Source organism: Rhinoraja longicauda, chromosome 28, assembly GCF_053455715.1.
Source record: "Rhinoraja longicauda isolate Sanriku21f chromosome 28, sRhiLon1.1, whole genome shotgun sequence".
NCBI classification, from domain to species: domain Eukaryota; kingdom Metazoa; phylum Chordata; class Chondrichthyes; order Rajiformes; family Arhynchobatidae; genus Rhinoraja; species Rhinoraja longicauda.
The window spans coordinates 24205660-24349838 of NC_135980.1; the positions used below are offsets into that span (position 1 = coordinate 24205660).

Consider the following 144179-nt stretch of genomic DNA (forward strand, 5'->3'; position numbering starts at 1 on the left):
TGAGGGTAACTTTTTCACCCAGAGGGGGGTTGGTATTTGGAACGAGCTGCCAGAGTTACTATAACAACATTAAGAGTCATAGAGTCAGACAACGCGGAAACAGGCCCCTTCGGCCCAACTTGCCCACGCTGACCAACATAGAAACATAGAAAATGGGTGCAGGAGGAGGCCATTCAGCCCTTCGAGCCAGCACCGCCATTCATTGTGATCATGGCTGATCATCCACAATCAGTAACCTGTGCCCAACTTCTCCCCATATCCCTTGATTCCGCTAGCCCCCCAGAGTGCTATCTAACATGTCCCATCTACACCTGTTCCACCTTTCTGTGGTTGGCCCATAACCCTCTAAACCTATTCTATCCATGTACCTGTCCAAGTGTCTCTTAAATGATAGGATAGTACCTGCACGTTATGATAGTACCACCTTTAAAAGACACTTTGACAGGTACATGAATAGAGGTTTGGAGGGAAATGGGCCAAACATGGACAAATGGAACTAGCTTAGATGAGGCATTTTGGATGGCATGGACCTGTTTCGGAGCCGTGTGACTTTATGACCCGATGACTCTATTAGGATTGTTCAAGGATTCGTTAGCAAAAGGGATAGTCAGAAGATAGAGAGGAGAGTGTTTATAGTCTGGATCTCACCACCATTAAGGGTGCTGGAGGCAATCAGTACTCTATTAAGGGAATTAGATGGATATAAGAAAAAATAATTTCCAGGGTTGCAGGGAAAGAGCTGGGAAAATTACACTGGATGGCTTACTATTCAAAGAGCCAGCATGTACAATGGCGGAAGGGCCTCCTTAGTATTGTAATGATTCTTCCATACGGGGGGAAATTGAGTAATAGGCGCCTATGAACTTTAGAGTTCAGAGGGATGAATGGCAATCTTCTGAAACAGATAAAGTTATCAGAGGGCCAGACAAAGCTGTTTCCTCAGGCTAAACATTTGAGAATTAATGGCAGCATGGTGGTACAGCAGTAGATTCGCTGCCTTACAGTGCCAGAGACACGGGCTCCATTCTGACTGCTGGTGCTGTCTGTACACAGTTTTCACCTTCTCCCCGTGACCTGCCTGGGGTTTTTTTCCGGGATCTCCGGTTTTCTCCCACACTCCAAAGATGCGCAGGTTAGTAGGTTAATTGGCTTGGTAAAATTGCAGATTATTCCTAATGAGTCGGTTAGTTGGCCTGGTCAAATTGTAAACTGTCCCTAATGTGTCGGATAGTGTTGGTGTATGGGTGATCGATGGTAGGTGAGGACTCGATGGGCCGAAGGGCCAGTTTCCGTGCTGTGTCTCCAAACTAAACTAAACTAATGAACATAATCTCAAGGTTTGGCATTGGCCGTTGGGTACGGTCATGAGGAGAGATGCTTTCACCCAGAGGGACTTCAACCTTCAGAACCAGCCACCAGAGGGTTGCAGATGCTTAATTACTCCAAAGACGTACAGGTATGTAGGTTAATTGGCTGGGTAAATGTAAAAATTGTCCCTAGTGGGTGTAGGATAGTGTTAATGTACGGGGATCGCTGGGCGGCGCGGACTTGGTGGGCCGAAAAGGCCTGTTTCCGCGCTGTATATATATGATATGATGAATGATATGATACACAGTACATTCAAGATTGAGATTGCTAGATTTTTGGATGGGGAATGAAAAACATAAAAAGCTGCTGGAAATCTGAAACCAGAGATTCCAAGAAATACTCAGCAGTCATACACTGTAAACACTAGCACTATATCAACATGTTTCAAATATATCATCCTATAACACTCAGCACTATATCGATACACTGTAAATGGCTCAATTGCAATCATGTATTAGAAACAAAGAAAATGGGCGCAGGAGTAGGCCATTTGACCCTTCGAGCCAGCTCCACCATGCAATATTCAACAAAGGTCTTGACCCGAAATGTCACCCATTCCTTCTCTCCAGAGATGCTGCCTGTCCCGCTGAGTTACTCCAGCATTTTGTGTCTACCCACCATTCAATATGATCATGGCTGATCATCCAAAATCAGTACCTTGTTCCTGCTTTCTCTCCATATCCCTTGATTCCGTTAGCCCTGAAGGGCTATATCGAGCTCGAAGGTATCACAAAATGCTGGAGTAACTCAGCAGGTCAGGCAGCATCTAGGAGAGAGGGAATGGGTGACGTTTCGGGTCAAGACCCTTCAGTCTGAAGAAGGGTCTCGACCCGAAACGTCACCCATTCCCTCTCTCCTAGATGCTGCCTGACCTGCTGAGTTACTCCAGCATTTTGTGATACCTTCGATTTGTACCAGCATCTGCAGTTGTTTTCCTACGCTTTATCTAGCTCTCTCTTGAAACCATGCATTGTATTGTATTGAATACATGTATGTATTATACACATAATATATTGTCTGTCCATTCACTGACTGGTTAGCACGCAACAAAAGCTTTTCACTGTACCTCAGTACACATGGTAATAAACTAACCTGAACTGAACTCAGGACGATTGCAGGTACTATTGCAGGTACTATTGCAGGTACTATTGCAGGTACTATTGCATGTACTATTGCAACATTGCAGATACTATTGCAACATTTAAGAACCATTTAGATAGGTACATGGATAGGATAGGTTTAGAGAGATATGGGCCAAATGCAGGCAGGTGGGACTAATGTAGCCGGGGCTTGTTGGTCAGCGTGGGCAAGTAGGGCCGAAGGGCCTGTTTCCACACTGCATGACTCTGTGACTCCATGACTCGCAGCTGTGGAGAGAGAAACCAACAATTGGAAAGCAAGCAGGAAAGCAGATCGAGGATAGGGATGAGCCATGATATCTAATGCTGGAGCAGGTTTAAGGAGCACTAAGGCCAACTCTGTGTTTTTATCTGCTATCTACATTGTCTTTCGCAACCTCTAGATGCCACAAATTACTTCACTCACAAATATTTACTTTCTTCCAAATGTAACCATACTTCATAAAGGGGGTGAAGTTCATCTTTGGGCTCCAGGGATTTCAGTGCGTTGAGCTCCAGTTGTACTCACTTCCATTCCATTGACTTTGGTGGACCTGATGTGAGGAAGCAAGTCCAATTTCACAGACAATATTTAACGTTGCATCAATGTTTGGCATAGACGTTGTGTTCCAGAGCAGTACTGTTCAATGCGAGCACGCGTTTAGTGCTGACAATCAAAGATGCCTATTCCACCTTTCATGTTTTATTGATAAATATTACCAACTAGCACAGTTAATGTCACATTAGAGGCACAAGAAACTGCAGATGCTGGAATCTTGAGCAAAAATCAAAGTGCTCGAGGAACTCAGCGGATCAGGCAGATTCTTGATTGGTACGGGTGTCAGAGGTTATGGGGAGAAGGCAGGAGAATGAGGTTAGGAGGGAGAGATAGATCAGCCATGATTGAATGGCAGAGTAGACTTGATGGGCCGAATGGCCTAATTCTACTCCTATCACTTATGATTTTATAATCTGTGGAGAACATGGACAGAGGATGTCCTTTCTTCAGATTGAGAAATGTGCATTATTGAATCCATAGATGATGCCTGATCTACTAAATGTTTCTAGCAGTTTCTATTTTAACTTGATTCTAGATATTATATGCTCAAGTCTTTGGAGACTGAGTTAAAATGTCATGACCTTCCAATTCAAAGAAAAGTTACAGCCGATTCTGAGACAGATTGTGATCTTGACACCTGCTATCAGTGAAACATCAGCACACCCACGGATTATTTGTTTATCTATGTTATATCTCCATTGGTATCGATGTCTGGTTGCCATGCAGCATTCTACCAAATACCCAGCTTCCTCAGTTAAGACAAGCCAGTCCTTAGTGAATAATGCACCCAGTCCGATTGGCAATGCGAGATTGGGGGAAAAGGCAATCCCAAAGATGACAGTGATATTGAACATTCAGATTTTCTTTCACAATGGACTTAATACTATGTGTAGGAAGGGACTGTGGATGCTGGTTTACACCAACGATAGACACAAAATGCTGGAGTAACTCAGCCCGTGAGCCAGCAACTCTGGAGAAAAAGAATAGGTGACGTTTCGGGTTGAGACCCTTCCTCAAAATCTTCCTTGGTCTGAGGAAGGGTCTCGACCCGAAAGGTCACCTATTCCTTTTCTCCAGAGATGCTGCCTGACCCGCTGAGCTACTCCAGCATTTTGTATCTATCTTCAGACTTAATATTATATTGGATTCCTGTTCCAGAAAACCCTACAGCAATGAAAGACTCAGATATTGGATTTTGCCCGGGGAAGTGGACTGTTTGTTCAAAGTGTTAGCTGGATTATTTGCTCCACGCATAGATGTAGCTACTAAAAGTAAGAGGAAATTTTGAATTAAATATTAATTTAAACATATCTTTCTGTCCCTCTCTAAAGGCTTTAGACTTTTAGACTTTAGAGATACGCCGCTGAAACAGGCCCTTCGGCCCACCAAGATCAGTCCGACCAGCAATCACCCTGTGCGCTAGCAGCATCCTATATACGAGGGACATTTTACGATTATACGGAAGCTAATTAACCTACAAACCTGCATGTCTTTGGAGTGAGGGAGGAAACCGGAGCACCCGGAGAAAACCCACGCGGTCCCAAGCAGAACATACAAACTCCACCCAGCAGCACACACAGTCAGGATTGAACCCTGGTCTCTGGCACTGTAAGGCAGCAACTCTACCATTGCATAATTTGTGCCGCCCATTAAATCTTTTGCAGGACAAGGTGTCCAGAGTAGGAAACAAATTCCAGTTGTGGGCACGCATATGTTTATTAAAGATCCATTATGCCTTTTTTACCTCTTTTGCTGCATGTCTCTATTTATTAAGTCCCAAATCCTCTATGCTTTCATAATCACTGTCTCAACTGCCCTGCTACTTTTAGTCAGACACACACACGCACGCATCCTAAGATCTCTGTGGATCGGTGAAGCTGTGGCTCAGAGCCAGAACCTGGCTGTGGTGTCTGACTTGTGGCTGCAAAACGAAACACCTCACAATAGAAACGTTAAAACATTTAAAAGGTAACAGACTGCAGTAGTGCCCAGTTAATCAGGGCAGTCTGTTGGATTTAAAATCACATTTCCTACTCTGTCTGCCTTTCCTTTGCTAAACACAAAGTGCTGGAGGATGTCAGGAGTCATGGGGAGAAGGCAGGAGAATTCTACTTCCACCTTGATAGGTGATCCAATTAATCCACCTGGTAATCCAATTAATCCTCTAAATAGATTGAAGTCTTTGCAATGATTACCAGTGATGATAGTTTAGAGACATAGCCTGGAAACAGGCCTTTCGGCCCACTGTATCTACCCTGACTATTGATCACCTGTTCACACTAGTTCTATGTTATCCTACTCCAGTTTGTATCGTTTCTTTATCAATCTGAAACATTTACTCTGTTCCTTTCTCTGTAGATACTGCTTGACCTGCTGAACATTTGTGTCATTCGCTTTATCTATTTATTCACAGACACAGAGAACAAAATAAGGTCTTGCTTCCTGGCCGGTCCAAATGCTTTCCATCCGCTGGGTGATTTTGCCATGCGGTTACGACTTTAATGTAGGAAGTGACGCTGCCAGTATTCAGCGGGCAGGTCTTCAAGCCATCAATGTGATAATGAGCAGGTAATCTGTTTCTAATTATATCAGACGCAGGATTAAATTTGAACACAAAGCCAGGGATAATTGCCTACTCAGCTTCAATGTAGTGCATATGTAGTGCAATGGGGTCTTTACCTCCACAACCTGCTTTGATTAGGGGGCATTAGCTACAAGAAGAGGTCAGACAGATGTGGATTGTTTTCACTGGAGTGCCAGAGGTTGAAACTGGCACTCAACCAAAGATGTTGAATGACGGTGCTGGCTCGAAGGGCCGAATGGCCTCCTCCTGCACCTATTGTCTATTGCCTATTGGCATCTTGTGGGTGACGGATCAACAAAAGCAAGTAAGACTCTGGTGGAGGTTTAGGTTTATTTTTGTCACGTGTTGTACAGTGTTGTATAGTTTGTTTTGCATACTATCCAAACCGATCAGATGATACTCTCCATAAATACAACCAAGTTAAACTCAAGTACAAGCGACAGACCTGAGGGGAAGGTGCAGACTGCAGCACATAGGACATCTGTTCCATTGGTGCAGTCCAACGTCCGCAATGGGGTAGTAGAGGATCTTATAGAAACATATAAAATTCTTAAAGGATTGGACAGGAAAAATGTTCCTGATGTTGAGGGAGTCCAGAACCAGGGGGTATGGGGAGAAGGCAGGAACGGGGTACTGATTGAGAATGATCAGCCATGATCACATTGAATGGCGGTGCTGGCTCGACGGGCCGAATGGCCTCCTCCTGCACCTATTGTCTATTGTCTATTGTCTATAAATAAGGGGTAGGCCATTTAGGACTGAAATGAAGAAAAACATTTTTCACCCAGAGAATTGTGAATCTGGAATTCTCTGCCACAGAAGGCAGTGGGGGCCAATTCACTGGATGTTTTCAAGAGAGAGTTAGATTTAGCTCTTAGGGTTAAAAGGAATCGAGGGATATGTGGAAAAAAAGCAGGAACAGGGTACAGATTTTGGATGATCAGCCATGATCATTTTGAATGGCGGTGCTGGCTCGAAGGGGCCTAATGGCCTACTCCTGCACCTATTTTCTATGCTTCTATGAATAGGGCAGTATCCTTGGACCATTGAGAAGCATGATAACAGTGGGGAGGAAGCTGTTCCTGAACCTGGTGGTGCATGCTTTGAAGGTTCTGTCCCTTCTGCCGGCTGGAAGCAGGGAGGAGAAGGAATGACTGGGTTGGGACACGTCTTTGATTGTGTTGGCTGCTTTTCCGAGGCAGCTTGAAGTGCGGCAGGTGATGTCTGAAAATAAAGCAGCCAAGACAAGAATCCTCTGTTTGTAAACCCGGGCTCCTGATTTCAAAACAGGCTCTGATTGTCATTATGTGCCATACTTTATTTATAGACTTTAAAAAGACAGTTCAAAGCTCGTTTCCATCTGTGTTGTACCTGCTGTGCAGACCTGGTAATTGATCCAATACACACTTTAGTCTCGGTACGATTTCACTCTCACTATTTCCTCTGGTTTCCAAAAAGCTTCCTCTCTCCCTCCGAGGCTGTGACTCAGACACAGTTGTGTGCTCCTGGCCACCCTCCCATCGCCGGGCAGCCCAGACAGTGAGTGTCGGAAGGCTGTTTGTGGGAGAGCTTCTCAGACATGCCTGCTCCTGCCTCTCCCCACCAAGGCAGACGGACACACACAGACAGACACAGACACTCGCTTCCTGCAGCATAATGACTAACATGAGGCTCACGAGGACACACACTGCTGAAGTTGGGGCACCTCTAATTTAAGTGAGCTGTAAAGGTTAACGCGCAGGGAATGCCCTCTGCTCATTGTACAAAGGACGGGCCCACTAGAAGCATTTTGATCACCCACATTTGCATGTGCCTGATGCAATATACAATTCAATGAAGTATTTCCCAGTCAGGTCTGCTTGTTATGGACACCAAATGCCTGTATGTTTCCACTGCAACTGTATTGTTGCCCAGGCATGCAGCTGGGTTACATTAATCCCATGTCATAAAGCCACATGTTGGAGAGGCAGTCTGGAGAAGGGCCTCGACCTGTAACATCACTTTTAGTTTAGTTCAGTTTGGAGTCACAGCGCGGAAACAGGCCCTTCGGCCCACTAAGTCCGCACCGACCAGCGATCTCCGCACACTAACGCTATCATATACACACTAGGGACAATTTACATTTATACCAAGCCAATTAGCCTACAAACCTGTACGTCTTTGGAATGTGGGAGGAAACCGGAGATCCCGGAGAAAATCCACGCAGGTCACGGGGAGAACGTACAAACTCCGTACAGACGGCACCCGTAGTCAGGATCGAACTCGGGTCTCTGGCGCTGTAAGGCAGCAACTCTACCGCTGCGTCACCATCATCTATTCCTTTTCTCCAGAAATGCTGCCTGACCTGTTGAATTACTTCAGCATTTTGCGTCTATCTTTAGTGTCAACCAGCATCTGGAATTCCTTTCTACACATTCAGCTCACTGGGCCTGCACCTACCATCAAGTGCCTGTAATACAGAAACACCCAATATGGTTACTCCAGCACTTTGTGTCTTTTTTTGGTAAACCAGCTTCTGCAGTTCCTTATTTCAACATCCAATAAATATTCACTGCATTGACTCAAAAATAATTTTAAAAACTATAATTTTCAATTAAAACTCGAAATAAATGATTAGCTCAAACCATCTTTTTTTAGGAGTAGACATAAGGAACTGCAGATGCTAATTTACAAGAATAAAAGACTCAAAGTGCTGGAACAACTCAGCGGGTCAGGCAGCATCTCCGGAGAATATGGACTAACGACGTTTCGAAAAGTCATTGTGATGTTACAAAGCTCAAAATATTTTGAGTTCATTCTCTTTCTGTCTGGATTGTGCAGTTACTTTCACGGCACTGTAGATGCAAAACGAAGGCATAGCCGATAGTGTGGGACATGGGGGAGATGATATTCCCATGCACTGGGTCGGTGTGGACAGTGTTACATTGGTTCAGCGGTGGAGGCCATTGCATGTTTAGACAAGTGGCTGAGGTGTTAATCAAATCAATTGCTTAGTCAAAGAAGGTCGCAAACTCCTGGAGTGTTGTTGCAGCTGCACCATTTCACCAAGCGAGAGGTGTTCTTTCACACTCCTGACGTGTGTATTTCCCCAATGATGATGATGTTATTTTGTGCACCCCTGGTCCATGACACCTGTTCAGGAAACTGGGAGGTTAGACTTTTTCAAGAGAGTCAAAGAGGGTTTAATTGTCATAGGTACTGACAACAGTACAATGAAATCCTTACTTGCAGTCAGCACAATACACATCGATCAACTATAATACACAACGAATCAATGTATTAATTACCACCATACTAGTGCAAGAGAAAACAAAGTCCTGAGTGCAACCAAAGACAGTTGATAGAAGTTCATAGTATGGAACGAGCTGCCAGAGGAGGTAGTTGAGGCTGGGACCATCCCAACGTTTAAGAAACAGTTAGACAGGTATATGGATAGGACAGGTTTGGAGAGAAATGGGCCAAAGCTAGGCAAGTGGGCTAGTGCAGCTGGGACATGTTGGCCGGTGTGGGCGAGTTGGGTCGAAGGGCCTGTTTCCACGCTGTATGACTGTGACTATGACTCTAAGTTTATAGAACTTAGTCTGGTGAAGGGTCTCGATCCAAAAGATCACCTATTCCTTTTCTCCAGACCCTGACCCGTTGAGTTACTCCAGCACTTTGTGTCCATCTTTACAGAAGTTCATCGTTGAGGTTAGAGTTGTGTCGTGTCCAGGAGCCTGAGATGGGCCGAAGGGCCTGTTTGCACGTTGCCAGCAACATTCAAGAGAGAAAAACAAAACCTCGGCAGAACCCAGGCGTGTAACCCGATGAATGATGCAACGGTTATGAAATTACATTTCACGTGACCCTTTTGGGAAAGTTGCGTGGAAGAATGTCAGTTAAAAAAAAAAACTCCTAGAGGCTACTGTGAACATTCATGGTAAGCAGTGAAGGCACTTCAACTCAGAAAGAAAGATTTGTATATGCATGACATCTTACACAATCTCAGGATTGTATGGTCAATTAAGTGTAATCTGTTGTGATGAAGCAGAGAATCGGTATGCATGCTCCCTCCCGCAAGCGATCTGTTGTGGAGATGATTTTTGAGAAATGTGGTAATTATTGATGTGGACACCAGAGAGAACTCCCCTGTTCATCGGGGTTGTGTATTGGGACCTCTCACGCCCATTTCAGGGGACAGAGATGGCTTAGGTTCAAAGTCTCATCCAAAAGACAGCATCTCCAGTTCTCCTGCTCCCCTGCACTGGAGCATCAGATTGCATTATGAGTTTAGGGCGGCACAGTGGCGCAGCGGCAGAGTTTCTGCCTTACAGCGCCAGAAACCCCGGTTCGATCTTGACTACAGAGTTTGTACGTTCTCCCAGTGACCGCACGGTTCTTTCTCCAGGTTCTCCGGGTTCCTCCCACACTCCAAAGATGAACAGGTTGGCTTTGGGAATATTTAAAATTGTCCCCGGTGTGTGGGATAGTGCCAGTGGGCAGGGCGTTGGCTGGTTGGTGTGGACTCGGTGGGACAAAGGGCCTGGAAGTCTAAAAGTTTAAAGGTCTCGGGAGAGGAACTTAAACGAATCAACTCAACCATGTCCAGCTCAGAGTTGAAAGTGCTGTCTACTGAGCCATGGCTGACAAACATTACATTGGATTTAATGGCAATCTGAGATAGTGCAAGAAAGACTAAGAGTGGTGCCAGTAATTATAGGTTATAGACTAGAGTTAATTATCTTCTGCGTTTCTGCAATGAATCTATAATTCTAGGAATTATTTTCCCTTGCAAATAGAACAGCAATACATAAACAGTTTTTAAAAGAACAAAAGTTTCGGGAGTGAATACAGAGAACATTTTCATTTCTGCAGAGATACAATACTAGAAACCATCAAAAATATTATGTAAGGAATTCAGGTATAACTTCTGGTAAGAACGTGGCGCTCATAATTAATTCACTGTCACAGGGAGTGGTTTGAGATGAATAGCAAGGTATATTTAAAAGCAAAACACAGTGTTTCTTCTGTCTGAAGACACCAAAGTCCTGACCCGAAAGGACTCCTGTCCATTCCCACTACAGATGCTGCCTTGACCCACTGAGTTCCTCCAGCACTTTGTGTTTTGCTCAAGGTTCCAACATCTGCAGTTTCTTGTGTCTCTATATTTAAAGGCAGGCTGGATAGGCTTCTGAGGGAAAAGGAAAGCGGTTTCTACTGATACTGAGAAGGGGAAAAAGTGGAAGGAGGCGGAAAATTCAAGCCAGAGTGTACCTTGGATACAAGGAAAGAACTTGTTTGACTGACTGAATTGTTTCTCTATTGTTCCTTCAAATTAATTCTCAGAAAGGGCATTGATTGTCAGAGAATGTAAAGCATTCTTGGAATGTGACCGGTTCTGTAGCTTCGCCTGGTCTCGGATAATAATCTACTCAATATTCTGCAATGTTGGCCATGCAAGGCAGTGGCTGCCTTAACAGTTTCTTTCCATTCTCAATGGCCAGTTGACAATGTGATCTTACAGCTCTCCTTGCCAACCAACAAGCAGTAGAAAAAAAACAATGTGCCGGAGTAACTCACCGGGTCAGGCAGTATCTCTGGTGGTCATGGGTGGACGCCATTTTGGTTTTGCGACCATTCTTCAGACTGATTGAAGTAGGGGGGGGGGGGGGGTAGAAATCTGGAAGAGAGGTGGGGGTGGCAAGTTAGGCAAGGGATAGGTGGACAAAGGTGGGGGGGGGGGTCAATTGGCAGATAAGAGGACAAAGAACAGAGATGAGAAGCAGGACTAAAGGCCATGAGATAAGGATATGAATTGTGAGGCCAGAGGAATGGATGTAGGTGGATGGGGGTTGAGGGGAAGGCATTCGGGGGGGGGGGGGTGTCTACTGTATATCACAAGTTACAACACGATATACAGTAGACAATTAAAAATAAAACATTATAATTTAAACATGTGAAGAATAAAATAAAATACCAGAGCATCCATGAATGGAATGGACAAACGGTGTTTTGGGTCAAGACCTTTCATCGGATGCCTGGGATGGTTAGTTTGTTGCAAGAGGAGAGATTAAACAGATTGGACTTGTACCTCCCTGGAAGAATGAGACAAGATCTCATTGATATTTGACAAAAGTCTTGACAGGTTTGTCAGGACAAAGGTGAAGTTGATATGGACGGTGAGAATCATGGATCGTATCTCCATGGAAAGGTCAGGCATTCAGGACTGACGCAAAAAAGAAACTGTCTTCATCTAGAGGGAAGTGAATCTTTGGAATTCACAAGAGGGTTGTGGCGCATCTTCTGCCTCACAACACCAGGGAGCCAGGCTCGATCCAACGCCAGAGAGCCAGGCTCGATCCAACGCCAATGACAGGCTCGATCCAACGCCAGAGAGCCAGGCTCGATCCAACGCCAGAGAGCCAGGCTCGATCCAACGCCAATGACAGGCTCGATCCAACGCCAGAGAGCCAGGCTCGATCCAACACCAGGGAGCCAGGCTCGATCCAACGCCAATGACAGGCTCGATCCAATGCCAGAGAGCCAGGCTCGATCCAACGCCAGGGAGCCAGGCTCGATCCAACGCCAGAGAGCCAGGCTCGATCCAACGCCAGGGAGCCAGGCTCGATCCAACGCCAGGGAGCCAGGCTCGATCCAACGCCAGGGAGCCAGGCTCGATCCAACGCCAATGACAGGCTCGATCCAACGCCAGAGAGCCAGGCTCGATCCAACGCCAGAGAGCCAGGCTCGATCCAACGCCAATGACAGGCTCGATCCAACGCCAGGGAGCCAGGCTCGATCCAACGCCAGGTAGCCAGGCTCGATCCAACGCCAGGGAGCCAGGCTCGATCCAACGCCAATGACAGGCTCGATCCTGACCTCGGGTGTTGTTGATGTGGAGATTGTACGTTCTCTCCTGGGACCGACCGCGTGAGTTTCCTTCGGGTGCACCCGGTTTCCATCCACATCCCAAAGACGTCTCCGTTTGTAGGTTAATTGGCTTCTGTAAAATTGCCCCCATGTACAGGGAATAGACAATAGACAATAGGTGCAGGAGTAGGCCATTCAGCCCTTCGAGCCAGCACCGCCATTCAATGCGATCATGGCTGATCACTCTCAATCAGTATCCCGTTCCTGCCTTCTCCCCATACCCCCTCACTCCGCTATCCTTAAGAGCTCTATCCAGCTCTCTCTTGAAAGCATCCAACGAACTGGCCTCCACTGCCTTCTGAGGCAGAGAATTCCACACCTTCACCACTCTCTGACTGAAAAAGTTCTTCCTCATCTCCGTTCTAAATGGCCTACCCCTTATTCTTAAACTGTGGCCCCTTGTTCTGGACTCCCCCAACATTGGGAACATGTTTCCTGCCTCTAATGTGTCCAATCCACCTAATTATCTTATATGTTTCAATAAGATCCCCCCTCATCCTTCTAAATTCCAGTGTATACAAGCCCAATCGCTCCAGCCTTTCAACATACGACAGTCCCGCCATTCCGGGAATTAACCTAGTGAACCTACGCTGCACGCCCTCCATAGCAAGAATATCCTTCCTCAAATTTGGAGACCAAAACTGCACACAGTACTCCAGGTGCGGTCTCACCAGGGCCCGGTACAACTGTAGAAGGACCTCTTTGCTCCTATACTCAACTCCTCTTGTTACGAAGGCCAACATTCCATTGGCTTTCTTCACTGCCTGCTGTACCTGCATGCTTCCTTTCATTGAGTGATGCACTAGGACACCCAGATCTCGTTGAACTCCCCCTCCTCCTAACTTGACACCATTCAGATAATAATCTGCCTTTCTATTCTTACTTCCAAAGTGAATAACCTCACACTTATCTACATTAAACTGCATCTGCCATGTATCCGCCCACTCACACAACCTGTCCAAGTCACCCTGCAGCCTTATTGCATCTTCCTCACAATTCACACTACCCCCCAGCTTAGTATCATCTGCAAATTTGCTAATGGTACTTTTAATCCCTTCGTCTAAGTCATTAATGTATATCGTAAATAGCTGGGGTCCCAGCACCGAACCTTGCGGTACCCCACTGGTCACTGCCTGCCATTCCGAAAGGGACCCATTTATCCCCACTCTTTGCTTTCTGTCTGTCAACCAATTTTCTATCCATGTCAGTACCCTACCCCCAATACCATGTGCCCTAATTTTGCCCACTAATCTCCTGTGTGGGACCTTGTCGAAGGCTTTCTGAACGTCGAGGTACACCACATCCACTGACTCTCCCCTGTCAATTTTCCTAGTTACATCCTCAAAAAATTCCAGTAGATTTGTCAAGCATGATTTCCCCTTCGTAAATCCATGCTATCCAAATGCTCAGCAATTTCGTCTTTTATAATTGACTCCAGCATCTTCCCCACCACTGATGTCAGACTAACTGGTCTGTAGTTACCTGTTTTCTCTCTCCCTCCTTTCTTAAAAAGTGGGATAACATTTGCTATCCTCCAATCCACAGGAACTGATCCTGAATCTATAGAACATTGAAAAATGATCTCCAATGCTTCCACTATTTCTAGAGCCACCTCCTTAAGTACCCTGGGATGCAGACCATCAGGCCCTGGGGATTTATCAGCCTTCAGTCCCATCAGTCTACCCAAAACCATTTCCTGCCTAATGTGGATTTCCTTCAGTTCCTCCATCACCCTAGGTTCTCCGGTAAGTAAAGCGGGATAACGGAACTAGTGTGGACAGGTGATCAATGGTTGGCGTGAACTCGCCAAAGGGCTTGTTTCCATGCTATTCCTGTAAGCTAAACTAAACTAAAATTAAACTCGGAGTGCCATTAAATCCAATGTCTGTACATGTTCGTTAGACACGGTTCAGTGGAGAGCACACTCCACTCTGAACTAGAGGTGGTCGAGGTGCTGAGTTTAGAGCTTGATAGGTTTGTAGATGTTATCAAATGTTACAGGGTTGGTGCATGAAAGTGGTGCTAAGGTTAAATGATCAGCCATGATCATATTGAATGGTGGAGCAGCACAAAGAGCTTCTGTTTCGTATGCTCACAATGTGCAAGCTGCTTCTTTTCCCTTAACTTTGTTTCTCCCATGCTGCTCATAGATGCCAAGCTTTGACTGTACAGTAATGATTCTTGCTTTGTGCTGCATTAGCTCAGTGTTGGTTTCCGGGCAGTGCATAGCTTTCAGCATGACCCTTTGCAGTAAAGATGCTGTTTCCCACAGTAAAATGTTCATTGGCAAGGTTCAGGTTTAAGATGTCTGATGGGAATATCGACTCATTCCGTCACTGCCATGAGGTTTTCTGTTTATCCCTCGTCTGCAAGAACATTAACTGCACAAAGCCTGCGCAGTGCACGGGACTGCCAAACAGCAACAAACAAATGACATTAGATAGACGCAAATAGGTGGAGTAACTCAGTGGGACAGGCAGCATCTCTGGAGAGAAGGAATGGGTGATGTTTTGGGTCGAGACCCTTCAGACCCAAAACGTCACCCATTCCTTCTCTCCAGAGATGCTGCCTGTCTCACTGAGTTACTCCAGCTTTTTGTGTCTACCTTCGGTTTAAACCAGCATCTGCCATCCCTTCCTAAACGAGCGACATTGTCAGCATCTGAGGTGATACTTATTAGTAATTCTGCCTTCAAGCTAGAAGGCTGCTGCTTCAGTTTCCCACGTTTGGCATGTGTGGACAAAATGTAGGTGAGTGGGGCTCCTGTGCTGTGGTGGAGAGAGGCACAGTGACAAGGCTGGAAGAGCAGCTGCCTCACAGCCCCAGAGACCCGGGTTCGATCCTCACCTCGGGAACTGTCTGTGTGGAGTATGCACGTTCTCCCTGTGCACCGGTTTCCTCCCACATCCCAAAGACAAGAGTCAAGAGTGTTTTATTGTCGTATGTCCCAGATAGAACAATGAAATCCTTACTTGCAGCAGCACAACAGAATATGTAAACATAGCGCACTGTAAACGATATAATAAACGAGAGAGAGAAAAATAAAGTTCAGTGTGTGGGTTTGTCGGTTAATTGGCCACTATACTGTGTGTAAGGAGTGGGTACAAAAGTGGGATAACGTAGAACTGGCGTGAACGTGAGATCGATGGTCGGCGTGGGGCGAAGGGCCTGTTGTACTTCCAAACTAAAAGATTACGAGACCAGCATGGTCTTTTTCAAACAGTGACCATTGCTCATACTTTGAACAATAACAGTGGCCATTGCTCATACTTTGAACAATACTTTGAACAATATCCTCCTTCGAGGAGGATATCTGGTAATTATCAATTTGCTGCCTCTTGGAGCTTAGGTTAGTTTTATGTAGATACAGTACAAGGGACTGCAGGTGGGTGTTGGTTTACAAGAATAAGACACAAAAGCCTGGAGTAACTCAGCGGGTCAGGCAGGATCTTTGGAGAATGTGGATAAGCGATGTTTCAGACAACATGAAGTCTGAAGAAACATCACCTGCCCATGTTCTCCGGAGATGCTGCCTGACCCGCTGAGTTACTCCAGTCCTTTGTGTCTTGTTTAGTTTAGTTTAGTTCAGTTTGATATAGTTTAGTGATAAAGCCATTGAAACGGGCCCTTCAGCCCATCAAGTCCACCCCGACCGTTGATCACCTGTTCACACTAATTCTATGTTATCCCACTTTCTCATCCATTCCCTACACATTAAGGGGAATTTACAGAGGCCAACGGTAGAGTTGTTGCCTTACAGCGCCAGAGACCTGGGTTCGATCCTGACTACAGGTGCTGTCAGGACGGAGTTTGTATTTTCTCCCTGTGGGTTTCCACACTCAAAAGACGTACCGTTTGTAGGTTAATTGGCTTGGTACAAATGTAAATTGTCCGCAGTGTGTGTAGGACAGTGATAATGTGCGGGGATCGCTGGTCAGTGCAGACTCGATGGGCCGAAGGGCCTGTTTCCACGCTGCATCTCTAAACTAAACTAAACCAAACCGGACACCCGGAGGAGACCCACGAGGTCACAGAGAGAACGTGCAAACCCCACAGAGACAACATTCAGGGTCAGGATCGAACCGGGCTCTCTGGAGCTGTGGGGCAGGGGCTCCACCAAGTCGTGCTTGTTGTTTTAGTTATAGTTCAGTTTAGAGATACAGCGCTGAAACAGGTCCTTCGGCCCACCGAGTCCGCACCGACCAGCGATCCCCGCACATTAACACCACCCTACACACACGAGGGACAATTCACACCCAGGTTACTTCCACATTTGCTGCATCACCCTAGTGACTGTTTTGGCTGCAGTCTCGAGCACTGCGGAAATCCAAGCGAAATATTATCCAAATTTCATCACAACAGATGCTTTCTTCCTACTGTAAACTGGGAAATGACAAAAGGCTTACTGCAACACATGATGCAAGCTTACTGCCACAGGATATTACGTCAGCACGAGTGAAGCAGACATCTTGTGCGTCTCCGAGAGGGGCCACTGATTTTTACGCTGCGCCCAATCTGCAGGGAATACCTCTGGGGTTTTCCTCATGTGCGTGAACGAGGTTTCTGCATCTGGCGAAGACCCATTTCCTTCCCCTCCCTCCCAAGGGAGGAGATGTCACTGGCAGAGGCTGAGAGCCCCACGGAGGCTCTGTGTGCAGCAGGACATGTATCTTCATCCCCCCTCCTCCCTTTCGCCACGCCTCCACGGATCCCAGGAGGGGAGGAAAAAAACAGAGCTGTAAAATTTGCTCATGGTGGGAAAAGCCTTCATTTTCACACAGTCCCTCGGCTTGCTCTGCAGGGTTTAAGTCCTCTTATTTATTCTGGCCGTGCAACAAACCAATTCAGAAGCAGTAGGAGTGCAACTGAGATCCTCCCACCGCAAAGCCGAAGACGTATTGCAGCCACATTGAACCCACTAATCAATGGTTCACCAGGCTGTAATACTGCAGTGCATGTGATAATGTTTCCAGGAAGTTTAAACTGTTTTTTTTAATACTTTTCTTGGCATTGCATTACCATGAATTAACTTTCAGGAATAATCATGAATCATGAATTAACTTTCAGGAATAATCACGAGAGGATCCAATGAAAGCACTGTTTTTGAGGAGAGCACAATGTTTTACACAAAATGCCGGAGAAACTCAGCGGGTCAGGCAGCATCTCAGGAGAGAAGAAATGGGAGTGAATCAGGCAGCATCTCAGGAGAGAAGGAATGGGAGGAATCCCTCCTGAGATGCTGCCTAATCCGCTGAGTTACTCCAGCATTTTGTGTAAGAAAATAACTGCTGATGCTGGTACAAATCGAAGGTATTTATTCACAAAATGCTGGAGTAACTCAGCAGGTCAGGCAGCATCTCAGGAGAGAAGGAATGGGTGACGTTTCGGGTCGAGACCCTTCTTCAGACTGATTTTGTGTGATATCTTGTGTGAACAGCATTTTGTGTGATACCTTCGATTTGTACCAGCATCTGCAGTTATTTTCCTACACAATGTTTTACACAATATTTTGAAAGGAAAATGAACGAGTCGAGATTGCCAGGATTGTTTTTGTTGCCACGTGTCCTGAAACGGAACAATCAAACTCTTACTTGCAGCAGGACAACAGATATAAGAAGTGTAGGAAGGAACATGCTGATTGAAGCTGGGTTATGCCGAAGGAAGACACAAAAAGCTGGAGTAACTCAGCAGCTGGTCAGGCAGCTTCTCTCTGGGGAAAAGGAAAAGGTGGCGTTTCGGGTCGAGAGACCCAGGGTCTCGAACAGATGTAGGAAGCCCCTTCCCCCCAGCTGCAACATTGCAGGTCACTCCATCCAAATGTTTTCAATGCCACCCCCTGCTGATTATCCCAGGTTAGGTGACAAACAGCAATGATATCGTGAATTCCCGTGTGATCCTCGACAATTAGGGATTAATAACCCGGGCCTCCCAAGTGGTTGCTGGTGAGCTGCACGTGGAGCTGGCTTCACAGTGACGGGATAACACAGCAGGCACTTCATACCTCATTGTGTCACACTCACTTCTGTCCTATGGTTGTGGGCTCAAATTCTGCTCAGGAGATTCCAGCTCAAAAATCTAAGCTGAAACCTCAGTGTAGTTTGGTGGGTGGAAAGACTTAATAGGAACCCGAGGGGTAACTTTTTTTACACAAAGGGCGGTGGGTGTACGGAACGAGCTGCCGGAGGAGGTAGTTAAGGCTGGGACTATTTCAACCTTTAAGAAACATTCAGACAGGTACATGGATGGGATAGGTTTAGAGGGAATGTGTAGAAAGGAACTGCAGATGCTGGTATGTTCCGAAGATAGATGCAAAGTGCTGGGGTAAAAGGATGGGTGATGAAAGTCTGAAGAAGGGTCCCGACACGAAACGTCGCCCATCCTTTTTCTCCAGAGATGCTGCCTGACCCGCTGGGTTACTCCAGCACTTTGTATCCATTTTAGGTGTAGAGGGGTGTAGGCCAAACGCAGGCAGGTGGGGCTAGTGTGGTTGGGACATGTTGGTCGGTGTGGGCAAGTTGGGCCACGCTCTGTGACTCTATGACGGATTGAAGGATCTGCTGCACCCCTTGGAGAAGGTATCTCTGGATGAAGCTATTCCCTTTATCCTGTATCTGCGCACTGTGGACAGCTTGAATGTAATCATGTATAGTCTTTCCTCTGACTGGATAGCACGCATCAAAAAAAGCTTTTCATTATTCATGTGACATGACAATAATAATAAGCTAAACTAAACTAAACTTTCAAATCAGACATTAAACTGAGCCCTCTCGATGTGTTCGAAGATTCCAGGCCACAATTCTGAAAAACAGCAAGCAGTTCTCCCTGTTCTCCCTGATTAGTCTAACTTGTCATCATGTTCAGTGTGGACATTGTGGGCCGAAGGGCCTGTTCCTAGAACATTGACACGGTTCAATGTTTTATGTTCTCCTGTCCAATATTTATCACTTGGTCAAAATTGGTTAAAAAAATTATGCGTCTTTTATCGTTTTGCTTCCTTTGAAATCTGCTCTGAACAAGTTGGCTGATTTGCTTCTTATATTGCATAAGCCAACATTTCTTTGGGATGATCTAAAGCTTAAAAGTTATAAAAACTACTTTATTCTGTAAAAACGTCCAGTTAACTATCCAGTGTGAAGAAGGATCCTGACCCAAATCAGGATCCATTCCCTCCCAGATGTCGCCAGCACTTTGTGTCTTTATCCGATTAATCCCTGTAGCCCTATATTTTCATTCCCTTTTCAGGATTTATCTGTTTCCTCTTTTGCGTGCTGTATTGTATGAAGTGCCAAATGCTTTTCAAAGTTGACCAAGGGGTTAATGATTCTCTTTGCATCGTATCGCGCTCCCAATGGTGTGGTGGCTTTTGTGAACAATTTCAGATCCTGCCTTGTATTCACGAGCTCGGCCCTGTGAAAGGGCAGTGGAAGTGACAGTGAACGTGAGAACAATCATACACTTCCTCCGCGGAGAGAGGCAGAATGCTGGGAACAGAGGGAGTTTCCTCCACTCTGGCACCCTGAAGTTGCAGTAAGACCTGTCCTTTGTCAGTCTGTGAGAATTTCAGACATATCAGCTTTTCAATTGTATACAAATTTATCCTTTGTCCTTGGGAATGAATTGCTTTTTTTTTCAGAACAGTTGGTAATTATGTTTATTATAAATTACTGGGTGCCTCTGCAAATAGTCTCCTATTTAACAAAGAGCCTCACCTCTCACATGTTTTTTTTGTTAAAATGATAGATTGCCAAACAATTACTTCAGACCAACAGCAAAGTTCTCATTCTTGTTTTCAAATCCCTCCATGGTCTCACCCACTCCCTGCCTTTGTAATTCCTTCACATGTTTTCATAAGTTCACGTTCGTAAGTTATAGGAGCAGAATTGGGCCATTCTCATTGGGACTATCTTTGATCGGACTTTGCTGCCTTTACCTTGCACTGAACGGTATTCCCTCATCGTGTATCTATACACTGCAAATGGCTCGACTGTGATCATGTCTTGTCTTTCCGTTGACTAGTTAGCACGCAACACAAGCTTTTAACTGTACCTCCGTGGACGTGACAATAAACTAAACTGAAACTGAACCATTCGGCCATTAAGTTTACTCTGCAAATCAATCATGGCTGATCTATCTTTCCCCCTCAACCCCATTCTTCTCCCTTCTCCCCATAACCCCTGACACCCCTTAGTAATAATTCTTTCTGGGGAATTATGTACTCCCTTCCACCCAAATCTAAGCTCGCAGTCTGATTCTTCATAACATTGCCTATTTCCAACTAAACCTTCACTGGCTCCTTTGAGCACTAAGATTCCCATTCTTAATGAAGTCTGAAGTCTGAAGCCTGCTGCCCATGTCTCTCTTATGGTATTTCTTAAAACTCACCTCTTGGACGACTTGCACTAATATATTTTCCTGGACCGAGTATCATACCTTGGTTGATCGCAGCCCAGCATCATTTTACTGTATTATAGGTGACCCAATGTAAGAGGTTGTTGTTGTGGATTTACCTCCAGTTGTTGGAACTCAAGAGCGTCAAAAGCATTTAATTGTCAAATGTACAGTGGAACAAGGAAATTGTCTGCAAATGCAATGCACACAGATAATTTTTTTAAATAATAAATTAATAACTGTAGTACCAGTGCGACAAAGAAAAATAAAATCCAAAGTGCAACCAAAAACACAGTTGATAAACATTCATAGTTGAGGTTCGTGTTGTGTAGTGTCCAAGAGCCTGATTGATGGTTGCTGTGAAGTCTTTAGTCGTAGCAAGACTTCCTTTATTTTGGACTCACAAGGACAAGGAACTGCAGATGCTGGATTCTTGAGCAAAACACAAAGTAATGGAAGAACTCACAGGATCAGGCAGCATCTGCGGTGGGAATGCACGGGAGACGTTTCGGGTCGGGATCCTTCTTCAGTCTGAAGAAGTGTCCCAACCCGAAAAGTCGCCTGTCCATTTCCTCCACAGATGCTGCCTGACCCGCTGAGTTCTTTCAGCACTTTGTGATTTCTTGAATTCTGCACTCAAGTATGGAGTATGTCTCGTTTAACCTTGCAATCCAGCAGAGCCTTCACTGCACGAGAGTTGATTCGCTTTCAATGATATCGCAGCTACTGCTAATCTTCGAAAGCAATTGTTTTTATTGCTGATGTTGGAAAATACCAGCTGAAACTTATCCTTGAAATTATCTTTCTCAGCACACTGCTGGAAAGGTTAATGATTAGCTGACTGCAAGCTTTGTTACTTAATGATCACTTGCAAGTGGGGCAATGCTGACACTCACGTGATGCCTGGGGAACTCTAGTCACGTGGGAGCTCAGCCTAACCTGAATTGAAACAACATGGGCAAAGCTGAGAGGGAATCTTGTGACATTTTAAACTGGCCTCTGCCGCAAAATAGATGGGACTAGAAGTGGAGCAATTGATGTGTCGGACGGAACTGCAGATACTGGTTTAAACCGAAGATACACACAAAAAGCTGGAGTAACACAACGGGTCAGACAGCATCTCTGGAGAAGATTAGTTTAGTTTAGTTTATAGTCATGTGTACTGAGGTACAGTAATAAACCTTTGTTGCGTGCTAACCAGTCAGCGGAAAGACAATACATGATTACAATCGAGCCGTTCACAATGTACAGATACATGATAAAGGAAATAACGTGAATAACGTTTAGTGCAAAATAAAGCCAATAAAGTCCAATTAAAGATAGTCTGGGGGGTCTCCAATGAGGTAGATAGTAGTTTAGGACTGCTCACTAGTTGTGGTGGGATGGTTCAGTTGCCCGATAACAGCTGGGAAGAAACGATCCCTGAATTTGGAAGTGTGTGTTTTCACACTTCTATACCTTTGGCTTGATGGGAGAGGGGAGGAGTAGGTAAGGTGCAACTCATCCTTAATTATGCTGCTGGCCTCATTATGCGAGGCAGCGTAATGTATAAATGGAGTCAATGGAAGGGAGGTTGATTGGTGTGATGGTCTGGGCTGCGTCCACAATTCTCTGCAACTTCCTGCGGTCTTAGATGGAGCTGTTCCCAAAGCAAGCTGTGATGCATCCCGATAAAATGCTTATAACGACGCATCGAGGTTGGTGAGAGTTGTTGGGGAGTCATGGTCTGAAGAATGGCCTCGGCCTAAAAAATCACAGATTTATTTTCTCCTGTGGAGCCTTTGATCACTCCCCGACATCAGTCTGCACATTTTAATCATGAATTAGGAGGACTTCCACTACTGGCTGAGTCATTGGATGAACTGTCTCTATCCTTTTAGCAATGACACCATCAATACAGTTAAATGGCTCAGGAGAGAGGAGTTTGATCGAACACTGAGTCAGAAAACATGATATCAGGTTAAGTGACCAAATGCAAGGTTAAGGATATGGGTTTTAAGGACCTGTCCAGGACTTCAGTGAGATGATAAAACATCTGGTATATTGGTTCTTTAAACGGGATATCCTTACAATGGAAGCAATGCAGAGAAGCATGCCAGAATGACTCCAGGTATGAAGGACTTTAGACTTTAGAGATACAGCATGCAAACAGGCCCTTCGGCCCACCGAGTCCGCGTCAACCAGCGATCACCCCGTAGAGTTGCTGCTTTACAGCGAATGCAGCGCCGGAGACTCAGGTTCGATCCTGACTACGGGTGCTGCACTGTAAGGAGTTTGTACGTTCTCCCCGTGACCTGCGTGGGTTTTCTCCGAGATCTTCGGTTTCCTCCCACACTCCAAAGACGTAGGTTAATTGGCTGGGTAAATGTAAAAATTGTCCCTAGTGGGTGTAGGATAGTGTTAATGTGCGGGGATCACTGGGCGGCACGGACTTGGAGGGCCGAAAAGGCCTGTTTCCGGCTGTATATATATGATGATGATGATGATGATACACTAGCACTATCCTACACACTAGGAACAATTTACACTTTACAGATGCCAATTGACTTACAAACGTCTTTGGAGTGTGGGAGGAAATCGAAGCACCCACACTGTTGCAGGGAGAACGTACAAACTCCATACAGACGGCACCCGTAGTCAGGATCGAACCCGGGTCTCTGGCGCTCTGAGGCAGCAACTCTGCTGCTGCGCCACTGTGCTGCCCGTATGAGTGGAATTGTCTTATGAGGAGAGATTAAGCAGAATGAGCTTCTACCCTCCAGAGTTTAGAAGACTAAGAGTCGATGTCAAGCATACAACAGTTTGATGGAGGCTGTGGGGTGGATGCTGAAACACAAAGTGCTGGAGGAACTCAGTGGGCCAGGCACCATTTGTGGAGGGAATGCACAGACAACATTTCAGGCTGGGACCCTTCTTCACGCTGATCCCTTGAGTTACTCCAGCACTTTATGTCTTTTTTAGGGGAACTCCATCCTTGTTCCATTTGGGGGGTGGGGGGAGAGGGGGTGGGGGGAGAGGGGGAGGGGGAGAGGGGGAGGGGGAGGGGGAGGGGGAGGGGGGGAAGCAAGAGCAGAACTGCAGGACACAGAGAAGACACAGGTGAGGGATCCATCGAAATCACCAGTGGGGAAACCGCATTTACTAAAGAAAGAGGACATCTTGGGATGGCGTTGAGTGGAAAGTTTTGTCCTGGGATCACATGCGGCAGAAATTGAGAGTAAGGGATGGCATCCTTGTAAAAGGCAGGTGGGAGGAGGTGTAATCGAGGTTACTGCGGGACTCAGTGGGTTTGTAGTAGACAATAGGTGCAGGAGTAGGCCATTCAGCCCTTCGAGCCAGCACCGCCATTCACCGTGATCATGGCTGATCATCCACCATCAGTACCCCATTCCTGCCTTCTCCCCATATCCCTTGACTCCGCTATCATTAAGAGCTCTATCTAACTTTCTCATGAAAGCATCCAGGCAATTGGCCTCCACTGCCTTCTGAGGCAGAGAGTTCCACAGCTTCACAACTCTCTGAGTGAAAAAGTTTTTCCTCATCTCTGTTCTAAATGGCCTACCCCTTAGTCTTAAACTGTGGCTCCTGGTTCGGGACTCCCCCAACATCGGGAACATGTTTCCAGCCTCTAGCGTGTCCAATCCTTTAATAATCTTATATGTTTCAATAAGATCCCCTCTCATCCTTCTAAATTCCAGAGTAGTAGATAGTTTAGTTTGACTGAATGGTCTGTCAGTGTAAAAGGTGAGAGTTGTTTTTTACGAATCGGGCAGAACTTGATCCTAGTTGATAGACTTAAAGTCCAAAAGGATGGCTCTGGTCTGTAACACTTTTATTCCATTATTGTGCGTGAGAATCTGAGCATTCCTATTTTCCTTGTCATCTCCTTGAGAGTATCTTGCCAGAGAAGGGATTGCTTTATTCACATTACAAGAATTCCCTATCTTCCCTGTACCTGGCGATGAGCCTAACCACTATGTTGATTAAAGTCAGGACAACCTGTTACCAAACTCTGACATGACCCAGTATTCCTGGAAGAGATCCCCACACTTTGCAATATCTGAATAATCTTCAGCTTCAGTTTTGCTGACTTTTTAAAGTAAAATATAAACCACAGAGGAATCTTTTTTCTCCTCCCTTACGCATAAAATATCTCAAGCACATGAACATTGGATTGCCATTAATGTCAAGTGCCACCAAGGTTACACACCGTCTTAGATTGGGTGTCTGCCACTGTACTTAATCAATATCCTGGATCTTTGCCACTGCCCAGTCATCAGATGGACTGCAGCACTTCAAGAAGAAAATCCTCGACCACTTTCACTGGTTCAATGGTCCAATGGTACTTTATTGTCACGTGTACCTAATTACAGTGAAATTCCTTTTTTTTTGCATACAGTTCAGTAAAAACCTTACTCTACATAGGCACAATCAACTAGAGAGCAGTCCTGAGCTCCCATCTATCTCATTGGAGATCCTTGGAACTTCTTTGATCGGACTTTACTGGGCTTCATCTTGCACTAACAGCACGGTGGCGCAGCAGTAGAGTTGCTGCCTCACAGCGCCAGAGTCCCGGGTTCCATCCTGACTACGGGTGCTGTCTGTACTGAGTTTGTACGTTCTCCCCGTGACATGTGTGGGTTTTCTCCGAGATCTTCGGTTTCCTCCCACACTCCAAAGACGTGCAGGTTTGTAGGTTATTTGGCTTGGTATAAATGTAAAATTGTCCCAAGTCCGCACCGACCAGCGATCCCCGCACATTAACACAATCCCACTACTAGGGACAATTTACACATACACCAAACCAATGAACCTACATACCTGTACGTCTTTGGAGTGTGGGAGGTAACCGAAGATATCGGAGGAAATCCACGCGGCCATGGGGGGAACGTACAAACTCCATACAGACAGCACCCGTAGTCGGGATTGAACCTGGGTCGCTGGTGCTGCAAGTGTTGTAAGGCAGCTACTCTACCGCTGCGCCACCGTGCCGCCCCAATTTGTTGTTCTTCCAAATTGCATAAGGCTCACTCTGCCAATGGAGTCCAGTTTGCATATGGCCTCACTCATGGTGAATGCAACTTCAAGATTTTTAAAGTACTTATATTGGTTCATTTTTGCCATTAAAAAGTAAACACTCCATCAATATGATATGATATGCAAACTGAAAGTCCCAGGTTTGGTTCCGGGTGTTGTGTTGAACTGGCTAATCTTAGCTATTGCAACAACATCCAAAATCCTGACATGTGATAGGGTGGTGCTAAACACCCCAGTGAGGCCCCAATGTAAGAGAAGAGGTCAGTCCAACAGGCCATCACACTGTGAAAACATGTCCATTAACCACAAGGAGGAAGGGATCAAGTCTGTCTCCTGGCTTGTCTGTAAAGTGCAGGCTAAGTTCACTGGCAATTCTCAGAAGCATCTTTGTTTCCACCTCTCTGGACCAGATGCTAATGGACAAGTTTATTCTAGCTGTCAAGAGGGATATTGATCTCCAGAACGTGTTTCACGTTCAATGAAGTGAAGTTTCCATCTCTCCCTGCCCTAAGGCCGGACCTAAGGTTGTCCACAGAGTACACTCTTGGGTGTGAGGTTTTTTGAGGGATTCACTCATGTCCCAACAATGAAACTGAGTGGGATCCAAGTTGGTGTTTGTGGACTGTAATGAATGATATTGAGCACTTGGTAGGTAGCAGTACTTTGGTCTTAAGTTGCATAAAGGAATTTTCTCAGACAGAATGTGTAGGAAGGAACTGCAGATGCTGGTTTAAACCGAAGATAGACACAAAATGCTGGAGTAACTCAGCGGGACAGGCAGCATATCTGGAGAGAAGGAATGGGTGAAGGGTCTCGATCCGAAACGTCACCCATTCCTTCTCTCCAGAGATGCTGCCTGTCCCACTGAGTTTCTCCAGCATTTTGTGTCTATCTCCTCAGATAGAACTTGCGTTTTGTGTCTACCTGTTGAGTTACTCCACCATTTTGTGTTTCCGCACACAACCTCTTTTCACGCCAACAATATATCCACCTATTCTTTTCCTACTCCCATGTTTATGTATCCTCCCCTCCAAGTTAATGACCACAAACACTGTCCAGGGTGGCACCTACAATTTTCTTGCTACCTTCTGTGTAATGAAGTTTCCGTTATAGGATTTATCAATGATCATCTTATACTTTTGACCCCTCATTTTGACCTCCCACCACACAATAACATCCTCTCTGTGAGTAATGTTCGCAAAGATCTCAATGCTCCCTGATGGTTCTAATCCCAACAGCCTGAGACTGATAGTGAAAATGATCAACACACAGAGTCTCTGTGTCCTCGCCCCAACTCGCACCGTCTGTGTACTCTGGGCACGTGCAAGCTTTTAAAATGCTGGGGGTTTCTGGCAGCAGCTTCCGTACAAGTGTTGCAAGCAATTGACTAAGGTTCACAGGGGGAGAGAGATAGGGTGTTCTACAAAGTTCGCTGGTCCAGTCCAGTGTGTGCTGAACCTTTTACCTGCGGTGGGGGAACAGGCGATCGCTATGGGTCACTGATCATGAGGAATGACGTGACTGGGCCATTTCAATTACCGTCAGTGTCACTGCACTCACAGCTAACCAGTGTCCTGGCTTGGAGCCAATAGTTGGAGTCCCTCTAGGAACATTGATAACAGCCAGATGCTGCTGCACTCAGCCTGTTGTCTACACGGAGGTTCCCCTTGACCCTGTGAGAAAACTGCCATAAGGGGAAAGAAATAAAAACAATAACACAACAAAACAGCTTGATCTGGAGATTGTTGCATAGACCACTACGTACATTCAGAACTGAGCATTTTAATTAAAAAGATCAATTAAAAAAACGTACAACCTTTGAGATAGTTGTGCTTTATTTGTGACCCCTTCAATTTCCCTCAATGACCACCTGCCACCATTGCTATAAATGAATGGGATTTCAGGTGTTTGCGTGTCAGTCAAAATGCCCATATTTACTCAAGGAAAAAGGTTTTTGTGCGGGTTCAAAGACAGAGCTTTTTCACTGGGTAAATAAGGGCATTTTGACTGACAAAAAAAACACGTGAAATCCCATTAAGTGTTGTTGTCGGTTAGTTTCACTTTGAACATCTCTCTTTGAAGGACACAAAGTGCGCGAGTAACTCAGCGGGTCAGGCACAATCTCTGGAGAAGACAAATAGACGACGTTTCAGGTCAGTTTGAGGAAGAATCTAGACCTGAAATGTCACCTATCCATGATGCGGCCTGGCCCACTGAGTTACGCCAGCACTCTGTGATCTCTTGTGTGTAAACCAGCATCTGCAGTTAGTTCCTTGATTCTACTATTTCCTCTGAAGGTTGCTCCAATGAGAGGCTCTTGAGGTGACCACGACAAATATATTTGGTGGGGAGCTGAATAAACAAAAATGGAAAAACGGACAGATATATTGATGGTGTAAATTGAAGACGGGCAAAAATCGCTTGCGTGGGATATTAATACTAACAATACCCTGAGATACAAGGAACTGCAGATGCTGGATTCTTGTGTAGAACACAAAGTGCTGGAGTAACTCAGCAGGTCTGGACGACAAGGATAGGTGACATTTCAGGTCTGAACACCTCTTCAGTCTGAAGAAGTGTGCCTCTGAGTTAGTGGTGGCGTAGGAGTAGAATTGCTGCCTTACAGCGCATGCAGCTCAGGAGACCCGGGTTCGATCCCGACTATGGGTGCCGTCTGTACGGAGTTTGTACGTTCTCCCCGTGATCGCGTGGGTTTTCTCCGAAATCTTCGGTTTCCTCCCACACTCATAAGACATACAAGTATGTAGGTTAATTGGCTTGGTGTATGTGTAAATTGTCCCGAGTGTGTGTACGATAGTGTTAATGTGCGGGGGTCGCTGGTCGGTGCGGACTCGGTGGGCCGAGGGGCCTGTTTCCACGCTGTATCTCTAAACTAAACTAAACAAGAATCTGTTGGTTCTGAATAACTTGTTCCCATAGTTATATACATTAATGTTTGTCAGAAAATTCAGTTGAAGAATGGGTGTGTGTGATGGGGCGAGAGGGGTGTGTGGTGCACTGTTACTGGTGAAGGATGGTGCAGGACATTAGGCAGTACAGAACAACTTGACTGCTAGAATTGGTCTCACAAATGAAAGTGAATGTCGGTCAGATCCCATCATCAATTATAGTGGAACCCAGTGCCAGCATAAAAGCCACAGGCCAGTCCTGGTTAACTTACAATTTGTCACACAGTAAGATGCAATGTATTTCAGAGGCTTAGTTCCAGGTCAGTGCTAATCTATGAAAGACTCCCTGTACATTAAATATGTCAATTGCCCAGCACATGGTGGCCAAATAGATCTTAAGAGATATTTAATAACTTGGCTTGGATGGAGGCATAAAGAACGCTGTGGAGCTCTGGCAGCATTGCCGACTGCCATTGTGCCAGGTCCTCTGTAAACTTCATGCAAGGACCTTTTAAACAAGGGGACTGCAGCCAAGGCTGGATGTTTGATGTTTGATGTTTGATATTTGTTAAACAAAATCCCGCAGCATTGTGAAACCATTAATCTGCCAATGGCCAAATGCACTATGTCCGTTGCCCTGTGTTAGAGTCACAATTTTGCACGATGTTAGAGTCATAATTTTGAAAAGGAACCACAAGGGCACACAGAGCTAAACTCTTTCCCCCACTTGGCTAAAGATGAGTCAAGTCGAGTTTGTTGTTGTGTGCGCGAGAATGGCGAGGTGCTTGTGCATGTGGTAACATGGCGTGGAAATCTTGCTTGCAACAGCATTCGCATGCATCCAGACTGACACAACACACAAATTATAAATGATACAGAACAGAGAAATGAAAGACAGTACAAAAACACAATTATAAAGCAATTATATACAGGGGCGGCGCAGTGGTGCAGCGGTAGAGTTGCTGCCTTATAGCGCCAGAGACCCAACTAAGGGGTGGTGTCTGTACGGAGTTTGTACATTCTCCACATTACCTGCGTGGGTTTTCTCCGAGTTCTTCGGCTTCCTCCCACACTCCAAAGACGTAAAGGTTAATTGGCTTGGTATAATTGTAAATTGTCCCTAGTGTGTACAATAGTGTTAGTGTACGGGGATCGCTGGTCGGTGCGGACTCGGTGGACCAAAGGGTCTGTTTCCGCACTGTATCTCTATACTAAACTAAACAAGTCCATGGCAGTGCTGAAGTAGGATCAGGGTTGTGCAGGTCAGTTCAAGAATGTGATGGTTGTGGAAAGGCAAGTTAACTACTTTGTCATCCAAATTCTTAATGTAGGCAACAAACAACAGAGGGCCCAGCATCAACCCCTGTGGCACTTCATTGGTCAAGGGCCTCCAGACGGAAGAAGAACCCTCCACAACCACCCTTCCTCCAAGCCACCATTGAATCTAATTGTGTAGGAAGGAACTGCAGATGCTGGTTTACACTGAAGATAGACACAAAATGCTGGAGTAACTCAACTGGTCAGGCAGCAACTCTGGAGAAAAGGAATACCTGATTCTCAGTCTGATGAAGGGCTTCAACCTGAAACGTCACCTATTCCATGAATCCAAATAGTTAGCTCACCTTGGATTCCATGCACTCTCACCTTCCAGACCAGCCTACATGCGGGACTTTGCCAAAAGCCCCAGCTAAAGTTCAAATAGATCATGTCCTCTGCCCTGCCATCACCAATCTTCTTGATGACCTCTTCAAAACTCAAGTTTGTGAGACATAATGTCCCATGCACAAAACCATGCTGACTATCCGTAATCAGTCCATGCCTATTCTAATGCTAGTAGATCCTGTCCCGCCTCCAATAACTTTCCCATCACTGACATCGGGGTCAGCAGCCTCTTGTTTCTTGGCTGGTCTTTGCCGCTCTTTTTCAGGAGCCGCAAGGACAAGCCAAGAGCATTAGACACCGTCCAGCCTTCTGGAACTTCTTACCTGTGGCTGACGATGATGCAAATATCCCTGCAAATGTCTTCACTATTTCCCCTCTAGCTTCCCATAAGGTCCAAGGGTGGACTTGGTCAGGCCCTGTGGATTTATCCACCTAAAAGTACTTTAAAATCGGCAATCCCTCTTCTTTGTAATTTGTATCTAATATAAGGCATCACAACTCCCGATTCCTCAACTCCATAGCTTTCACGATCTTCTCCTCAGTAAAAACGGATGAGAAGTATTCATAGAATCTCTCCCCCATCTCTTGTGCTTCTCCACAAATACAGCCATGCTGATCTTTAAGGGAATTATATCCCTATCCTCACCACCCTTAACATAGCTATAGAATCTCTTAGAATTTTCCTTTACTTTTCCTGTCAGCTCCATTTCATGTTCTTGTTTTGCTCTCCTGACCACCATCTTAAAAGTGTACTCCTACATTCTTCCTTAAAGTCACGAATAGTAGGACAGATTTGAGCTGAATCATCGATCTTGGTCCCCCCCCATTCTTGGTCAAGCCAACGTGAGCTAGAACCCCAAGGAATGTAACAAAGGTAGGAAGTGACAGAGACACGACCTGAATTTGTCTTGCAGTTCAGGACAACACAAAGTGCTGTCCAATAAATAAAGTATTTTAAAGTCCAGTCACGCAAGGAATTCTTGTAATACAAGGAACCACAGGAAATAAAAACCACAGGATGCTGGAGAAATTCGGCCAGTCAGGCAGTATTCTGCCGAGCATCTTCAGTGTTTTTTTGTTTTGTTTTCACATTTCCAGCGTCAGCGTTTTTTTTGGTTGCTTTTCCAAGAATTTGCAGGAATTAATTTGCCGAAAGCAAAAAACCTGCCTAAACAGCAGTCAGTCAAAGGATAAACAGTTAAAAAAAAAAATTGATGTTGAAGGAAATGAAAATATTTCCCTCGATACCACACACCTTTGGATAGCACCATTGATCTTTTATATCTACCTGAGAGAGCAGGTGACTGAACTGAAACTTGGCACTTCTCACAGTTCAGCGCCTCTCCAGAATTGCCACAGAAGGCGATACGGTGGCGCTGCGGTAGAGTTGCTGCCTGAGACCACCAGCGACTAGGGTTCGATCCTGCCTACGGGTGCTGTCTATACAGAGTTTGTACACTCTCCCCGTGACCGCGAGGGTTTTCTCTGGGAACTCCGGCTTCCTCCCACACTCCAATGACGTACAGTTTTGCAGGCTAATTGGCTTGGTATAATTGTAAATTGGCCCTAGTGTGTTTAGGATAGTGTTAGTGTGTGGGGACCGCTGGTTGGCATGGACTCGGTGGGCCGAAGGGCCTGTTTCCGCGCTGTATCTCTAAACTAAACCGCACGAGAATGCCAGCAAAGAATTTTATTCTGAACTCTCTGGTACTTTATGATACTTCTGACTCAACAACGAGAGTGTTGCCCACAAGTTAAGACAGGTAATTGTGGAAAAATTGGAACGTGTCCAAAGCAGACGGAGATGCCAGTACCGCACTGCAAAACCTCAGCATGCCTCGTGTACACAGTACTCTACACTCACGGCGGAGGGCTTGAATACTGAACAGTTATCCCACTTCAATGCCTAGGAGGGTCCCGAGCATTGGAGAAGACAGTCAGAGAGTCACACAGCATGGAAACACACAGCCACACTCGACGAGCTGTGAATATTGGCCACGAGCAGTTTGAGATTTTCATATGGAGACAGCTTAATAAAAAGCATTAATTGCCGATATGCTTCAACAGTTTATTTACTGTCATTTCCACAGAGATACAGTGAAATGCATGTTCCGTATGCTAGCCATCATATCATACCGTACATTAGTACAATAGATCATCTTCTGTAAGTTATGTAAAAACTTATGGAGTCAGGTTAGGACAAACTCTCAGGAACCCGCAGGTACCACATGGCTTGGCAATAAGGTAATTAAAAGAAAAGGTTAAGAGACACAAGAGACTGCAGATGCTGGAATCTGGAGCAAAGAAACAAACTGCTGGAGGAACTCCATTCTAGCTTTCTCTCCCTCTACTCAATCAATCTGAAGAAGGGTCCCGAACTGAAACATTACCATGCATGTTCTCCATAGATGCTGCCTGACCCGCTGATTTATGCCAGCACTTTGTCTTTTTTTAACTTCACCTTTGATTCTTTCTCTTGTGCAACACTCTCCAGGGCCCTGCCACCTACTGTGAATGTCCGGCCCTGGTGTTTGAAACATCTCCCACTCATTTGATTAAACTCCATCTGCCGTTCCTCGGCCCAGTGGCCATTTGCTCAAGACCCTTTGTAATCAAAGATAATCTTCTTCACTGTTCATTGTACCACCATTTTTGTGTCATCCACAAACCTACTAACGACACTATCTACATTCACATCCGAATTGTCAATGTAAATAATGAACAACATATCTTGTCAGAGTCTTGCTGAAGTCCATGGAGACAACTTCTACCATTCTGTCCTCATCAACCTTCTTCATCATCTCTGGATCATGTCATATTGCTGTTTGTAGGAGCTCACTATAAAGAAATTGGTTGGGGTCTTTTCATAAGATCATGTGATAGGAGCAGAATTAGGCCATTCGGGCCATCAAGTCTACTCCGCCATTCAATCATGGCTTGTCTATCTCTCCCTCCTAACCCCATTCTCCTGCCTTCTCCCCATAACCTCTGACACCCGTGCTAATTAAGAATCTATCTCCGCCTTAAATATATCCACTGACTTGGCCTCCACAACCTTCTGTGGCAAAGAATTCCACAGATTCTTCACCCTCTGTCTAAAGAAATTCCTCCTCATCTCCTTCCTAAAAGAACGTCCTTTAATTCTGAGGCTATGACCTCTGGTCCTAGACTCTCCCACTAGTGGAATCATCCTCTCCACATCTACTCTATCCAAGCCATTTTCTACATCACGTTGATAAAACCTTAATGGTTGTAAAGCACTTGATGATATCCGGGGGTTGTGAAAGATGCTATGTAAATACAAGGCTTCACAAGCATCCGGGATCACAAGTATACAATAAGGTCAACGAACATGGAATTTGACCTCTGTGATGCAGCAACTGGGAATAGAGGGAGAACTGGAGGAGAGAGGGACAGGGGTGCAAGTTGTAGGGTAAACAGAATTTCATTGTCAGTATCCCTGAGCTACAGGGTGTTCAGGATGATTAATTGTTCTGTTGAAGATGTGTTGGAGGAAGTTGAGGTTGGCAAACCTTCTGAGTATTAATCTTGTGCAATGAAAAGTTAACTGCTGCAACTTGGCAGCTCTGCGCAGTCAGTTTTTGCTTGGCTTGTAGTAGTGGTAGATTGTCCTGTATGTTTTGTGTTTGAGCAGAGCTGAGTGTTCTCTGATTCAGTGAGCACCATTTGAGGTCCGATGTCAAATAAAGCAGTTGTCAAGCCCCTTCCTCTGCCTCCCACCCCGAGTTCCCTGCTAAACACAAAGTACAGTCGGTTCCAGAATCTTTTGTTCCATTGCGGTTAAACAGTCTGCACTTTTCTCAGCAATAAATCCTCATTCTGCATCACACTCTGTGCTTTGTTATTGACACCCTCTTCAATCACTCAGGCAGCCTGTCAATCCTTATCGTCAGTATCTCCTAACTCCAATGCCCTCAAATTGTAGCTCGACTGATCCAAGTCTCCAACTTTGCCCCTTGCAGTACTCTCTCCCCTCCAGCTTTCACATTGACTGCTTGGCTGGGGCGTAATCACACTGCTTCTCAATTACTGTGTGAGCCAAAAGGGTACAAAGTGCTAGAGTAACTCAGCAGGTCAGGCAGCATCCGTGGAGAACACGGATAGGTGACGTTTCAGGTCGAGCCATTCTTTTCCAAAGGTCTGAAGAAGGGTCTTGACCCAAAACGTCACCTACCCAAGTCCTCCAGCGATGCTGCCTGACCAGCTACTTAGACACAAAAAGCTGGAGTAACTTAGCGGAACAGACAGAATCTCGGGAAAAAAAGGAATAGGTGACGTTTCAGGTCGAGAAGCTTCTTCAGACAAGAAATGTCTTCTTCAGGGTCTCGACTTGAAACGTCACCTATTCCTTTTCTCCAGAGATGCTGTCTGACCCATTGAGTTGCTCAAGCTTTTTGTGTCTATCTTTGGTTTAAACCAGCATCTGCAGTTCCTTCCTACACATTACTCCAGCACTTTATGTTCTTTGACGTATGTGTATTAACCAGCATCTACAGTTCTTTGTTTCTACACTGCTATCCAATTCCAAACCTACCAGCTGAGTTGTCCTGAGCAAGTGTTGGCACATATGTCCTTGTTAGGATGCACTGGAATGAAGCAGGAGTACTACGAGATCATCACCTCATCCGCAGTCCCAATTGCAACCTGTTGACGATCTATCATCCCTGAGATCTGATAATGTATTATGTTCTGAAGAATGAAATTGCTCAGAATAGAAAGGTATTATTTGCGATGAGTCAGAATTACATTATGAGTATTTATATTCATCAATGACACCAAGAATTTAGCATCCACGTTGTTGCTACAGCCAAGATAGTTCACCAATGCCTCTACTTCCGCAGAAGACAAAGGAAATTCAGCACGTCTCCAATGACTCTTACCAATTTCTAGAGATGCACAATAGAAAGCATCATATCGGGATGCATCACAGGTTGGTATGGCAATTGCTCTGCCGAAACCACAAGAAATGAGAGAGAGGTGTGGGCACACGTCAGTCCATCACGCAAATCAGCTTCCTCCCCCAACGTTGACTCCATTTGCACTTCAAGCTGCCCCGGGAAAGCTGCCAACATAATAACGGGCCACCCACATTCTGGTCATTCTCTCTCCTCTCCTCTCCCATCAGTCAGAAGATACATGAACTTGAAAACACATACACCACCTTCAAGAACATCATCTTCCCCACCGTTTAGTTTTGCTTAGAGATACAGCGCGGAAACAGGCCCTTCAGCCCACCGGGTCCGCGCCCCGATCCCCACACATTAACACCATCCTACACCCACTAGGGACAATTTTTACATTTACCAAGGCAGTTAATCTACAAACCTGTACGTCTGTGGAGTCTGGGAGGAAACCGAAGGTCTCGGAGAAAACCCACACAGGTCACAGGGAGAACGTACAAACTCCCTACAGACAACACCCGTAGTCGGGATCGAACCCGGGTCTCTGGCGCTGCATTCGCTGTAAGGCGGCAACTCTACCGCTGCGCCACCGTGACCGCTTTAGACCCTTGAACAGATATCTCATACGCTAAGAATGTACAGTAGACACGATCTCTCAATCTACCTCAATGTGGCCCATGCACTTTTTTTAATTTGCACTTTCTCTGTAGCTGTATCACTATTCTGCACTTTTGTTCCTTTCTCTTTTGCACTATCTGTGGTACTCATGCATGGTGCGGTTTGCCTGGATAGTATACTTAACAATCTTTTTCACTGCAACTTGGTACACCTGAGAATAATAATAAACCAGATCAAATGAGAACCTATCCTGTTCTGATTCGTTAAGTTTATTTTAAGTCAGCCTTGGCTGAATTTTCTAGCCATATTAAATAAATTGTTCTTTCAACTGGGAGAGTAGTGTAGAAAGAGCCAAGTGTCACCTTTTCTCTGCACTGTAGTCATTGTATTAATTCTTTACAAATAGGAACAACTGTACTTTGGTCCTGTTCCAAACTGTGTTATACCACAAATAATAACTCAGAGTGACCTAATAATTATGTTCCAGTATTTCTCTCCAGAAGTCACTGCACCTTTTCTAGAGGTCCAATCCTACAACGCCTAGACCCTCTAAACCTGTCCTATCAATTTTCCTGTCTAATTGCTTCTTAAACGGTGCGATAGTCCCTGCCTCAACTACCTTCTCCGCTAGCTCTTTCCATACACCCACCACTCTTTGTGTGAAAAAGTTACCCTTCAGATTCCAATAAAATCTTTCCCCCTTCACTATAAACCTATGCCCTCTGGTTCTCGATTCCCCTACTCTGGGCAAGAGACTCTGTGCATTTACCTGACCTATTCCTCTCTTTTCTTTTGTGTAAACCAGTATCTGCTTTTCCTTTGTCTACATTGTGGGCCTGTTCCTATGCTGTACCGTTCTATGTTCTGTGTTCTATTCTACATTATGAGGTGCACCATTGATCCTCATCAGACATCTTGAAATGCCCATTTTTCAGGAGGACATTGGACCTGGATTGGGAACTTGGTTGTCTTTACCCCTACTCCTGGAGTCCTCTTCCCCCCACAACCTTAATCCCAGGCATCATCAGCTGTTCATTGTAGACTCAGGATTTTATGGCCTGATTTGACTACTAACTGAACCATTGAGGGAGCAGAAGCATATTGTTTTATAGCTAATGTTCTGTGCATATAGATGCACCTCCATTGCACACATTAGCAGCATATTTCCTTGGTATATTACTAGCATAAGTGACTCATGCCCTCAGCTCTGCTAAATATCACCTTCTGCAAAAATGCTTAGAATTCCTGTGGTTTTTGAGTCATAGAGTGATACAGTGTGGAAACAGGCCCTTCGGCCCAACTTACCCACACCGGCCAACAATGTCCCAGCTACACTAGTCCCACTTGCCTGCGCTTGGTCCACAACCCTCCAAACCTGTCCTATCCATGTACCTGTCTTACTGTTTCTTAAATGACGGGGTAGTCCCTGCCTCAACTACCTCCTCTGGCAGCTTGTTCCATGCACCCACCACCCTTTGTGTGAAAACGTTACCCCTCGGATTCCTATCAAAACATTTCCACTTCACCTTGAACCTATGTCCTCTGGTCCTCGACTCCCCTACTCTGGGCAAGAGACTATTAATCTGTGATGATTCATCCATGAGCCTATTAATTTCATTTAACTAACTATTGTATTCTAAATGTAGTATATTAGCTCTTTCATTTGCTTCTAGGTTATGTTTCCCCAGTCTCCCTGCAGTAAGGTGACTAGCCTCGGCCTGTGGTATCACCATTCACATTGACCTGCTGCTGCCCACTTTACCACCATTTACTTCCAGTTGTCTCAGATGCCTGGTCTGACCTCTGTTTGCAGTTGCAGCCACATTTGTTGCTCGGGAGTCATGAGTGGACCCGCAGAACTCCCGACTGAGTATAGACACAAAATGCTGGAGTAACTCAGCGAGTTTGTCAGACCAATCCCATGGTATACTCCAATACACTTGTCCTTATTCACTGCAGGAGGAAAGGTGTGTGATCTTCTCTTGATCACTTCCTTTGCCTCACCGTTGACTGACACAGAAAATCTTCGTTAATTTTTCCGTTTGTTTTAGTTTAGAGATCCGCGCGGTTACAGGCCCTTCGGCCCATCGGGTCCGCGCCGGCCAGCGATCCCCGCATATTAACACTATCCTACACACACTAAGGACTTTTGTTTTGTTACATTTAACAAGCCAATTTACCTACATACCTGTACGTCTTTGGAGCGTGGGAGGAAACCGAAGATCTCGGAGCAAACCCACGCAGGTCACGGGGAGAGCGTAAAATCTCCGTACAAGCAGCACCCGTAGTCGGGATCGAACCCGGGTGTCCGGTGCTGCAAGCGCTGTAAGGCAGCAGCTCTGCCTTACAGCAGTGCCGCCCTCTCATATATTCCTCAGATGTTTTATTTCTAAGTTGGGGGTGTAATGTTATTTCCCCCACCCCCAATCCAGATATGGAGATGGCTGAGAAACATTAATGTCAATCATCGTAGAATAAGCAGCAGTCAAACAATATTTTAAAAGTTACAAGGTATAACTTCTACTGTTACATTGCGTGCCTTTTCAATTATTTGCCTTGATGGCTGATATTGTGCAAACAAAGCAGGCAGCTTGTACTCGTTTAGATGGGGCATGTTAGTCGACGTGGGCAAGTTGGGCCGAAGGGCCTGTTTCAACGCTGTGTGACTCTATGACCCTAATTGTACAGGCAGTTCACATTTATAACATTCATTTCGTCCCAACACACCCATGCCTGATGCCAATGCTAAGCCAGTGACCCAGGAAATGGCCAGGGTCCAATTATACTATAATCGTCCTGCCACTCAGCCATCCAGTTGCTTCAATAACTCTCAGTGAGGCAGGAGCTCTGACAGGTGGGCCTACAAAAGCCAGGAGATCCTAACTGACCATGGCACAGTGGGGAACCATCATTGAGCAGAGGATCAGAAAGTGGTCGGCACAAGAATCAGCTAACCACTCCAGCAATCCAGCCATGTTCTAGCTGGAAACTGACGCAAGTCCCAACATTGATATCAGTAACTTGTAGTTGCCAGTTCAGATAATCCAGCCCTGTGTGTAGGAAGGAACTGCAGATGCTGGTTTACATCGAAGTTAGACACAAAAACCTGGACTAACAGGGCAGCACGGTGGTGCAGCAGTATAGCCACTGCCTTACTGTGCTAAAGACCGGGGTTCAATCCTGACTACCGATGCTTGTACGGAGTTTGTATGTTCTCCCCTTGACCTGCATGGATCTTCAGTTTTCTCCCAAACGTACAGGCGTGTAGTTTAATTGGCATGGGAAATAAAAAATGAAAAATCGTCCCTAGTGTATGTCGGGTAGTTTTAATGTGCGGGGATCGATGGTCATTGCAGAAGGGCCTGTTTCTAAGCTGTATCTCTAAACTAAAATTAAACTAAGCTAAACTCAGCGAGACAGGCAGCATCTCTGGAGAAAAGGAATAGGTGATGTTTTGGGTCGAGACCCTTCTTCGGACCGAGAATCAGGGGAGAGGGAACCGGGAGATATGGAAAGGTACATAAAACAAAGAACAACTGAACCATGACCAAAATTTCCAACAACTTACAAGGAAATTTATATGGGCTAATCTTACTCAAGGAGTGGAGTTTTACATATTACTCCAGCATTTTGCATTTACATATATTCAGTTGTATTGATTCTTGGTCAGCCCCCCTCCCCCCACCTTCAATTTTATGTGTCAAAATATAGAAAGTGCATGATATAGGTTCACCAGAATGTCACAGGACTTCAAGCGTAACATTATGAGGTAATTCCACTCGAACGTGGAACTTTCTCTTGAGACTAGAAGTTTATGGGTGATCTAATTGGGAATTTAACATGATTAAGGCTTTTGACCGGGTGGATAAATAGAAACTATTTTCGCTGGTGCAGAAGTCCAAAACAAAAGGACGTAATCTTAAAATTATAGTTATGCCATTTGGAAGGGAAGTCAATCAGGCAACACTTTTTTTTTCGGCAGAAAGAGTGGTGGAAATTTGAAACCTGTTCCCTGCAAAGCAGAAGGATGCCAAGTGAGTCGGTTATTCAAGAAACAGAGGCAGATGAATGGAATAATAATCAATCTATGAGAAGTGACACAGCCTGCCTTGCAATATTTGTTCAGTTTCTATAAACCTCCCTCCTTAATAAAACTGCCACAGAGCCAAGGAACATTTTAAAACATAAGATAATACAGAGCTTTATTGTCAGAGCTTTATTGTCATTCGATACCGAGATACCAATTGAAATTACATTTCCAGCAGTCACAGAACACACAAAAAAAACAAAAACAAAAAGAACACAAGACACACGACCCCAACACAAACATCCATCACAGTGACTCCAAACACCCCCTCACTGTGATGGAAGGCGACAAAACTTCCTCTCTCTTCCCCCCTGCCCACGGACAGACAGCTCGACCCCTACCGAGGCGACCGACCCGCACAGCCCCCGCAAGGGGATGGAAGTCTGTCACGTGTGGCGGCGTGGACACCGAGCCGCACCGAGCGCTGAAACGTCCGTGGCCGTACCGGGCGATTGAAGGCCCCACGGCCGAGCCGCACCGGCGATGTTAAGTCCCGCGGCCGAGCCGCGCCGGCGATGTTAAGTCCCGCGGCCGGGATAAAGTAGCATGTCTAAAAATGAGCAACACCTACCCAAGTTACTCCTTGTCTTGTTTAGTTTAGAGATACAGCGCGGAAACAGGCCGTTCTGCCCACTGAGTCCGCACCGACCAGCGATCCCCGCAAACATTAACGCTAGCCTACACACACTGGGGACAATTTACATTTCTACCAATTAACTTACAAACCAGTACGCCTTTGGAGTGTGGGAGGAAACCAAAGACCTTGGAGAAAACCCATGAGGTCACGGGGAGAACGTACAGACTCCGTATAGACAGCACCCGTAGTCGGAATCAAACCTAGGTGTCTGACGCTGTAAGGCAGCAACTCTACCGCTGTGCCACCGTGACGCTCAATGTTCTATGTACAGCCTTTGGCTCCTATGGCCCTCACTCACAAGGCCACTCTTTGCACATGAGACCTCGCAGTGCCTTTAAGAGGTTTATTCAGTAACACAGGTAATGGTTTCAAGTGGACTGTGTCCTAACCCCATGTCATCATACTTTCTAACTGAATAAAGAGTAAATATCCTAGCCAGTGTTCTCCTCTCTTGCCTGGTAGGCAGAATCTAATTGTAATACCATGACCGAGTGGAAATAGGGAGCCTCTGATAACTACTTTTCTGTAGGCACATGTGGCACCACAGAGTCATAGGATGGTACAGAATAGTGGAGAGTTTTAGGTATGAATTTCAGAACTCGAGGTTTTGGTGGTTAAAGTCATAGACGCCAACACTGTGGTGAAGAAAATCATGGATTATGCAAAGGCCTTGGAGTAGAATGCAAGTAGATTGTAGTTCTTCAGGAGACTATCAGATGAAAGAACTAGGACTGCACAGTGGTGCAGGTTCTATCCTGACCACGGGTGCTGTCTATACGGAGTTTGTACGTTCTCCCTGAGGCCGCGTGGATTTTCTCCGGGTGCTCCGGTTTCCACCCACATCTTAAAGGCATGCAAGTTTGTAGGTTAACTGGCTTCTGTAAATTGCTCTGAGTGTGTAGGATGGAATACCATAGAACCAGTGTACGGGCAATCGAAGGTCGGCAATCGACTGGTGGGCCGAAGGGTTCGTTTACACGCATTATCTCTAGAACCTAAAAAATATATAATGTCTGTGCTAAATGAGCAAGTGTATTTAACTTTCCTCACCTCGTCCTCAGGCGATCTCTTGGGATCAATGATGTCCTGATTTCACTCCAATTCTGAGGCGACCAATAAGGCCAACATGAAAACCAAGTTCTCTTCTGCAGAAAGGGCCGGAGGTGGCTGTTGTGGGCAGGTGATTAGCTTGAGAGGTATTGTACTACCAAGCCATGGGGCAGAACTATAGCTTTGAAACAGAAGCTCATTTTAAAGTAATACCAGCCTTCAAACTAGCACTAATATGCTTTGTCATCAGGGGGCCCAGCATAAGAAATAATCATTCATAGAGTATCTATGATCAGGCCTTTAAGTAGTTGAGAGATAGCTTTGAAATGATGAAAGATCATCTTCATCAATACATGTGAGCAGGTTAGTCAACGTAGAGGTCATAGAACAAGGGGATTTGAGTACAAACCTGACAAGCCTGAAGCAAAACAGAGATTAAAAATCTTTTTCCCACAATGTAATAGATATGTGAACTAAGCCCCTAGCATGATTTGTTAATGGTGGCTCAGTTAACTCATTTTTTCCCACTCATTTATTAATCAGATTTTCCTATAGTCTCAATGATTGTGGGCACTGTGTTTTATGTCATTCAGGGGGTATTGTCCTTCCCCCCAACCCCAATCCGCTTATCTTGAGGGTATTAACTACAAGGAGAGGTTATACAAACTTAAGACAAGAAGATCTGACAAGATGATCTGAGAAGATAAACACAAAAAGCTGGATTAACTCAGCTGGTCAGACAACATCTCTGGAGAAAAGGAAAAGATGATGTTCTAGGTCGAGACCCTTCTTCAGACTGAGAGTCAGGAGAATTGTTTTCTCTGGAAAGTCGGAGGTTGAGGGGGGGACCTGAATCAAGAGTGTTTAATTTTCAAAAGTATCGACAATGGAACAATGAAATAGTAGTATATGAAATTAGGAGAGGCATAGAAAAGGTAGGCAATGAGAACTTTTTCCCCAGGGTGGAAATGTCAAAGACTGAGGGCATAACTTAAAGGTGAGAGGGGCAAAGTTTAAAGGAAGTGTGTGGAGCAAGTTTTTTTCAAGATGGTGAGCACTGAAAAGTACTGCCGGGTTTGGTGGTGGAAGCAGATACAGTAGTGGCATTTAAGAGGCTTTTGGATCAGCACATGGGTGTGTGGGAATAGAGGGATATGGATCATGTGCAATGAGATCAGTGTATCTTTGCATCATGTTCGGCACAGACGTTCTGGGCCGAAGGTCCTGTTCCTGAAGAAGGATCTCGACCCATTCCTTCTTTCCAGATATGTTGCCTGTCCCGCTGAGTTACTCCAGCATTTTGTGTCTATGTCCTGTTCCTGTTCTATGTCTTTGCTTCATGTTCGACACAGACGTGCTGGGCCGAAGGTCCTGTTCCTATGCTGTGCTGTTCTATGTTCTACATTCTATGTTCTATCTCCGATCAGTCACACTAAGCCTCACACCCCATCACATCAATCCAACAACTTTGATTCTAGAGTGGATAAGAAGTTTTAAACTATTTTGTGGCTCTCTTCCAACTCCAAAGCTCTTTGACTTGTTCTGCTGTAATTTGTAAAGGAGACCAATTCGGACGATAAAGGATGTCAAATAACTAGTCAAACTGTTTAGTGCACAACAAACAGAGCCTGATATATGTCAAGAGAAGTCACACACCCCAGTTACTGTCCCAGCTGGGATCTATAGGTACAGCAGAGATATTGAACCTACTGTAGATAGACAAGGCTGGAAACACCAACAGATCAGACTGCATCCGATGGAACAAAAACATTTAGCGTTTCAAATCCATGATTCCCTGTCAGAACTGAAGCGATTCCTGTGGAAACAAGGAATTGCAGATGCTGGTTTATGAAAAAGGACACAAAGTGGTGGAGTAACTCAGCGGGGGTCTCGACCCAAAACATCACCTCTTCCTTTTTTCCAGACCTAGCTTTTTGTATCTATCTTCGGTGTAAACCAGCATCTGCAGTTCCTTCCTACACATCTCTGGCGAACATGGATAAGTGACGTTTTGGGTCAGGACCCTTCTTTTGACTGATTGAGGAGAGGTGGGGGAATGAAAGCTAAACGAGAGGGGCAGGACAAAGCGTGGCAGGTAATAGGTTGACACAGGTGAAGGGGGGGGGGTTAATAGGGGTGTAATGAAACATTAACTGTCTCTTTCCACAGATGCTGCATGACCTGCTGAGAATTTCCAACATTTTCTGGTTTTATTTCAGATTTCCAGCATTTATAGCTCTTTACTTTTGAAACTGTCATCTCTAAATATGTTTCTTTCATTAATTCACTATCTAGAGCAGATTTATTTATTTTGAATTGGACCAGTGCCTGATTTCAGGGAATAAAAATAACTGCTGCTGAGTATTTCCAGCATTTACAGTTCTTATTTCAGATTTCCAGTAATTCTGGTAATTTGCTTTTGTGTTATCCCCATCAACCTGAAACACTTTTCAGAACCTCCACTGGTGCCGAGTATTTTCAGCATAATATATCTTCATCGTATCCAGTACCTGCATTTTTTTTTTGCCTTGCGGTTAATTGATTCCAGCAGCGGGGTAACGGGAAAGAAGTGCGATGAACTGGGCGACATTTCAAAATGCTAATGCAGACAAAAATGAACTTCCTTCCATGCAGACTTACACCCTGCAATATACCACGATTCTATGAAATCCTCAGTTACTGTCCATCCTGCATGTTGCATCCAGCTGTAACCGGACATAAACACTGTGTAATTTAAAACATATGCAAAATTTGCAAAGCGGATTCCCACTACTTCCCTAAACTGCTTTCAAGCTTGCCAACTTCTCATTTACTGTGTAACTTTCTCCACGTAGGAAGGATGTGAGTGGACTGCATGAACACAATACAACACTATATTCGTTATGTGAATTCATCTCATGCAGTTTAATTGCTCCCTAGGAACTTTCTTCTTTAGAATAAACACATTGCTTCAAAGCTTGAAAGCTCAAAGTAAATCCATATTTAAACTTTACCAGAGCTGTTTGGTACTAAAGATTGAATTTTTCATGTTTAAACAATTAACATAAACAGATAAACAACCCCAAAGGCTTACTCACATTTTTTGTATCTTTTTAGCCATTACAACTCTGTGGCCTGACAATAAACATCAGTGAGGCCGATTTTACATTACTCATTTTGCTTTAAAAATATTCAACATAATTTTCGAAATGCATATAAAATTTATCGATTCCATCTATCTGTGGGTGCACATGTATAGAGTCACACAGCGTAGAAACAGGCCCTTCGGCTCAACTTCCACACGCAAACCAACATGTACCATCTACTCTAGTCCCAACTGCCTGCGTTTGGCCCATATTCCTCCAAACCCATCCGATCCATGTCCCTGTCTACATATTTCTTAAACATTGCGATAATACCTGCCTGAACTACCTCCTCCAGCAGCTCATTCCATGCACCCATCACCCTTTGTGTGAAAATGTTATCCCTCAGGTTCCTATTAAATATTTCCCCTCTCACCTTAAACCTAAATCCTCTGGTTAATCCTCTGGTTCTCGATAGGTGATGTTTCAGATTGGGACCTCTTCTTCAGACTGAAGAAGTATCCCGATCCAAAATGTCGCCTGTACATGATTTCCAGAGATGTTGCCCAACCCGGTGAATTACTCCATCATTTTGTGTTCTAGGATAATATTCTAATTGTGCGATACATGTTATGACTGGGGCAATTAATGAGGAGGAAAGGTGACCATAACTATAGAGATATATATAGGTATGGAAGAAAGAAACTTTAAATTCAAATTATCAAATGCCAGCAATGGGATTGGTTTTGGCAATCTAAGCTTCTTCTTTCATGTCCATCATCTACGTTTCAAATGTTGACATCGCTGTCATCGTCCGTCCTGAAAAGGACCCAAGCTTCTGGCGACAATCAGTGGGAGCCATCTCTTGTTACAATAGATGATGGTGGTAGCAGAATTAGCTCAGGACACTTCCAGTTTCCAGCCCCGCGACGTGGACGCTTCTGCTATGGGGCCGGCAATCTAATAACAATCTAATAACAAGTAGCTTAAAATCACAAGTAAATGAAAATTAAGCTGAGCTCTGATTCTTTATGCACGCATCTGTGAAACCTGGTTCACATTCTGTTCCAGCGATGTTTTCTGAGAATAAGTTTCATCTCTGAAAAACCTGAATCTATAAGAAGAAATAAAAAGTTACTTTCGACCCAGCTGGTTTCAGGCTCGTTATACCAATATCTTTCACACTCAGAGCTGCACTGTATTACCTCGGGATTTAATAAGTGTTTGCATATTCAGTGCTGAATGTAAAGTATAACCAGAGGGTTTTTTTTAAATGGAGGTGTTGTGGAGGGGATTTTGTGTCAATATGTTTTATTTCTCCCCATCTTCTGAGATGTACAACCCCAACAAAGTCCCCAATTTAGAATCATAGGGTCATAGAGTTGTACAGCAAGGAAACAGGCTCTTCGACCCAACTTGTCCACGCTGATCAACATATCCCAACTACACTAGTCCCCTCTGCCCGCGTTTGGCTAATATCCCTCTGAACCTTCCCTATTCATGTACCTGTCCAAAAGTCTTTTAAAGTTGTTATAGTACCTGCCTTCTCCGTGGATTGTCACCTTGACGTGGTGGAGAAGCGTGTATGGTCCTGAGATCCTGAGAGCGATGCCGTCTGGAGCTATGCTCCCGGTACGGTCACCCATGGCGGTAAGGTCAAGGGGGAGGTCCCTGACAAAAAGCAATTACTCAACGGTGGAACAGGCGGAGGATGACGGCTGACTTTAGTGGAGCATCACAACGGCTGGGAAGGCGGAGGAAGGCTGCAGTGGGCAGGTGCTATAGACGGGAAGGTAGACGCTCCAGCCCCCACGAGTCTCGGGCAGATGAGGTTCGTCAGCCTGGGAAGGCAGTCCATCTAGGAGAGGGAAAACTCTGATCTAAAACCTCCATTGCCTTGTGGCCATATCCAGTCATGGAAAAGCCTCCAGGAGTAAACCTCAAGAAAAATCTGGAGTCGGAGTCCCTAAGGCAGTTCGTCGTTCTCTACAGCCTCGTTGTGGCAGCTCCTGCAATGGCGCTGGTGCCAAACTGTAATGGCTCTGCTGTTTCTTTGGATCGATCAGCGACGTGGAGAGGGGGGACGTGCTGCATGGCCAACAGCCTGTCCTTCATATGACATTGCCCAGGCTTGCACCCGACCACACATTGACGCTGCTCTGGCCGAGTTTGGAGCAAGCAGCCAACAACCAGGATGCATCACCCATGGTCAGCCATGACCGAGGGGGGGCCTTACTTAGTACCTGCCTCAATGACCTCCTCTGGCAGCTCATTCCATAACCCACCACCCTCTGTGTGAACCCCATATATCCAACACCCTCAGTGTGAGGGTGGTGGCTATATGTAATTCTTAATCTGCTTTGAGCTTCTTTATCTCAAAGGACTGATATGAGGGGCTCTACAACTGGGGGTGCAAATATATTGGGGTGAAAATAAAAGAAACAGACAGAGATCCCACACAATCTCGATATGGAAAACATTCCACTAAGGATCATCAGGGAAAGACGGAGTCTGGCTTAACAATGATGCTGAAGTCAGACACAGAATAACTCAGCAGGTCAGGCAGCATCTCTGGCGGAAAGGAATAGGTGACGTTTTGGATCGTGATCCTTCTTCAGACTGAGAGATGCTGTTGCAGTTAAATAGTCCGAAGCATTCACCATCAAGAGACATACTTGATGAAAGTTGCTGAAACGACCAAGATGGTCAATATCCACAGGAAGGGAACGGAAGCTGGCAATAAAGGAAAAATGAAATCTGCACACTGTTCTATTTGACATTCACAGTGAAACAGTGATCTAATCTGCAAAATAATGGTGCAAATAACTGATGATCCAGAGTAAAGATGCTTTGTTATTGGGGATACATTGCGCTCCACTTCTGCTTCATGCTTTATATTTAAATCTAATAAATGCAACAGGAGGGGCTGCTAGTTATTGCAGAGTACTTTAGATTCTACAACCAGATACTAATTGTTCAGCACCAGAGTGCTAAGTTGTATCAATGGCTGTTTTCAACAAACATGCTGTGTAAAAGGTCAGGCACAGTCAGCTTGCATTACTGTAAACACTTTCTGTTGGATTATTGAAACGCCTACGTATCTGAGCTGGTCTCCTGAATTATGACTCATTCGAATCTCCCTTCACAATTTCATTTGTGTGTGGAGATAAATGGTTGTTTTTTACTACTAGTAGAAATAACCCAGAGGATGTGTGATGTCTCATGTGGGAATTGTTTTCGTTCAGTGTTGAAACTTTCTCTAAGATGTTTGCCTCTCCTCCTTTGAAGTCATGACACACGATGGGAAATGGACAGATTCATAAGCATTTGCCAGCTTGTCCAGTCCTTACTCAGCTTAACGTCTAGCCATGTGAGAGCCTACATTGTAAGATTTACTGGCCATTTGAAGAGCATGGTCAGAAAAAAAGTCCATGGCATTATTATCAAGATTTGGCGAGTTGTCCGAAGTATCTTAGATCATTATTTATCTTTCAGCCAGTATCTGGAAACTTATTATCTAAAAGCTCTAGGTTCAAGAAACAAGGTGCAGGAATAACTCAGCGGGTCAGGCAGCATCCCTGGAGAACATGGATAGGTGAAAGGAGGGTTAGTCTGAAGAAGGGTCCTGATCCGAAACATTACCTATTCATTTTCTCCAGAGATGCTGCCTGACCCGCTGAGTTACTCCAGCATTTTGTGTCTATCTGTGGATAGGTGACATTTCGGCTCAGGACCCTTCCTCTTTCACCTCCTTTCACGTCACCATGTCCATGCTCTTCCCGGGATGCTGCGTGACCCGCTGAGTTACTCCAGCACATTGTGACTTGTTTTGTAAACCAGCACCTGCAGCTCCTTGTTTCTACATTCCAGGTTCAAGTCCCACTCCAGACCTGGGAGCAAAAGTCGAGACTGCCATTGATTGCTGTGCTGAGTTACCCAGTCAGAGATGGCCTCTTTTATGGATTCAATTAAGCCCCTATTCCCTTCTCCTGGATACAAAGAGCAGTGTATCAAAGATGAATAGGACAGTTCTCCTCAGAGACCTATTCAAAACTTCTCCATTTGTGACTTTTCAAACAGATTATCTGATCATTATCATATTGTTGCTTGTAGACCTTACTGTGTGCAATGTTTCTGCTGCACTTCCTACCTTTCACAGCAACTAAACTTCAAGAAACTATTTAATTGTCCGTAAAATACTTTGAGTTGCTCTGAAAGGCCATTCATTGGTGGCAGAGAAATGCATGTCTTGTAAATTTGGGTGGCGCGGTGGCGCAGCGGTAGAGTTGCTGCCTTACTGTTCCAAAGACCCGGGTTCGATCCTGACCACGAGTGTTGTGTGTACAGAGTTTGTAAGTTCTCCTTGTGACCGTGTGGATTTTCTCTGGGTGCTTCGGTTTCCTCCCACATTCCAAAGACACACAGGTTTGTAGTTTAATTGACTCTTGTAAGTTGTCGTTGGTGTGCAGGATAGAAGTAGTGTACGGGTGATCACGAGTCAGCGTGGACTCAGTGAGTTGAAGGGCCTGTTTCCATACTGTACCTTTGAAAAGAATTGTTTTGCACTACACCTCAAGAATGCAGAGCCTCAACCATGGGCTTGCTAAATGAAGGTGGTAACCTCTGGTCTATGTTAGCACCAACCTACAATACAGCCATCACCAGGGCTTGAGTTTTCATCTTGTTAACTGTCATCACAGAAGGAGAACATTCAATCAATTGTACCTGTGCTGAGACTTGTTCTTTTGTTGAATTAAATAATCTTAAATCCAATTGCATTTTCTTTGTCTTCCAATGTGTCATTTCCCTCTAATTTGGGGAAAAAAGATCCTTTACACAATAACCCCAGATGAAAAATATAGATTTCTTTGTGCTTACATTTTGTGCGTAATCTCAGACACCCTGATCATGTCCCCTCATCTACTTTTTTTTCGACCTGCAAAGTGCATGTGAGATAACTTATCAGTCGAGGTGGGCCTTTTAAGTGCACATGTTCTCCTGGCTAGACAGCAGTAGTTAGTGAATAATGAGGTAATAAACTGACCTCATCAGACAAGCATCCAACAAGGTGTAATCCCATCATTCCACCCCCCCTCCCGATGAGCTGTCTCTCAGTACCAGACACTTTGATCAAGTGTTAGGTAAAAAAGATTAAAAAAATTATGACTATAATCTACCTCCACAGGAAGCAGAGTCCTGGTCAATCTCAGAATATCAATGGGCCAAGCACTTCAGTGAGATAAACATCCTGCTTTGGCTGCAACATTTAAGATCTGGTTTCCCTTTTGAGTCAGATTCTGTAAATGGAGGATCATTGAATAGCTCTAGGAATTTAAATTGTGAAATTGTTTCTCTCGATTAGCAGTCTCGCAACAAAATTTGTGAAAAAGCACAAAGTGCTGGAGTAATTCAACAGGTCAGGCAGCATCTGTGGAGGGTCTGAGGAAGGGTCCTGACTTGAAACATCGCCTATCCATGTTCTCCAGATGCTGCCAGACTTGCTGAGATACTCCAGCACTTCCTGCCCTTTTTAAAAAATAAACAAGCATCTGCAGTTCCTTGTCTACATTTGTGGAGGGAATGGATAGGCGACGTTTAAGGTCGCCAATGAATCTGGAGCTTTTTGATGCATAAGGCTCAGTTCCTCACTCTGTCCAGGATTAGATAAACACATTTTTAAAACTGGCATGTTAAGAAAAATTGTCATGGTGCTGGATTCAAGTTACACTCAAGATACTTGATCACAAAATCTGGCTTGACATTGCAGTGAATACTGAGATTGTGCTGCACTGGCTGAGATGTAATTTTTCAGCCAAGGCATTAAACTCGGCCTAGTGCACTTCTGCACATAAATGCACCATTTCTGTATCCTGGCCACTTGTTATCCCTCAGCCAATAGATCATCTGTTCCGTATCTCATTGCGCTTGTAGAAGTTCAGTGTGAAACTGACTGCTGTATTTTCTAGATTACAAGTGACTACTGTTCTTGCATTGTGTTGCCAAAGGCGCTATGCAAATGCAGGTCATCAATTCAATTTAATTTTCAATTAAAAAAACTATATTGGCATGATATCTCTTTGTTGAAATCAGGTTATCTCTGAGAGGAAGGAAGAAAAACATACTACTAACAGCTGGTGTTTGGATTGCGACCTGCAATTGCAACCTTGGCTGTATGTGCACAATAGGAATGTCCCACCTAGACGAACAAGGGCAGCTGTCCCATCATCACCTCCAACACTCTTTAAGCCACACATCATTCTCACTTGGAGATATGTTACTAAATCTTTTATTGCAGGATCTAAATGCTGGGACTCCCTGCACAGCAGCACTGTGGCCATAACCTCACTACATTGACTGCATAGTTCAAGAAAATTCACCACCATCTCCGAAAGATTAATTGGGAGATGGAGAGTGATTCCTTGCCAGTGATGTCCATGTCTGATAAATGATTTTTTTTTAAAGTCTGCACCCTGAAAATCAATTATTGTTTGGAGCTTTTTGGTGGTATCATTAACACTCTTGCCCTCAAAGGGCTAATGATCTTGTCAGTGTGTGAGTGTTTAAGTAGAATTTGTTAGCTTGAGATTTTGGGATTTTAGGATTTGGAAATATATCTCACCAACTCAACATGCAAATACAATAGATTATAGATTTAAAGTGAGCTTCCTCAAGTAGTTTGTAGAGTCCATCTGAAAAAAAACATTGCCACATTTCATTGGAACTATACCTAGAACATCAGAAATAGTACAGTATTAATCAACTGAATATCCCCTCAGCCTTATTTCATCATTCTCGACCCGAAACGTCACACATTCCTTCTCTCCTGAGATGCTGCCTGACCTGCTGAGTTACTCCAGCATTTTGTGAATAAATATCATCATTCAGTAAGATCATGGCTGATTTGACTTTGGTCCTGACGCCACTCTCATTTTCCATAACTCTTGAAGGCCCTATAGTCCAAAAATATATCTCAGCTTTAATATGTTTAATGACTGTGCATCTGAGAACAATATTCTGCACCCTTACATCTTTCCCTTCACTCTACTTATTGTACTTGAGTTAGGTATTATTGTATTTATGTATAGTATTGGATAGCATGCACAAAAGGACTTTTCACTCTACCTCAACACACATTGCAACAATAAACCTAAACCTAAACCTAAACTCCACAGCTCACTGGAGTAGAGAATTTCAAATAATCACCACCATTTGGGAGAAGAAATTCCACCGCATATCAGTCTTAAATGAAAAGGCCCTTATTTTAAGATTATGCCTCCTGGTTCTAACTTCCTCTGCCAGAGTAAATAACCTCTAAGCATCAACCCAACCTGCTGAATTGTTCTTCAGATGACAGCCCTTTAATCTCAGGAATCAATTCAGTGCAACTTCTCTGAACATTCTCCGAGCTGTAATATTCTTTCTTAAATAAAGTGACCAAAACTAAAAACAATATTTTCAGGCATGGTCTCTGAAAAGAATTTGAGGCGATTTGGTTGAATTTTATGTAAGATAATAACTGCAGATGCTGGTACAAATCGAAGGTATTTATTCACAAAATGCTGGAGTAACTCAGCAGGTCAGGCAGCATTTCAGGAGAGAAGGAATGGGCGACGTTCACTTGCTGTTGTGATGTACTATTATTTAATCTCTGACTCACAGCTTACAAGTTTCTCTTAAATATTTACATTATTAGATAGTCATAGAGGATCGAGGATGCCATCATTTCATTCTGGTTTTGTGGGTTCTGAGGCCAATGTGGAAACTACAAATTCTTCCACAAATGGTGCAGGAGGTGTTTAATGAGATGGGTGGGAAGTTTGCGAGGTTGGGTGCTCCCTCTGCTACTTATGGGTGGCTTCTGCAATGCATAGCCTTTAGGTACTCAAACTCATACCAAAATGCTCTTTCTCACTTCATAAGTTCATAAGGTATAGGAGCAGAAATAGGTCATTCCGCCTATCAAGTTTACTCTGCCATTCAATCATTGCTGATCTATCTCTCCCTGTCAACCTCATTCTCCTGTCTTCTCCCCATAACCACTGACACCCGTACTTATCAAGAATCTATCAATCTCTGCCTTAAAATATCTATTGACTTGTCCACCGCAGCGTTCTGTGGCAATGAATTCCACAGATTCACCACCCTCTGATTAAAGAAATTCCTCCTCATCTCCTTCCTAAAGTTTGAGCGACCTACTTACAAAGTAATTAACCATTTGATTGCTGAGCCTAATTGAAATGGCAAAATACTTCATATAATGTTAACTTCCAGTGTGCAGTTTTTAATAAACGTGTTCATCTGACATTAATGCCCCTGGCATGGCCAAAACATGTCGTCCAACATTAATTAAGCTCAAAGGGATGATGTGCCACCTTCTTGAACTATGCAGTAAGAAAATAACTGCAGATGCTGGTACAAATCAAAGGTATTTATTTCACAAAATGCTGGAGTAACTCAGCAGGTCAGGCAGCATCTCAGGAGAGAAGGAATGGGTGACATTTCGGGTCAAGACCCTTCTTCAGAACTATGCAGTTAGTTTAGGGAGGAGATAATCACCATATTGTTATGCAGGGAGTTTTTGGACCAAGGAGCAAAGTGGAATTTAACAATGTATTTCCACATCAAAATTATCTATGGTTTGTGGGGAGTCTCAGAAGCGACATGATTGCATGTGCCATATTCAGCTAGGTGAAGTTGTTAATGACACCTTTTAAATATGATCTTTAAAAAAATTATTCTTATTAAAATACCTACACTTAACCTATCCAGACTTTGTGTCTTTCTCAGAATTTGCTTTTCCATCTATTGTCAGCAACTTGGCTTCAATACACTAAGTCCTTTAATTCAAGTCATTAATGCAAATTGTAAATTGAGCCCTGTGGCACCCCACTAGCTACAGCTTGCCAACTTGAAAATTACCTATTTATCCCAACTCCCTGTTTCTGTTGTTTAGCCAATCCACAATTTGCACCAAAATATTACCTCCGATGTCATGAGTTTTTATAGTGTAGGAAAATAACTGCAGATTCTGGTACAAATCGAAGGTATCACAAAATACTGGAGTAACGCAGCAGGTCAGGCAGCATCTAGGAGAGAGGGAATGAGTTTTTATAGTGGCTTTTACATGGCATTATATCAGTTTTTTTAGTACATTAGAGTTACATCTTCAAAGAACTCAAATATATTTGTCAAACATGTTTGCACTTCATAAAACTGTATTGACTTTGGTGAATTTTATTATAATTTTATCAGTCTCTTGTACTATTTCCTTCATGATGGATTCCAGCATTTTCCTAATGACAGATTAGCCTATATTTTTCCGCTTTATGTCTCATATCTTTTTTGAACTTGCTTCCGACTTGCATCCAAAATAATCTTTGGCTAAGTGGTCAAACATCAGGATACATTGCCATTCAAAAGCAATCCATTATGATAGCTTGCTCCTGTAGTCTAGATGGAACTTATCCCTTGTACAATGGTATACTCTGTGTCTTTGGAAACAGGGGTCTGAGGCTTCTGTGGCTCTGTGGACCAAAATAATAAAGATGGTGAACATTTTCTCATTAGCCTCACAATAAGTATTAGCATCTTAAAAATAATGAAATCTTAGTCCACAGGGTCCCCGATAATCTATTTAGTCTCTAGTTTGAAAATGCATACCTTCAGATTCAGGGACTGTTTCTTCCCAGCTGTTATCAGGCAACTGGGCCATCCTCTCACCAGCTAGAGTGCAGTTCTGACCTCCCATTTACCTCCTTGGAGACCTTTGAACTATCTTTAATGAACTTTAGCTTGCACTTAATGTTATTCTCTTTATCTTATATCTGTACACTGTTGACGGCTTAATAGAAATCATGTATAGCACGCAGCGAAGAGCTTTCCACTGTACCTCAGTACATGTGACAATAAACTAAACTGACTAATGATTGAGAGAATTAGTTGCATGCCAAGAGTTGCAAATTGCCTTTAGATCATTTGTTTAGATGTAGCTATTTCATAATATTCATAACACAATTATAGTATAGGTGTACTTTGAAGTCTATAGATATAACTCAGCTATTTGGTTTAAATCATAAAACTACATACGTATTTTAGAACTCGTAGCTGCTTTCATTAGGAAGAAATACTCGCACAAGCCAAATGATGCAGTATTAACTTAAGGTAACAACAATGGAACCCTTTTGAACATATTCCTTCAATGGATATGGATGTTGGTGGCCTGTTCTGTCTATCTCGAATAGTTCCCTGGAAAAGTGGCTTGTTGGGCCATTCCAGAGGCAGCAAAGTGTTGATCATATTTGTTGGTTGGGAATCACACAAATCAGACCAACTAAGGGCAGCAGATTTTCCTCTAAAGGACATCAGTTAAAAGATAAGTTTTTTTGCAATAAACTGGTAATTTAATAGCTACCATTACTGACCTAATGCTGGAGAAACTCAGCAGGTCAGGCAGCATCTCAGGAGAGAAGGAATGGGTGACGTATCGGGTCGAGACCCTTCTTCAGACCATTACTGACCTTATCTTTTCATTCCAGGTGCATCTAGTTATTATTGATTTTGAATAGCAAGTTGCCATGATGGGAATCAAACTTAAGTTTCTGGATATGTGCTTATTGTGCACAAGTCCATTGGATTTAGCACTATGGCAGCATTATGTTAGCACATAGAGCAACCATGCTACCAAATTTGAGATTATATTGTTGCATAGCTTAACACTTAAATTGATTATAATTGTTTTTTAAAAACCTATTTGTTCTGACTTAACTAACATTTCCAGTGAATCTAATTCCACTGAAAATCCATGGTAACTTTTTTTTACTGGCAGGGTGCATCACCACAAAGCCAGGCAGGGTGCATCACCACAAAGCCAGTAAACTGTCAGGCTTGAATGAGTCATCACAAAATGCTGGAGTAACCCAGCAGGTCAGGCAGCATCTAGGAGAGAAGGAATGGGCGACGTTTCGGGTTGAGACCCTTCTTCAGATTGAGGACGTTTCGGGTCGAGACCCTTCTTCAGACTGATCAAAGGACCCATTCCTTCTCTCCTAGATGCTGCCTGACCTGCTGAGTTACTCCAGCATTTTGTGATACCTTCGAATTTTTACCTGCATCTGCAGTTATTTTCCTACACAGACTTGAATGAGTAATGTGAAGGAAACAAGTATGATACTGGAGGAATAACAAACCCAGCTGTAAAGGCATTTCAGTGAAGCTATATTTTAAATCTGTTCTCCTCTGTGTTGAATGGAGGGCATTTGCAACAGATGTATTCTTCTTCCCAGGCCAGTCACGACTCCACAGCAAGTACTCTCCGCTCCAAATTAGATATTTCTGGATTCACTTCCAATTCCAAAGTCTTGAACATAAATCTACCTTGGTACTTTGCTGTAGAATTGACAGATAAGCACATCTGAAAAGTGCGATCCAATGGATATGATGCTTTTGCAAGGCCACTGTTTAGGTGAATAAAAGAACAGGTCGAGCCATTTCAAAAAGCAGAGTAATTCGCCCCAATTTCTTGTCCAACTTTAAAATAGTTCACGTTTCCAGGGCATTTTAATTAGTCACCCTGCCCCCTCTCCCCCATGCATAAATTAGCTGTAATGGTCCATGACCAACCCAGTCAGTAATTTGAGGTTGCAATGCACTTTATGATGACCTGAAACTGCAGTCAGATGGCTGCACTTAATCTGTCATTCACAAAAATGCCAGATGATTTTTTTGCAGTGAATGTTCAAGAATGTAGACGAAACAGGGGTGGAGGCGGTGGTCAAGAGAAAGGAACTAAAGAAAATAAGACAATACCTCTCTTGGTGCTTTCAAGAGAGAGCTGGATAGAGCTCTTAAGGATAGCGGAGTGAGGGGGTATGGGGAGAAGGCAGGAACGGGGTACTGATTGAGAGTGATCAGCCATGATCGCATTGAATGGCGGTGCTGGCTCGAAGGGCTGAATGGCCTACTCCTGCACCTATTGTCTATTGTCTATCTAGACAAGCAGACAGATGGCAACTACTCAAGTATTTAAGTACCCAGACCTGAAAACGGTGGATATTAAGGCAAGTCAGACCAACAAGTACTTTTAAATTTAAATATTTATTGTAAATATAAATTTGTAAGTTCACTTTAGTACATATTTCAAACAATTTTTAAAAGATCAGTGTCATAATTACATATCTTGTCGTAAGAGAAATATAATGACATGTTATAATTAATTATCTTCCTTCAAATTGCACGATGCCCATTAAACAATTACAAGATTCTCTGCATTAGTCTCTAGTCTGAAACTAAATGTAACAGTTTTAACTTGTCCATATTTGCTGTAATTCTCCTCTACAGTTCAGTAGTTCGGGGGAATGTTTTCCGCTTAGTAGTAAAAAAACGGGCCCCCAAAATCCTTTGTGCAGCCTCGCCTGGTTTTAAAAATGTGTTCTCCATGATGTGAAACTTCCAAGTGCAAGACACAGCCGTACAATAAACCATCACGTCATAGTCCTTCCTGGTACACCAACACGTTCCTCCGCTCTGCGTTTCAGTCCAGTGATTTTTTTAAAGAAAATTATACATATTTTAAATGTCCTGCTTCGAAACCTCTCTTCCGTCTCCATATTTACTTTCTCCTCTCCAACTCCTCGTTTGCTCCTCTCTCGGCTCCGGGAGCGGTTGCAATCCACTTGCCGCTTCCAAAACAGCCAAGCTCCGCCTTCTACGCCGATTTCTTGCATTTCTAAATAGTGCCGCTGCAAACCAGATTTTTCCTCATCCATCCGCATCTTTCATTTTAAACAAAAACGGCACATATTTCTGAAAGATTGCATTTTTGCATCTTCTCTTTAAAAAAAATCTCCACCCGGATCTTTCAGCGTTCTTGCAGAGAAACAATAGGAACCCACTGGTTCTTGTTTCTGCTTTCCTGGCAGTAGCTTCCGACTTCCTCTAGCGCCTCGCATTTCCAAACGTCGGTATGAGAATTCTGTAAATAAAATTGAGAGAAACGCGTCAGCATACCACAGCGTCAATTCCAGTCAGCTTCCACCTCGTCACGTAATCTAAGTTTCACGTCTGTTGCAACAGTTTTAACCTTATAAATGCCGCAATCGAGCGAATAAACGCTGCACCACTGAGAGCCAATCTCATTCTGTATTACGTTTTTGCAAAAATTGTTTAGAGGAGTGGTGATATTTAAATAAAACGTATTTATCTATATGCATCAAGTCTTGGTGGGATTAAAGAACCTACCGTGACAAGCATGCAATGCACATCCAAGGGCTCGGCGCTCTCTTCCCCAGCCTCCAGAATTTCCTCCAAACGCTTGACACCCCGCAGCCGCACGATGTTGATGTCGTTTTCGCAGCAAAATGCCTGGATCAAGGTGAAATGTATCTGCAGGGCGATGTCGCTCTCATCCTCCTCGTCAGCCGCCAGGAGACACAGAACTACACTGTCAGGGTCACTGCACGGGACAAGAAAAAGAGAGATGCTTAGAATGATGAAGACAACAATAAAGCTTACTGTTCAATCGATCTGGGAAAGGGCGCTGCAACAAGTTGTACAAGTTGCAGGGATTATAAAAATCAACTACTCAATACTTACACATTCATTAGTTTCGCCGACTCATAGACACCAACGGTCAAACAACCCTGGCGTTGCGCTGCTGCCACCAACAACTCTTCTAAAGCTTGGTCAATTGTCTGCATCCTGGAGAGAAGAAAACGTTTTTCTTTTAAAAACATTTCAGATTTTCAAGGCAAGGTCTTTTCCACATCGTGGAATAAAAACCTCTCAAACAGAACAAGTGCATGTTTTAAAATTGAAATCAAAAATGAAATGTGCTTACTTTTTGCCGGTATTGTCAGTTCCAATAGTATCTTCCAGAGTCATATTGCAGTAATTAAGTCCAAGGTTAAAACGAGCTCGCGAGTGCAACAATAAAATATGTTGCAAACTTCGCAGTTGAGTGTAACAATCCCAGGCGCCGCAGGACGATCTTTATCAAGACTGTATAAATTCCACTCGGATTCTTTCTGTAGCTCCAGAGCTGGGGCTGGCAGCTTTTAAATACTCAGTGCGAACCACCCACCGCTTCATTTCCATATCACTCTCGCAATTGGCAGTCAACAACACGTGGGCACTCCAGCAGATGTCGTGTTTTTTTCCTTGGGGGGAAATTCCTTGTTTCTCGCCCTAGAGTTTTGTTTTCTGGTGTCTGCAGATTTCTCCGTGACTAAGATTCATGTGCTGTGGGGATTATTAAATTGCAGACTTGCCTTTATTGGATTGAAATGAATCCAAATCTATACGAAGAAAACCGCATAATGCAATGCGACATTAGACTCCCTTGATTTCTCGAAAATAAGATGTGCACGCGTCTTCAATGCCTTATTTATTCCCCAGTTTAAAATGCCATAAAATATTTATGCAAAACTTAATAATGAATCACAATGAAACTTAACAACACTAAACATCCAGGATGTTGTTAAAAGATGATTGACGCGAAATCGTGCAGAAATATTCTAAATTAATTGTTTATTTCCTGCATAAAAGTAGGGATACTCATCTTTATGCATCAAGTACATGTAGTCTGAACATTCTGTGAGATTTCAATTTGCACTTATTGATCAAACTTAATCTGTAACAGGCTCTACTGGTAATTTAGAGTGTGGATTGTAGGTGAAACTAAATATTAAATTTACGCAAAGGGTTTCCACGTTTGAGCTGACTGCACTAGGAAATCTAAGGCACTTTGGTGTTCTGGAGTACAAAGCATTACTAAATGTACTTTACTTGTTATTAATAGTACATTCTGTGCAGGATTAAATAAATTGAACTGGAAAGAACTAGTCTCCCCCTCTGTCGTTTCCGATGGAGAGTATTTACTGTGCCTAACGAGACATTGGTATCAATAAACAAAATCACATGCAGACGACACAACGTACTTTGTAAAAGCAAACGATAGCAAAATGAATAATATAACTACAAAGGGTTATGCAAAAGATCGTAAACATGTTTTGCATGGTGATAGTTCACATTTTACGCTGTCACTTTTTCCTGTGATCTTTCGGACTGTTTACCTTTAACATCAAGACCAGGTGTTGGTAGCATAGCATGTTACATCGCGCAAACCCGTGAACAACCAACCCTCCCCCTCCTTCAAATGTCCCTACACGTAAACAAAATGTCCTAGATTTCTTCGTTGTATTTGTGGCTGCAACAGATCGATCCTTTTCCAAAGATCAATTATGTTTGCAAGTAACTTTAAATCACGTGGTGTGTAAAACGAAAAAAAAAAAACACACAAAGTGCTGGATACATTGCATTTACAACAATAAACACTCGAACAGCGCCGCTTGGCAGCCCCATCATAGTACTGCCTGCTAACTCTGTTACTGGGTTACTGTTTCCATCTAGTGTTGAACTGAAGGAGCACACACTATTGATAGGACTCCTAATTTCCAGAATTAACGTATCTGTCTACATTTCTGCATGATTGGATTTTGGCAATTGCAAAGAGAGTATGATATATCATTTGAGGATGTACTGGTTGTCATTGAGCAATTTATGCAATTCTTTGATTTTTATGTGTCAATGCATTTAGTTTCCTAATCAGACCTCCCAACATTTGATTTTACAAATTCATAATTTTGAAGTCCAAATTCAGAATTTTACATCAAAATTCATAATATGGCGCATAATGCAACTTTTCAGCAAAAAAAGGTATGCACGCCAAATGCCCTCCCACTACCCTCCCCCCACCCCCCACCCCTTTCCCACCTCTACTCCCCACTACTCCCTCTCTACCCTCACTCCCCCCACCCCTCCCCCCTACTCCCCTCCCCCTTCCCCCCACCTCCACTCCCCATTCCCCCACTCCCCCTCCCCTCCTCCCCCACCCCTCCTCCCCCACCCTCCCACCCCCACTCCCACCTCCCTCCCCCCAACCCCCCCATCCCCCATTCACCCACCCCATCCCAACCCCTCTCAACATCACGCTACACAGCGAGGCCAGGCCACCGGCGAGGCCAGGACAGCGACAAGACCAGGTCAGTGGCGAGGCCAGGTCAGTGACGAGAGGCGATGGACAGGGCCTGCGGCGAGGCATGCGTTTTGCAGAAAAATGGGAGGCGAAATCGGAACGGCGGAAATGAAATATGAAAGCGGAAACTTTCTGCCAAATTCGGAAGGGTTGAGAGGTCTGCCTTATGGTTGTCTATTGACCACGTCTATTGATCAAGAGTGTTTGTCATATACACCAGATAAGAATAGGGACATTGAAATTCATACTTACTGCAGCCTTACATCAGATACCACAATAAAAATAATCATATAAGAAATTATAATTTATTCTAAGTAAACATGACTTTTGCAAAAGTCAAAGTATGTGGAGCAACCGTAATTCAATGCTGAGGTAGGCTTATGGTTTGGATTATAGTCATAGAGCACGGAAACAGGCCCTTCAGACCAACCTGTCCATGCTGACCAAGATGCTCCATCTAAGCTAGTCCCACCTGCCTGCATTTGGCCCATATCCCTCTAAACCTTTACTGTCAATGTACCTGTCCAGGGTTGTGCAGGATGGTTCAAGAACATTATGGTTGCTGTTCCTGAACCTAGAGGTAAAGGTTCTCAGGCTTCTGTACCTTCTTCCTGATGGTAGCAGCGAGAAGAGAGCATGGCCAGGATTGCATGTTTTTTTAAATCATATTAGCTGCTTTCTTGGGCAGCACTTCCTGTAGATCCTTTTGATGGCGGGGAAATCAGTGCCCATGATGAATTGGTGTTGTCCATCACTCTCTGCAACCTTCTTCATTCTTGAACCTTTTAATTTCCAAAACAGGCTATGATGTCTGTATGCTTTCCTCTGTGCACCTGTAGATGTTCAGGAGAGTTTTTGGCAACATGCCAAATTTCCTCAAACTTTTGAGGCAGTAGAAACATTGGTGAGCTTTCTTTGTGATTGCATCAATGTGCTGGGCAGAGGCTTTATCCTCAAAGATGTACTTGCTCAGGAACCTGAAGCTATTGACTCTTTCCACCACTGTCCCATCTGCGAAGGAAGGTGTATGGTATCTTAGCCCCTTACAGAAATCAACAATTAGCTCCTTGGTCTTGCTAATGTTAAGAGCAAGATTGTTGTTCTGGCACCACTCACTAGATTATCGATCTTTATTCTGATTCATCGTTTCTGGCTATTCATCCAATGATGGTAATTTTTTTAATGGTATTCAGGCTGTCTGGCTCCATAGTAATGGGTGTAGAGTAGAGCAGGGGACTGAGCACAAAGGTCTGGGGTGTACTTGTGCTTATGCTCAGCGAAAAGGAGGTGTTATTGCCACTCGTTACTGAACAATGGCTGTGTATTCATTCAGGACCATGTCTAGAACATCGTACAATCTATCGTCCAGTCACTCCCAAAGTTATTCCTGTGCCTCACCTAACCAGCTCTGTACAGCTCTGTAGAAGGGTCTCGACCCGAAACATCACCCATTCCTTCTCTCTCGAGATGCTGCCTGAGCCGCTGAGTTACTCCAGCATTTTGTGTCTGCCTTCGATTTTAACCAGCATCTGCAGTTTTTTTTCCTACAGCACTGTACAGTCCTCTGTCGTAATTGTATTCTTTAATTACTGCCTATATGCAGTAAGAAGGCCACAAGGATTGGTATTGTTGGTCCTGTTATTCACAAATCTATATCATTGACTTGGATGAGAGGATCAGATGTGATAAATCCAAATTTGCTGATGATGCAAAGATGTGTGCAGTAGTGTAAGTTTTGAGAGAGATGCATGGAGCTTTCAGAGGGTAGTGAATTGCTGGTATTCCTTACCCTGGATAGTGGTACATTAATAAAAATAGTTTATGGGCATGTCTGGAAAGCATAATGGTTTCATGCACATCGATATCTTACTTACTTTGCACTGAGTACACCAAGGCCTCTTCCTCTTCCAGGTCAGCTTCAATCCCTGCATGATGCCCAGTGTTTGTACCACTGATTTAAGAAGTTCTCACCACCTGTAGCTGGAGAGGACTTGTCACAATGTTGCTCCTTTGCTGATCTGCCTTGTCAAATCAATAGTGCTGGCTTGAGTCTAAAATTATTGATAACAAGGATAAGTCCAAGTCAGCATGGATTTATGAAAGGGAAATCATGCTTGACTAATCTTCTGGAATTTTTTGAGGATGTGACAAGTAAAATGGATGAAGAGGAGCCAGTGGATGTAGTGTGTCTAGACTTTCAGAAAGCCTTTGATAAGGTCCCACACAGGAGATTGGTGAGCAAAATTAGAGCACATGGTATTGGGGGTAGAGTGTTGACATGGATAGAGAATTGGTTGGCAGACAGGAAGCAAAGAGTATGAATCAATGGGTCCTTTTCAGAATGGCAGGCAGTGGCAAGTGGAGTGCCGCAAGGCTCGGTGTTGGGGCCGCAACTATTTACCATATATATTAATGATTTGGATGAAGGAATTAGAAATAACACTAGCAAGTTTGCAGATGACACAAAGCTGGGTGGCAGTACAAACTGTGAAGAGGATGTTAGGAGGTTGCAGGGTGACCTGGACAGGTTGAGTGAGTGGGCAGATGCATGGCAGATGCAGTATAATGTAGATAAATGTGAGGTTATCCACTTTGGCGGCAAAAACAAGGAGGCAGATTATTATCTCAATGGGGTCAGGTTAGGCGAGGGGGAAGTGCAGCGAGACCTGGGTGTCCTTGTACACCAGTCACTGAAAATTGACGTGCAGGTACAGCAGGCAGTGAAGAAAGCTAATGGCATGTTGGCTTTCATAACGAGAGGATTTCAATATTGGAGTAAAGAGGTTCTTCTGCAGTTGTATAGGGCCCTAGTAAGACCACTTCTGGAGTATTGTGTACAGTTTTGGTCTCCTAGTTTAAGGAAGGACATCCTTGTAATTGAGGCAGTGCAGTGAAGATTCACGAGATTGATCCCTGGGATGGCGGAACTGTCATATGAGGAAAGATTGAACAGACTAGGCTTGTATTCACTGGAGTTTAGAAGGATGAGAGGGGATCTTATAGAGACATATAAAATTAGTAAAGGACTGGACAAGCTAGATGCAGGAAAAATGTTCCCAATGTTGGGGGAGTCTAAAACCAGGGGCCACAGTCTTAGAATAAAAGGGAGGCCATTTAAAATTGAGGTGAGAAGGAACTTTTTCACCCAGAGAGTTGTGAAATATCTCTGCCACAGAGGGCAGTGGAGGCCAAATCACTGGATGAATTTAAGAGAGAGTTAGATAGAGTTCTGGGGGCGAGTGGAATCAAGGGATATGGGGAGACATTGGGCACAGATCACGGATTGAGGATGATCAGCCATGATCACAATGAATGGCGGTACTAGCTCGAAGGGCCGAATTGCCTCCTCCTGCACCTATTTTTTATGTTTCTATGAACAGATAACAAAACATACTGTCTGCTTTACAGTCAAGTCATGAGTTAATCAGCAATTGTGATATTTGCATCTATTTTCAGAGACTTTAGTCCCAATGTTCCTCCAGATAGCTGTTGCTAGGAGATTCTGGGCTTTTATATTCCTAGTTGGTGAATAAAGGAGGTGATCGTACATCAGATGATCATTTCCTAGATAGTGCAAGGTTGTACTCTATATTTGGCAAACTGAAGAGAAAAAAAACAATGAGCAAAACCTCTTTTGCGCTAAGCTATTTTTTTTTTTTTTTTTTTAATACAGTTTTGATAATTTCTTGTTCACCAGGAGGTCACTGTTAATTACCAGGAATCCTGGCTGATTATACGAAATCTTACCATACAGAGACCATTTATAACATCCTTTTCAATTATTTACTCCAAATCAAGTAACATACCAGAAAACTAAACAGGGATTTTTGATCAATGTGGTTAATACTCCCAAAGCTCATAAAGTAATAAGAATCTTCCAATCCATAATTTAGTTACTTCCTGAATGTTCATGTCATAGGAGTAGAATTAGGCCATTCAGTCCATTTAGTCTACTCCACCATTCAATCATGGCTGATCTATCTCTCCTGCTTTCTCCCCATAACCCCTGACAAGCTCACTAATCAAGAATCTGTCAATTTCCGCCTTAAATATACCAATGACTTGGCCTCTACAGCCATCTGTGGCAATGAATTTCACAGATTCAAATGACTTGGCCTCTACAGCCATCTGTGGCAATGAATTTCACGGATTCAGCACCCTCTGACTAAAGAAATTCCTCCTCATCTCATTTCGAAAGGTATGTGCTTTAATTCTGATCTTGTTGCCTTCTAAAGTCCAAGTTCAAAATCCATCCAATGTATGCAGAACTATTAGACATCAGCTCTAAATTTGCATATTAATATCCTGCCACACTGTCACTGAATAATTTATAGTAAACAATTTGCATTTATAAGATGTCTGTCAAGGTACTTAACAATAGCATTATCAAATAGAAATGAACAAAATTTGATGCCAAGCCCCAGTAAGACACTTTAAGATAAATGATCAAAGGGAAGACCAATGTTTGTTGGAAATTTGAACCCAAAACGGTAAATGTTGGACATACACATTAGCTCGGGCATTATTTGTGGAGAGAGAATCAAGTTAACATTTCATGAAAAGTTTAACATTTGGTGAAAGAGGGAGATAGCAATAACTATTCTAACTTTTTTAAATTGTAAGTTCTCCTTTAGGTCCTTTCTTAGTATCTTTCATTTAAGATTGAATAAAATAAAATTTTACAGAGACAGGCAGCAACACAAAAAATATGGTGACATACCAGTGCAGTACACATTGATGCTATCTTGCTAGAAGTACAGTCTTTTGCAACAGGCATAAATTGGCATCATATCTGTCATCATGGGGATTTGAAAAAAATAATGCTGTATTCTATTGATTTCTCAATTAATGACCTCAGGGTGTCCCAAAATACTTTACATCATGAATAACATCAGATGTTGTCGGCAGCATATTTTCAGAAATACCGCAGTCCATTTATATATAGCAAGATTCCCATAAATAGCAAAGTTATAACGATCAAATCATCTGGTTTGTTTTATTGATTTTGGTTGAGAAAGAAACATTGGCTAAAATATCAGGAAGAACTCCTCCGCAAGTTCTTCCTAATAGTGGCATGGGACCTCTTTTAGGTATCAGAATGCAAACGGGTATCAGTTTAAGTTTTCATCTGAAAGGTGGCATCTCCAACAATACCTTACTCAGTATTTCACTGAATTGTCAACCTAGTTTTTTCCCCTCGTGCCTCTAAAGCCAAACGTGAACTCATCATTGTCTGAGAATGTTACCTATAAGCCACAGCTGACAGCTCCTCTGACCTTGCATCTCAGCCCTCAACAGCAATTGGCCTCAATTTTCCTCTTCATACCTTTGGGACCTGAGAGTCTCTATGACTGCAACAAATAATTGATTAGTCTAAATTACCAGTTCTGTTTTTACAAATATCTAAAAATTCTCACAGCCGAGAAGCATTGAAGGATATAAATATCGTTGAATCCACAATTTCGAAAGATTTTCTCTGTCCAACAGTATCCTCTATCAAGATATCAGATTTGCATTTTCTCAGTTAACCTTTGATAGTGTTATATACCGTTGGTGCTGCCTTTTGCATAAGACATTACATTTAGACCACCAATTTTTCCATTTGTCCATTGAAGGCACTGACTGAATTGAGCCCTTGATCCCTTCCAGTACTTTGTCTTTTAGTTATTACTCAAATGTGTAACTAGGGAATGAGTATCATTTGGCTCAGTATGGGGTAGTTAGCCTCTCAGTTATTAAAGAACTGGAAGGAACACATCAAATATAATACCAATATCTACACCGAAAAGTAAAAATAAGCTTTAACACAACTGATGATTTCTCTTCCCAAACTCCTCTCTCCTTTGAGATATTACATAGAAGTTATTTTTATCATAATAATCACCAGCACGATGGTTCAGTGGTCGAGTTGATGCCTTACAGCACCTGAGACCCAGGTTCAATCCTGACCGTGGATGCTGTCTGTACAAAGTTTGTACGTTCTCTCTGTGGTCTGCATTGGTTTTTCCCAGGGTGCTCCGGTTTCCTCCCACTCTCCAAAGACTTAGAGGTTTGTAGGTTAATTGGCCCTGGTGTGTGGGATCGTGCTAGGGTACAGGGTGATCGTTCGTCGACGGGGACTCGATGGGCCGAGGGGCCTGTTTCTGCACCGTATCTCTGAAAATAAATTGTTCTAGTAACTCTTTATTTAGAGAGCTGAGGCTGCTGTGACTCACTTGGGATGTTTTCAACATTAAAAAAGACTATTAAAGATGCCATGTGAATGTGATTTGCTGGTGTCATTTCAGTTGAGGGAACTTTCTCTTTAAGAAAAGTTCCCTTCTCCAACCTTAGCAATAAAAAGTTAAGAATCTTCTCTAGCATGTGGCTGAAACAGTAGGAGCTGAGATTCCTTACACTACGCAGCAGCTGTCACATTGTGCGGGGTGAGATCACATGGGCCAATAAAGTGTTACTGAACTGTACTCGTGCTGACTCACATTGACAGACATGTGGCAGTAATGAGAATGATTTTACACTGTAGTCCATCTGCTCATGACTTCATAAGCAAAACTGTACACTTTTACTGTGAGATGGTCATTCAAATTTATTTACTTTGTTTGATCCACATTTTACTTGTAATTCTTTTTGACAATTTACTCTGGGATTTGGCTGCACAGTGACTCGTAGGGCTTTGCTGAAATATTCAAACAGAATTCCAAAGGTGATGGGTTGATTTTGTTCTCTTGAAATCAATGTGTTTGCTGCATGGAATTACACTCCACATACTTTTGCAGCACAGACCAAATTAATTTTCTCTCATATGACATCATTGATTTCCATCAACATTTACTCTTTTCCTCTCTTTTGCATTACCCTTAAACGCATCCTTGATGCTCATCTCAACCACTTAAATGATAACCAGTTCCACATTCTAAATTATACTCTGAATAATGAAGTCTCCTCTGAATTCTTTATATGATTTATTCATGACCATTTTATATTTATGCCCCCAGACATAGAAATATTAGCTGATAACGCAGAGCATTATTCATTCAGAACTACATGACTGAAAACATGTACATTAGGTGGAATGAATCGTGATAATGACCATTTTGGGGTAATTCACAAAATACAACTAGGCCTTTCTTGACTAGCATTGGACTTGCAAATTCAGGGATATTATTCCCCATACCAGGAAAACTGTTTAATTTATTCCCCAGAAATTATGGTCATTGAGACAAATATCTTTTAATGGTGAATCACCCTATAATCACCCTATGATATGTCTATCACCCAATAATTATCTCTGCACCTCACTTTCTAACTCCTTGACGAACCAATGGACCTGACCTTCAAAGCGCCCAAGCCTTAACGGCATTGGTCCCCTGAGATTCCTTCTGAATGCCCTGATCCCTAAAGGTTCCAATTCATAGGAAGACTATGATACATTGGAGCCATGATGTTTCCAATGGTCCAATCCTCTAAAAACTTTCCAACTCACTAGTTTTTCAATTCCCCAAGGTCTTGATCACCTGACATCCTGATGCCCTGATAGCCCCAAGCTCATGGGCACCTAAGACTCCGACCCCCTCCTTATTACCCCAATTTCCCTATCATTGATTTCCCTCTAAAGACTGCAAACTTCAACCCCAAATGTATTTTATCCCTGATACTTTAACAGCCAGCTGTATCATCACCCCCCCCCCCCCCAACCCTGAAGCTGTCTATGCACTCAAGAATTATGATAAACATAAGAAACATGCAAAGGAATAAGTAATTTGAACCCTCATGCCTTCTCCTTATTGAAAAATATATTCTATATCTACTACATTCTCTGATTTTTGTAATGACCTGCGTAGAGTTAAACTTGGCAGAGAAACCTAAGCAGGCAAAAAGGAATGGCAAGGCGAGTCTGAAATAAGTGTAATTATTTCATTCTTTGAAAAAACAAAAAGTAACTTTCAGGTTCAGTGCACAGTTCATTCTCTCCCCCAACCCACACCAACATCTACCTGGGAACTTACAAAAAGCCAGAACACTTTCCATTAGGTTCCAGATATGACCATATCCTTGCACCATTTCTGTTGTTGCCTGTGGTCCTTAACTGCCTTATTCAAGTGAAACAGCATTCTCTGTTATTTAATAGTGGGCCAATTGAATAATTCAGACTAAGGGAATCAAGTGATTGAAGAATAGGCGAGGAAAGTAGAGTTGAGATTTAGGAGGGGACATATGATATTGTTCAGTGATAGGGCAGGCACAATGGGAAGGATGACCTATTGCTGCTCGTATTTCTTAAGTTCCTTACTAAATACTGGAGACACAGTTGTTTAAAGCCTCTCACCGACTATTCTCGTGTACCATCGCAACCTTAAATTAGGCCCCAGGTGATGTGTGGTCAATTGAAGAAAGAGTTACTGAAGATCAAGATCTCAAACCCAGCTCAAAGGTTATGACAAAAGTCTGAAGAAGGGTCTCGACCCAAAACGCCACCCATTCCTTCTCTCCAGAGATGCTGCCTGTCCCGCTGAATTACTCCAACATTTTGTGTCTATCTTCAAAAATTATGACTTTCCATGCAGCAGTGACCTTGCCCTCATATGTTCTTCTGACCCAGACTACCTACTAGCAGACATCTCAATACACTCGGAAAATAGCATTTACATTGTCCCAGCAAAATCCTCCAAACTCCCTGCAAGAATGAGAAAACTAATGTTAATGCCCTCTCTTAGTCTAATATCCCCAATATTAAGAGTACTCTTAATCTGCTACATCAGGCATGCCACATCATGGCTGACGCAAGACTTCTGAAACAGACCTTTTATTCTGAGTTTTATAATGGAGGAGATTACCAGAGAAAGAGATGTAAGGATGTGCTCAAAATTTATTTGAAGAAGTGCAACATCCCCAAGGAACCTCTGGCACACAACTGCTCAAAGTGGAGAAGAAGCTTTCAAGATGTTTTTTAGTACCTCAAGGCCATTCATTGGGTGCACATGGAAACCCTGCATAAGAATCGGAAGGAATGCACTACCTCACGGACTAGCCAGCTGCCCACTCTGTCAACCACCACTTGGCACATTAGTTGAAGGATCTGTAGTTCCCATATTGTCTGCAACAGCCATTACAGGACACCCCAAAAAATAAATCTAAGCAGGTCATCCTTGATCTTATGGAATTGTCTCGAAGAAAGTTGAGAGAGCATCTTTTTGTCATAGATGATCCTATTAAATGATTTGCACATATACCCATGGGATTTATTCACAAAATGCTGGAGTAACTCAGCAGGTCAGGCAGCATCTCAGGAAAGAAGGGAATGGGTGACGTTTCGGGTCGAGACCCTTCTTCAGTCTGAAGAAGGGTCTCGACCCAAAACGTCACCCATTCCTTCTCTCCTGAGATACTGCCTGACCTGCTGAGTTACTCCAGTATTTTGTGAATAAATACCTTCAATTTGTACCAGCATCTGCAGTTATTTTCTTATACCCATGGGATAGTGAGCTGGTATCCTAACTGTGTTTTTTAAATCTCAGGAGTGCAAAGGTCATTTGCTGTAGTTTGCCTAATTTACTGTAGGAGAAGAAGCAGCTCAGCACAAATGAATGAATAATCATCCAGATGGTGCCTTTGCTCACTAAACCAATGGAAAACTCTCCTCAGCTTAAAGTAAGTAAGTAGTTTATCAAACCAAACACTCTAACCTTTCAACCAATTTTGTTAACGCTGCAGTCAACAATGTCTTACTTCTCATCTTCCTGGTAACTTACCAAATTTGGTCTCTTCCTCAGAGTAGATAAGGATAATTTAGAGTTTCCATTTAGGGGTCTTACTTACCCTTTCCTGATATCCAGAGTTTTCTATTTGTCCCTGGCAATTTTCTGCCCATTCATTTGAGCAGAATGTGGAAAATATCGAGCTCATATACTGAAAATCCTGGTTGAAATCTATGACTGAACAACCAGCACTAGTAAATGGAAGGGATATTATATGAGTTTTGAGTTGTATATTCAATGACTGCTCTTCTGTGTATAACAAAAAGGCTAGCAAATACATCATCCCACATGAAACAGAGTTAATGCCATGTGTGCACGGAAGTGATCAAATACTTTTTACACCAAAGGAAAACCAACATGAAACATGCATTTCTCATTTGACTGGGCATTAACACAATTACTGGATGCCCACTCCTTTGAAACCAATCTAAATGATTCAAAGCCAAATGACTATTATCCTAGTCTAGACAATGCCGGGTAAGCAGAGTAGTGGTTTCTGCTCATGGTACATGGAGATTGTGATGAAGGGTTGGCCTATTTCAGAGGTCTCTTTTAAACATGCTAGAGGAACCATACGGAGCTGCTACTTATATTTGCTTTGTAACAAAATACACCTTTTCACCCCATGGAAAATAATATGTCGAAGAGAAAACAGGACAAGAGATAATTGACCTATTAATTCTGTTTTTTGCTTCACAAATTCTGCCTGGGTTGCTATTTCTGGCATTTTGTGTTTTTACAATGGGAGAAGATACTCCACTCCATTCAAATGGGCTGACATTGATTCCATTACCAAGAATCTAAATGCAACACAAACATTTTAAGTGGTTTTAGCTCAGTGTCCTGCTGTTTGAGTCAATAATTCTGAAGAATTGGAGAGTTGTTTTCACCAGAAGTACAGGCACATCTTGCCTGCGGCATGCAATAATTTGCACAACAAATTTGGCTTAACCTGTTAAATGATGAATGTCTTTCACAGCTTCCAGTTTGAGATTCCTCCAACCCCCCCAACCCCTACCTCCCCTCCCCACCACCCCCCCCCCCCTTCACTTCCCACCCCTATTTTTCCATTTCTCATCCCCATCCACGTTCAGACCTTTCAGCTTCCCAAGCACCTTCTCCTTAGTAATAACAACTCCATGAACCTCTGCCCCCTGACTCTCTTGAATTTCTGGCACATTGTTGGTGTTTTACACTGTGAAGACTGATGCAAAAAACTGATTCAATTTGTCTGCCATTGAGTCAAATAGTGATACAATGCGGAAACAGACCCTTCGGCCCAACTTGCCCACACCGGCCAACAATGTCCCAGCTACATTAGTCTCACTTGCCTGCGTTTGGTCCATATCCCTCCAAACCCGTTCTATCCATGTACCTGTCTGTCTCTTAAACGATGGAATAGTCCCAGCCTCAACTACTGTACCTCCTCCGGCAGCTTGTTCCATACTCCCACCACCCTTTGTGTGAAAACGTTGCCCCTTAGATTCCTATTAAATCATTTCCCCTTCACCTTGAACCTATGTCCTCTGGTTCTCGATTCCTTTACTCTGGGCAAGAGACTCTGTGCATCTACCTATCATTCCTCTCACAATATCATTCCTCTCATGATATTGTAAACCTCTAAGATCCTCCCTCATCCTGAATAGAGACCCAGCCTATTCAACTTCTCTCTATAGCTCACACCCTCTAGTCCTGGCAACATCCTCATAAATATTTTCTGAACCCTTCCAAGCTTGACAATATCTTTCCTGTAACATGGTGCCTAGAACTGAATACAATACTCCAAATGCAGTCTCACCAATGTCCTTTACAACTGCAACATGACCTCCCAACTTCTATACTCAATACTCTGACTGATGAAGGCCAATGTGCCAAAAGTCTTTTTGACCACCTTATCTACCTGCGATTCGACCTTCAAGGAAACCATGCACCAGCGCACCTAGCTCCCTCTGCTCTACAACACTCCCCAGAGGCCAACCATTCACTGTGTAGGTCCTGCCCTTGTTAGACATCCCAAAATGCAACACCTCACACTTCTCTATATTAAATTCCATCAACCATTCCTCCGCCCACCTGGCCAATTGATCCATATCCTGCTGCAATCTTTCACAACCACCTTTATTCCCCATCAAATGTATGCAGCTCATAAACTTGTTTTCAACTAGAACCCAATCCAATTTGCTTGTTTTTACAGCTTACTTCCTCAATTTAAAAGCAGAGTAGCAGGCTTAGCTTGTTCCACTGAAGTTTGCTAGTTAATTCATTCCAGGTGTTGCTATTTCATTGTTTTTAAAATGTTGAATAGTGCTGTAAACTTATTTTACAATTTTGGTTCAAAATATATTCGAAGAACTACACTGCCAAATTTCAGGTTATGCATTAGGATAGATATTATTTAACAAAGCTATTACTTGGCTTTTTTCAGGGTATATCAAAGTTACCTGAACTAAAGATGTAAACTTATGGAGCACAGAGTATGTCAATAGCCTAGCTTTGGAAAGTGGTCTGTGGGGATAGAGTTGCAGAATCAGCTGTGTTTCCAGGAAATGGCTTCAGACTGTCTATATCCTCCATAATTCCAGGCAGAGTCCTTGCATTACCCACCCTAATTTATTTACACCCATAGATGATTTATTCATGGTTATTGTGGTAAATGTGTCACAAACAGTTGAGCTAAGTTGTACAGTGGTGGAGAATCTCAGTTTCCAGTAAACACAAGCTGTCATCTGTAGAGAATATGAGATATGTCATTCCTTCTATAGCTTCTCTTAGTGCTTCCTAGAATAACTGAATTACATAGTGGCATGACCAGAATGAGTTTGAAATTCATCTTTCTGGCACAGTCCGTCCAACTGACTCACTTCAGAATCATCCTGCTCCTCAGTTCTGCTTTAATCATAGAGGCACGAGTGCATCCACTGAGTCAGATGATTATGACTTAAGTGCCTGATCTAATGTGACATTGCCACACAGTGTGGACGCAGGAGACTGCAGAGGCTGGAATCAGGTGCAAAAACAAATTGCTGAAGGACTCAGCAGGGGAAGCAGCATCTGCCGAGGGAAATGAATGATTGCATTTCAGGTCAAGACCATTTATCAGCACAGCTGACAAGGGTCTTGACCAGCAACGTTGACTGTCCACTTCCCTCCACAGGTGCTGCACTGAATTTTTCCAGCATTTTGTTTGTTTTTAATTGCAACACAGTACTAATAAAGCTCTGTTCTGTTATACTTAACCAGACAAATGGTCTTTTATCTCATTGCATTTGTTGTGCCTTAAAACTTTAAAAATGGCAATTATCCAAAATTACAACAATGACTATTTTAAAATAACTTTGTTGGTTGTAAGATGTTTAACTGCCTTAATGTAAAGAACCATCCTGAAAGGTTCTATGTAAATACAACTTGATTATTACTATTTAATTCCTACATTCAAACTGATTTTTGTAGGTGCTTACTTTAACACTCCTCTCCCTTTGTTCTGTTCCTTTCGAAATGCCATTCACAGCTTCCAGTTTTGACAAACACTTCCATCATTTAATTTGGAAACTAAAACTATAAAGGAACATATTGCTAGTACTGAAATTTAGTGGTGAGGTAAAAGTGATCTACCTCCATAACAGAGCAGACACGAGGGCAAGTTTACATCTTAAATTCTGTGAACTTTGATATTCCCTCAAAAAAGCCAAGTTATAGCTTTGTTAAATAATATCCATCCCAATGCATAACCTGAAATTTGGCAGTGGTTATTTGAATATCACCAAGTCAGAAATGGCCTGCTCCTGTCTCTGTTTAAATCCTGTTATCTCAAGTCAACAATTTTTCATCAACAGGTTGTCCAGAAAGCTTAACACCTTTTCTCCTCTCTACAGATGCCAAGCACTCAGAGCATATTCTGATTTAATTTCAGATTTCCAGGAAGATTTCTGTAATATTTTACATTCATATCTCAACTTGCACATGTGTATCCACAGACACTCTCGTGCTACGAAATCTCTCTGTCATGCTGTTTTTAATTTGAGAATTCCACCATCGGCACTATTTTGCTATTTGATCACATTTAACCTGCAAATAATATATTTTCATCCAGTCCAAAATTCTAGAGCTTCTTTCAGTCTCCCACCAGTTGATGGCGTGTGAAATCCACCCCCCATTTCCACCACCATCCTCCAACAATTTGAACCTATGTTATGCATTGGACTTTGCTCTTGTTCGGGAACAATTACGAAGGATTGGTGGGAGCTGGGAGAACGTGATCATCACATCTGACTCGGAAACAGGATATAAGTTTTAAAGTTCACAAGCCGTGCGTGCGTGCGGGTGGGGAGGAAAATGAGGCATAAATGACAAAAGGACAAACAAACGCCTTGGTTTTGAGTAACTATTTACCTGTCTCAGGTTAAGAAGGTAGGAGAATTTTGTTTAAATAATAACGAAAGGCTGAGAGGAGATTTGGGTGAAAGGCTGTTGAGGTTGAATGTGGTGGTTTGGTTTGGTTTGTTGTGGGTGGGCGGGTGCTGGCGCCGTCGCCTTCTCCGCCGCCCGGGGTGACCCGTGCTCGCTCCCGCGCTGCAGCCGTTGGGCTGGCATCGCATCGCATCGCTCGCTCGCGCGCGCGGCCGGCCGGCCGTTGGTGCCGCCAGGTGTGGGCGGGGAAAAGGTGGCGGCCGCGGCGGTGGGCGGCTTTCTTTGACGCCCCGGTGTTTTTATTCGACGACTCCGACGCGGATAGACACAGCCCGAGGGAGGTAACTGGATTTCTGACTGTAATGTGACCCTTCTCTATCGGTTGGTTCGGTAAGTAACTGTCAAACGAGGCCCGGGACTTCAGATGGTTGACGCAAACAAGCAGCAACTTATTAGATTTTCGGGTCGGGATTCAGACTGACTTGACATCGTAGTTTTGTTTGATGGACTGTGTGGGGTGGGAGGACCCGTTGCTCCTCCCGTGCAGCAGGTACCTTCTTAGACTGACTAGACTGGGGACAACCAGTGGGTCTTGGTCTGACATTTGTGCCCAGTGTAGACGTGATAGAGTAGATGTGGATGCCCCACTTGTGGCTCACTTGGAAAACCGCTTACCATCAAGTCAGAAATCTGTGGGTTCAAGTCAAGACCACTCCAGGAGGTTTGAGCATACATTTTCTTTAACACTCCATTTCCCATTCCCATACTGGCCTTTCTGTCCTGGGCCGCCTCCATTGCCAGAGTGAGGACACACGTAAACTGGAGGAACAACACCACATATTCTGCTTGAGTAGTTTACAAGCCAAAGGCTAAATTCTACAATTTTAGAGGTACTGGAACAAACCTTTCTGCCTCACGATTCCCATTCTCCCCTGTGCGCCACCTGGACTTGCACCTATTTCTCCCCCACCCCACCCACTTAGATTCCTTCCTCTGCCTCCGCAATTTGCAACTTCAATCTTTTTGTCTCACACCTAATGTTTTTTTCAACTCCAGCGTTTGTCCAACCATCTGCCCATCAAAATTCCCCATCACCTGTGTTCACCTATTAACCTGCTACACTCTGTCCTGCCTCTCCTCTGTCCCAGCTTTCTTTCCCCCCACAATCAGTCTGAAGAAGAATCCTAACCAAAAACGTTCCAAATCCTGGTTCTCCAAGGATGCTGCCTGACCTGCTGAGTTATTCTAGCTCTGTGTCTTTTTTTTGTAAACTGGGATCTGCAGTTCCTTGATTTCTACATAAAACTTTGTTGGCTCGGTTTGATTATGTTAAGCTTTTATAAATGACCAGCTATTTTGGCATCAGTTCTTCCAGCTCCCACCAAGGTGACCCTTGCATCAATGGTGGAGGGGATCCTGAGAGTTGGGATCTACATACATTTGGAGAAGCAGAGACTGATTAGGGATAGTCATCATGGATTTGTGTGTGAGAAATTATGTCTCACCAATTTGATTGAGATCTTTGAACAGGTGACCAAGGAGGTTGATGAGGCCAGTGCAGTAAAGATTGTCGCATGGACTTTAGCAAGGCATTTGACAAGGTAGCATGTTGTAGGCTAGTCTGAAAGGTTGTTCGTATGGGATTGAGGGTGAGCTAGCCAACTGGATAGAAAATTAGCTTGAAGGTAAGAAGCAAGATGGTAATAGAGGATTTCTTTTTTGGACTTGAAGCCTGTAACAACTGGTGAACCACAGGCATTGGTGCTGGATCTGCTGCTGTTTGTTATTTATATTAAGGATTTGGATATGAATATAGGTGGTGGTGTCAGTAAGTTTGTGCATAACACTAAAAACTAAGTGGTAATGGATAGAGAAGAAGGTTATTTTGTGATTACAATGGGATCTTGATCAACTGGGCCAATGAGCCAAGGAATGGCAGATGGAGTTTAATTCAAATAAATGGGAGGTGTTGCATTTTTGTAGAAAACAAGAGGGCAGGAATGGCAGGGCTGTGGGAAGTGTTGTAAACACATTCCTCTGGTTACTGTTACAAAATTTCTATGAAGGTGGTGACACAGGTAGACAGGGTGGTGAAAGCTTGCCTTCATTTGACAGTGTATTGAGTACATGAGTTGGGACATCAAATTACAGCTGCTGAAGACATTGGAACGGCTATATTTGGAGTACCGTGTACAGTTCTGGTCACCCAAGATACAGGAATGATGTGATATCTTGAAGCGGAATCACAATCTCAAAATAAGGGCCAGTTACCTCTTCACCAAGAGAAATGTGTACCTTTGGAATTCTCCGTCTGGGATGGCTGTGAAGATTTAGTATATTTAGTTATGGTAAATAATTTGCCATAATCTCATTGAATGATAGAATAGTTGCTTTTATTTCTAGCATTGTCTTCCTTTACACTTTTACCAATGATACAACAGGAGAGAGGACACAAGTTGACTGGAGCAGGTTATTTGAGGAGAAAGGAACATCAGCCAAGTGGGATGTTTTTAAAAGTGTGCTGAAAAAAAGCTCAGGATATGTACATCCCTGTTAGAGTGAAGACATGACCAAAAAGGTCGATGAGGGCAGAGCTGTAGATGTTGAATACATGGATTTCAATAAGGCATTCGACAAGGTTCCGCATTGTAGGCTGCTCTGGAAGGTTAGATCACATGGGATCCAAGGAGAGATAGCTGAATGGATAGCAAAATGGCTTCATGGAAGGAAGCAGAGGGCGATGGTGGAAGGTTGCTTCTTGGACTGGAGGGCTGTGACTAGTGGTGTGCCTCAGGGTTTGGTGCTGGGCCCGTTACTGTTTGTCATCTACCTCAATGATTTGGATGAGAACATGCAGGGTAAGATTAGCAAGTTCGTTGATGATACAAAAGTGGGAGGTTTTGCAGATAGTGAAGATGGTTGTGAAAGATTGCAGCAGGATCTTGATTGATTGGCCAGATGGGCTGAGGAATGGTTGATGGAATTTAACACGGAGAAATGTGAGGTGTTGCATTTTGGGATGTCTAACAAGGGCAGGACCTACACAGTGAATGGTAGGCCTCTGGAGAGTGTTGTAGAGCAGAGGTATCTAGGAGTGCTGGTGCATGGTTCCTTGAAGGTCGAGTCGCAAGTAGATAAGGTGATCAAAAAGACTTTTGGCACATTGGCCTTCATCAGTCAGAGAATTGAGTATAGAAGTTGGGCACTAATGTTGCAGTTGTTTAAGACGTTGCTGAGACCGTATTTAGGGTATTGTGTTCAGATTTTTTTAGATTTAGAGATACAGCGCGGAAACAGGCCCTTCTGCCCACCGAGTCCGCGCCGCCCAGCGATCCCCGCACATTAACACTATCCTACACACACTAGGGACATTTTGTACATTTACCCAGTCAATTAACCTACATACCTGTACGTCTTTGGAGTGTGGGAGGAAACCGAAGATCTCGGAGAAAACCCACGCAGGTCACGGGGAGAATGTACAAACTCCGTGCAGACGGCGCCCGTAGTCAGGATCGAACCTGAGTCTCCGGCGCTGCATTCGCTGCAAGGCAGCAACTCTACCGCTGCACCACCGTGCCGCAAAATTTTATCATCAGTTCTGGGCACCATGTTATCGGAAAGATATTGTCAAGCTTGAAAGGGCTCAGAGAAGATTTACGAGGATGTTGCCAGGACTAAAGGGTGTGAGCTATAGGGAGAGATTGAGTAGGCTGGGTCTCTATTCCTTGGAGTGCAGGAGGAGAGGGATGATCTTATGGAGGTGTATAAAATCGGGTAGATGCACAGAATCTCTTGCCTAGGGTAGGGGAATCGAGTACCAGAGGACACAAGTTCAAGGTGAAGGGGAAAAGATTTGATAGGAATCTGAGGGAGAACTTTTTCACATAAAGGGTGGTGCGTGTATGGAACAGGCTGCCAGAGGAGGTAGTTGAAGCTGGGACTATCCCAATGTTTAAGAAACAGTTAGACGGGTACATGGATAGGACAAGTTTGGAGGGATATGGACCAAACACAGGCAGGTGGGACTAGTGTAGCTGGGACATGTTAGCCGATGTGGACAAGTTGGGCCGAAGGGCCTGTTTCTACCCTGTATCACTCTATGACTCTGACAATTATAGCTGAGAAATTTACCAGCAGTTACTCTTATAAATGTGAACATTGAAACTATTATAATGTAATTCTACAAATGCAGCCAAGACATATAACTTTAAAATGAGAACTTGTATCATGTTTGCATGACCTCATCTAATTACTTCCTTGTCTTCTAGCCTTTGATTTGAAGGCAACACCTGGTCTTGACCATCCACATATTACTGGCAGAAAAAGTAATGAAAATGCATGTATTTAAAATGATCTCCCACCTTGGGCATCTAAAAATGTGGCCATACATAATGCAGGAGATTGCCCAGTGTTTATTTAAATATGAAACAAATTTGTCAAGTTCATCGATACATGGACAGGAAGGGTTTAGAGGGGCATGGGCCAAATGCAGGAAAAATGGGACTAGCCCAGAATGCTAACTTGGTAGGCATGGACAAGTTGAGCCAAATGGCCTTTACAGCTCTATAACTCTCTGATTATATGAATGGCAGGTCTGAAAAGAGGAAATTATCATTATCTATTTATGCCATTAAATTTGAACACTACATCTAATTACAATGGTTTCATGCGGATTTGCAGGTTCGGTAGAATATTCACCTCATGCAAAGCACTTAACAGCAAAACAGTTTCAGTTTAGTTTATTGTCACGTGAAAAGGCACAGTGAAAAGCTTTTGAGTGCAAACAAACTTCTTGATTGTTTAGAAAAGAAAATGAGCTGAAATTCATTTATAAATATGTTCTGCTGTGATGAAAAGTCTGCCTAGTAATTATTCTGGAGTGGGTTCATTCTGTTGTTAAAGCTATTCCACAATCTGAACTTTTACCTCTTGCACCACTTCCTTTTCTGTCTGCAGTCTTAGAATATATCTGTATTGCTGAGCTTTAAATGCATATTCTTTCCATTTACTTGGATGTTGCCACTCTGTTGCCAAATTAATTTGTGTGTCTTTGTTACTTCCATGTTAGTTTGTGGTGCTTTGAAATAAATAATAATTTTCTTATGATCCACATTGGTAAGTGCATTATTTTAAAGTTGCATTTTTATTTACTTTGGGTTTAAGGATTAAAGTTCAGTACAGAATTGAAGTTAATGTTATCCTAACATGAGGACTGGTAAAGAAACTATTAATTTCTTTAAACTCATTGCTACCCATGCCTGCCTTTTCTGAGATGCACATTTTATCTTCAGGTTGATGCATTTTTCAAACTTGGGAAATGTTTAGTGGCATTCCCTGTGTTAATCATTACCTGTTTCAGACTCTTTGTCCCAACTAATTTTTCAGTGGTTCTGTGAAGCAGAAAATACACTACCAATACCGTTTCATTGTATGGTAGGTGGTATCATATTTCTCAAACATCTGAACTTTGTTTCAGTTACTCTGCCTGTTAAAGATCATAATAACCATTGCCTGGCTGTTAAAATTAGATCAGGAAATAAAATAAAAATGAAACCGTATCAGGTTAGCTCAATAAACACGTCAGTTTTCCAGCTTTAAAAAACTTCTAAGATTTTAATTGGTTGAGATGTTGCAAAACTAGTTTGAGTACCTTTTGGATCTGTTTAGCGCTTTTAAATCCACAAGATAATTGTAATTAAAAGGATATTCTCATGCTAATAACTAAACCAAACCTGTTGGTTGGTGCACGGATGCTTGATCATTCGAAGATTTATCACCCTTAATAAACCATTAAGAGCTTTCACAATCTGTGAACTAAATTTAACTTTCCAGTTTTAAAGGGATTAAACTTATCCCATTTCAAAATTCCTACTTTTGTCATTCTGAAAGATAATATTAAAAAAGGATTGGAAAACAATGAAAACTTGGCAGGTATTTGTGTTGTGAATAGTTGGAAAAGAATAAAACTTTAGAGAATATTAGAGGGTTGAAACTTGCAGGAGCAACATGTTTATATATGGAACTTTAATAAAAATGTTAAACTCTGATTAAAACAATAAATAGACAAAGTCCAAACGTGTCTTATTTGGAAACAATCCTTTGAGTCAAAAGGTTAAATATATTATGCTGTTGTACACAGAATTTGAAGTCAAGAGCCTTAATTTGCAATCAAACATTAATTGAAATGTTTCTGGCCAATGTTATTTTTCAAAGCAGCACCACAGAATAGTAGAAATTTGCAGTATATAAGGAGCCCGCTGTGGTGAAAATCCTGAGCAATTTAGGTTATTCCCACTTCCTAGCTTTCTGTACTTTGCCTTGTAGGTAATTTAGTGATCCCATTTATTCAAGTCTTGAACAGAAAGCATAGGATCAGTATCAAAGGCATTGTTATAGCATCTAATAATGTGACAGCACTTGGCTTCATTTTAATAGCATTTTATAAATTGAGTGCCTGCTGGTGCCTTATAGATTTTACCCCACCTTAAATCATTGCCTAAATGAAATAAAAGGAACTGATGCAGTGAATAAATGTATTTATATAACATCTTATCACATAAAAGTTCTTAGACCTTTGCACAGTGAACTGCTGTTTTATTGAGTTCTGGATCTTAACATAACCAGAGTTTAAAACACAACATAATTTAATCGTCCTATTCCAAAATGAAACATAAATGTGGCGCTACAGCAAAATTATTAGAATGTAAATAAATGTTTGACTTGCCAGTGTTGTTCATATCCTTTTACTGGAAAGGAAAACAACTTTAATAAACTGTTTCTTTATTGCTCTGCATGCATGGTCCTTTAACAAGGTGTGGTATAAATACAGTCTAATGGATAACCAGACATTAGATATTATTTTGCTTTCTATTTATTCTTCCTCTCACCCCTTCAATACCCAGATAAATCTAGATAATTATAATTTTAAGGATATTTGCAGATTCCTCAATCCTTGTAAAACCTAAGTCCCAGCCCAAATAGGTTTGCAAATACATATACATCTTCTTTACTACTTGTCGCTCCACTGCGATTTCTCTTCAAGGTATGTCCACTTTGAAGAAGTTCTCCTCCTCTAGGTCCCGCCCCCCTGACACCCGAAACGTCACCCATTCCTTCTCTCCCGAGATGCTGCCTGACCTGCTGAGTTACTCCAGCATTTTGTGAATACATATACATCAGCCTAGTTCAGGCTGGCCTGCGGTGATTTTACTTTGACTTTTATTATGGTTCTTACTATCACGGATTAACTACTGTACTTGCACAAAATGTTGACTCAAAATCATCAACGTTGAAGAAGTACATTGACCTTTATCAGTCAGAGTATTGAGTGAGTATAGAAGTTGGGAGGTCATGTTGCAGTTGTGGTGAGGCTGCATTCAGAAGATTGTGTTCATTTCTGGGCACCATGTTAATGGAAAGATATTGTCAAGCTTGAAAGGGTTCAGAAAAGATTTACAAGGATGTTGCCAGGACTAGAGGGAGTGAGCTATAGGGAGAGGTTGTATAGGCTGGGTCTTTATTCCTTGGAATGCAGGAGGATGAGGAGGGATCTTATAGCGGTGTACAAAATCATGAGAGGAATAGATCGGGTAGATGCATAGAGTCTCTTGCCCAGAGTAGGGGAATCGAGGACCAGAGGACATAGGTTCAAGGTGAAGGGGAAAAGGTGAAGGGGAATTTGAGGGGTAACCTTTTCACACAAAGGGTGGTGGGTGTATGGAACAACTTGCCAGAGGAGGTAGTTGAGGCTGGGACTATCCCATCGTTTCAGAAACAATTAGACAATGGATAGCACAGGTTTGGAGGGATATGGGCCAGGCGCAGGTAAGTGGGACTAGTGTAGCTGGAACATTGTTGGCCGGTGTGGGCAAGTTGGGCCGAAGGGCCTGTTTCCACACTGTATCACTCAATGACTCTATGATTCCATAACCAAAACGGTTGATCATTTAATGCGAACTTTCAAAAAACCTTACATATGTAAGCACATAAAAAATATGGCAGAAGAAGGCAGAGCCAGATAATTCTTGCATGGAGTCTTCAATTCAAGACTATGAAAGCCTTTCATCTTTCATATTGCTGATGCTTTTGGGCCAACAGAAGTGCATCTTTACAATTCTAGAAAGTTTGTGGGATTTCAGTAAGCCTGGCAGAGTGGATTTAATTGTAACAGACAACTAAAATAAGTCATTGGGAAGGCTAATTGAATGCTGGCTATTATTTTAGGGGTTTAGATTATAAAATATGGAAGTTGTACTATCAATGTATGAGACACAAGTGAGATCATATTGAGAGTAGAATATACTATTTTGGTCCCGTTGGTTAAGGAAATATAGCGACATTGGAAGCAGTTCAGATAATATTCACTAGGATGATTCCAGATGTCACACGGTTGTCATGAGAAGTTTGAGAGGTTGGGTTGTACACATTGGAGTTTGGAAGGATGAGAAGAAATTTAATTGAAACATATAACATTCTTAAGGGACTTGATAGGGTAAATTTTGGGAGAATGTTTCCCCACATGATAATGTCAGGGATCAAAAAGCATAGTCACAGAATAAGAGGGTGTCCATTTAAGACTAAGGTGAGGAAGAAAATCTTCTCCCAGTAGGTTTTTTGGAATTCTTGGTTCCAGAAAGCTGGAGACAGAATTCTTGAATTACACAAGGCTGAGATAGATAGATTTTTAATTAGTAAGAAAATCAAGTGTTATACAAATACAGCAGGAACACGAATTTGAGGAATGATGGAAAAGTCATGATCTTCTTGAATGGCGGGGTGGGGGAGTTCTGTTTTAATGACCGTGCCAGGATATTTGACCGTGAGATGTGACAAAGAACTGGAAGCCATCAGTGCAATACTGATTATTCCCATTCCCAGTTGGTAGTATTGGTTCAGTGAAAATTCCAGACTTTTCTTTTTCCTTCCCACCTTGTTTAACTCTGTAATGTAGGGTCATTTTTTTCTTGGAAAACAGATAAGATAAAGAGGAGACTTAGTTCGATTAGGCTATGAATCTCTATACAATCAGCCATGTGCAGGAATTGGAATTTATTTACAGAACTTCATCTTTGGTAAAGGATAGATTAAACTTGAGTACATTGCATCATTTTTTTAAATACATGCACTAAAGTTCAAGGAAGGACTGCAATAGATCAGCCCTCTCTGTTAACCTCCAGTAGCCAGAATTGTTTTAAAAATGTACACTAAAAACATCTTTTAATTGGAATATTTCTCTGTCAATAGCGAAATACTTTGAAACTTCAGAACTGAAAAGAAACACAGTGTTACTTGAAGGTAGACACAAAATGCTGGAGTAACTCAGCAGAACAGGCAGCATCTCTGGAGAGAAGGAATGGGGGACTTTTCGGTTCGAGACTCTTCTTCAGACCGTGTTACTTGAGCCTTTCAAAGGAAGATTCTTACCAGGGGCAACAATAGCTTGCTTTTTCTCCTTTTATATGACACAGAAGCGGAAAGGCTTGGTATTCCATGCATTAGTTTTGGATTTTTCTGCATTTAAGTAAGGCTGTGAAAATATTTAGACATTTCCATGTTTTCTAAAGAAACAACATCGATGAAGGCTTTAATAAAGTTGGTTAAATTTACAAGGTTTAAATTTTAAGGCATTTTTTTTGCACTGAAGAATGGAAATTCAAACCAAGATATTTAACAGCAGCCTCTATTTCAGGTTAATGCTTCATGGAAGATTCCACCAACCTGTGATGAAAAGATACAACCTAGCCAATTGTTTTTCATGTGGATCTCTACTTTTTAATGCCATTACCTGAGAAGATAATTCAAATTTGGCACAATGGTATTGATAATTGTGGACCCCGGACCTGCAGATCACCACCCTCTTCAGTGGTTCTTGAAGCTTTTTGAAGAAATTACAAAATTTCACCTTAAATGTGTTTCCCAATAGTACATCTCCAAAGCAATAGATATCCAAAAACAGACACTGAAAATGCATGTATTGAAAATGCTTAAAGGCTTTGGGTTTCTATTTTATAATCTGCTGATTAGATTTCTACTGCATTCACAAGCCTCTTATGCACTGGATTGTACACCAAGAAAAACTATAAATTATGAAGGTAAGAGGCAGCTTATTGTATTATACATTATATTGATTATATCAAATGACACTCTATTCATCTTCACTCGTAAACTAATGGTACTTTGTAATAATATGGATTGGTCTGTTTCTCATCCAGTTCCTCTGATCTGGATGTGAATTTGAGAACAGAGAGGTCAGTATGAGACTAGGATGGTGAATTAAAGTTGTAGGCAACCAGAAGCTAGATGTACTCTTGCAGACTGAACACACAAATTTGCAAGGCAATTACCCTCCTGTGCACCCTCCTTCTATACTCTACACCCTCCCTTTCATCCCTCTGCCTGCCCCCTCTACCCATTGTCCTCACTACCCCGCCCCTTTTACTGTCCCAACCCCCACCCCCTCTGCTCCCCCCATCTCCTTCTCTCCCCCACCCTCTCTCCCTCTCCCCCCCAACCCTCTCTTCCCCTGCCCTGTCCTCCCCCACCACTGGTATTGCCTAGCCTGTTAGGCAAGATCCGCAGTGTTTATTAGCAACGCAAAGCAGAGACAAGTAAGCAAATCTGCTTGAAATTGTTGCTGTAACACATTCGGTATTGTCCTGTAAAATATATTCCGTTTGATCAGTTCTCAGAAACTGAAAACTAATTCATTTTCTATCTTTCCCAGTTCCGATAAAGGACCCGAAACATTAACTCTGTTCCTCTTTGCATGGAAGGTGCTGGACCTGCTCAATGTTTACAGCATTTTTAGTTTTTATTCTAAATTTCCAACATCTGCAGTTTCTTTGATTTTTATACTAAAATTGAATGTACATCCATCAACACATTATTTACATTTCACGCCTATATCAGGTATAGGTGTGTCATACACGGTCATACAAGTTCATACAATGCCCAAAATTGGAATTATAATTCTATTGTGCAAAGATTGCACTTCGTATTCTAACTAATCTGTATATTGGCAAACTTAACGTGCAGCGCATCTGATTTAAGAATTACCTCAAATATTATCATTTAACATTTTTGGCAAGCTTACATAGATTTATTTTTTACTTTTTATAGATTCAAACTTGAAAACATTTGCAGAACAAGGAATCTCTAATTATTCAACATTACTGCTAAGTGAGGAGCATAACCTGTTGTTAGTAGGAGCAAGAGATGCCATTTTCGCTCTCAACATTGAAAATATTTCAAACTCCATTTCACAAGTAAGAATATAAAGCAAAATCACTTTACTTTGTAGTTCACCCCCACTGGTTTGAATATCCAAATTGCTAAAAATACAGAATAATAATACAGAAAAATACTAATGGCAAAATGGGGTATAACACAAGGTCAATGATTTCTGAAGTCTCATATTTATATCCATTTAACACTGTTTACATCTTTAAATTTCTATATGTCTTTTGTTGCTCATGAAATTCCTGCTTGTAAGAACTTTGTGAAGGTAGCTCCATAGTTTGCCTTTAAAATTATTGTACAACTGCAGAAAAGTCCTTTACTTGTCATATTTTATTCTGTCATTTTAACGGGAATGGCAGGAAAAGCAACCTATTACCTTTTCTCTGCTTGAAAGTCAATATTTAAATGCCCAGTGAAGCTAAGCATTGCTTAACTATTTGAATTTCCATGCATATTCTAATGATACTATGTAAATTAATAAATAGGAAAGTATGTACAATCAGTTGAGTTTGAGACTGAAGGACTTCTGAATCCCATTGAATTATAGATTAGTGTGTTTCCAAGGCTTTGTGAAGAGCATTTTTCAGTGCTATGGGTTTCTTTAAAGTCCAGTTGCAAGCAAAGCATAGGCCCATTAAGGAACTGCTAATTTTGGGACAGCATTTGCAGGATTGTTTCACTTGTTCACTTCAGGATATGATGGCATACATGTCAATACTATAGGGGATTTTTAAAAATGTGCAGAAAGGGATTAAAATGTCATTTTCAATGAAAACATGAGAAATGTGAATAGATCTAGCGGCATCAAAAGGAGTTACTTCAGAGGTTATCTCGTTCAAACATTCTAGTCCCCATAGTTTGTCTTTTCATTTTGAGTCTGCTCTATACCAAAATAAAATTGCTCCATCTTGTATCCTTAGGTTATGCAATATTTTGTTAACCCCTAACTCTTGCAAATAAAACGTTGTCCTGTAATCTTAAAAGAGCAAATGCTTGATATTGAAAATGGAGTACTTTTTTTTGCCTTATCTTTTATTATAAAATATTTCTTTGGTGTAATTTAAATGACAGGAAAATGTTAAGTGCCAAATAATTAAATTTTAATATAAGGTGAAATAAGATTAGTGTTTGTTTTAAAAAGTTCATTTCAAAATTTATTTTGCCATATGTGCCGGTGATATGCACACAAGATGTGAGGAAAGAAATGAGAGGTCTTCAATGTGCTTGAGCATAGCAACAATCTCTTTTGTTCGGAGAAACATCTGTTGATAACCATGTTCACATGAAGTGGCCGTTGCTAATGGGATAATTGACCTTGGACATTGACACTTTAAAATAATTTTGTTTATGCTTTGTGCAATGGTAAAAAGTGTAGGAACAGAAATGTAGTGACAGGGTTCGAACTTGTATGTGGGAACCTGTGTGACAAAAAAAATAACAAAACAATCATCATGTGAGAATAAATATACTATATGTATTGGTGTTTTAATTTGTAATTAATAATTGAAGTGAATAACAATAAAATATTCACTATTTTACTACACGAAAATCTTAAAGACATAATGTACCATGGGATTATCATGTTGCGTTTGTACAGCTGATTAGGATGAGTCTTTTCTACAGAGGGCAGGAAGTTGCTGTGCTGTTATGTCTTTGTTTTGGAAACTCTTTCAGACTTTGGCAGAGTTTCTTTAACCAAGGTCAGTTACTGTTGACTGTAATTTTGTGACAGGGGCCAGGGCTTAACTTACAGGGAACAAGTTGTTTCAGGTTTAATTTGGAACGGCTTTCTAAGTAGAACCTCAGATTTATGGAAGTGTTTCATCAGGTTTTATGTGTTTGTGGAAGGAACAGGGACACAAGTTATTGTTGTTACAATAACATGCCTCTGGTTAAACATTTAGGTTATAATTGTCATTGCTAAAACAATAAATAATTTCATGAAAACAATCTTGCTTCAGAAATCTAAATGAATATCTTCGGAAATTGTAGGGACTAGAAAAAAGAGCAGATAAAATTCAGCAACAATTCAGTAAAATTCAATAAACAAGCCAATAAATAGTTATTGTCATGGGATTAGAGAAGTGTGGTGTGTAGTTACTGAGAAAGTATGAGGCAACTCCTATTTTAGGAGCACCTTAGGGGACTATATTTAACTTTAAAGGATAGTGGCATAATCCTGTTATGAGAAATTGTAAAACGTAAAAACACATAAAACACTTGTCGGGTTTGCTATAATCAGGATAATTTATTACAAGAAGGAAGCTAAAGTTTTAATTGATCAGGACCATTTTTTGCAGAATCTCCAGTGCAAGGCGAGCATAAATTCTGCAGGGGTCGGTGTTGAGTCTGCTATTTTTCATGTTATATATTAATGATCTCGGTGATGGCATTGATGGCTTTGTAGCCAAGTTTGCAGATGATACGAAGGTAGGTGAAGGGAATAGTGGTGAGGAAGCAGAGAGTTTGCAGAAGGACTTGGACAGGTTGGGAAAGTGGGCAAACAGGTAGCAAAGAATGTTTTATTGTCATATGTCCCGAAACGGAACAATGAAATTCTTGTATGCTGCAGTACAACACAAATGTATACATACTACTCTGTAAACACCATAATAAACACCAACAATATTAAACAAACACAATAATAGTACAAAGGCAAAATCAATGCCTCCAAGTCTAAGTAATTTGGAGCTTATTTGGAGGTTGTGTGTTTAATGGCCTGATGGTTGTTGGGAACAAGCTGCTCCTGCATATTGGGGTTTACAGTTTTCAGGCTCCTATACCTTCATCCCAATGGCAAGAGTGAAATTAGAGTTTGGCCAGGGTGGTGTGTGTCTCGGATTATGCTGTCTGTCTTTTGGAGGCAACAACTCCTGTAGATCCCTTCGATGGTAATATTCTGTGCAATGCCTTTGTTTCTTACAATTCCAAAGCAAAAGACCCATATATAGAATTTTTCAGCTTGAAAAAAATATTTCAGTTTGGGTTTTTTAAATAGCCACATCCTCAAAAGACAAGCTTCATATTTCAAGATAGAAAAGACAGTCTCTACTAAAGGCTAGCACAAGAGACTGCAGATGTTGGAATCTTTCACTTTAAAAAAGAGCTGCTGGAGGAGCTCTGCGGGTCAGGCAGCATCTCTGGAGGGAAATGGACAGTCAAATATTTGGGTTAAGACCCTTGACTCTTTCAGTCTAGATGAAGGGTCATGAACCTAAATGTCGATAGCCCATTTCCCTCCGTAGATGCTGCCTGCCGCTGTTCCTTGAGCAGCTCTTTTTTTCCTGTACAATAGGCTACTGAATTAATTGGTACTTTGATTTTATACTCTTGTGAGGTTCTGTTTCAGGAATTGACTGGTAGTGGTTCTATCAATCAATCTTTTTAGTACAACTTATTAACCACCAGTTTTCTGGTGAATATATAAGAAATGCAACGGACACTAAATCATTAAAAAATCCAATGAGCAAGTACAGAGACTTTCAGTAAACCAAACCATTTCCAGTAGTTCCAATTTCATACAAGTTGATACAATGTTCTGATACATTAAACTGTACAATCTGTTCTCCCTTTTAAAGCGCTGCATAATAATTTATGTCTGCTGGAGCCAAGGCCAAATGTTGTCCTTCTGCACCATGGACTTGGAACTGCTCAGATTATGATAAACTTAATTTTAAAAATGGGGATCATGGGGGCTGGGGGGTTGGAGAAGAAGCTTGGCTAGGGTAAAGTTGAGATTTACCTGTTGGTGCAATTGGGAAGTTAGTCTCAAAATGCACTCGGAATTACACTGGTTATGTAACAGTTCAGGTTTCTGCTTGGAAAAATCAAACGTTTCCATGAATTCAGAAGTGTAGTCTTTTCTTTGTATTAAAATGTACATTCTTTTTGATGAAAAATAGAAATGGTGCTTTTTTAATATAAACACAGTTTTATCACAAAATGTTTATGAGTCCATCTCTGCATCTAGAAGAAACCTGCCTTCAAATCTCTATAAACGGACCCCCCCCAAAATATACTGAATCAGTGTACTGTACATTGGTCAGTTTCTTGATACCAGAAATGTACTGCATGCATTCTGCCCAAGAAAATAACAGAATCAGAAAACGTTTCCCAATTGGTTCAGTTTTGCAATATTAACTTTAGAGCTGCAACAGTCCTGGTCTGGCAAATGAAATTATGAATCAATGTAAAAGGTTAGACAAATCCAGCTTCAAACATTTAATGCTGTAAATCACTGAGGATTTAAATTCCCTGATTCTTTGCATTCTTCCTATTCATTTTGTTTGTTTTGTGACAAAATTAGTGTGAAGGGTGGAAATTCAATTTCTCCCTTATTTAATTATATTTTTTAATATTTAACAAATTGTTTATATGTAGAAATTCAATTTAATATAAATATTTAAAGATTAGGCATTTGATGACTTTTAAATAGTTGCTATAATGTCTGTTCTTATTCTTTAATGTATGTTGTGTTTGTTTTTCCCTTGAATTCATTTTATAAATGCATTTTATCAGTAAAATTTAGTCCCAGGTATGGTTCATATTACTTGGACTGCTTAATATATCTTGTTCCCACTTTTTTATTTTCAGAATTCCATGAGTATTTAATACCATGAGTTTTCAATTCTATTTAAAGTCTTCCAAGCTTGCCTGAATAATGACTCTCCTCATTCTTAGAATTGCACAATTACATATCTAACTGCCCCTTTTCAGGTGATGTGGACTGTCTCTGAGCAGAAACAGAAAGAATGCATGTACAAAGGAAAGTCGCAAGAGGTATGGTGTAAAATCATTAAATGTTCAGTGGGGATGTAGTAGCTATGGATGAAAAGCAGAAAACAGCAATTCTAGGCATTTCAAATTATGTTAGGTTCATTGCAGCTGCATCTCGAATATATCATAGTACAAAAGTTTATTATAGCAAAGTTTTTGTAAATTATTAATCACTATAAATTTAGTCTTTTCAACAGAAACGGAAAATGTGAGATTTTCAACATGAATGCAATCATTTGGATCAAAATTATTGAAATTTGTTCAATAAAACAAAAGCAAAAGTTTATTTTTAGATGCATCTGGGGTATAACTTTCAATAGGCTTTTGAGATGGCCATCACATAGTAAACCGAAATAGGAGTACCCCTGGAAGTCAGTCTTTCCACCCTCTAGATTGCAGACTGATTTACTTCTGCTTTTATTTCCTCATTGTTGGTGTGTAATAGCACATCATATGCTACATCTAACACTGGTATCATTAAAGAACTGTACTGCAGTATTTCACTCAAATCAATGATTGTGTAATCAATTCAAATGTGTACTTTCAGTGTAACATAGTTTAACGTTCGTTTTTGCATAACCAGCAAGGCAATGCAGTCAATCAACATTTACGGTTTCTTCTAATTACTTCTGTTCTTTCTCAATCCCCTTTACGAGAACATTGTACATTGCCACCTCCTGCAATTGTAAGCCTTTTTAGTATGTAGATTTGTTGTTATAGGTTAGTAATCAAGTTTAAATTTATTATTTATACTTTGGAAGTATTGGTTAGAGCCTCTCCAGTAAATGTACACCAGGTCCTCAGAGTGAGGAACTATTTTAATGTCCACTTGGTATTTATCTGCTCTGTAGCATAATGTAAGTCAATGCTATAGCTTTTTAAACATCAAAATATGGGAGCGGAAATGTGAATTTCAGTTCCTGAGAAGGGTCTTGACCCGAAACGACACCTATTCCTTTTCTCCAGAGATGCTGCCTTCTTTCCAGAGATGCTGAGTTACTTCAGCTTTTTATTTCTGTTTTCAGTTCCTGAGTGTTTTGCTGCACAATGCCTTATTAATTGAAGGGGAAATACTGTTGCGGAACAAGAGCTTTAATTCTGCAGAGATCTTTGGCCTTTTCTTAATTAACAAAAAGTTTAATGTGTAAAAATCAGAACCCAAGTCAGTCCACTTAGAAGCTTCAACCGCAGTAAAAATCCACTCCACTCATCATTTGTGGTCCCCACTATCTATTTATCTATATACTAAAACTCTCATTTGTTTGTTTGTTTGTTTGTTTGTTCCTCAACTACAACCAAAACGGTGCACGATAGTGTGACAATTTTAGGCCCACCTTACTCACAGCCATCCCTTTGGCGCTAATGGAAGAAGTTTCATTGAAATCGGTGTTATATATTTTCAAGTTATTCACATTTTAAAGTTTAAATATCTCCTAGGAAGGAAGGGAGGGAGGGAGAGGGGGAGGAGGGGGGTTGAGGGGGAGGGAGGGATAGGGAGGGAGGGATAGGAGGGGAGGGGGGGGAGGGTGTTGCACCAACGCAGGAGAGATTTGGGCCCACTTGGTGTAGTATATATTACTAAAACTCTCATCTTGTATGTTCCCGAAATACAGCCAAAACGGTACACTATAGCGCAACAAGTTTAGGTCCACCTTACTCACCATTCGCCTGGGGTGTGCAGTAGCAAGTTTTGTTATATTTTAAAAGTAATTCACTTTATAAACTTTAATAAACTTTATACTGTGAATGGGACAAGTCATTTTGATCTAATACTTCCGTGTTTGGCGTCAATGGGAACCCAACGGGTCATATATCAGATCGCCATTTTGAGATCGCCATTTAGATCTAATGTGGTGTCACAACGGGGAGGGTTGCCAGGCCCGACGGCGGCAGTGGTGCTGGGAGAACCGGCGCCTGTCCCGGCATGCCCCCTGCCTGACCTTCCTCCTGTGGTGCAGCATGGCGGCAGAGAGAAGGTCAAAGGAGATGGCGGCCGGCAGGACGAACATAGTGCAGCTCCTTGCGGCCACTCTCCTGCTGCTGGCTGCCCGGGGCCGGGGTGAGTGATTCCCTCTCCCCCCTCGCTCGCTCCCGGCCCCGGGGGAGACTCCCCGGCCGCCACAGCCTGGGATATACCCTGGGGTCTTGCTGTGCACTTTTGGAGTGGGGGAGGGGAGGGTGCTAGAGCAATGCAGGAGAGGTTTGGACCCAACAGGTCCACAGGTCATCTAGTATGATTTAAAATCAAGAATGTACAAATGATCTGTGTGAGTTGGCTTAAGAAGTTCCCTGTTTCGCTATTGATATATATTTAATTTTTGCATTACAGATTGATTGCCGTAACTATATACGCATTCTCCACTGGTTAAGTGAAACTAGAATGTACGTTTGTGGAACAAATGCATTTCAACCAACATGTGATAACTTGGTGAGTACTCGTATAGGGACATGTAATATATATCCAAAAGTGAATCAATAAAATTATTTAAGATGGGCTGAATGTAAAAATAGCTGTTTGAAGTTCACTGAAACCTCACTAGGCCGAAGGACCTGTTGCTATGTTGCATCTCTATAACTCTGAGTACAAACGGCAAAAATATGAAATTAAACAATCGAAACCTCCAATGTGGTCTGTCTGAAGTTTACACGGTCTCCCTCAGACAAAATGGGTTTCCCTTGGATGCTTTGGTTTCTGCCCATATCCAAAGGCATGCTGGTTGATGGGTTAAATTTCTACTGGCCTATGAGTGATTGGTAGAATCTAGGGAAGCTGATGGGAATATAAGGATAATAGGTCACAAAGAAAATTATTTGGAATGGAATGCTCCATGTACCAGAGACACAATAAACTGCAGATGTTTTGAATCTTGAATAAAAAAATAAAATGCTTAATGCTTTTTTAACTTTTCTTTTTTTTTCCTCTTCCAATACTTCTTATCCAAAACTCCTTCCTCCCTTCCTGTGTTTTTTTTTGTCACCCTTCAAGTGTCCCAAAGTCACTGACGTACAGACAAATCAATTCATGGAACATGGAACAGTACAGCACAGGAACGGGCCCTTCCACATAATGTTTGTGTCGAATGTGATGCCTAGCTGAACTGATCTCATCTGCCTGCACATGATCCCATATCCTTCTATTCCCTGCATTTCCATGTGCATATCTAAAGCCTTCTTAAACACTACTATTGTATCTGCCTCACCACCAACCCTGGCAATGCATTCCAGTCCCTCCCCCCCCCCCACCACCACCACCCTCTCTGTAAAAAAACTTGCCCTGTACATCTCCATTAAATTTTCTCCCTCTCACCTATACCTATGCCCTCTAGTGTTGGACATTTTCACCCATTCTTTATTTAAAAACTGTTGATACATTGTTATCAGGAAATTATCTCAGCTGAATATGTAGAATAAAGCATTACCATGAGGGTTTTTTGTTTGACAGGTTATTAACAATGGCAAAATCCAGCTAGAAAATAATCTTGAAGAGAGTAGAGGAAAGTGTCCATTTGACCCGACTCAGAAGTATGCATCTGTAATGGTCGGTAGGTTATGTACTTTAAATATACCTTCAAAAATAAATGTTCTTAATTTAAATCTGTAACATTGCAAGTAGTAATAGAAAAGAAAATATTCCTTGCATATTAAAGCATCTCGAGTCTGATGTGTTACATTTTGTACCACAATTACCAGGTGAGAGCACACCTGGAGTACTGTGTGCAGTTTTGGTCTCCAAATTTGAGGAAGAACATTCTTCCTATTGAGGGAGTGCAGTGTAGGTTCACTAGGTTAATTCCCGGAATCGCGGGACTGTCGTATGTTGAAAGACTGGAGCGATTGGGCTTGTATACACTGGAATTTAGAAGGATGAGAGGGGATCTTATTGAAACATATAAGATTATTAAGGGTTTGGACACGCTAGAGGCAGGAAACATGTTCTTGATGTTGGGGGAGTCCAGAACCAGGGGCCACAGTTTAAGGATAAATGGTAGGCCATTTAGAACGGAGATGAGAAACTTTTCACTCAGAGAGTTGTAAATCTGTGGAATTCTCTGCCTCAGAAGGCAGTGGAGGCCAATTCTCTGGATGCTTTCAAGAGAGAGTTAGATAGAGCTCTTAATGATAGCAGAGTCAGGGTATGGGGAGAGGGCAGGAACGGGGTACTGATTGTGGATCACAGTGAATGGTGGTGCTGGCTCGAAGGGCCGAATGGCCTACTCCTGCACCTATTGTCTATTGTTTAATTAATATTATGTAGTTCATGTATAATATTAGGTGCCACAAACAACAGTTAAATTGTTGGCGTGTCATGATCATTTTCTGAAACTAATCAAAAGATAAATGCTAGTGAGGCTCTCGAACTATGGCCAATGTGTAAGGGATCCTTACATTCACCTGACCTAGTGAACAGGAATTTGGTTTGACGTCATAACCAACGGATATACAATATTCACTATAATTAAGTCTTGAAATGGATGAAGTATATAATTAAGCTACAAGTATTCAGTTAATAGTATTGCATACAATATATTTGGTAGAAGATGGAAACCAAAACCCTTTTCTATTCATTTCAAACAAACATTATCTTCCAGCCAATTGAGAGTTCGAGATGTGGTAGATATAATTTCAAAGCCTTTAATCTTGTAAGAGTGAAAACACCATTTTGATTACATTAATTTCATATATTTTAGATGGAGAATTTTATTCAGCAACAGCAAATAATTTTCTTGGTTCTGAGCCTATTCTACTCCGTAGCCTGAAAAACAATCTGAGGTCAGAGTACAAAACTTCATGGCTAAATGGTGAGGACATTTTGTGTACTATGCTAAGTGAACTTCTTGTTACTTAGATTTTATTTATGAGGAGAGATGCAAAGGGGTTAGGGGTGGGATGGAGAACTTCAATTCATTTGTGTCAACTGCAGAGCAGAGTATAATCTAAAGATTAGGAAATTTCATTCAAAGGTTGTTTTTCTAGTTGCAAACAAAAAATATTGGTACAAATAGACTTCTTGCATCCATTATTCCATTATATCATTTTAAAATGTATTGAAATTAAACCTACCATTTTTGTTTGGTGCTTTTGTGAATAAAATACCAGTTTAATTTTATTGGGGGTTAGTTATTACAAAATTAAAAATGCTCTGAATCATGAAAGTTGAGACATGAAAAAGATGGTGAGTGAAATTTCTTCATTTACATCTTGTATCATGGTAAGAGATGTAATGGCTAATGAATGTAAAGCTAGGCTATCAACCTAAGCACAGCACGATTAGTTGCAAAGAAAATATGTCTCGAATGCTCCAATGTGTCTTGGCCATAACAAAAAACGGAACGCTGGAGGAACGCAGCAGGTTGAGCAGCATACATGGAGGTACAAGTCGATATTTTGGGTTGAGATCCTGCATCACGACTGAGAGAGAACAGGAAAAATTGTCAGTGTATAGCAGTACCAGGTTGGGGGGTTGCGGTGGGGTCACATGGAATGGAGGCTGGTAGAAAATAGGTGGAACCAAATGGGGAGGGGATAAATGAAAGATGGAACTGGGTGGGGAAGGAGAGTGATCACAGTTGTTAGATATGTTTATTTTTAAATTTAAACAGAACCTAATTTTATACATTTGGATGTGGTTGAAGAGAGTAAATCTGCTGATGGAGATGATGATAAGATCTACCTTTTCTTCAGTGAAACAGCTGTTGAGTTTGAATTCTACAATAAACTACTGGTTTCTAGAATTGCCCGAGTATGTAAGGTAGGTACTGGTGAATCCCACATGACAAGGAATGTTTGTGAACAGCTATATCACAATTTAACTCTACATGAAGTTGTGTCAAGAAATGCAAGTTAAAAAAAATTAGAAGTTTAATGTTAGTTTATGTACTTTTTTCCCCAGATAAATTCCACAAGTGCAATTTTATTCCATATCTCAAATTTATGGGTTGTAATTTGTGAATTCACAAACAAATTTCCGTAGCCCAAATGGCCATAAGGTGTAGGTTGCCTGTATTAACTTTGCAGTATTTCAGTTTTATTGATAACTAGGCAAAGTAGACCCATTGGGCCCAAATCTCTCCTGCATTGGTGCAGCACCCTGTCCCCCCCTCCCCTCTCTCCTCACCCTCCCCTCTCTCCTCACCCTCCCTCCCCCACTCCCACCTCCCTGCTCCCCTCCCCCTCCCCTCCTTTTAAAACTTTAAAATGTGAATAACTTTTAAAATATAACACCGGTTTCAATAAAACTACTTGCATTATCACTAAAGTGACAATGGTGAGTAAGGTGGGCCTAAAATTGTCGCTTTCATGTACCATTTTGGCTGAAGTTCAGTCACAAACAAGATAACAAATGAGAGTTTTAGTATATAGATGATAATGTAGCAATCAAGATGTGTGACAGAGTTCTGCAGTGAGTTCCACATTGAACTTCCACATCTGAGCATTAAGTTCAAATTCTGCCCAGACAGATAATATACCAAACTGTCCATCTGCAGCCAATAATATGCATTATGAATAGGTTAGGAATTCTCTTTTATATCTAAATATGGACTCAAACCATTTAAACCCATGCATATTAAACACTATTACTGGCAATTTTAGTAAAGAAGGGTCATTAAGTGAGACAAGGAGAGAGACCACTATATTTAGAACTGGCAAATTTGTGGATTTGAGCCCTATTCTGCAGATAATCTTACTTTACGTGAGTTGAATATTAAAACTGTCACATTCTCAAACATTAGTGAACTTCGGACTAGTTTAAACAGATACCTTTTTTAAAAAAAAACCTGTTTGATTAAAAACAATTAATGTTTGTTGTAAAATGCTCTGGTAGAATGATTATACAAATTGGCTCACTTACTGATCTCGTGATATGTTTGCTGTGAGGGTGGGGAGGAAATGGTGGATGTGATGGGTCTTGACTCTTGGGAATACTACCTCCTGTTGCCAGTAGTTAACTAATTATGGAAATTAAGGTCATGATTAAGCCTGCTCATTTGCCCATTCGACAAAAAGAGACTCGAATGAATGCATTTGTTTCAAACCACCCTGCAGATAACTGGAAATTGCACAATGTTAACTTTAATATCATTGGTGTGTAATATCTGTGATGGACACTATTTCCTTTACATTGACAAAAAAATATGAGTCAGTTCTATAAAAATTGACCAAGGATTCAAATGTATTTAAAATTTCTAAACAAAATCTTGGATATGGTCAGCAGGGTTACACAGCATTTAGAGACAGAAAGAAACACCGTACACTTTTAAGATATGTGAACGTTCACCAGGACTTTTTAAACATTAGTTTATCTTTCGTGACCATGCCTTGCGTGATGGATTAAGAAATGTGGAAGAGGGAGGGATTTTTTGGTTGTTAAATGTAAATAAAATTATGCCATGCACACCTGTTATTGTTTTAACAGCTATTGACATGCATGTACCTCAAAATAATATTAGAAAAGCCAAGAATTGTGACCGTGACGAGCCTTAAGCATTGTAAGCTGGGGAGAAAAGGAGTTGCATTTATATGGTTCTTTTTCATGATCTAGTGGCATCATGCAATATTGCAAATTGTACAGTATCACTGGTAGAGAGGTCTCAGTTGGACAGATGCACATTTCTTACTGAAACTAATATTGGGAACTTTAAGTGAGTTTCTGTTCATTCGTGCATTTGCTGTGTATTTCAGGGGGATCTAGGTGGCCAGCGAACTCTCCAGAGGAAGTGGACCACCTTCCTGAAGGCCAGCCTGATGTGTTCTGCTCCTGAGATAAACTTTCCATTTAATATTATTCAAGATGTCTTTATGTTGAAGGCAACAAACTGGAACGATAATATTTTCTATGCAGTTTTTACTCCACAGTGGTAAGAATAAGCACTGGTTTGCAAGCCATGCAAATAATGTTGCCCAAATTTGTGCGGTTCTAGTTAAGGAATTATAGTTTTAATAGTTACCCAAGAGTCTTGTTTCTTCAAATCACGGGGAGCCAAGGACCAATGGTTTGGGGAAATCTGGAGCAGTTAGCATCACTGAAGAAAAAATAATTGGGAAATGAAGGTCACTAAAGCCAGTAATTCCTCTTGTGTTCTGGATCCCAGGATTCTAAGATAGGTGGCTGCAGAAATAGTAAAAGATAAACAACAACTTTCCAGAATTCCGTGGATGGATAGCCAATATAATTTAAGAAAAGAAGGAAAGAGAAAAGAATATGAAACTCTAATAGTTCACTAATAGGATTAAGGAGGAACCATTGAATGTGGTCTATCTAGATCTTCAAAAAGCTTTTTGTTTTAACAAGGATGTTACATAAAATATGGACCACAGATGGATGCAGTATATTAATATGATAGCAGTTATAAGTCAGAAAACAGAAGGAATAACCAGGTCATTGTAGGCTTGCAGGCTGTGATTAGTGAAATACCATAGAGGCCAGTACTTGGCCCCAAATAAACGCAGTATATTGTCTTGTTATAATTGAAAAGACAGTTGAGTACAACGTGAAAGTTTGCAGATGATACAAAGTGAAGTGGAAAAGTGAGCTGTAAAGAAAGTGCAAATAGACTACAATGGGATACAGAAAGAGTAAATAAGAAGGAGTAGGTGTAATAATAAAACTGTTGTTGTTCAGTAGAATCATGAATGTATGGTAAATGATTAGAGATGCAAGTAATATATTAGCCTTTATTACAAAGCGGTTGGAGTATAAGAGAAATGAATATTTGATGCAACTGTTGGAGTTCTGGTGTGATGAATCAGACTGGAATCCCAGTTGATTTTTTTTCCTTCTCCACTGTGCAATAATGATGAGTACAATTATAATCTTTCATTTGTCACTCTGTCTGAGATCAACGAAACAGGTACCAACCAGGGATTATGACTGGTTACCAACTTCTTGGGGGGTTTCAGACTGTCCAGCATCTACAACATTTTATAATTTGCTACTTTGCATCTCTTGCCTCTTAACCATTTGTTTTATTCCAGCATTATCTTTATTCTGTCAATGCAAAATATGCATATGGTATTTTCCACACTATTCACTCAGAAAAGGTTCCAATTTTGTGAAACTAGTTCTTAAAGGAAGTGTACTGTGTCTAGAACAGGTTCTGCAAATCATTCTGAAACTCATTATGATTGAAGACATTTGAGAATGCCCAATATGCGGGGTAGGTCATCAGCAATGTGATTTCCACTCTTTTCCAGCTTTCTCCCCCCCAACTCCATCAGTCTGAAGAAGGGTCCCAACCGGAAACATCATTCTGTCCATTCTCTTTATAGATGCTGCCTCACCTGCTGAGTTCCTCTAGCACTTTGGTGTATGCACATGGTGTTGACTCTCTCATCATCTATTTCAGGGAGGAACCTGTTAGACTCTGCTATGATGGCCTGACCAATCCTGCATCTGGAGACAATATGGCGGTTACATCACTACAGTGTTACTACAATGTTATAACTGTGGTGTTTTCTGGTTGTTCTCGCTCTCTTGCTTGAAAAAGAGGTGCAACCTGAGTGGAGATAAAAGAGCACATTTGCAAATTTATTTCATTGGATCAATAAAGTTCAGAATTGTGTTGTTGAACGATGAGATAAATGAGAGGTGTTTTTTAAATTGAATAGGGTCTGTCAGCAACTGTTTAATAAGAGGGAAAAATGATAGTAGGGAGAAAATTGTGTGCATGTGTGTTTGTCAAGTATTGTCCTAAGTTCAAGCTATAATATAACATTTAATTGTTCAGGGGGAAACAGGATATTTCTGCAGTTTGTGCCTTCAAAATGTCAAAAATCCAGGAGGTGTTCAATGAAGGAAAATTCAAGTCAGCTATAACTGTAGAACAATCTCGCGTCAAGTGGGTGATGTACAGTGGAACAGTTCCTGTCCCTCGTCCAGGTGCTGTAAGTATTCAAGCTTTCCTTGTAAGGAAGTCTATCTTCATAGTAATTTAAGAGCTGGAGTCTTTTTCCAAGCTTTTCTACTCAATACCAGATTTGTTTTTATTCCATGAGGAATCACTGAATTCAACTGCATAGGCTCTTCAGACAAACTCGGTTATTATACTGCTCAGGAAGCTTTCCCAGGAATGAAGGCATGAATGTAATTAGGATCACAACAGCCAATACACCAAATATGCAAAGGCTGCCTACAAGGACTGATATACAGCACAGAAACAGGCCCTTCAGAAACATAACCCATCTACACTAGTCCCACATACCCCAAGGGCGTGTGAAAACCTGGCAAGATTTATGACCTAATGTAGAAATGGGAACAGAGGAAGTCAGAGAAGGGTCTGGAGGAGATTAGAATCCCAAGTGTTTATGACTGAAGGAAGGAAATTTGTCTTTTGAAGCAGCTGATGATCAGGCTTTCCAGTTTTTTTTCAGAGATAACCAGTTCCAACGCAAGTTCACCTACCTGTATGTTAACTGGGTCCTTCTGTTCCCACAGAGTGCTCCCTGACCTGCTGAGTATTTTCAGCAATTATTTATTTCAAATCTCTTCGGACTACAGTGTTTTATATCAACATTTTCAGCATAGGTTTTTTTCTTCTCTTCTCTATCCTCATACCCCTTCTCCCTCCGGACAGATCAACTGTGATTAATGAACCCTCCCCCAAGCCAACACCACCACAAGTAACGTTTGGTCTCTCTGTGTCCCAACTCTATCACAAACGTTCTCTTCCTGCAGCTTAAAACAAGTTTGATTTGCAACTGACCCTAACTCTGTTTCTGCCTGCATTTTTTGTTTTTTGTTGAGAATATATTTAGTCCACAGTTAACAGTACTGTTTAAGTGCTTCTCGCAGAGAATGCCAAAGTAATTGGAAGGGTTCAGGGATTATTATGGGGTGTTGCAGTTGAATTGAGAAATTAGAAGCTTGACTTGAAGTTGAAGTTGGAATCTACATTAAAACAGATTTTATACAAGGCCAGATTCTCTCAAGAATCTGTGCTTGCCCATATGAGCCAAAACCATCAAGAGAGGAGACAAGTATGAAGGGAAAAATTGTATCCAAGATTTCCAGTTCTATCGTACTTTTTACAAATAATGTTTGCATATTTTGTCCCGTTTGTAACAATTGAAGACCCAGCTCACTCGGGCAATCTCTTTCCTCTGTTTCCACATAGTGTATCAACAATGAAATCCGTAAGAGTGGCTTCAAGACTTCTCTAGACCTGCCAGACAAAACACTCCAGTTTGTTCGGGACCATCCTTTAATGGATGATATAGTGACCTCCATCAACAACCGACCCAAATTAATAAAGCAGGGTGTAAAATACACCCAGATAGTTGTAGACAGAGTTATAGCAGCAAACCTTGAAGAATATGATGTAATATTTCTGGGAACAGGTAAATTCATTTCTGCGAATGTACTGTACTGTCAATAATTTGCTTTTACAATGCTAATCGTAATGCTGTTCATCGGAAAATGCTACAAAACCAGGGATTAATTGCTTTCTAAAAGAGTGACTTACAAAAGATTTGAAACTAGTTTACTCTGAAAATTTGCATAATACTGAGCCCTGCACTATAATAATAATAATAATGTATTTTATTTATATAGCGCTTTTCATATACTCAAAGACGCTTTACAGAGATTTATAGAACATAGGGAAATGAATAAATAGATAAATAAGTAAATAAATAAACGAACTATAGATAGCATCAACTAAATGACAAACATACCTTATTTTTGAAAGCATTGATTTACTGAAATAATTCATCTGCATTGATTGAAGAGTTCACGTTTTGAGATACCTGACATTTAGGTAGCAATTCACTTCTAAGTTTGCTATACTTGTATTAATCAAAGTGAGAGAGAAAATGTTAGAAAATAAACTATATCCCTATTTTTGTCATGTATATTGAGCACTCAGCAATTTTATTCCATTAAGCCAAGTTTATAATAGATTGCATGTACAACATGTTCTGTGCTCCACCATCTTGGGCTGTATTATCCCTTGTGTAAACCAAATGAAATGTGTTTGTCATTTTTACTGATGAATCACTAATGCTGTGGGTAGCTTTTGATAACTTCATGAATTCAAATTCATTTTCCAATATATTTTGCATTGCATGGTGTGACTATTTTTAATTTGCTATTTTAATTCAGAAAACCCAACTATCATCTGCTGTACAAAAATTAGTTTGATACCTAATTTTTCCAAGCGAGAATCTCCGGCAGAAATGGTCCTGAACTGCGATTAACCTTGTTCCATGAAACTCGACAATATCATTGACATGCAATAGTAAAGTGATATACAAACATTTTCATGACTTTCATGAAGTCCTTTAATTTATAATCTTATTTGACTTGGTTTCAGATTGTAGGTTGCTTTGCAATGTCTTTTCAACTGACAAAATAAATATATTTTAGGTACAGCAACATTACTAAAACTGATTTTGTGTCGTTCTTTGGTGTAAACCAGCATCTGCAGTTCCTTCCTACACATTACTAAAACTGATGATTTTTGTCACTGTTATATTGCTTTATGTGGTAACTTGCTGTGCATAAAATGAATGCTTTATTTCCACCATTACAACTTGGTTAGAGAATGCTTTGGGATGTTGTGCAAGGGATGCGAAGGGCACTACTGAAATATAATTCTCTTTTTATTAAGTAATTACATTGCAAGACTGCTGATATTCCAGTTGGGATTGGCTGGGAAACAACATCACAAGATTAATTTTCCCCACACGTGCTATGTCATATTCCATTATTAGAACATTATTTGAAATGGCATTGTAGTTCAGATGGGAGAAGATCAAATACTTAAATTTGTATTGTCACACAAAAGTTGTGCTGGAGATTTTTCTCCTTGTGCAAGATGATCCAAAAGAATTTGAAGTTAATGAATGATGAAAATAAACGACACCATATATTTTCTTGTGTGATGGACCCAGAAACAATTATGATAATCTAAAGCTAATTATCTCTGTGGGAAAATAGTCTCCTGGGTATGCAAGTCATCAGAGGAATACAATAGCAGGCCCCTTGTGCTCCATGGTAGTTGATGTCAGTGGGGAATGGAAGAAAGCTACAGAAGCCTGATAGCAGCAGGGTGGAAGCTATTCCTCAGTCTGGCAATGTGCGCCTTCTGCTGAATGGAGAAAAGGAATGACAAGTCTTTCATTATGTTGGCTGCTTTTCTGAGGCAGTGTGAAATGAGGATGTAGTCAATAGTGGAAGGTCTACTCTATGCGATGGACTGGGCTACATCAGCAACTCTCTGCAACTCTCTGGGATATAAAGTAGCATTTCCAGATAGAGAAAAGACAATTATAATCGTGAGGATATTTTTTTTATAGTCATACTCAAAACCTGCATGTTAATGTCGTTTTTCGTTTACAGATAGTGGATACCTGCACAAAGCCCTTAGCTTGGAGAAGGATATGTTTATTATTGAAGAGGTGCAGCTGTTCCTTTCTGCAGAGCCTGTACAAAACTTACAGCTTTCTTCAAAAAGGGTATAACAAATATAAAGTCAAGTATTTTTTGTTTTTGTGGTTTTCAACCTTGAATATGGATTTCACTGGGCAATGTTTTAATGTCAGAACTTTTGTCTCCTAGGGTAATTTGTATGTTGGATCCCCATCACTGGTGGTACAAGTGCCTGTTGCCATTTGCACTAAACATATCAATTGTTGGGATTGTGTACTGTCTAGAGACCCTTACTGTGGATGGGATAAAACTACAAGCCAATGTATTCACATTTCAGAGAATACGTTTGATATACAGTGAGTAAACTAAGAATATGAATATAATTGTGCCATATTTTTTAATTTATTTGTCATTATATGGAGTTGGAAAACTGTTTATTGATAAGACCAGGACTGCTTATCTGCAGAGTTTTGATCCATTTATTTAGACTATTATTTGTTGTTGTAGTATATTTTTGGTGTGTAATGTTCTCAATTTTTTTTTTAATTTTTAGGAACTTAGTTCAGAATATAGAAAATGGAGATCCTTCAAAATGTCCCAGTCATGGTATGTTCCATGTTATATTTTTCCACAGTTATGACATAAATGCTAGGTTGTTCACTTTTTCCTTTTTTTTCTTTCTCCTTTGTCTTCCACCTCCCTGCCCTATTAACTTAAAAGTTCAGATTTGTTCATTTTTCACATATTTGTGAAAATTTAATGTTGCACATTCATAACCTTTCCCAAAGTGGGGACATTATCACCTACAATGGTAATAGATGCATTGATTAAAAAAAATAAAGGATCCATCTTCATTGCAGGGTCTTGCTCAATAGAATTCAGTTGTCTCCCTGAACTAAGCTTTCAACTTGAGCATGGGTTTCTGCCAAGTGCTCCAATTTCCTACCAAGATTTCAAAAAGGGGATATGATGGGCATAAGGAAGATAAAATATTGCAGGGGTATAGAAAGGTATGGGAATGGGACTGATAGGATTGCTCTGCCGGGAGCTGGTAGGGACTCAATGTGTTAAATTGCTATTTTCTTTGTAATATTAACACCAACTTGATTGATCCAAGTTCCGTCAAATGCGGCATTGAAGTTGTGGTAGCTAAAATGTTTCGACGCTTGTCTTCATTTATGTTACTGGATGCACACAATCCTCACTAGAAACCTATTTCTTAGTATAGTTTCTGCAGTACAACCAAAGGATTATCAGGAAACAAGAGGAAAGTCATTCTGCACTATTTTTCTGTAGAAATAACTTTCTGTACAATTCACTCATGTTGACTCACTGCACCACAGATCAGGTTCGATAATGAACTCGGGTGTTGTCTGTGTGGATTTTGCATGTTCTCCTTGCGACTGATCAGTTTCCTCCCACATCCCAAAGACGTGTGGGTTTGTTGGTCAATTGGCCTCTTTAAACGCCCCTAATCTGTAGGGAATGGATGGGAGTGTGGGATACCAGGAAACTGGTGTGAACGGGTGAAAATGGTCAGTGTGGATTCGGATTCGGAAGAGCTTATTTCCATGCTGTATCTCTAAACTAGAACTTGGGAGGTCATGTTGCAATATAAGACGTGGTGAGGCCGCATTTAGAATATTGTGTTCATTTCTGGGCACCATGTTATAGAAAAGATGTTGTCAAGCTGGAAAGTGTACCGAGAAGATTTACAAGGATGTTGCCAGGGCTAGAGGGTCTGAGCTATAGGGAGAGGTTGAGTAGGCTGGGACTTTATTCCTTGAGCGCAGGAAGATGAGGGGGGGTCTTTATTGAAGAGTATAAGAGGAATAGATTGGGTAGGTGCACAGAGTCTCTTGCTCAGAGTAGGTGAATCGAGGACCAGAGGACATTGGTTTAAGGTGAAGGGGAAAAGATTTAATAGGAATCTGAGAGGTAACTTTTTTACACAAAGGGAGGTGGGTGTATGGAACAAGCTGCCAGAGGAGATAGTTGAGGCAGGGACTATCCCAACATTTAAGAAACAGTTAGACAGGTACATGGATAGGACAGGTTTAGAGGGATATCAATCAAACACGTGCAGGTGGGACTAGTGTAGCTGGGACATGTTATCCGGTGTGGGCAGGTTGGGCCGAAACCCTGTTTCCACACTGTATCACTCTATGAATCTAAACTAAACAACAAATGCTGTATTACCCATTGGATGGCCAATGAATTTTTGGAGAATAACATTACATTTAAAATAATGTGAACCATTTGATAAGTCTGTTTGGACTAGTTTATCATTAAGCCTGCTTACATTCATAGAAATAAATGATCGTTTTAAAATTCTCAAATAGTGGATTGTACTAAATGAAATCTACCATTTGTTTATCTTTTTTTAACTGACTATAGTATCAGAGTAGCAGGTTAGATTGTTCCATCAGTGACCTGTCTCAAGTACATTTAAATGTTGGAATGGAAGGGCCGTGATCCAGCAAATGGATTTTGACACAATGGGTTTTGAACCTTTTGGCCCAGAAAACATAGAATCAGATGGGATTCTGCTATTGAGTGTTGCCCAATGATCCATGTTGCAAAATTCACATATGATAGCCAGGTGTGACTGGGCTGTATTGCATAGTAAAATAGTGCACTATTGCAATTTGCACATAAAACTGGCAAATTTGGCAAAGAATTTAATTGTTCTGCATTTGTTAGAATTTCTACGAAAGTCATCTTTAATAGCTTGTGCTGTTTAGTATTTCTTAGAAATGCTTTTTTGCTAATATATTACTGACAAATATTATCTTCTTCAGAAATCTATAAAGCTGTAAAGCAAATTATTACTCCTGGAAACAATATGGTTTTGAGTTGTTATCCTACATCCAACTTGGCTCAAATGCAGTGGTTACAAAAAAAAAGAGAAATTCCAGTAACAGATTCAAGATACCTCCACTTCAGTGATGGATTATTAATATTTAATGTTTCTGCAGAAGATGAAGGACAGTATGACTGCCTCTCTGTTGAAACAGTGGCTGGGAAACAATTTTCACAAGTCTCAGCAAGCTATTTTCTGCAGTTATCTACATCTAAACATGGATTAGATCAACATCCATTTCCAACAAAGATGCATTTTGGTGTGTCAGCCTTACCAGACAATACTGGTCGCAAGGCTGCCTTGCCAATGATACAGAATTACCTTCAAACTGAATTGACATTGAAAGGTTTCCTGGTACTCTTTATCATGATGTTCATAGTTCTTCTTGCATGGAATATTTATAAAGGTCATGTGCCAATACCACTGCGGCCATCTGGAAATGAAAATGTAAGAAGAACATCAGCTATTATTTTGAACAACTCAGTGCAGCAGCTGGAGGAGAAAATATCGCTTTCAGAGGGCCCTCAATTAAAGGGTGCAGTGAGCAATGTTGACCTCCCGCTTACAAGTACCGCCAATGCAGATCCACTTGAGAAGAACAGCAACAATAATTCTATACTACTAGAGAATGCTAACTCCAGCTGTGCGAGACCATTGCTTGTTCTTGACGAATTGGAATACATTGATGCTGATCAGACTGAATCAAAAGCATAAGCCTAAAGAAATTTCATTGATGCTTCGGGAAATCCACAAGTCGTGAATATTGGGTAATGCAATGTTGCATTTTCTATCTCCCACATGCCCCTATCTCCCACGTTCCTTCTCTTATGAATGAGGCTCTATATCTGGACGAATATAAATGTGGAAGAATAAGCCATATTATGTATTCAGTACCATACTGTACCTCTCTGTGTCCCACAAAAGTTAACATAATCTATTATGCATATTTCACCTCGGGAGAAAAAAAAATCTTTGGTCTATGCATTTTGTTAATAAACCCAACAACTGAAAAGAGCCCTGGGATTTTAACAGATGGGTACTATTGGGTTAGCTCAGTGTTCACGTACTCAACATGCTTGCTTGAAAGCACTGTGAATTGCTATTTCATTGTCACTGTGAAGAATACACCTTTGTTGCCTTAATTCTCATGCACATGTGGTGAGTTTAGCTGATCCCTGGAAGAAGGAAATCACTGAATTTCTCCAATTTATGCAAATACATCTGTTCTGACAATTGGATCTGTTTTTCTCTAATTTGTGTCCTTCCATGAAGTATTGAAATGTGTGTGATTAACACTTAATGTCCATTTTATCACAGTGAATACACTTTTGACAAACTTTTAGTTTAATGATGATTCACATTGGCACAAATTATTTTAATGCAGGAAATAAGAAATGTTAAGAACAGGAGAAAGCCACTGTCCTACAAACGTACTAGTTCAACCCTCATATCATATCTATCAATCCCTTCTCTTGAATAATACTTTTCATGAAATTGTGCTCCCTTTCTCTTTATTCTATCTTTCGATCTTTGGTACTGAACCAGTCACTATGATTGAATCTTGAATGATTGAATTTCTGAACAAAACTACCAGACATCCATCAGACAAACCACATATTTCTATGATCCAGTTAGACGAAGTTCATCTTGAGTTAAGCCGGGTAAAAGGTCCAAGGATTTATGTAGTTTTAGCTAAGTCATCAGTTGAAAAGGTTGCTCCCAAATCTTTCTTTGCACTTTAGTCCCATGCTCTTGACCTTTAGATAGAGTTCAGAGGAACCTATTTATGAAACTGGGATGTAGAGGTCCAGTAAGAGGTTGTTGAGGGATTCCTCTATCTTGACTACCTGCTCCTTTTCCAAGGGTATGTTTGTGTGGATAGCGCTGGAGGGGGACCACATATTATCACAGATGCCTTCTGTGATAAGTGGAGTGCATCCTTGTTATTGAGAATAACATCTACATTTATTTTTAAAATATTTTTAAGCCAGCAGCCAGACTTTTACAATTCAGTTGCACATTGCTGGAGAGGTGGTGGATGAGCTATCGTCGTTGTCCCTGTTTGCTTTGCAGATATTCTTACTGAAAAGTCCATATGTGGATTTTGGACTAGGACAGGATTGGACTTAGTCTGACCATCTCTCCTGGTTAATATTAGGTTAATTATATGCTGAAGCATAAAGTATAATTGTTAAGCAAGATGCAGGAACTTTATCCCAAACTGAATCAACAGCTTCAGGAAGTAAAGGCAGAAATATGCAGCAATAAGTCTCAAAATATCTGCATAGAAATGCATTGCTTGAATTAACATATTTAACACTATCTGCTTTGCCTTTCTCTGTGTAAACATAAATTTCCCCCTAATTCTCTCCAAATCTAGTCTCTTCTAATCAGGCAGGGATTAATAGTATTTAAATTAAAGATACTTTGAATTAAACCCCTTTTTTGCAGTTATCCTGGTAATGCAGTAATCCTGATAATACGGTAATGTAAAGTATGGTCAAATATCAGATGGCAAGTATATAATCAACTAATCACAAAGCCAATTACCTTGATTTTTGAAAAATGAATGCTATGAAATATCTATAAAATTTGAATTTTGTCTGCATTGGAACCAGTAGGCCTGGACTGTTTTGAGGATATAGAATATTTGAGAGTTTCCTTAAGATTCATTGTTCAAAATGTTAAACAAAAAAAAGGAGAATTTTGGTCATCTTTTCGATGCATCTCTCTTTTGGGCAGCGAGTTAACAAATTGCCTTTGAGGTATTTTTGCAACTTGAGGTGAATTTTAAATATCCAATTGTTATGATTTGGAAAAAAATAGTCAAAGTGACTCTAATATACTTAAGTGATTCTAGACTACACAAGAATAACCAAAGCTGCCGAGATTCCCATTCTTGATTGCATGCATCCAGTTGCAGACCCTAATTCATCTGTTAACTCATGTGAATAGTAAGTTACTGGAACAATGTCATGAATCAAGAATCTTGCATGAGTCAGGTTAACTATGGAGAAATAATGAGGCAGAAAAATGTTTATGGAGGACAACTTCGTCAACAGTAAAATGCAAACCAAAGTGTCCATGTTCCACCTGAACTGAACAGCTTCTCAATCATAAAATAAATATTTTGAAAATTTGCAACTATTCTAAATGTTAGTGTTTAGTACTACAGTGGATGTGATAAACCATTAATTGTTGCTGGTTTCCTGATTCTATAGAAGTCCTATGGAGCTATTTACCCATGAACACAATTCATTTACCGAGTCATGCAGTAAGAAAACGTGCTTTTTGGCCCAACTCTTCCTTGCTGACCAAAAATGCTTATCTACGTTAATCCCATTTACCAATGTTTAGCCCATAATCCCTTTAAACTTCTCCTATTCAGTACCTGACCAAATGTCTTTTAAAAGTTGTAATTGTACCTGCTTCTACCCCCAACGTCTTGCGGTTCATTCCATATACCCACTATTCTTTGTGTGGAAAATCCTGCCCTTTAAATCCCCTTTAAAACTTTCCCCTTTCATTTTCAACCTATGGTTTTATTTTGGACACCCATACCCTGGGGAAAAAAACCTGACTATCTACCCTATCTATGTCCCTCATAATTTTATAAACATCTGAAAGGTCATCCCTCAACCTCTTTTTCTCCAGAGAAAGTAATCCAAGCTATCCAATTTCTTTTAATTACTCGGGCAATGATCTTGTGAACTTTTTCTGCATTCTCTTCAGATTAATTGCATCCTTTACTGTGGCAGCCAAAACTGCACATAATCCTCCAAGTGCAGCCTTGCCAATGAATTGTATAACTATAACATGGTGACTCAACTCCTACAATCAATGCCTCGGCCAGAGAATGCAAACATATGATTCATCTTTACTACACTGTCCACCTCTGTTGCCCCTTTCAGGAAACTATGTTCTATATCCCAAGGACTTTCTGATCAGTCACACTTTCCTTGGTCCAGATATATACCTGGTTTAACTTCCCAAACTGCAACACATTGCACTTGTCTGAGTAAATTCCATCAGCCATTTCTATGGCCACTTTCCCAGTTGGTTTAGATCCTGTTGTAACCTTGCACAACTTTCTTAACTGTCCACGATAACATTAATTTTTAGTTGCTGATCATCTACCTACATTCCCTTCTCTACAGCACATCATGCTAATCCTCCTCAAGGAACTTGTTTGATCCCACTTGACATATGCCTTTCTTTTTCCTTACCAGAGCCTTAATATCCCTTATCTACTAAGGTTCCCTTATCCTGCTAGTTTTGCCATTCACTCAAACAGGAGCCTGCTGACCTGAACTCTTTCTGTCTCATGTATAGGAGCTACACTTGCCAGACATCCCTTTTTGCCTGCTAACAGACTGTTCCAATGAACCTTTGCAAGTTCCTCTCTTAATGCCATCAAAATTAGCTTTGCCCCAATTGAGAACATTTGACTGGTGGACCAGTCCTATCTTTAATTATCTTGAAATTAATAGAATTATGGTCACTTATCCCAAAGTGCTCCCCAACTGACACATCAGCCACTAACCCAGCCTAAGGCCAGATCAAGTGTAGCCGCTTCTCTGATAGGGACTTCTATATGTTGCTTCAGGAAACTTTACTGGGTACACTTAACAAATTCTGCCCTAATCCCTTAGTGCTCCCTAAGAAGTCAACATTAGAGACATTACAATCATCTATTATTTACTACCTTATTATTCCTACACCTATCTGTGATTTCCTCACATATTTCCTCCTCTAATTCTTGTTGAATAGTGGAGGGCCAAAAGTATAATACCATAATATAACAGTCATCTCCCCTTTTTTTTCTTTTCCGAGTTCCATATGGCCTCGCTGGACATTTCCCTCCAGGATATCCTCTTGAAATGCTGTTATAATGTTCTCCCTAATCATTAGTGCAACTCATCCTCCTTTCTTACCTCTATCTCGCTGGAAACAGCTGTACCTTGGAGCATTGTGCTGCCAATCCCGCCCATCCCTCAGCCATGTTTCCATATTGGCTATAATAGAAAAATCCCATGAGGTGATTCATGTGCTGAGTTCATTTGCCATACCCATCAGGCTGCTTGAGTAAAATAAATGTAGTTCAGCTAATCAGACTTTCTTTGTTCCATGTCCTTGCACACTTTAAGCTCAATATTTGCTTCATTTCTCTCCTCTGATACTACTTCTTTATGTCCTAACCCTGTCCCTCCCCTCCCTTCCCCAAAATACCCTGCCAGACTAGTGTGTGGCACTAATCTAGAAAGTATAACCCTGAAGGCTGTTTTTTAACTCACTGCCCAACTCCCAACATTTACTTTTGATTATTGGTGTCTTTTAATTCAGTTTTTCAATCTACTGTGGTCTTCACACTTTCCTATCACCAAAATCACCAGCCACTCGTATTTTCAAAGTTTCGCTGTTCCACCATAACTTATTTTCCATATCTTCATCAGCTTTGCTTCAAACCCAAGAATCCTCTCCCTAAATAATTGTCTAGTTTTCTCTTTCTTTCATGTGAATATTGAAACCTAGCTATTGCAGAAACTTTAGTTCTGTGTCCTGATCTCGGTGTCAAGATTTGTTTGCTAATCCAGTTGAGCCGATTGAATTCCCGTTGAAATGGAAGTTGCTTTATTGTGGTTGGTCCTGCAAAGCAGTCTTAAAAATGCATTGCAAAATGTTTATATTGAAAATGTAACTTTTCCTTTGTTTTTTCTTGAAGGAGGATTTATTGATTGTTACCAAGTTCACATTCAATGTGCATATTCTGGCTGAAAATGCAGCACTGTTTTTCACTATCGGATGATATCACACAAAATCCCTATTGTACAGCCAAATTTATATTTTTATACATGTAAATGTTGATGATTTGGTAAGCTTACATAGTGTACATAGATATGAGAACTCTTTCAAGTGCCAATTCAGCTAAGCATCCTGTAACATCTCTGAAGGGCAATATTTGTCAAACGCCATCAAATGGGTGAAAATTATATTTCCCAGTGAAAATTTATGATCCTGTAAATCTCTGGGACACTGTAATTGTCAGTTAAATATGATATTTAGATTCTGTGCTTGCTGATATGTTTTACAATTAATATTAGGTGTTATTTGTGTCACTCCTCTCTCTCTCCCAACTCTGCTATCATTCTCAGTAAATCTGCTGTTCCATGCTTTTTATTGGCCTCCATTTTTTGGCATTTTGAAGGGTGTTAACAGAGCAGGCATATAGTGTCCTACATAATAAGAAGATGTAGGAAGTAGAGTAGGAGGAAACCCAAGTATTCAATGTGCAGAGAGCAGGGAATTAACAACTTAAAGATTTTTGACCTAGGGTATGTTTTTTTAATATTTTTCTTCCTGTGAGGAAGTGTAGCTTGCAGTCTGTCACTGGTCCCACTAGCATAATTTAAATCAGGACTGGAACTTATATCAGCCACAGCGGTGGTGTTCTATTTGCCATGGTCAAGGAGTTGTTGTGCTACGTACTTTGGCCCTCGTGACCTATTGAATAATGTTATAACCTTGCTCAAATAGGTTCTTTGCAACTTGTTTACATCACATCTTATTTTGTAATGATGAGTGAGAAGAAATTCAATGCTTTTAAGTTGTGGGGCATAATGCATCCTTTTCTAAATGTAAAATATGAGTAATGGAGGCCATTGTGACAATTACTGCAAGGAAAATATGGCAGGCAAGAACGAGTTCTTGTGATTTGCCTTCACAGGTGGGAGAAGAGCAGAAAACTAGCAATGCAATTTGTTAATATTACTGGGGGAGAAGCCTGATAAACCAAGTTATATTATGAGATAGGTCCTATTGCAGGTTTTCCTTCTAAATATGTATTGGATTCATAAAATCGACGTCGTTTTTATATATTTTTAATCTAATTTACATGCGTGGGCCTGTCATGAAAATTATAAACACCATAAGTTGGGTCTGCACCCAATCCTGTGAAAATACATCCTCATATCATTATTTTAGATGAGACAAATAATACTTCAAAACAGCAAGAATTTATTGCATTGTTCTAAACAATATTTTTCACTATCTATTTACTGCAGGGAGCTATTGTTTTAAGGGGTTCAAAATGACCATTAATTTCTGTCCACAAAACATTTGCAAAATCTTTTGGCTTAATATGCAAATATCACAATGTAACAGAATACCAGATAATCCAAAGCTTCTGGACTACCGTCTAGCTCTTCATGTCCAGCAAAGTAATGGAAAATCAGAACAAGGCTAAATTTGACTGTAATGACATTTTTGGTCAATGGAACAAAGAAATTATTATTTCCTTCTAAATATTCACAATGGGGCTGTGCTTATGGGAAAGTATCCCAGCAGGAATCTGTATTCAGGAACAAATGGATAGAGGGAAAACTGGTTTGGAAAAGATAATGTTATAGATGTCAGCCTTATGTAATACCCAGGGGAAGAAAATAGTCCACAAAGAACAATCTAATGTACGTAAGCGTGAGATTATCACGATGAAAATTGACCCAAGAGTTAAGCCTAATTGTCCCAACTCTTCCAGCCTGGCTTTCTGTGAAAAACCATTTGAATTATTTTCAAATTGTACAGCTCTGCTTTGTAAATACTGTAATCAAAAAGTTACCCGTTTTCAAATTAGCGTTTTTCAATGCGCAAGCAGTTCTTGTATAAAAAGTGGATTTAAACAAAAAAATCATATGATTTTATTGGGTTAAAGTCTGCAAAGATGGTGGCTGTCTTTTAAAACAACTACAGCATAAAACAAATATTTCTAAAGAATATTTTTAAATGAAATATTTTTGGAATAAAATCTTGTTGATGAAGAGATGCTACGTCAACGTATTGTTAGAAATCGTACACATGTCCAATGACAATCTTTACTGAATGCTATTTTCTAATTCAAAGCCTTGTTTTATTTGAGATATTCCAACAAACAATTTCAATAAAATTTTTGTACAATGTAATTAAATTAGATTTTAAAGTTTAATCCTATGCTAGATGTGTTTCCTTTTTGTACCCCTTCCAAGCATAAGAACATACTAGAAGCAGGAATAGGTGTTGGGTTCCTCACATCCGGTCCTCTATTAAAGCAGATCGTGCTTAATCTGTTCTGCTTTCCTGCATTAACTCCGTATTTCTTGATTCCTTTAAGAATCTATTGATCTTTAAAAATATAATTGGTGACTGAACCTCAAAGCTTCTTGAGAGAGAATTCACATCTTTCTGGATAAATAAATTTCTTTTGATATCTGTTGTATCCAACCCAGTCGGGAAAAACATTGAATCTGCATACGCACTGTTAGGCCACTTTAATATTTTGTATTTTTCAATAAAAATTACCTATTCCAAATGCACAAGAACATAGCTTCAGACACATGGCAAACTAATACTCTTGCTAATATATTCTATCCTAGGTTAACCAGACCAGTAAATAATACTCCAGCTGCAGTGTCAGCCGGGCCCTATATAATTGGAGCAAAATCTCTTTCACGTGTTCAATTCCTATCGTAATGAAGATTAACATACTATTACCTTCTGAATTGCTTTGCCTCCTTGTACAAAAACGTTCATAGCACTACTCACTATTTTAGTGGTGATCTGTTTTCCCTGCTTCTGTTATGCTCCAATCTATTGATATACTTTGTCAAATTAGCAGGTAGACACAAAATGCTGAAGTAACTCAGCGGGACAGACAGCATCCCTGGAGAGAAAGAATGGGTTACGTTTCGGGTTGAGACCCTTCTTCAGCAAATTAGCAGATTGTTTCACAGATTTACAGCAATTGTTGCAGTGTAAACTTTCCAAGAAACAAAACACTAAAGTGGTCCTGAGCGCCCTGGATTTCCATCCATGGTGCAGGTTTAAGTGTTGCACCAGCAGAGTCAAGATGAAAAATCTCAATGGTTATGTTAAATTGTAAAGTCATTCATAATCCCACTCCTGAATTGTGTCTATGGATCCCTTCCGGCGAGGGAGAATATGTGAGCGTGTGTTAAGTGCGTCATGTGAACAGATTTGGATTTAATTGTGATGCCAACATTTTTGTGAAAAACAAGTCAGTGACTTGTTATTTAGGCTGCATTGTAAAGAATGACATCGCAGGCGAGGGAGTCTGTGCCTTAATCTTTTTTAAATTGTTATGTAGGCTTAATATGAATCAGCAATGACTTCAATAATGTGAACAAAACTGGGTTGCCTTGGTTATTATTGCTATCACAAAACAGTTTTCATCAAATAACACCAGCATCAGTATATTTTAATTCAGTGGAAATATTCATACGTGAGTTCTGTTGCTAATTATGCCACTTACATCTGAACAAAATATCAAGTAGGTCTCCAGATACCTGCATTGGAAGGAAGAGCACAGATAAAATAAAATTAGCAGTGGAAAATATCGATTTCCAAAAAAAATAGCTTTCATTGCTGGTTCAATGGACAGACACATTTTACAATTTCCCATATCCTTGCCAAAATAATCTGCCTCACATTATTACTGCAAAAAAATACACGAGTGGTATTGGCACAGACTTTGTGGATCAAAGAGCCTGTTCTTGTGTTGTACTGTTCTCTATTCTAAAAATTAAGAAGGATGAAAACTACATTTACCTCATAGCACCTTTCATGATCTCCAAGTACTAAAGGGCTTTCACTAAATTACACCTTAAAATGTAGATCTTATTGTTGGGAAGATGGTAACCCTTATGTGCCCAGAAGCAGTAGATAATAACCAAACAATCTATTTTAGATGGCGATTGAAGAATATTATTGGCTGGGACACTGGGGGGAGAATTCCTTTGATTTGAATTATATAATAAAACATTTGGTGTCCACATGAGATGACCTCCATATAATGTTTCATCTCAAAGCTTGTTCAACATCCCCTCAAGACTGCACTGTATGTATGTTAGCTTGGATTGTATGTTCAAGTCTTGGACCAGGAGTTGAAGAATTCACAGGTGGAACTCCAGTTGATTCCATATTGGGGTGAGCAATATGGGGGTAAATTGATGATGTAGAAAAGATTGTGGTAGTAGTAACGAGATTCTAGACCATTGGGTTTAAAGGGCCTGTTCCACTTAGGCGATTATTTTTGGCGACTGCCGGCGACTGTCAAAGTTGTAGCAGATCGCCGAAATTTTCTTTTACCCGACGACAATGACCACGACAATGCCGAGTCAGGTCGAGATTACAGCGTCTTCTGAAACATCGCGAAAATTCCCATGCTGTCAATGCTTCTCCGGCGTCCTGATTTTCGCTGAAATCACTGACAAGTCGGTAAGTACTTGAGAGTTTTGAACTATAACCATATAACAACTACAGCACGGAAACAGGCCCGTTCGGCCCTTCCAGTCCACGCCGACCACTCTCCCTGACCTAGTCTCATCTACCTGCACTCAGACCATAACCCTCTAATCCCCTCTTATCCATATACCTATCCAATTTACTCTTAAATAATAAAATCGAGCCAGCCTCCACCACTTCCACCGGAAGCCCATTCCATACAGCCACCACCCTCTGAGTAAAGAAGTTACCCCTCATGTTACCCCTAAACTTTTGTCCCTCAATTCTGAAGCTATGTCCCCTTGTTGGAATCTTCCCCACTCTCAAAGGGAAAAGCCTACCCACGTCAACTCTGTCCGTCCCTCTCAAAATGTTAAAAACCTCTATCAAGTCCCCCCTCAACCTTCTACGCTCCAAAGAATAAAGACCCAACCTGTTCAACCTCTCTCTGTAGCTTAAGTGCTGAAACCCAGGCAACATTCTAGTAAATCTCCTCTGTACCCTCTCCATTTTGTCGACATCTTTCCTATAATTTGGCGACCAGAACTGCACACCATACTCCAGATTCGGCCTCACCAATGCCCTGTACAATTTTAACATTACATCCCAACTTCTATACTCGATGCTCTGATTTATAAAGGCAAGCATACCAAATGCCTTCTTCACCACCCTATCCACATGAGATTCCACCTTCAGGGAACAATGCACAGTTATTCCCAGATCCCTCTGTTCCACTGCATTCCTCAATTCCCTACCATTTACCCTGTACGTCCTATTTTGATTTGTCCTACCAAAATGCAGCACCGCACACTTATCAGCATTAAATTCCATCTGCCATCTTTCAGCCCACCCTTCCAAAAGGCCCAAGTCTCTGTAGACTTTGAAACTCTACTTCATTACTAACTACACCACCTATCTTAGTATCATCTGCATATTTACTAATCCAATTTGCCACACCATCATCCAGATCATTAATGTAAATGACAAACAACAGTGGACCCAACACAGATCCCTGGGGCACTCCACTAGACACTGGCCTCCAACCTGACATACAATTGTCAACCATTACCCTCTGGTTTCTCCCATTCAGCCATTGTTGAATCCATCTTGCAACCTCACTATTAATACCCAACGATTTAACCTTCTTAATCAACCTTCCATGTGGAACCTTGTCAAATGCCTTACTGAAGTCCATATAGACAACATCCACAGCCTTTCCCTTATCAATTTCCCTGGTAACCTCTTCAAAAAATTCAAGAAGATTAGTCAAACATGACCTTCCAGGCACAAATCCATGTTGACTGTTTCTAATCAGGCCTTGTTTGTCCAAATAATTATATATATTGTCCCTAAGTATCTTTTCCATTAATTTTCCCACCACAGACGTCAAACTAATAGGTCTATAATTGCTAGGTTTACTTTTAGAACCTTTTTTAAACAAAGGCACAACATGCGCAATGCGCCAATCTTCCGGCACCATCCCCGTTTCTAATGACGTTTGAAATATTTCCGTCATAGCCCCTGCTATTTCTGCACTAACTTCCCTCAATGTCCTAGGGAATATCCTATCAGGACCTGGAGACTTATCCACTTTTATATTTTTCAAAAGTGTCCGTACCTCCTCTTCTTTAATCCTCATAATTTCCATCACTACTCTACTTGTTTCGCTTACCTCACATAATTCAATATCCTTCTCCTCGGTGAATACCGAAGAAAAGAAATTGTTTAATATCTCCCCCATTTCTTCCGGCTCAGCACATAGCTGTCCACGCTGACTCTCTAATGGACCAATTTTTTTCCCTCGCTATCCTTTTGCTATTGACATATCTGTAGAACCCCTTGGGGTTTACTTTTACGTTACTTGCCAAAGCAGCCTCATATCTTTTTTTCTCTTTTCTAATTTCCTTCTTAAGATTCCTTTTACATTCTTTATATTCCTTAAGAACCTTATTTACTCCCTGCCGCTTATATTTATTGTATATCTCCCTCTTTTTCCGAACCGTGTCCAATTTCCCTGGAAAACCACGGCTCTTTCAAATTATTATTCTTTCCTTTCCACCGAACAGGGACATAAAGACTCTGTACTCTCAAAATGTCACCTTTAAATATCCTCCATTTCTCTATTATATCCTTTTCATAAAACAAAAAGTTCCATTTCACTCCTTTTAAATCCTTTCTCATCTCCTGAAAATTAGCCTTTCTCCAATCCAAAATCTCAACCCTTGGTCCAGATTTGACCTTCTCCATAATGATATTGAAACTAATGGCATTGTGATCACTAGACCCAAAGTGCTCCTCAATACATACCTCCGTTACCTGACCCGTCATATTTCCTAACAGGAGGTCCAACACTGCCCCTTCTCTGGTAGGCACCTCTACGTATTGCTGCAAAAAACTATCCTGCACACATTTTACAAACTCCAAACCATCCAGCCCTTTAACAGAATGTGATTCCCAGTCTATATACGGAAAATTTAAATCACCCACAATCACTACTCTACGCTTACTACTAATATCTGCTATCTCCTTACATATTTGCTCTTCCAATTCTCGTTCCCTATTTGGCGGTCTATAATACACCCCTATAAGTGTTGCTAAACCTTTCTCATTTCTGATTTCCACCCAAACAGCCTCCCTAATCGAGCCTTCTAGTCTGTCCTGCCAAAGCACTGCTGTGATATCCTCCCTGACAAGCAATGCCACACCCCCACCTCTTGCCCCTCCGATTCTATCACATCTGAAACAATGAAATCCTGGAATATTTAATTGCCAATCGCAACCTTCCTGCAACCATGTTTCACTGATCGCCACAACATCATACTTCCAGATGTCAATCCAGGCTCTAAGCTCATCCACCTTTCTTACAATGCTCCTAGCATTAAAATATACACATTTAAGGGACCCATCATTTCTTATTCTCAGTTTATTTCTTTTCCCTTCTTTCTCTCCTACATATTGGGTCTGAGTGTTTCCCTTTTCTGCCTCCTGCCTCACACACTGCCTATTAGCTATCTGTGTTTGAGTCCCTCCCCCCAACCGTACTAGTTTAAAGTCTCCGCAATTACCTTAGCAAATCTCCCCGCCAGGATATTGGTTCCCCTCAGGTTCAGATGCAACCCGTCCTTTTTGTACAGGTCATACTTCCCCCAGAAGAGGTCCCAATGATCCAGAAACTTGAATCCCTGCTCCTTGCACCAGTTCTTCAGCCACGTATTTATCCTCCACCTCACTCCATTCCTATTCTCACTATCGCGTGGCACAGGCAGTAAGCCTGAGATTATTGCTTTGGAAGTCCTTTTTTTTAACTCTTCCTAGCCCCCTAAATTCTCCTTTCAGGACCTCTTCCCTTATCCTACCTATATTGTTGGTACCTATATGTACCACGACCTCTGGCTCATCTCCCTCCTCTTTCAGGATATCCTGGACACGCTCAGACACATCCCGGACACCGGCACCAGGGAGGCAAACCACCATCCGGGCCTCCCGACTGCGTCCACAGAATCGCCTATCTGACCCCCTCACTATAGAGTCCCCTATTACTATCGCCCTCCTCTTCCTTTCCCTACCCTTCTGAGCAACAGGGCCGGACTCCTTGCCAGAGGCCCGGGCACCGTCGCTGCCCCCAGGTAGGCTGTTCCCCCCAACAGTACTTAAACAGGAGTACTTATTTCCAAGGGGTACAGCCACCGGGGTACTCCCTAGTCCCTGCTCCTTGCCCCCCCTAACCGTGACCCACTTGTCTACCTCCCGTGGTCTTGGAGTGACCACCTCTCTGTAACTCTTATCTATAACCTCCTCACTCTCCCTGACCAAACGGAGGTCATCAATCTGCCGCTCCAGGTTCCTAATACGGTCCCTTAGGAGCCCCATCTCATCGCACCTGGCGCAGATGTGGATGTCTGGAAGACTATCAGACTCCCAGATTCCCCACATCCGACACCCAGAACAATAAACTGCCCTGGCACTCATACTCCCCAAACAAAGCCCCGTGCTCGGTTACTAAACCTACCGCCCGGCCGCTGCTCCAACCGCTCCAACCGCCCACCCAAAAGAACTGAGTGATCTCCTGGGAGAGGCAAAAAAACGGATAAAAAACCCAGGCCAATTTGGGGAAAAAAAAATCCGGGAAATTCCTCTCCGACCCCAAGCTAGGCGATCGAAACTTGTCCGGGAGATCACACAGGTCTTACTCCTTACTATCCCCACACAATACTTCCCAAGCAACACAGCTTGGTGCTGCTGCTGCTGATTGCTGCTGGCTGCTGCTGATTGCTGCTGGCTGCTGCTGGCTGCTGCTGGCTGCTGCTGATTGCTGCTGATTGCTGTTGGCTGCTGATTGCTGCTGGCTGATTGCTGCTGGCTGCTGCTGATTGCTGCTGGCTGCTGCTGATTGCTGCTGGCTGCTGCTGATTGCTGCTGGCTGCTGCTGATGGCTGCTGCTGATTGCTGCTGGCTGCTGCTGATTGCTGCTGGCTGCTGCTGATTGCTGCTGGCTGCTGCTGATTGCTGCTGGCTGCTGCTGATTGCTGCTGGCTGCTGCTGATTGCTGCTGGCTGCTGCTGATTGCTGCTGGCTGCTGCTGATTGCTGCTGGCTGCTGCTGATTGCTGCTGGCTGCTGCTGATTGCTGCTGGCTGCTGCTGTATAAGTTACTTAAAAAAACAAGCTTCACTGTAACAAGGAATAAACTGGATTTACTTCCAGTTTAATAGCTGTATTAAAAAAATTAGTTTAAAAAGTGGTTCAGTGGAGTTTTGTGAAAAGTGTGTGGGCATTCTTTGAAAATGTAAGGGAGATGCATATCTGGTTTCTGGGTTGCATACCTGGGTTTGGAGCCCACTTTAAATGTAATGGCTGAGGCCAAAAACCGCGAAAATACCCACGCTTACCTTTTTTAAAATATCTTCATCTACACGTTAAACCTTGCATTCTCTGAATTTTTTTCGCCATGCTAATTTAAAACTGATAAAAACATGTAACTAGTAGATGTCAATTGAATGATAAATGAAGGAATTGTGGGGTTTTTTCGGGATCTGGCACAGAATAGGAGTTGATCAGCTTGATTGCCATGATCATATTGAATACAGTATTTTTGCTGGGTGAGAATGTAATGCCCCCTGCAGCTGATAAGACAACAGTAACTGGAAGCAAAGTGCATAACTCCCCGAAACACGAAGATCACAAAGCATGATTATCTGACTTGCTTGTTGATGCAAATGATGCACCATTTTAATACCATATCTTTATTTGCATGATTATTCTAGCCAGTGGCTGGAATGCACACTGTTCATTGAGTTAAACCGTCTGAAAGGGTCCAATTTTGTGATACTAGCTCTACTTCAAGGAGATGCATTGTGGCTAGAACAACGGCTCTAATCAGTCTGATGAATGATCCTGACCTGAAACGTTGTCTATCCTCTCCACAGATGCTACTTGACCCACTAAGTTCCTCCTGCACTTTGTTGTTTTAGGCAGGGTCTTGGTGTTTGAGAGTTCGATGTGTCATTTCTGCCAAATGAGTTTGACAGTTGCAAGAGTCAGTGTCTCTTTTTGCTGCAGGGGGCTCAAGAACACTCAGTGCAAATAATACCTGATTGACCAGATGCCAAAGATGTTTAGCCATAGAAAGCTTTCCATGAGAGACAGGTGGCATGCACAGACCAGATATGCAGCAACTTGTCCAAACCTATCCTTCCCAACGAATATAACCTCAGCATGCAGTGACACTTGGGGTTTACATACTGAGGTTGTGCGCACATCTTGAGGAGGTCACATACAGAAGTGACCATCAGAATGGAAGTTACATTGAGAGCATTTTCGCACACTTTCTCTGGAGACCTATGTATTGTATCCCTGCACACATAATCCACTTTGAAACATGGATTAGATTTAATGTAACCAACTCTGACTACCAAGAACAGATCAAGGTTGTCGCAGATACTCATCAATCTGTAAACCAATGCCGAGGTCTGAGTAGAAAATGGTGATATTGTGCATGTACACGGGGGCTTTATCAGGCCTCTCCCTACAGCCTGATATTTATTCACAAAATGCTGGAGTAACTCAGCAGGTCAGGCAGCATCTCAGGAGAGAAGGAATGGGTGACGTTTCGGGTCGAGACCCTTCTTCAGACTGATGTCAAGGGGGCGGGACAAAGGAAGGATATAGGTGGAGACAGGAAGACTGGGAGATTTGGGAAGGGGGAGTGGAAGAGGGGGACAGAGGAACTATCTAAAGTTGGAGAAGTCAATGTTCATACCATTGGGCTGCAAGCTACCCAGGCGAAATATGAGGAGCTGTTCCTCCAATTTCCGGTGGGCCTCACTATGGCACTGGAGGAGGCCCATGACAGAAAGGTCAGACTGGGAATGGGAGGGGGAGTTGAACTGCTCAGCCACCGGGAGATCAGATTGGTTAAGGCGGACTGAACGCAGGTGTTGAGCGAAGCGATCGCCGAGCCTGCGTTTGGTTTCGCCGATGTAAAGAAGTTGACATCTAGAGCAACGGATGCAATAGATGAGATTGGAGGAGGTGCAGGTGAACCTCTGTCTCACCTGGAAATACTTTGGGTCCTTGGATGGAGTTGAGGGGGGAGGTAAAGGGACAGGTGTTGCATCTCCTGCGGTTGCATCTCCTGCGGTTGCAGGGGAAAATGCCCGGGGATGGGGTGGTTTGGGTAGGAAGGGACGAGTGGACCAGGGAGTTACGGAGGGCTGCTCAGCCTGGGATCATCAGCCCAGTTATGTCCTTGTCTGTGTCCTTCCTGATGGATTTGACAAAAGGCTCACTATAGCTCAACTCAAACAAGACAGAGAAGAGAGGGTGGCCTTGCCCAAATCTAGATTTGATGGGGAAGCTTTTGTTTAGACTGCACTAACAATGTGTGTCATAGAACCATACAGTGTGAAAACAGGCCCTTCAGCTCAACTAGCCCACATAGATCAACATGCCCCTTCTACACAAGTTTCACCTGCCTGCGTTTAGCCCATATCCCTCTAAACCTATCCGATCCAAGTACCTATCTAAATGTGTCTTAAATGTTGTGATAGTACCTGCCTCGATTACCTCCTCTGGAAGCTTGTTCCATACACCTAACATCTTTAGGGTAAAAAAGTTGCCCCTCTGATTCCCATTAAATCTTTCCCATCTCACCTACACCTATGTGTAAAGCAATGGTATCCAATTGCAAATTCTCTCTTCAGCGCTCATTCTTTGCCAGTCCCACATAAATGACCATTTATCTGAGTAGCACAAGACTTTGAGATGTTTCTGCAATGTACAATGCTGATCTGTCTGGGTGAACCACCTGCCCCACGGCAACCTTGATCAACTGGCAATTGCTGCGGACAGAATCTTATATTCACATGTAACAATAGATAGGCCACAATTTTTTTAATCTTTTCCCTCTCCCTCTTCAACTTGTAGATGAGGATGATGATGTCCTTCTTCATAAATACTGCATCAATGTCCCTTCACTCACCCACCAACACCCTCTGACAACCAGGATTCTTAATACAACCTCTTGCACTAAACAATAAAACAAAATTAAATATTTTTAACTGTCTTTCAATCCAGACTCTCATCCAATCGATGACAATTTCAACATCAGAACAACTGATCAGATTGAAATCAAATAAGCTGCAGATGCTGGAATTCTAAATTAAAAACAGAAAATGTTTGGAAATACTCAGCAGATCAGGTCACAACTACAGAAAGAGAGACTGGAAAAGGGTGAACACAGCAAAAAAAGGCAGACTGAAATCCCATTGGAGTGCAGAATAGACCTTCTTCAGGTAAGCATTCCTGGAAGATGAAGTATAGTTTAGAGCTACAGCATGGAAACAGGCCCTTCAGCCCACCAAGTCCACGCTGACCATCGATCATCCATTCACACCAGTTCTGTTATCCCACTTTCTCACTCACTCACTGGGAATAATGCAGAGGTTGCAGGATCAATTTATTCCAAAGAGGTGGAAAGACTCTAAGGGGAGTAAGAGACACCTGTGGCTGACAAGGGAAGTCAGGGACAGCATAAAAATTAAGGAGAGGAAGTATAACATAGCAAAGAAGAGTGGGAAGACAGAGGATTGGGACTCTTTTAAAGAGCAACAAAAGTTAACTAAAAAGGCAATACGAGGAGAAAAGATGAGGTACGAGGGTAAACTAGCCAATAATATAAAGGAGGATAGCAAAAGTTTTTTTAGGTACGTGAAGAGGAAAAAAATAGTCAAGGCAAATGTGGGTCCCTTGAAGACAGAAGCAGGGGAATTTATTATGGGGAACAAAGAAATGGCAGACGAGTTAAACCGTTACTTTGGATCTGTCTTCACTGAGGAAGATACACACAATCTCCCAAATGTTCTAGGGGCTGGAGAACCTAGGGTGATGGAGGAACTGAAGGAAATCCACATTAGGCAGGAAATGGTTTTGGGTAGACTGATGGGACTGAAGGCTGATAAATCCCCAGGGCCTGATGGTCTGCATCCCAGAGTACTTAAGGAGGTGGCTCTAGAAATAGTGGAAGCATTGGAGATCATTTTTCAATGTTCTATAGATTCAGGATCAGTTCCTGTGGATTGGAGAATAGCAAATGTTATCCCACTTTTTAAGAAAGGAGGGAGAGAAAAAACGGGTAATTATAGACCAGTTAGTCTGACATCAGTGGTGGGGAAAATGCTGGAGTCAATTATAAAAGACGAAATTGCTGAGCATTTGGATAGCAGTAACGGGATCGTTCCGAGTCAGCATGGATTTTACGAAGGGGAAATCATGCTTGACAAATCTACTGGAATTTTTTGAGGATGTAACTAGGAAAATTGACAAGGGAGAGTCAGTGGATGTGGTGTACCTCGACTTTCAGAAAGCCTTCGACAAGGTCCCACATAGGAGATTAGTGGGCAAAATTAGGGCACATGGTATTGGGGGTAGGGTACTGACATGGATAGAAAATTGGTTAACAGACAGAAAGCAAAGAGTGGGGATAAATGGGTCCCTTTCGGAATGGCAGGCAGTGACCAGTGGGGTACCGCAAGGTTCGGTGCTGGGACCCCAGCTATTTACGATATACATTAATGACTTAGACGAAGGGATTAAAAGTACCATTAGCAAATTTGCAGATGATACTAAGTTGGGGGGTAGTGTGAATTGTGAGGAAGATGCAATAAGGCTGCAGGGTGACTTGGACAGGTTGTGTGAGTGGGCGGATACATGGCAGATGCAGTTTAATGTAGATAAGTGTGAGGTTATTCACTTTGGAAGTAAGAATAGAAAGGCAGATTATTATCTGAATGGTGTCAAGTTAGGAGGAGGGGGAGTTCAACGAGATCTGGGTGTCCTAGTGCATCAGTCAATGAAAGGAAGCATGCAGGTTCAGCAGGCAGTGAAGAAAGCCAATGGAATGTTGGCCTTCGTAACAAGAGGAGTTGAGTATAGGAGCAAAGAGGTCCTTCTACAGTTGTACCGGGCCCTGGTGAGACCGCACCTGGAGTACTGTGTGCAGTTTTGGTCTCCAAATTTGAGGAAGGATATTCTTGCTATGGAGGGCGTGCAGCGTAGGTTCACTAGATTAATTCCCGGAATGGCGGGACTGTCGTATGTTGAAAGGCTGGAGCGATTGGGCTTGTATACACTGGAATTTAGAAGGATGAGGGGGGATCTTATTGAAACATATAAGATAATTAGGGGATTGGACACATTAGAGGCAGATAACATGTTCCCAATGTTGGGGGAGTCCAGAACAAGGGGCCACAGTTTGAGAATAAGGGGTAGGCCATTTAGAACGGAGATGAGGAAGAACTTTTTCAGTCAGAGGGTGGTGAAGGTGTGGAATTCTCTGCCTCAGAAGGCAGTGGAGGCCAGTTCGTTGGATGCTTTCAAGAGAGAGCTGGATAGAGCTCTTAAGGATAGCGGAGTGAGGGGGTATGGGGAGAAGGCAGGAACGGGGTACTGATTGATAGTGATCAGCCATGATCACATTGAATGGCGGTGCTGGCTCGAAGGGCTGAATGGCCTACTCCTGCACCTATTGTCTATTGTCTATTGTCTATTGTCCCTACATACCAGGGACATATTACAGAGGCCAATTGACCTACAAACCCACAAGTCTGAGATGTGTGAGGAAACCGCAAGAACCCAAACATTCACAGTGAGAACGTGCAAACTCCACACTGGTCAGGATCGAACCTGGGTCTCTGGATCTGTGAGGCAGTGAATCTACCAGCAGCACCACTACCAGCGCTATCCAAACAGTTCTGAAGGAAGGGGCTGTGACCAGAAACATTTACCTCTTTTATTTGCAGATGCAGCCTGACCACCAGATCCACCTTCATCTGTGTTTATTTCAGCTACTGATTAGTATTGAATTTAAGTGTCACCCTAACTTATATGGGCATGCATTGCTGAGAGCCCATGAATTTTAACACAAAGATATGTTTTTTGACTGCAGCAATTTATTGACACCTGACAAAAGGCCACAACATGCAAAAAAACCTCATTGTTTAACTCACTTCCAAGGTAGTCTGGTTAGGAAGATCAAAAGCTTTTGTCTATAGTTTCAGGGAGATTCTAAGATGGGATATCAAACTCTGAGGAAGATGAATAGTCTCCATTTCAAAAGGTCTGTTCTCTTTTGAAATTCTAGAAAATATTCCTGAGGCAACTACTGTCCCAGAACAAAGTAAAGCCTAACGTATGCATGCTAAAGTGTCAAAACAGACTGAACAGTTCTGAAGTTAACAAATAGAGTACTAAACCAAGATGGTATGGTCTATTATCAATTTCCATAAGTCTATTTGAAATATACTTCACTCAGTCGTTAGGAAACTTGCTTCTATGTCAGGTGGTGTCATTTTAAACCACATAAATTAAATTGATCCAGTAATCTTCAGTGATGCTTTAGGGGAACAACACATCTTTGGAGAAACTATCCTGGGATTAGTCAGGTGGACTAATGATTCACAAGGACATTATATAAAGTCAGCAAAACAGCATCTGAAGACATGTTATCCAGCCAAAAACTCCACATCCATGCAAACATAAAATGTTTTTAGAGATTTTATTTTTTAAGACACCTTTTAACACCTTTTTGAAAATGACCTAAAGCACTTTACTTCAAATGAAATAGTTATGAAGTGTAGTCACAGCCACAATGTAGAATATCCAGTAGTCAATCTGTACACAGCAACCACCGTAAAACAATAATGTGATAATAATCTTGAGGGATATTTGGTCAAGATTTAAAAAGCGAGTTCCCTTGCTTCTTCCTGAAATAATGTTATAACATTTGTTTATTTTTATTTGAACTAGTATAAAGATCTTCAGCTATATGGGACAGAACTTCCAAAATAATTAGTCACCTTCTCCTGTTCCACCATTTATTTCTTGGTGCATAACGAAAGACTGGCCCCACCCCGGTCATTCACGCTTCCTGCTTCCACCTGGCAGAAGGTACAGACGCTTGAAAGCTCGCACCACTAGACTCAAGAACAGCTTGTGCAGGAAGGAACTGCAGATGCTGGTTTAAACCAAAGATAGACACGAAATGCTGGAGTAACTAAGCGGGACGGGCAGCATCTCTGGAGGGAAGGAATGGGTGACGTTTCGGGTTTGAGACCCTTCAGTCTGAAGAAGGGTTTCGACCAAAAACGTCACCCATTCCTTCTCTCCGGAGATGCTCCCTGTCCCGCTGAGTTACTCCAGCATTTTGTGCCAATCTCAAGAACGGCTTCTTCCCCTCAACACAGGTGGCCATCTTTACAAAAATACAAAGCAGGACACATACCATTTAAAAAAACAGAATGCCTGACCCAGTTAACCTTACAGATGGTTCATGTTGGCATCATCCAAGTAAGTGGCAGTTTAAGGGTGTAAGGTCTGTCAACATGAATGACCTTGCTGTGAGAGATTATCATTTCCTCACGATAAATTCTACTCAGTATTTGTTTATTTTGCCAGAATTAGGTTTTCTCCTCTCACTCTCTCCTAATGATGCAATGGGAGGGGGTAAAGGGGGTGGGGGAACAGTACTTAGGTTACACCATGACTCGGTTCCTTTTACTGGTGATAAACAATCTGCTGCTTAAGAACCAGGAAGTTCCTGCCAACATTGCTTAGGTCCAATGAGTCACCTGGCTCTGTAAAGTATATTTCTCTCCTGAGATGCTGCCTGACCTGCTGAGTTACTCCAGCATTTTGTGAAATAAATACCTGGCTCTGTAAAGTATATTTAAATAATAAGAGGACACAGGGGCCTGAATCAAAGAGGGAAGTGAGTTTGGGCTGAGATGGGTTCCTCCAGTTGGTATGTAGGTTAATTGGCTTCTGTAAAATTCCCCTAGTGTGCAGGGAGAGGATAAAAAAGTGGGATTACATAGAACTAATTTGAAAGGTCAGTGTGGACTCGGTGGGCCGAATCGTCTCTTTCCATGCTGTATTTCTAAAGAGGTGTGGTTTTATTCGCATTCTTTTGGTGTCAGTTTTAAGAAAACTGATGCTGCAATTTTGAACAAAACACAAAGTGCAGTTATATAGTGTCTGCAATGCAGGATAATATCCCCCAAACTCTTCTGGTGTTTAGTGTGGGACATGGCTGAACCTTTAAGGGAATCTAAAGGGCCAAATCATGATCAAAGAATGAGACACAAGGAAGTACAGGTGCTGGAATCATGAGCAAAATACAAAGTGCTAGAGGGACCGGTGAGTGTCCATGGAGGGTCCAGTGGGTCGGGCAGCATTTGTGGTGGGATCAACGGGCCGGGCAGTGTCTGTGGAGGTCCAGTGGACCGGGCAGTGTCTGGGGGGGGGGGGGGGGGGGGGCAGCAGGTCAAGATTAAGTAGCGGGTCAGACAGCATCTGGTGGGGGGGGGGAGGAACGGCGGGTGGGGATTGAGCCGCAGGTCAGGCAGTGTCAGTGGGACGGTGCAGCGGATCGGGCAGCATCTATGGGGGGAAATCAGTGGGACGGGACGGTGCAGTGGGTCAGGCAGCGTCTGTGGGGGGGGGGGTTCGACGGGACGGTGCAGCGGGTCGGGCAGCATCTGTGGGGGGGGTTCAGTGGGACGGGACGGTGCAGTGGGACGGGACGGTGCAGCGGGTCGGGCAGCGCCTGTGGGGGGAGATCAGTGGGACGGGACAGTGCAGCGGGTCGGGCAGCGTCTGTGGGGGGGGTTCAGTGGGACGGGACGGTGCAGTGGGACGGGCAGCGTCTGTGGGGGGAGGTCACTGGGACAGGACGGGCAGCGTCTGTGGCAGGAGGTCACTGGGACAGGACAGGACGGTGCAGCGGGTCGGGCAGCGTCTGTGTGGATGGGGATCAGTGGGACGGGACGGGCAACGTCTGTGGGGGGTGGGGATCAGTGGGACGGGACGGGCAACGTCTGTGGGGGTGGGGATCAGTGGGACGGGACGGTGCAGCGGGTCGGGCAGTGTCTGGCGGGAGGTCACTGGGACAGGACAGGACGGTGCAGTGGGACGGGCAGCGTCTGTGTGGATGGGGATCAGTGGGACGGGATTGGCAGCGTCTGTGGGGGTGGGGATCAGTGGGACGGGCAGCGTCTGTGTGGATGGGGATCAGTGGGACGGGCAGCGTCTGTGGCGGGAGGTCACTGGGACAGGACGGTGCAGCGGGTCGGGCAGCGTCCGTGGGGGTGGGGATCAGTGGGACGGGATTGGCAGCGTCTGTGGGGGTGGGGATCAGTGGGACGGGACGGTGCAGCTGGTTGAGCAGCGCTTGTGGGGGGTGGGGATCAGTGGGACGGGATGGGCAGCGTCTGTGGGGGTAGAGATCAGTGGGACGGGACGGTGCAGCGGGTCGAGCAGCGTCTGTGGGGGTAGGGATCAGTGGGACGGGACGGTGCAGCGGGTCGAGCAACGTCTGTGGGGATCAGTGGGACGGGACGGCGCAGCGGGTCGAGCAGCGTCTGTGGGGATCAGTGGGACGGGACGGTGCAGCGGGTCGGGCAGCGTCTGTGGGGGTGGGGATCAGTGGGACGGGATGGGTCGAGCAGCGTCTGTGGGGGTGGGGATCAGTGGGACGGGGCCGTGCGGCGGGACGGGAAGCGTCTGTGGGGGTGGGGATCAGTGGGACGGGACAGTGCGGTGCAGCGTCTGTGGGGGATCAGTGGGGCGGGACGGTGCAGCGGGTCGGGCAGCACCTGTGGGGGAAGTGTCCGCTTCCCTCCACGCATGCGCGGGGCCCGCCGGGCTCTCCGGCGCCACGTATATCGCGCCTGCGCACTCGGCGCGGCGGGGGTAAGATGGCGGCGATGCAGCAGGGGGAGGCGGACCAACTGTTCGATGTGAGGAACAGCTTCTACATCGGCAGCTACCAGCAGTGCATCAACGAAGCGCAGAAGTTCAAGGTGAGGGGCGGCCGAGCAGCCTGACAGCGGCGACCGGAGCACGTCAACAGCGGCGGGTTCGGAGGATAGGCGAGGGCCGGGGAGCCCAGGCCAGCAGGGAAAGGCGATGGGTGCCAGGTCGACAGGGAGCTGGCTGGCTGGAGGGAGGGATGAGGGGGGTGGAGGGAAGGGGAGGGAAGGGGATGATGGGGATAGAGGATGATGGGGATAGAGGGGCGGGATGTGGTGATCGGGGAGGAAGGGCGGGGTATGTGGGGATGGAGGGGGGAGGGAAATGTGGGGTAGGGATATGTGTGGAAGGGTGAGGACTGGGGGGGTTGGAATATGTGGGATGGGTGTTATGGAGAAGGGATACGTGAGGAAGGCTAAGGACTGGGGGACATAGCCTCTGTGTTGGGGTTCAGCACCCTCTGACCTTGTGGGTTCTTTGTGGTCAGTTTGGTTTGGAGAGTTTTGCTTCTTTTTTTAAAAATGCAGCTTCATGTGTACTTAACTTCACAAATTGGGGATGTTGGAGGTGGTTTCAGGGCTTTATCAGGCATCCGACACTTGATGGAGAGGTGCTGACACAAATGGGACAATAACAACATGTAGGGAAGCAAAGGTCAGAGCTAACAGTGTGTTGTGGCTTAATTTTAAGACCATTTAAAAATGCTTTATCTCTTACTAATCTGTCCTGAATCAACTTGTCTCATTTTTACATTATTATTATGATATTTATCATATCATATCATATCACAGCCGGAAACAGGCCTTTTCGGCCCACCAAGTCCGTGCCGCCCAGTGATCCCCGCACATTAACACTATCCTACACCCACTAGGGACAATTTTTACATTTACCCAGCCAAATTAACCTACATACCTACATACATTTCTTTTTTGCAGTACTATATTTGACCTTTGCAGCACTCAGCCCCAGTAAGCGTTGTGGCATTTTGGCAGGTCAGGCAGCATCTGTGGAGGACAAGAGTAGGTGATGTTTTGAGTTGGGACCCTTTTTCATACTGAAGAATGGAATCAGCCTGAAGATGGGTCCTGATCTGAAATGTCACCTATCCATGTTTCCAGAGATGCTGCCTGACCCGCTGAGTTACTCCAGCACTTTGTGTCTTTTTTTAAATCTTCTGTTAACCAGCCAAATAGTTAACATTAAGAAAAGTTTACTTATCAACAGCTTTAAACTATTGGAGAAAACCATAAATCGTTTGATATTTGCATTAATACTGAGCTTTTTTTAAACCATATAAAATAGGATATGATCCATTGTTTCTGTTGACATAAAAGCTGAGCTCATTTTCAAATAGTTAACTGTAGACTGTGGTGTGCAAACATTGAACATAGGATGAGGTGAAGTTATCTGGATTCATATTAATCATAGGTGAATCTTTTCACTGACTTAATACTGCAATAAAAGTCCATCTAAACAGAGCAGAAAATACATTTACAAATGCCAAAGTAAAGTGAACTGCCTTAACTAAAAATACTGTCAACAACTATGTATTTTTACCCTTTTGTCAGAACTTTCTCCACAGAATTTAATTGTGATCAACTAATTTGTGGAATGTGGAATTCCACTGTCTAAATTTTCCTTCTTTTTGTGATTATCACTTTAAAACATAATGACTTAATAACTTGATGCTCTAAGTAAAGGCACCACTTGATGTAGAACACAACATAGAAACTGAGACTTTGGTTTAACGGTGTTCGCTGCTGTTAACCAGAAGTGGCATTTAGGACAATATAATTCACGGTACACCAAGAAGGAAAGTCAATAAATGCTCTTACAATACTGATGGAAGTATGGATCTGTGGAAAATGGACTAGAATGAGATTGAACTTGATCAGTTTGATGTCAAGCAATTTGCCAATTTATTGTCTGGGATTGAATCCACAAAGAATGGGGCATTTAGATAAAGTTTTAGAAGAACAACAGCGGTGGATCTATGTCAGCGAACTATCATTTCTTCGAGATAATGGAGGCAAGGGTTTTGTTAATTACATGTTTTTGTTGCTGTTTATCTTTGTGGCAATAAAAGGTCGATTTGTTTTTCAGTTCTCTAGTCCCGAGAAAGAAGTTGAGCGCGATGTTTTCCTTTATAGAGCTTATATTGCACAGGTAAGGATAGTATTCTGATCATTACAGAATAAGTATGTTCATTTTCAATCTTGCCTTCTCTTTTTCAAGAGGTGTAGATTATGAGTTGCTCAGTTTAGTTTATTATTGTCACGTTCACAAGTTATACGAGTAGAATTAGGTCATTCAGCCCATCAAGTTTACTCCACCATCTCTGGTGATCTCTCATGGCTGATCTCTGCCTCCTAATCCCATTTTCCTTCCTTCTCCCCATAACCCTTGACACCTGTCCTAATCAAGAATTTGTCTATCTCTGCCTTAAAAATATCACTGACTTGGCCTCCACGTGTACTGAGGGACAGAGAAAAGCTTTTGTTTGCGTGCAATACAGTCAAATAAAAGACTAGATATGATTACAATCAAGTCCCCCACAGTGTACAGATTAAAAGTATAACATTTAGTGCAAGATAAAAGTCCAATTATAGATACCTCAAAGATCTCCATTGAGGTAGATGGATGGTTGGGACTGCACTCTAGCTGATGAGTGGACTGTTCAGTTACCTAATAACAGATATTGTCCCTGAATCTGGAGATATGCATTTTCAAACTTCTGCACCTCTTGCCAGAAGGGAGAAGAGGGAGTGACCAGGTTGAGACTGGTCCTTGATTATACTGGTGGCCTTGCTGAGACAGCGTGGAGTGTAGATGGAGTCAATGGAAGGGAGGTTGGTTTGCTTGATGATCTGGGCTACATTCACAACTTACTGCAACTTCTTGTGGTTTTGGATGGAGCTGTTCCCAAACGAGGCTGTGATGAATCCCAATAAAATGCTTTCTGTGGTGCATCTGTAGAAGTTGGTGAGAGTTGTTGGGGACATGCTGAACTTCCTAAGCCTTCTGGGGAAGTAGAGGCATTGATGTGCTTTCTTGGCCATTGGGATTTATTAGGCTCGCAGTGCAAAAGCATTTAGGTAGGACAAGGCTGATGCCTCCTCCATTTTCCACTTCCCATAGAGAAATTCCTGGCATGTGTAACCTGGTTTCTCAGTTGATGTTGCTGGGTCATGCACAGTCAACGTAACACCAACTCCTGGAGATACTGACCCGAAACATCGACCATCCCTCTTCCTCGGCAGATACTGCTGAGTTTGTATATTGCTCCAGATTCCAGCCTTTTCACCCAGTTGTGCCTCTATAGTAATATTATGCTCCATTGTTTAAACTCACCCATGGTGCATTGGCCTTCGTTCAGGTTAATGCATTTTATCTCCTGTGAATGGACTGAGAGGCACATCTTCTGTACAAACTTGATGAGAGATGAGATTAGACAGTTGTTTTTCAATTGCTTGGGCATATAATATCGCAACTAAAATCATGAGTACAGAAATAAAAATACATTTGCTGATTACTTATTTTTATATTCTGTGGCAGTGAATTTTATTTCGTATCACATGTTTTTGGGTAGGAAATAAAATCGGGGAATTTCTATAGCCAGAATTGCCGGGGGGGGTTCTAGGTTTTCTTTGTTGTGAAAAATAGCGAAGAAGGTATATTGCTGTAGCTCGAACTGGAGATTTTTAATCTTGCTTTTCAATGTGAACATATCTGCCAAAGCCACTGAATTCAAATTTGAACTGTTCAGAAACAAACATTTTTATCTTCCTGTTCAGCGAAAGTATGGTGTGGTGTTGGATGATATCAAACCAGGAGCTGCCCCCGAATTACAGGCTGTAAAAATGTTAGCTGAATATTTGTCCAGTGAGGATCACAGGTAAGAGACCACCATACTTTAACCCGTGTTTATTTTTCGATGCGGTGATGCAAATCTGTTTTAATTTGTCTTGAATGGCCTCAACCTGAAACGACACCCAGTCCTTCTCTCCAGAGATGCTGCCTGTCCTGCTGAGTTATTCCAGCATTTTGTGTCTAATCTGTGTCTATCATGAATAAGTTTAGCTCACGTTTAAGCATACAATATGTGAGGTTCTAATAGCATGGTTGCTACAGGTCAGCTTAGCGTCTTGCATTCAAGTCCAATTATATAATTACCTATGAAGTCTTTGAGTTTTTCTTAGAAAAAAATATTGGAGAACTAAGTATTCTGTCGATTTCTATCCTCTATCCAGAGATGATGAGAGCAATTGACAATCTCTGGCTAGCATGATAGACAATAGGTGCAGAAGTGGGCCATTCAATGTGATCATGGCCGATCATTCACAATCAGTACCCCGTTCCTGCCTTCTCCCCATACCCCCTGACTCCGTTATCTTTAAGAGCTCTATCTAGCTCTTTCTTGAAAGCATCCAGAGAATTGGCCTCTACTGCCTTCTGAGGCAGAGAATTTCACAGATTTACAACTCTGACTGAAAAAGATTTTCCTTGTCTCCGTTCTAAATGACCTGCCCTTTATTCTTAAACTGTGGCCCCTGGTTCTGGACTCTTCCAACATTGGGAACATGTTTCCTGCCTCTAACATGTCCAATCCCTTAATAATCTTATATGTTTCAATAAGATCCCCTCTCATCCTTCTAAATTCCAGTGTATACAAGCCCAGTCGCTCCAGTCTTTCAACATATGACAGTCCCGCCATTTTGGGAATTAACCTAGTGAGCCTACGCTGCACTCCCTCAATTAATTAATGCATTGGCCATTTAATAAAAATACTCACGGTTCGTCTTTATAAACAAGGTAAGTTTGTAAGAATATAAAAAGAGAACTCTTAATGTTACTTCATATGCAGGGACAACACTATTTCAGAGTTGGACAAGAAGATGGCAAAGAATGTTGATGTGAACAACACCACATTCTTGTTGATGGCAGCGTCAATCTTTGTACATGAACAAAACACTGACGCAGCCCTGCGCACATTGCACCAAGGAGAAAGTCTGGAATGGTGAGTATGAATGTACAGGCCCCATCTTTCATAAATCTGTATTTTATAAACAGTGAATTATCTTAAATGTTCCGTAAGCCGGCATTGAGCAGAAATGCAATGAGCGAACTGATTGCTTCATGCAATAAATTAAAGGAAGATGTTGAATAGTACCAGAGAACCATGCTCATCCTCAAATGGGATATTTTAAAATTTATGTGAGCAATTGAAAATACAGTTGAGCTCTCAGCTATGCATTCGCTTTAAAAGATAAACTTCTGACAAAGTCACAGCGGTATTTATCCAATTCATGAGTTCATACTCTGATCATTGAAACAATTTTTTAAAAGGTAGCAAGGGCTTTCAAGACTGCTCCACCATTCAATGCCTGACCCGACATCTCAATACTAAATTTTTCACAAATGCCTCTTAATAGTCATACAGCATGGAAGCAGTCCTTCGGCCTAACTTGGTCATGCCAACCAAGATATTCTTTCTACATTACTCCCACGTGCCAGTGTTTCCATATCCCTCTAAACCTTTACTATCCATGTACCTGTACCAAATGTATTTTAAATGTTGTTTTAGTACTTGCCTCAACTTGCTCCATATACCCACATCCCTTCTTTCTTGTCTAGATATATGTGTAGTGACTTAACCTCCAGATCATTTTATGTCGAGAATTCTGCAGCTTCGCCCTCAATGAAGATTCTCATCAGTCCTGAAAACCTTTTACCGCATCCTGAGACTGTAGCCACTGCTTCTAGATGCCATTCCACTCCCCACGCCAGAGGGTATATTCACTGCATTTAGCCTGTTGAACCCTGTCAGAATTTTATACATTTCAAGGAGATTCCCCTCAACTGCCTGAAGGCCAGAGGGTATAGTTTTCCCTCCAACCAACATGTCTTCGCTATCATCACTACTTTATCACCAAGACTCTTCGCTCCCCCCCAACCCCGTGCAATGTTAACCAGCTGATGAAATTGCCAAGTTGTTTTGATGTCCAAGGGAAATTGTCAGGAGTACCTGGCAGGCAAATCTCGGTCAACTTTATACGTGCATCCAAGTCAAGTCAAGTCAAGTCAAATTTATTTGTCACATACACATACTCGACGTGCAGTGAAATGAAAGTGGCAATGCCTGCGGGTTGTGCACAAAAAGAATTACAGTTACAGCATATAAATAAAGTTAATAAGTTACTAAACATAGCACAAAAAGTGTAGACAAAAATTTAGTCTCTGGGGTTATCAAAGTTGACAGTCCTGATGGCCTGTGGGAAGAAGCTCCGTCTCATCCTCTCCGTTTTCACAGCGTGACAGCGGAGGCGTTTGCCTGACCGTAGCATCTGGAACAGTCCGTTACTGGGGTGGCAGGGGTCCCTCATGATCTTGCTTGCTCTGGATCTGCACCTCCTGATGTATAGGTCCTGCAGGGGGACGAGTGTAGTTCCCATGGTGCGTTCTGCCGAACGCACTACTCTCTGCAGGGCCATCCTGTCCTGGGCAGAGCTGTTCCCAAACCAGACTGTAATGTTGCCGGACAGGATGCTCTCTACAGCCCCAGAGTAGAAGCAATGAAGGATTCTCAGCGACACTCTGAATTTCCTCAGTTGTCTAAGGTGGTAAAGGCGCTGCTTAGCCTTACCCACCAGTGCGGCAATGTGCGTTGCCCACGTCAGATCCTCTGCGATGCGGACTCTACATTACTCCTCTGCTAAAGCCTTTACAACAATGGTAACAATTGAGCACTGCTGATACTGAGTCACCTCAAGATCAAGAAGGATGGATTTGAAACAGTTTAACTCCATTCGTAACTTGCTTAACTAATGGCATGTTGCAGCTATTCCCAATCCAGATTCCTGAAATGGCCATCGTGATGGTACATTCGCAGAGTTTTGTGATTTACATGTATTTTTTGGAAAGGAATTAGAAACATAGAAAATAGGTGCAGGAGTAGGCCATTCAGCCCTTCGAGCCAGCACCGCCATTCAATGTGATCATGGCTGATCATCCAAAATCAGTACCCCATATCCCTTGATTCTGTTAGCCCTAAGAGCTATATCTAACTCTCTTGAATTATAACTATACTGAAAAATATCTCTGCTTGCCTCTGAATTCTTGGAGTTTTATTAACAGAATGTTTTTCATCTAGTCAATAACACAGATTAATTTGTGTTTCTTTCACCCTCTACAGCATGGCCATGTCAATACAGATCTTTTTGAAGCTCGACAGGCTGGATCTAGCTCGGTAAATACATCAAAATAGCAGTTCAAAAGAAAATATATTGCATCACTTCTAAGTTCATACGTTTGCACACTTTACTGTGAGAAATCGTGGTTGGAGAATGAACGATCACTTAACACCTCTCATTGAGGTGACTGAAAAGGCTAATTTTAAGGATTTGTGAATAATTGTCGTACATTAACCTATCAAGTTAGCTAGATTACTTAAAAGAATGGTTTGCAGGATCACTGCTTAAAATCTTTTTTTCCCTGCCACTCTCATTATATCTCAAATTACCCATGTTACCCCTATTATTCAATGACAATTGAAATGAGACAGTAAGATTGACCTGAAAAATTAGTAACCTCAGTGCACTAGCACCACCAAATAATTTCTTGTTTTAAGTGTTCCAGTTCAATCCTGACTAGGGGGCCATCTGTATGGAGTTTCTATGTTCTCCCCGTGATATGAGTTGGTTTTCTCCGGGTGCTCCGGTTTCCTCCCGTACTTCAAAGACGTACAGGTTTGTAGGCTAATTGGCTTGGTAAAATTGCAAATTGTCCCTACTGTGTGCAGGATAGTGTTAGTGTGAGGGTATCGCTGGTCGGCGCGGACTTGGTGGGCCGAAGGGCCTGTTTCCGCGCAGTATCTCTAAACAATACTAAAATTAATCATTATTCTGCAAATGCCATGATTGGATTGGATGAAAGCTCTTGCTTTAATTGTAATTTTTTGCTTCTTTCTGCAGAATTCGTCTTGAATAGGTGAGGGCAGGAATGCTACAAATCAAATAAATGATCAGAATGAGATTAACTGAGATTGCCACCTATTTTGCTTGCCTTGATTCATTCTCCTTCCCCCCCCCTGCCTCAAAGGACAACCTTCTTGATATGGAGTAACTGTCCTCACTGCAGAACATTAATTAAACATTCTTTTTCTTATTAATTAAACATCCTTTTTCTTTTTTAATAAGTTCTATTTTAACCCTATCCCAGTTATGTAATTGAGATGCTATTTTAGCAGTGCTAATGAGGAATTGACTTTGTGCTGGTTGAAGCAATTGGATGATGATTTGGCTCCCTCGTGTGGCAACGGCAATAGCTCAGTCCAGCCCTTTTCCGGGAAAGTAGTAAAGGAGTTGAAAAAACAGATACGTAGTTTGGTGAAGCAATTCCACAGTGAATGAGGTGTTCTTTTACTTTTTGGATTAAAGATTCTAGTCAGTGGTTGGAATTAATCTTATTGGCTTCTGTTCTCCTTTATTGTTTTTATATTAAATGGACAGTGATGAAAATATGCAGTTTCTACTTCAGTCTAAGATTGAATTCACACAAATTTGTTTTACTTGAGTGCGAACCCAGATAATGTTTCATTTTCTGAGAATCTTCTTTAATGCGTGAACAATCATGGAGTAGAAAAGAGCTATTTGAATCATTGAAGATCATCCTTTCCCAAGCATCCTGTCCATAGGGACTATATTTGTCTACTTTACCAGACCTAGTGTTTATTATGCATGAATATTTATTGCTTAAAAGGTTTGCAATATAAAAAAAATAATTCTAACTTAATTTTCATCTTGGACCGCTGTCGTTTAAAAAGACATTTTGGATTCTCATTGTAATCCTGATGATATTCTCTAGGTTTTCCTGATCATTTATTGATTTGTAGCATTCCTGCCCTCACCTATTCAAGATAAATTCTGCAGATAGAAGCAAAAATTACAATTAAAGCAAGAGGTTTTATCCAATCCAACGGTCGCATTTGCAGAAGAATAACCGACTAATGTTACAGAACTCTTAAACAAGAAATTATTTGGTGGTACTGGTGCACTGCAGTTAATAATGTTTCACATCATTCCTACTGTCTCTTTCCCAACTTGAACAATTATGGTTAAGCAAACCAATAGTGAAACTGACACAATGTAATTATTCTGGAATGCTGTATTGATGCTGGTTTAAACCGAAGATAGACACAAAATGCTGGAGTAACTCAGCAGGACAGGCACCATCTCTAGAGTGAAGGAATGGGTGATGTTTCGGGTCGAGACCCTTCTTCAGAAGGGTCTCGACTCGAAACGTCACCCATTCCTTCTCTCCAGAGATGCTGCCTGTCCCGCTGCGTTACTCCCGCTTCTTGTGTCTATTGCTAGATTGAAATTTGTCCAAGAAGCTTCCACTCCTGATTCTTAGTTTGTGATATCTACTGTTGAATGTTGATGGATGCCACATTTGGCCTTCAAGACACAGGACAAGGTAGAGGGAGGTTGACCAGGTAATTGATTCTATTGACTGACCAGTTGTTTCCTCCTTTATCCCATTGGGAAAGTAGATGTGACCATTGGGTGAGGATGGCACTTCAACTTCTCTCTGACCACCAGCTAATTGAAAGAACATCGAGTCCCATCTAAAACAGAAACTTTTTGAGACTTATTGGATGGCATCATTTTCAATAGGAGCTACTCCAAATGGGAGGAAAAGGGAACTTTGAAGAAAATAATTTGCATTGTTATTATCAGTCTACATAGGAGTTGAGTCATCCATTTTGCGTAATTAATAACTATATCTAATTTAGAAAGGAACTGAAGAAGATGCATGAAGCGGATGAAGATGCCACCCTGACACAGTTATCAACAGCCTGGATGAACCTCGCTATGGTTAGTGAAGATTTATGATATGTAATGGATTGGCAACCTGGATAAATTTGCTGACATTGGGTGGGTAGAGAGTTGGTGATGTGACAAAAGGAGAGATAAAGTGAAATGTCAATTTAGTTAGTGAACCTACAGTAAGGATTGATCTCCGCTCTAGGGATGTCTCCAACTTAGCAACTCCAATAGCCTGGCCGCGGGAGAAGACGGCAGGGGAAGAGAAAAATACATTCTGGCCTTCCATCACAGTGAGGAGGTGACTGGAGGAGACTCACTGTGATGGATGTTTCTTTTGTTTGGTGTTAGTTTATGATTGTATGTGTTATTGCATTTTTATTGATTATTCTTATTGGTCTTATTGTTGAACTGCGGGTACTTTTTCATTTCACTACACATTTATGTGTATGTGACAAATAAATGACTATTGACTTGATATCTCAGATGAAACTGAAGACAGGTTTAAGGTTAGAGGGGAAAGAGCCTGGGGGACAACTTATTCCACACCAAGGGTGGTGGGTATATAGAATGAGCAGCCAGAGGAAGTAGTTGAGCCAGGTACTATAACAACATTTAAAATACATTTGGACAGGTTTGGAGGGATATGGGGCAAACCCGGGTGGGTGGCACTAGCCTAGATGAGACACTTTTGTCGATGTGTATGTTTGTCTAAAGGTCCAGTTTCCATGCTGGATGAATCTATGACTCTAAATGTTGTCAAGTGTTGGGGGCAGGGATGAGTAATGGTGTACTTGATTTGTTATTGAGATCCCTATAAAGTCCAAGCACATGACGTCATTACTAATTGACAGTATTGGTAGGTTGAAACCTCTCGTCTTTGGGATTACAATAACCTGTAAATGTTCTGTGAATTCATACTGTGTTGTATAATTGCTGTTCCTCTGGCAAATCTATTTTATTGACTGATCTCTACAGGGTGGGGACAAGCTGCAGGATGCCTTTTACATTTTCCAAGAAATGGCAGATAAGTACACAGCGACCTTGTTGCTCCTGAATGGGCAAGCTGCTTGCCAGATGGCACAGGGGAAGTGGGATGATGCAGAAGGAGTTCTGCAGGAAGCACTGGACAAGGTAAGAAATGCTTAAAGTGGAGAGACGAGGAACTGCAGATGCTGGAATCTTGCCTAGAACACAAAGTGCTGGAGTAACTCAGTGGTCAGGGTCCCGACCCAAAACATCACCTATCCATGTTCTCCAGAAAATTTCCCTAACCCGCTAAGTTACTCCAACACTTTGTGTTCCACGCAAGGGTCTTAAAAGTGGCTGAGCAAAACTGTAGTAGCTTTCAACCTGCCAAATTGTGCCACTATATTTGTAGTAACTCTTTGCTAAAGAAATCCCGAACCTGTCTCGTTGCCTAATGTCTTTCGCTCTTCGCTTGAAATATTTCATCTTTCTTTCGAGATGAAATAGTTCGTCAGCCTCAGCTACAATCTTTTTCACAAATTATTCTTTGCTCCAATATACCAACTTAAAAAAACAATCAGTCCAGGTGAAGGGTCTCGACTCAAAATGACGGCTATTCGCTTTCCTCCACAGGGGCTGCCAGAACCACTGAGTTCCTCCAGCAATCTTTTGCTCCAGATTCCAGTGTCTGTAGTCTGTGGCAAAAAACAGTGATGGAGGAACTCTGCCGGTCAAGCAGCATCTGGAGGGAATGGACAGGCCACATTTTGGGTCAGGACCCTTGCTGAGACTGATTGGAATCATATCATATCATATCATATATATACAGCCAGAAACAGGCCTTTTCGGCCCACCAAGTCCATGCCGCCCAGCGATCCCCGTACACTAACACTATCCTACACCCACTAGGGACAATTTTTACATTTACCCAGCCAATTAACCTACATACCTGTACGTCTTTGGAGTGTGGGAGGAAACCGAAGATCTCGGAGAAAACCCACGCAGGTCACGGGGAGAACATACAAACTCCTTACAGTGCAGCACCCGTAGTCAGGATCGAACCTGAGTCTCCAGCGTTGCATTCGCTGTAAAGCAGCAACTCTACCGCTGCGCTACCGTGCCGCCTAGAGAGGGAAAGCTGGAAAAGAGAGGCAGAGGCAGGTCAAAGCCTGGCACGTGGTAGGTGAGGGGGTTTCATTGGCAAATGGAGTAAGTGACAAAAGCTTGAGGTGAAAAGGAGACGATAGAGTGGCACATCTATCAGCTATACAGTGACATGTATAGCTGGAGGGAGGTATATGGTTGGGGGCTGCAGAGAAAGAGGAGGGATAAGGGGAATTGGTGTCTTGGGAATGAAAGATGAGTGTATGAAGGAAGGGAAAGGAGCAGGGTCACTGGGTAGGGGAGATGTGGGGCGTGCACCAGGTGAAAGAGGGGAATATTCCTACTCAACAGTCCCTATC

The 144179-nt window shown here is 42.2% G+C and overlaps 3 protein-coding genes across 5 annotated transcripts in view; 2 read left to right on the forward strand and 1 right to left on the reverse strand.

The window, feature by feature from the left end:
* Positions 1–57009: 57009 nt before the first annotated feature.
* LOC144607419 (growth arrest and DNA damage-inducible protein GADD45 beta-like) lies at positions 57010–58924 on the reverse strand. Its single transcript, XM_078424277.1, has 4 exons — positions 58745–58924; positions 58501–58605; positions 58147–58360; positions 57010–57880 (listed from the first exon to the last, which is right to left on the reverse strand). The coding sequence occupies exons 1-4, from the start codon at positions 58786–58788 to the stop codon at positions 57767–57769; spliced, it is 477 nt and encodes a 158-aa protein (XP_078280403.1). The 5' UTR covers positions 58789–58924; the 3' UTR covers positions 57010–57766.
* Positions 58925–74995: 16071 nt separating this feature from the next.
* On the forward strand, positions 74996–115259 carry LOC144607041 (semaphorin-4E-like). 3 transcript variants are annotated; one of them, XM_078423601.1, is made up of 15 exons: positions 75005–75102; positions 84791–85193; positions 86221–86366; positions 91057–91119; positions 93446–93544; positions 94559–94658; positions 95805–95915; positions 96717–96865; positions 98797–98972; positions 100842–100998; positions 102228–102450; positions 104453–104568; positions 104672–104838; positions 105036–105088; positions 107284–115259. In XM_078423601.1, exons 2-15 carry the CDS (start codon positions 85067–85069, stop codon positions 108057–108059), a joined length of 2463 nt encoding a protein of 820 aa, XP_078279727.1. In that variant the 5' UTR covers positions 75005–75102; positions 84791–85066; the 3' UTR covers positions 108060–115259. The 3 variants fall into 3 exon arrangements, with proteins under 3 accessions (XP_078279728.1, XP_078279727.1, XP_078279726.1); XM_078423600.1 differs by lacking the exon at positions 75005–75102 and adding an exon at positions 75329–75492; XM_078423602.1 differs by lacking the exons at positions 84791–85193; positions 86221–86366; positions 91057–91119 and having other exon boundaries at positions 74996–75102.
* A 16576-nt stretch (positions 115260–131835) lies between these two features.
* Positions 131836–144179, forward strand: part of cope (COPI coat complex subunit epsilon) — a 19671-nt gene continuing 7327 nt past the window's right edge. Inside the window, exons 1-7 of the mRNA XM_078423751.1 lie at positions 131836–131973; positions 134027–134089; positions 135718–135818; positions 136788–136940; positions 139116–139169; positions 141717–141798; positions 142726–142881. Of these exons, the coding sequence (XP_078279877.1) occupies positions 131869–131973; positions 134027–134089; positions 135718–135818; positions 136788–136940; positions 139116–139169; positions 141717–141798; positions 142726–142881 (714 nt within the window). The 5' untranslated portion in view covers positions 131836–131868. The remainder of the gene's footprint in view (positions 131974–134026; positions 134090–135717; positions 135819–136787; positions 136941–139115; positions 139170–141716; positions 141799–142725; positions 142882–144179) is intronic.

Excerpts from the sequence above, each read along its gene's own strand:
- LOC144607419 (XM_078424277.1), bottom strand. The coding sequence starts at position 58,788 with ATGACTCTGGAAGATACTATTGGAACTGACAATACCGGCAAAAA. Across the intron at positions 58,606-58,744 it reads ACTGACAATACCGGCAAAAA|GATGCAGACAATTGACCAAG; the intron begins GTAAGCACATTT and ends TCTTCTCTCCAG. Across the intron at positions 57,881-58,146 it reads TGCATTGCATGCTTGTCACG|AATTCTCATACCGACGTTTG; the intron begins GTAGGTTCTTTA and ends TTTTATTTACAG.
- LOC144607041 (XM_078423601.1), top strand. The coding sequence starts at position 85,067 with ATGCATGTATTGAAAATGCTTAAAGGCTTTGGGTTTCTATTTTATAAT. Across the intron at positions 94,659-95,804 it reads GTATGCATCTGTAATGGTCG|ATGGAGAATTTTATTCAGCA; the intron begins GTAGGTTATGTA and ends CATATATTTTAG. Across the intron at positions 95,916-96,716 it reads CAAAACTTCATGGCTAAATG|AACCTAATTTTATACATTTG; the intron begins GTGAGGACATTT and ends AAATTTAAACAG.